The sequence below is a fragment of the Gigantopelta aegis genome, chromosome 15 (genome assembly GCF_016097555.1).
Source record: "Gigantopelta aegis isolate Gae_Host chromosome 15, Gae_host_genome, whole genome shotgun sequence".
In the NCBI taxonomy this organism is placed as follows: domain Eukaryota; kingdom Metazoa; phylum Mollusca; class Gastropoda; order Neomphalida; family Peltospiridae; genus Gigantopelta; species Gigantopelta aegis.
Genome location: NC_054713.1, coordinates 42,519,821 through 42,644,820, shown reverse-complemented (window position 1 = coordinate 42,644,820; position 125,000 = coordinate 42,519,821). Strand labels below are relative to the sequence as shown.

General features: G+C 37.7%; 3 protein-coding genes across 8 annotated transcripts in view; 2 read left to right on the top strand and 1 right to left on the bottom strand.

Moving 5' to 3' along the window:
* LOC121390382 overlaps positions 1 to 2,419 on the bottom strand; it is a 24,621-nt gene extending 22,202 nt beyond the window's left edge. The window contains exon 1 of the mRNA XM_041522182.1: positions 2,140 to 2,419. Coding sequence (XP_041378116.1) covers positions 2,140 to 2,169 — 30 coding nt within the window. The 5' untranslated portion in view covers positions 2,170 to 2,419. The remainder of the gene's footprint in view (positions 1 to 2,139) is intronic.
* Positions 2,420 to 7,048: 4,629 nt separating this feature from the next.
* On the top strand, positions 7,049 to 80,940 carry LOC121390553 (serine-rich adhesin for platelets-like). 4 transcript variants are annotated; one of them, XM_041522391.1, is made up of 23 exons: positions 7,049 to 7,177; positions 37,808 to 39,858; positions 41,165 to 41,216; positions 42,973 to 43,005; positions 48,143 to 48,263; positions 49,093 to 49,468; positions 50,611 to 50,863; positions 53,224 to 53,309; positions 54,377 to 54,428; positions 54,888 to 54,981; positions 55,867 to 56,008; positions 62,539 to 62,598; positions 65,609 to 65,790; positions 66,297 to 66,353; positions 67,000 to 67,178; positions 68,126 to 68,278; positions 68,958 to 69,159; positions 69,420 to 69,509; positions 70,075 to 70,247; positions 70,831 to 71,016; positions 71,912 to 71,991; positions 72,559 to 72,663; positions 79,643 to 80,940. In XM_041522391.1, the coding sequence occupies exons 2-23, from the start codon at positions 37,875 to 37,877 to the stop codon at positions 79,810 to 79,812; spliced, it is 4,830 nt and encodes a 1,609-aa protein (XP_041378325.1). In that variant the 5' UTR covers positions 7,049 to 7,177; positions 37,808 to 37,874; the 3' UTR covers positions 79,813 to 80,940. The 4 variants fall into 4 exon arrangements, with proteins under 4 accessions (XP_041378325.1, XP_041378327.1, XP_041378328.1 ...); XM_041522393.1 differs by lacking the exon at positions 42,973 to 43,005; XM_041522394.1 differs by lacking the exon at positions 62,539 to 62,598.
* A 17,122-nt stretch (positions 80,941 to 98,062) lies between these two features.
* Positions 98,063 to 125,000, top strand: part of LOC121390477 (synaptotagmin-A-like) — a 37,517-nt gene continuing 10,579 nt past the window's right edge. Inside the window, exons 1-3 of one of the 3 annotated variants that reach the window (XM_041522303.1) lie at positions 98,063 to 98,271; positions 115,321 to 115,581; positions 117,011 to 117,177. In XM_041522303.1, coding sequence (XP_041378237.1) covers positions 115,431 to 115,581; positions 117,011 to 117,177 — 318 coding nt within the window. In that variant the 5' untranslated portion in view covers positions 98,063 to 98,271; positions 115,321 to 115,430. Of the gene's footprint in view, positions 98,272 to 106,928; positions 107,038 to 107,171; positions 107,378 to 115,320; positions 115,582 to 117,010; positions 117,178 to 125,000 lie in introns of those variants that run through there. The other 2 variants (XM_041522304.1, XM_041522305.1) reach the window with 2 other exon arrangements.

The following is a 125,000-nucleotide window of genomic DNA, read 5'->3' as shown; positions in this document are numbered from 1 at the left end:
TTTACTTCAGCGTTTACATGCGATGTCAAACTTTGAGCTGTGTTTACTCGGTTTCTGGCGCCATGCTAAGTTGTAGGTTTTCGCATGTGACGGCTCATATATGTTTTCAAACTTCGTAAATATCAGATATTATTTCAAGTGAAGTTGTATGTATCTGATATAAATGATAGTGAAAATAAAATAAAATAATAAATAAAAAAAGATAAATAAGTAAATAAATAAATACATAAATAAATAATTTGTGGATAGACATGTAACATTGATTAGTAGTTGTACGACTGTCTTTTTTTAATAAAATGATAAGGGGAAAATAGAGCTGTGATAAAGGTCTATGTGAGTTAGGGGTTTTGTTGGGGGTTTTCGGGGTAAAGTGAGGCATACATGTGGAGAATTAAACATCACTGGAAATCTGCGTGCACATTTAACTATAATTCTAATTTATTAAAAGTAGCAAACACATTCCACTAAAGTTAATTTTATTGTATGAATCTTTTAATTTTGCGTCGATACCCTTGACAGCCGGCTCCAGAAAGTTCGTCTAAGTTAATGTTTTACTGCTTTTGGTCTTAAACCATTCCGATGTAAACTTTAGTAGACCGTTTTTCGCTGCCATTTTAACATCTTATATGAAATATGTATTAACCTTCTGACTACTGCAGGCGAGACATTTTCAAAATGGTGGTTTTTGTTTTGATTTTTTCAATTGAAAATACCTTGAAATTTTGAGTTCAAAAAGTGGTTTTCGGCAAGTATTTTCGCTTGACAACAATGGCGGCACATCGCGGTAATTTTCAGGGATCGATAGCTGATTGTAACAGCTAATTTGATAATAAATTTGATCGTTTTACCAACAACGAAAATTACCAAATATTGCAATATGAATCGTAGTTCGGGTTTTAAAAAAAATTCTGGTCAGAAAACCACTGTTATCGGGAATAATGGACATAAATACTGGACAGCTGGCCACAAATGCCCGTAAGTAAACGCAACTTTTTCGATTTTTTGCCTAATTTTAATCACCATTAGCCAATCTAAAATAATAAAAATTACAAAAAGACATGAAAATAATACTTACCGATTCATATATGAACTTTATTTCATGTATTTATGAAACATTTAAGTGAATATATGTGAGTAAAAATTATTAACTTGTAGGCCTACCCACTCAATGTGGTTTTTGTTAAAAATTAATCCAGTAGTCTAAAGGTTAAGTACGTTAGTCGCTAGAGATTCACAGCTCCTACAAAACTACTCACGACGCTAATGACAACTGTCAATCATACCCCCCAATTTGTATATAGCTTTGATACCGTCCATTTCAGCAAGGGACAGTTCTCTTCATGTACATGTGCAATGGGAATGTGAAAGAGGTCTATTTGTTTAGGGCTTCTGACAATGTTTGCTCAACAAGAGTTATTTCCCTTTAATAGAAAATTTCTATTTTAATTAGTGTCAAGTTAAATATTTTTTGGTAAAATAATCATTTTAAAGGGACATTCCTGAGTTTGCTGTAATATTTAAGATGTTATTGACTAACAGACTTTTTAACGATTGTAATTACATATCAAATACATTTTTCTGCATAAAATATTAGTGGCTGTATATTAAGCTTGCTTCTGATCGTTCTAATATTTGTACTAGGTTAAATTTCATTTTATTTCTTAAAATATATTTTTTCGTATGTACGAAATTATTTGAAGACAAAATCCAGTTTGGGCTTCTTACAAATATTAAGATGACCAAAAACATATTGAATATACAAACACTGATATTCTAAACAAGAAAATATATTTAATATGTAAGTTCAATCGTAGAAATATTTTATTAGTCGAAAACATCTTATAATGCAGCAAACTCAGGAATGTCTCTTTAAAGGTATTCCACCCGTACAGCAAAATATCGTTATCATTCTTTTCTTATTTAGAAAGTGTCCACGGTCCCTAATTTATTTGTGATAAAGAAACGACATCCAGACGTGTACGTACATGTTGTCATGTAGAAAAGTCTGCACAATAGTCACATATTTATAATACTAATAGTGTCGGTTAGTGTTAACTTCCGTTACCGTGCACCAGCAAACACGTTCCCTACACTAAAAACTAGCTGTATTAATATTGAACAGGCTAGCGTTGCCATTACCACAAGGCTTGTTTCCAGGTTGTGTTCCATTTTTCTTCAAGATAATGTTTTTAATTACACGTCAAACATCTAAAAGTAGCATATAGTAATACAAAGACAACAGGAATTTTAATCACTTGCTGCGTCAGAGTGACTTCCTGTCTTTGTAGTAATTTCCTCCCTTGTGGGAGAGAACCACTAACGCATTATCACTTTGAGTATTTGCAATGTATTAGTAGTGATTTGATGAAGATATTGTTCAACCTATAGCTATCACCGGACTCTCGAGTGCAAAACATTGAAGAAAGTATTGTCAGTAAATAAAATAACTATCATTTGTTGTTGTTGTTGTTGTTGTTGTTGTTGTTTTTTGCTCTTCATAATTCTACAAGGGTCGATCATATCGAGACCTAACGACCCGAATTGGTTGTATTCAAAGTTATAGATTTTATACAAACACGTTTTCACCCTTAAAACGTTGTTGTTGGTTTTTTGGGTTTTTTTGTTGTTGGTTTTTTAATAATATACCGGTATGCTAATTCTGAATGTTACCATCAGTGTAATATATGTCCTGTTCAGATATAATTCATAGGAAGAAGAAGAAGAAAGCCTCACCTACAACAGCAACAACAACAAAAGAAAACAGTTTGTTTTATTTAACGACACTACCAGACCACATTGATTTATTAATCATCGGCTATTGGATGTCACACATTTGGTAATTTTACCATTAGTAGCAAGGAATCTTTTATATACATCATTCCATAGACATGATAGCACACACCACGGTCTTTGGTGTACCAGTCCTGGTGCACTGGATGGAATGAGAAATAGCTCAGTGGAGCCACTGACGGGGATCGATCCCAAACTGACCTTGCATCAAGCGAGTGCTCTTCCACTCGCCCCGCACAATATATATATTTTATATATATAATTTTTTTTAAAAATAAAATAAACAAATAAAGAGGTGAGGTGGTTTTGTTTGTTTAATTGTTTGTTTTTGTTTTGATTTTGTTGTTGTTGTTTGTTTTGTTGGGGGGTCTTTTTGGAGGGGTGGGGGTTGGGGAATTTTTGTTTTCGCCCCACCCCTACCATTAGGCTGATATCGACACATTATTGGTATAATTGGGTCAACGTTAAGCAACCTGCTTCCCTTAGTCCATTACGTGTCACAATGACCACGTGATTGACACCTGCTAACAGCTGATAAGTAACATTATTAATGTTGTGAGAATAGTAAGTCTGTTAAAACAGTCATGAGAGGAATTAGGGGACGGTCCAGGTTGGTACCTTCTCTTAAGCATTTTCACAGCGAAATGCAAACCTGAAAACATTAACCGGCCTCGGTGGCGCAGTGGTTAAGCTAACGGACTACAGGCTGGTAGGTACAGGGTTCTCAGCCTGGTATCGGCTCCAACCCAGAGCGAGCTCAGTGAGTAGGTGTAAGGCACACTCTTCTCTCTCACTACCGTAACCACTAACCAACTAACAACTAACCCACTGCCCTGGACAAACAGCCCAGATAGCTGAGGTGTGTCCCCAGGACAGCGTGCTTGAACCTTAATTGGATATAAGCACGAAAATAAGTTGAAATGAAATGAAAACATTCATTCAACTGTCCCTGGGGGGGGGGGAGGGGGACGGGGACGTAGCCCAGTGGTAAAGCGCTCGTTTGATGCGCGGTCGGTCTAGGACCGATCCCTGTCAGTGGGGCCCATTGGGCTATTTCTCGTTCCAGCCAGTATATAACGATTGGGATATCACGAACCGTGGCATGTGCCACCCTGTCTGTGGAATGGTGCATATAATATGAAATATCCCTTGTTACTAATAGAAAAATGTAGCGGGTTTCCTCTCTAAGACAATATGTCAAAATTACCAAATGTTTGACATCCAATTAGACTATGATTAACAAATCAATGTGCTCTAGTGGTGTTGTTAAACAAAACAAACCTTAACTTTTTTCATTTGTCCCTCGCTCATATTTAATATCAAGTACTCCATCCACCACATATTATACCGAATAACTATGCATGTTCTTACATTTTGCTGTCAATTTAAACAATTGCTTTAATAATCTATAAATAGTCGCCTGAAACGATTGAGCTGTAGCATTAACTAGTCTGAGGCGCGATGGGTTGTATCTAGATCTGGACCCATCGGACAAGTTTATCGTCTCAACCAAAGCCACGAGAAATATATATATATATATATATATATATATATATATACATGTGTATATATATATATATATATATGTGTGTGTGTATATATATATAAATATACTTGAAAAGTACTGGAATTTCTGTTCACCAGGTCTGTATATACACATACACATACACATACACATACACATACACATACACATACACATACACATACACATACACATACACATACACACACACACACACACATACATATATACATACATACATACATACATACATATATACACACATACATATATATATATATAATATATAATATATAACACCCATGGTAGGTTAATCTACTACGACAATACTCAGCATGGAGTAGTTATAAAATGAAATGAGAAGACAAACTTGTGAGAGAATGAATTCTAAACGGCTAAATTAGTGCTGTTCAGTTACATTTAATTATTTCTAAAGAAGGCGACATGTGGAAAGGTGATTTAAAAAAACAACAACAACAACTATAGAGCACATATCCATCAATTAGCAGTACAGACGGTAAAAAAGAAATACAGATTGTAAAAGTTGCACCTGTATTAAGATAACTTATTTTTGCGTATTTTAGTTTTTGGATTAAAAATTCAAGTCTCCCTGCTCTAAAGTTTGAGAGAGAAGTGACTTCGCTCTATGATTTTGACCTCGCGTGAGGCCTGATTTATTTAAGCCCGTGGTATGTGTTGTCCTGTCTACATAGGGAGATATACAGACGATTCCATTGTGCTATTCGTTAGGAGTAGCCTAGCTATTAAATTATATACTAATAGTATAGTAATATAATAAATATATAGGCTAGTATATAAATACAAAATACAAATTAAGTTATACATGCACAGTTCTAATGAACTCGTGTAATTTCTCTCCCTCTCTCTCTCTCTCTCTCTCTCTCTCTCTCTCTCTCTCTCTCTCTCTCTCTCTCTCTCTCTCTCTCTCTCTCTCCCTCCCTCTCTCTCTCTTTAAAGCATACATTGAAGAGGAAGGGAATGTTGATTAAATGACACTGTTTTATTAGTGGCTAATATTGTACAGTAGGCCTAATTAATTATCCAACATGGTACCTCTTACCTTTATTCACGATATCTAATGAGAGAAGAAATCCATCCTCTATCGTCATACGCCTTCATACCTGTCAACTATTTGGACAGTCAAGGATGGGATTCTTTATGCATTCGCCCCACATACAGGCTGGTACCATGGCGAGACGTAGCCCAGTGGTAAAGCACTCGCTTGGCGTCAGATAGTCTAAGATTGATCACTGTTGGTGAGCTCTTTGGGCTATTTCTCCTTCCAACCAGTGCGCCACAACTGGTGTAGCAAATGCCGTGGTATGTACTGTCCGGTCTTTAGTATGGTGCATATAACAGATCCCTACATTGGCATTTGCTGTTATAGTCGGAAGGGTAATTTTGTAATCCCATGGCGTAGAAGCAGCGGGTTTTCTCTCTAATTATCTTTTGTGGCCCTTAAGAATTTTTTTCGACGCCATATTGTAACCGAAATTAAAATGTTCGAGTTGAGGATGTCATTTTAAATAAACCACTAAATTTATATAGCCTTTGATATATGAAAGTTGTGGAGTACTAGCTGATTAGCTGGAATGAAAAAAACCAAATTTACTTCTGATGAGGATTAATCGATTCTACAATGTTTTCTAACTGATTAAATTCATCTCCACTGGTGTTTTCCTATTAGAGCCGATTTCAGTCAGATTGCAGACACGTACAGTGTTTCTGCCAGAAAGATTTTTGGGGGGATATGGAGCTATGAAATTGAATGCAACCACAGTTAACAGGGGTGTATGGGGGGGGGGGGGGGGGCTCCCCCAGAAAGAAAATGGGTTAAGTTTAGGGTTAGGGTTAAGAAAATCATACATTAATGATTAGAGTAATTAATTTTGTAAAAAGGTTAACTTAAGAATAAATAAAATTGGGTATATGGCGCCATACCCGTTTTACCCTCTAGCAGAAACCTTGACATAGGAACGATATACATCTCTCTCAAAGGGGGCACAGCCTCTATTATGGGGCACAAACCATTTTAAAATGTATTATTATATATATAGAGTAGGGAAAAAACAAACCCCCGTACATTTTCTTCCTCGTGGGGGAGGGGTGGGACTTCGCCCATCTCCCTGGTTCCTGGATTCACAATATTTTGCGCCTGCGAATGTGCGGAGTGTGGTATCACATTTAATATATAGTTCAGTGATATTCAGAATAGAGCGATCGTCTCCTGTCCTGGACGGAGGAGCCGGCCCAGGCAGACGCCTGCGCCCATGACAGGCGTGCGCAGCGCTACAACAGCTGAATGTGCACGTTAAACCCTATGACCTGACCTGACCTGACCTGATCAGCGCTCGTCTAGGATCTAAGGATGCGATGGCTCATAGAATCAATCGGCCTCAATGATGTGGACGGCTTTTTTTTTTTTAAACCCATCGATCAAATGTTGCGGTATGTACTGCCCTGCATGTCTAAAGAAAGTGACTTGTGTCACAGCGAATCGAGACATATTTATTCTTTTCAACCAAATGTTGAAATAACCACATTTGTTTTAGACACCAAATACTAGTAAATGTAGTTTAAAATGTGGTTTTGGAAATTCTTTTCATTTATTTTCCCATCACGCAAGTGTTTATACTTTGTAGGTCATCATTATTTTACCTCACTCGCACAAAACGCGGAAGTAAAGTGAACAATAGCGCCCCCTGGCGATGTCAAATGACGGGAGCTATGTCGCAGAGAAATGTGTCACAAAGCCATTCGAAATGACTATAATATTTCCGGGAAAAGGATATTTCTTGTGACGGAACTACGAACATGAAGATTGTGGTTAAATCGCAGCAGGTAATACAGATTTTCTGTCTTATATATGACGGACATTTTGTTTTTGTCGGGACTCGAACCGGGGAATTTGCGCAAGATAAATTTCCGATCGACAACATGACGACAAAATGTGTTATGCATGTTTTATGCGATGGCCATTGTTTTTGAGCTCGTTTATCATTTATATTTAGTTATAATCTCGACAGCGTAATAGCCGAAATGCAGGATTAAAATAAAAAGACGAATTTTAAAGATAAAAAAGGTGTAACATTTTGCTAAACCAGTCGATAAATCGATGCCTATGACTAAGTTTAGCAGTGTCCAGACATCTAAACATCTGTCATATATTCAGGAATTGGTCAGTGTTGAGAGATTTTAAATAGAGGATAGGGTTACTATTTAATGGGTGTTTAATGAGATGAAGGGGCATTTATTTCTGGAATTGTCAGCGTCAGTTTCAAGTTGATAAAGACTTTAAAAGGTTCAGATAAATTACATAATGTTCACTATTTTTTTTATCAAAGTCAGACCTCCCCATCCCTGCCCCCATAATGCTTCTTGTTAACACACCCGATGTAGACATATAGTTTAAACAGTGAGCACTGGGCTGTTATATTAAGCATGTCTTCTGAACGTTCCAGCATTCAGTTCATTCAGGTTTAGGTTTAGCGATAGTATTAGCATGCATGCTGGAATGTTCAAAGTCTTTTCATCCTATGCTGCTTTTCCTTAGGTCAGTCCTATGTGGCAGCACGTTTCCTCTGTCACTGCAGACTAAGCATTAACATAACAGGAATCAAATTTTATTTTGGGGGGCACAGTTGTGTTGCCTGTGAGTGTGATGTAATAACAGAAATTAGGACACCAAGGCACCATAAGCATATGAGACGGGGCGGTGGGAGGGGGTTCTATTACTAGTACTGGAGCAAAACCTTAAACTCGAGCAAAAATTATATTAATATTTTGGCAAAATGTGCTAACCTGGGATGTTTTTACCATGTATTTCCATCAATCTACCCTCAAAATTAGTTGTAATCCATATACAAATGTGTAGTGATTCATTTGCAATTCTATATAGCTGTTTGATAGTAATGAATAAACGTTGTTATCCAGATTCGGGCATTTTTGTTTAATTCAAGCAAAAGCCAGCCTGCCCCCTGTACCAAAATTGGAGCCTGCATGTACACCTATGGGCATCAAGGCAAACATTTCCTTCAGTTGAGAGACACAAAGGTAGCTGAATATTACTTTCTATTAAGTTTTCCAAGTGCTTTGCTGAATTTGTTGAAAATGCAAGACTCGAAATATAGGAAATAAAATATGACCTGTTGTTATTTAAAAAAAAATAGCAGGCCAAAAGAAATATGTCCTGCTAAGAAAAAATATTGTCTACTGGAAATAAGACAACATGGAATTAGGGTATCGACAAGTATACTCGAGTACTCGGACATGGGCTGAGTCTAGCAAGACTCGATTCCATTCACAGGACGTGAGTACCTGTATAAGGAAGAGCACTCTTATTTAATTAAATATTTTTAATGTAATTTTGCCATATGCTTGCCTCCAGTTACATTATATGGCTATGAGAATGTGTGGAATGCAATACAATGACATGATTTGGCATCCATGTTCAGTGCTGGAATTAAGATGCATAATGCTGTTTTACTTTATTCCTTAGTCTCATCGCGACGTCATCTAGTGTAAGTATCGGGGTACTTGGGTCTGGGTCGAGTTTGACCCTCGAGTACTCAAGTCCAGTATTTTGGACCCGTGGATGCCCTACATGGAATGAGGGGAATGTTTGGTTTAGTATGTGAAAAATTAGGTCCTTTAAGGTATATTTTTGAGCATTATGGAATTAAAATATAACAGATTCCCAAGCTAAATAACAGATAATAGACAGACATAATCGTATATATACATTTAAATGTCTCTTGAAAAATGGCCTGCGATACTGACAGTAGTTATAGCAGGTGAATTTGTATTTCACCTGCTATACGTCTAAAAAAAAATGGACTACATGGTGTTTGCTTGTCACAGTCAGTTATTTCGAGCCCGGAAATGGATGCCATTTATCATGTTACCAATGATAATTTTACTATCTTACATCTATATATATATTCAACATGGAATGTATGGGGAAATGTGAACCCTGAAATAATCATGTATACATACAAGTATATTAAATGTTCATCAAATACAGGTAGTAGGCAAAGGCATAGTGCCCATTACACACAGTATGCATGTGAGAAATGCAAAAAAATCTAGGAATAGGTTGAGGCTGTCTGTAATTGTTCTATAAAATATCCTCTTAAAATTGACTTGAAAAAAGATAAAAAAAAATGTCTCAGAAAAGGCTCAGAATGCATCTACAGGCGTCCTAAGTTTCAAAATTTTCACGGGGGGGGGGGGGGGGGGGAGGCCCCTTGAATCCCCCCGCTCGGGCATGCCTTCGGCTTGCGCAATGCTAAATTTTTTCTGGCTATCCCGCTGGTAGGTATATACATACATGTACATGATTTAATTTAAAATGTACTGAGATGTCGTTAAACATTCCTTTCTTTTTCTCTCCTTTGCCACTATTCCCCTGTTTAACCATTTTTGTCCTACATCAGGTTACATCATTACATACATGTATAAGTCCTCAACTGATCAAACTGATAAGTTCTGGTGCCCTATATTTACATGTACATGCATATACTAATCAACAATAGAAACATATTAATTTATTTTCTTACACACCTGTCGAGAACATCATTCGTTATTTATGATAACACATACCTGTTAACACATGTACATTTGTTAACAATTTCAAGACATATGACTGGCTACTCCTAGGTGATTACCAGGTCACCAGTGCCATACCATCCAATGAAAAAACCCAGCACAGTCGAAATAGATTACACTGTGACATATAGTTAACCTGACAATCATTTGTCTGTGACGTGTAAGTTAGCGAAGTAGTACTTGTAAGTGCGAGGTGCACCGAACTTTTGATAGAGAAGTGAACACCACAAGTCCTGTGATTGGTTATAAATGTGAGTGTGTTGGTTGTAAAAAATAATAGTTTCATCTGGGTAAAAAAAAATTGCAGTTTTATTTCATCTAGTACCAATGTGTCAAGTAGCCTTGTGCTTGAAATGTGTATGGGGTACCTGTAAAAAAAAGTACTCGAATTTTGTGCGAAACTAGGGTAGTCATAGACGCTACCCGTTATCTCAGAAACGAGCAGCTTGACCCCCATTTTTTTCTGATTCATTTTAAGTGTAAGGGGTGGTAGTATTTAAATCCGTGGCGTTTATGTCGGTTGATACGTTGCAGGTAGGAGTTTTAGCCACATATGTTACTATTGTCGTCTATGGGATTTGATTTGGTAGTATACACCCTGTTTCTCTAATTTACAGGTACTTATAATTATTTAGTTTGAATTGCATTACCATGTGGGTTTATTAAAATTATCTATGTCTTGTCAGTACTAGCTCTGGCACTCGCCAGATTAGCCAATTGTGAATTTTAAAAACTATTGGCGAATTTTTATTTTAATTTGGCAAAATAATTTCATGTAATAATTGATGTTTTGTTAGTAAATAACTCAGGCTGCAAAATGACCGGGTTCGCATCGCAAAAAGCGATGCAAAATCTTGCGATCGCGATGCAATATTGTAACAATGACTAACAGTTTATGATGCATGTTTTTTGTAACCAAATTGATCTTTGAATTGAGATCGCGGGAGAAGAACGCACTTAGGGGTGTCGATTTTCCGTGATCGCAGCCAAGGTACATGTAACTGATTCGCCAGTGATAAACATTTTTAACATTTATCTCAGTGTACAACCTTTTCGCGTGTGTTAGTATTTCAAATAGAAAATACTGTCGGAATACGCGGAGGATGTTTGACGTTTTAACAAGAACAGTGACGTAATGTACTAGTTTCTACTTCATCGTTGTAACCTAATTTGCAAGCAGCTATGACCTTGTACACTGAACTTGTAGCCTACCGTGCACGCAAATATATTATGTTCACGAATTAAATATACCGCGAACATGCTGATAGCTCCGCGAATTTAATTACGCGTTAACTTATTTCCGATTTAGCTTTGAATAATGCCTATAGATACAAAACACATAGCGCATTGCATGCACTTTATTTTTATCGTCAAATTACCTGCCACGTGGCTTTATACTACAAGTGACAAGTGCTATGCATGATCTGCGTTCAGCGATAGCCAGTAGTCAAAATGTCTGATAATTATTTTGACCGGTTGTCGAAGTGGTCGTTCAGTTTAACTTGTTGTGTGACAAACATTAGCGACAAACGGCTGGCTGAACTCACGTCTGGTAGCCTATCTCGTGACTACAAGATTTCAGTTTGTTGTTTTTACACTGATTATTCTTATATTCGATACATACTTGTGGCTTTCATTATTTGTATACCTAAATGCAACCTATGAATACTACTAATAAATAGTATTTGGTCTAGTTTGTGATTTTTCAAGTTTTCTGCATCATGTATTATCATGCGGACAAGACATACATGTGGACAAGACTAACGGCATGCATGACACGGACCGCATGGCGAGAATGTCTCGAGTATAATTATATCTTACGTGAAACTGTCATTGAAAGAGTTCAGTTGATATTGGTCGTTTTTATTTTATTATTGGCAAAAACTATCGTGAAAATGTAAAATGAAAGCTTGATCGCGAATTATTTTAGCCGCGAAAATGTTTGTGTATACATACGGTATTATCGACTAATTAACAGCTTGGCGTTTTTAATTTCGAATTGCCTCGGTATATATATCGTTTAAGAATTGTCAATTTTCATAACAAAAATGAACACCGAATACGTTGGAATGATCAGCCAAATGAGGAATTTTTCTCGGGCTTCAATCGCACTTTGGATCAGACATACAAATCAACTCAGGAAAGACTAAAAAATCACTTTGAACAAGTTAGATGACCAAGCTGCTTAGCATAACCATTGACAAATATTATTCAGAAATATGTTGTACTATAAAAATTAAACCCTGACATTTCTATGCTATTTTCTATATAGCCAAAAAACCCAAAGTGAGATTCTCTGGTTGTGTGGAGGGGGAGGGGGGAGGCAACTGCCCCCCTTGACCTCCGGAGGATACGGCCTTGTAAACAAGTGACAGTGATGACCCTTCACATGTACTGTTCTGTACTTGTTTTATTTTGGGGTAAGCAGCCCACAATACAGATACATGTATAAGAAATATGCAATTTTATTGAAAAGAATGTGTTTTATTCATGTTTACTCATTTTATTAAAGTGCTAATCAAATTCCAATAGTTGCTAATCAATTCTCCACCCAGTAGGAAAAACTGCTAATCAAAATTTTAAAAACAAATTGCACCCTGTAAATGTGTTTCAGAAATTGTTATAAATTTAATAGACAATTAGTCCAACTTTTCTGGTCAGAGCTAGTCCAGCTTGAGAACCTTTTAGGTCTATTGACAGCATATTTAACAAAATAATTCTGTCATTTAAAAAAAAAAAAAAAATATATATTTATCCTATAACTTACCCATGTTATCCATGTCATAAACCCATGTGATAATTTACTTTATTAACTCGGTTAATAATGGTATGCAAATTTGCAAGGTCTCTAGGTAATGTGTTGTTGTGGATGGGTCATTTGCTTACAAGCCAACAAGACCCGTGTACCTGAGCGTAAGGTTTTCAAAGATTTGTTTAAAATGCGTGACGTCAAACTTATCTGTGCTAATCGTGATGCCGTCATATTATCGATGGTGGTGACTTCAGTACTGTGATTTACTAAAAAACTGAATTAAAATGTTATTTTAGAAGTGTTATAGGATAAATAGAATTCGCTACTCATGTTTTTTAATATGGAAAATATCAACCGAGTCTATGTTAATCGGTATTTGTCGAGGGAGCCTCAACGAATACCGATTAACGTAGACTCAGTTGATATTTTCCATATTAAAAAATACTCGTGACAAATCCTCTATATATTTTAAAATTATATTTGCATTTCTTTTGTTCAGTATAGATATTTCTATACTAGTACATGTGTGTGTATGAATACAGTGGCAGTAGAAGTAGCAGTACTATTGTAGGTTTCCTGTTGTGGGTCAATTTAAAGTATAAAATTAGTCACTGCATGGGCAACTGTATGCATGTGTATGTGTATTTAGCAAAATTAGGCCATGAACAATAACATTTATCTGTACATGTAAGTTAACTACAATTGCTAGGGCCATAAACAGGTTTTAGTTGGAAAATGGGTTTAAATTTATTTGAGGATATGTAAGAAACAGAATACTATAATTTGTGTCTGTTAGATACTATTTATTTTACAATCCATGCAATATTTATTTACATACTCATATACCACTAGAGTTTCGAGTGTGTCTGGCACAGGTCCGGTCTCTGGATAGCCATGCAGTGGCCTGACCTGGGACTTATTTTACAACTTGTTGTTTAAAAATGTGTCAAACTAGCTTTTGCTCATTATATATGTTTTTAAAACAACTTGTAAGATAAATGTTATCTAACAGCCACTCATGTAGTATTCTTTATTTAATGACCGGCCTCTGTGGCGTCGTGGTTAGGCCATCGGTCTACGCGTACAGGCTGGTAGGTACTGGGTCCGGATCCCAGTCGAGGCATGGGATTTTTAATCCAGATACCGACTCCAAACCCAGGAGTGAGTATTCCTCAGGGCTCAATGGGTAGGTGTAAACCACTTGCACCGACCAGTGATCCTTAACTGGTTCAACAAAGGCCATGGTTTGTGCTATCCTGCCTGTGGGAAGCGCAAATAAAAGATCCGTTACTGCTAATCAGAAACAGTAGCTCATGTAATGACAACAGCGGGTTTCCTCTCAAAATCTGTGTGGTCCTTAACCATATGTCTGACGCAATATAACCGTAAATAAAATGTGTTGAGTGCGTCGTTAAATAAAAACATTTCTTTCTTTCTTTATTTAATCCCCCAGTATAATAATTAATATCTCTGTATTTTATACAAACATAAATATATATATACTCATGCAATTAATGAATCAAAGTCTCACCACACTGGGTCAAATATTGATTTAGACAATTTTCACATATATGCAAAGTATTTCTTTGAAAATTATTAAAATGTGGTTAATTTAAAGAATATTTTATAAGCTGTGTTGTAGCCACTTTGTGTAGAAATGAGCAGTTCACTGTTGGCTAATTTGGCAATGGACAGGGTGAGCCCGGGTAACTTAAGTTTTGGTCTCGGATACCATGCATTCCCGTATTTTTTTCTATCAGTATAATACGTAATTAATTGTGAAATCCTGTTAAAATCAACTTCCACTGTACATGTACTACATTATCTTTGTATGACACCCAATAGGAGTATGTATTTTTGTCCTGGGGTGTTGTTAAACATTCAAGCACTCGCTTGATGTGTGGCCGGTCTGGGATTGATCTCCGTCGGTGGGCCCATTGGGTTATTTCTCATTCCAGCCAGTACACCATGACTGGTATATCAAAGGCCGTGATATATATATATATATATATATATATATATATATATATATGCTATCCTGTATATGGGATGGTGCATATAAAAGATCCCTTGCTACCAATGGAAAAAATGTAGCAGGTTTCCTCTCTAAGTCTAAGACTTGTACATGTATGTACATATATATATATATATATATATATATATATATAGGTTATTACCAGAGTGTTTTTCGGTATCGTCAATATCATATATTAGGAATAAAAATTATATTATGCGAGCCTCTGGCGAGCATAATACATTATTTTTATTCCTAATATATGATATTGACGATACCGAAATACATGAGGGTAATAATCTCTTTATCATATAAGCTCAAGCTTAATACAACATGTTTTTGTAAACTGTACATGCAACTTTAATTCCAGTCCGCCATTACTAGATATTCAGATGACGTAAGAATATGTGGCGCGATGTATTTTTGAATGGAAATGACGTCAAACTCGAATGACGTCATTTTGGATGTCCTTACATCAAAATAAAGTTATGCCTAACGTTTTTTGTTTTTTGAAAACTGGACAGCTTTCAGTGTCAAATTGCCATTGAAATGTTTTTATTTGATGACTATGAATGCATACGTCAATCATGGAGTGTCACCCAAGTACGTTTGCTTAAATGTCAATAAACCTAGTGCCGAGACCTCGACTAATTTACATCTAATTTGCAAAGTTATCAAATTCTCAAAGTATGTGATCTGAAAAATATCACATACTTTGATTGCACTGAAAATGTAAGATATTATATGATAAATATATATATATACATTGTATATATATATATATATATATATATATATATATATATATATATATATGTATGTCAAAAAAAAAAAAAATTGACATCCAGTAGTCAATGATTAATAAATCAATGTGCTCTAGTGGTATAATGTGTATATGTACCTGTTTATACATGTGTATTTTAATTATTAATACACATTTATTTTTAAACTAATAAAATCAACTTTTAAACAAAATTGTAATGTGAGACAATAGTGTCTGTCATCAGAAACAGTCTGATCATAAAATGTGTTCGTGATTGTAAAATGTGTGTGTGATTGTGAAATGTGTGTGTGATTGTGAAATGTGTTCGTGATTGTAAAATGTGTTCGTGATTGGAAATGTATATGTGATTGGTAAATGTGTGTGTGATTGGTAAATGTGTGTGTGATTGGTAAATGTGTGTGTGATTGTAAAATGTGTGTCATTGGAAATGTGTTCGTGATTGGAAATGTATGTGTGATTGGAAAATGTGTGTGTCATTGGTAAATGTGTGTGTGATTGGTAAATGTGTGTGTGATTGTAAAATGTGTGTGTGATTGGTAAATGTGTGTGTGATTGTAAAATGTGTGTGTCATTGGAAATGTGTGTGTGTGATTGTAAAATGAGTGTGATTGCGTCCGTGGATCAACTCGTCAGTGGCTGACATTAAGAGCCCTTGTTTCTTCCCCTCACTGACAGAATAACCGCACTGTGATCTGCGATATAATATTTGCATTCTGCGCGAGTGCGTCTATAATTGGAACTCTGTACTAACGGCCATTGGACAAACCCTTTCATGATGCACTTTGCATATGGTGCTGTTTATTCAACTGAATCATTTGACATGTCTGATCATATCAATGACATCCATTCATGTGCATGTAGCACTACTAGTTTGTAGTTTCATTTCGTTTCAACTCTGTGCTTATATCCAATACGGTTTGAGAACGCTATCCTGGGCACACACCTCAGCTATCTGGGCTGTCTGTCCAGGACAGTGGGTTAGATGTTAATTAATTGTTAGTGGTTAGTGAGAGAGACGATGGTGTAGTGGCCTTACACCTAGCCACTGAGTCGTTAAAACTTGCTCTGGGTGGGAGCCGGTACCAGGCTGTGAACCCTGTACCTACCAGTAGGTTAGTGGTTAGTGAGAGAGACGATGGTGTAGTGGCCTTACACCTAGCCACTGAGTTGTTAAAACTTGCTCTGGGTGGGAGCCGGTACCAGGCTGTGAACCCTGTACCTACCAGCCTTATGTCAGATAGCTTAACCATGACACCACTGAGACTGGTTTGTAGTACATGTATGTGTATACATGTATGTATACTGGACACCAGTAGATACGCAAATCAGGGTTATGTTTAAGTTTGTAATTACAATAGGATTACTTGATTACAAACACTCAATTCTGTGTTCCATGAAATGATATTAGCTACTGCTTTAAATCTCACTAATAATAATATCAGCACAACATGTGTTTTTGTCTGTTTTAAGTACAGTACATGATACAGCAAGGTCTTTATAACACAATAATGTTATTACCAACTGCTGAAGGGTTGTAGATCTATATTTAGGAATGCATTTCAAGTTACTTTAATATAATTATTTACCAATTCAGTTGTTTTGAAGTGAATATTTTGAGGTCCGCATGTTTATACTTAATTTGGGCTTGTTTATTTTGGGTATATAAAAACAGTCTAGATGTTAACCTGTAATTCTTCTGAGTCTCAAAACGTGCTATTTAATCTTTTCTTAAAAATTTGTTTTAATATTACAACTAAATTACAAGTGAAAATTATTATTATATTTTTTTTTGTGGAGTTCAGTATGGTATACACGTACATATAAGTGATTACACGAAGTAATTAAATGAGAATTTAAAGGATTGAGTGTTTACATACATGTTAACACGTTGTTCAGTGGGTGGGTGTACATGTGTAATTACAGGTGTTCTTCAGGTATTTTACCTTCATGTACATGTAGGTAATAATGTAGTAATTACTAACCGCAACAGATCACACTTGGTCATAACATTAAGAGTAGAAACCCCCTGTTCTCATTATCAGAGCTCGAACTTAACTTATTACCTACAGCAGTTTTGAAATGTGTTTGCCGTAGGCAACAGCCTCACTGATGACAAGTTTAAACCTGTGCAGTCTGCAGCAATTTTAAACCAGTAACCTAAATTGCAACAAATATAAATTTTCAAAAAATCTTCAATGTACTGACGGCTATAATTTTTATCCACGTGGCGGCAAAGTCCTTGTTGTTTGTTCAGTAGGCGTAGCCTACATGTATGTGTTGGCAGCACATTCCTCTCTATCTCCCTCCATTTTTTCTCTCTCACTTTGTCCCTTCATTTTTCTCTCTCACTTTCTCCCATCATTTCTCTCACTTTTGCCCTCCATTTCTCTCTCACTTTCTCTACCTCCATTTCTCTATAAATTCCCATTAGCATACCCCCTCTGTCTGTCTGTCTGTGTCTATGTCTGTTTCTGTTTCTGTCTCTGTCTCTGTTTCTGTCTCTCTCCCCTCCCTCCCACTATCCCTCTCCCTCTGTGTCTCTCTGTCTGTCTCTCTCTCTCCCATCTTACCGGCCTCGGTGGCGTAGTGGTTAGACCATCGGTCTACAGGCTGGTAGGTACTGGGTTCAGATCCCAGTCGAGGCATGGGATTTTTAATCCAGATACCGACTCCGAACCCTGAGTGATTGCTACGCAAGGCTCAATGGGTAGGTGTAAACCACTTGCACCGACCAGTGATCCATAACTGGTTCAACAAAGGCCATGGTTTGTGCTATTCTGCCTGTGGGAAGCGCAAATAAAAGATCCTTTGCTGCTAATCAGAAAGAGTAGCCCATGTAGTGGCGACAGCGGGTTTCCTCTCAAAAACTGTGTGGTACTTAACCATATGTCTGACGCCATATAACTAAATAAAATGTGTTGAGTGCATCGTTAAATAAAACATTTCTTTCTTTCTCTCTCTCCCCTCCCTCCCCCTCCCTCCCTCTCTCTCTCTCTCTTTCTCTCTCTCCCCTCCCTCCCCCTCCCTCCCTCAGTCTCTCCCTCTCCCTCCCTCCTCTCTCTCTCTCTCTCTCTCTCTCTCTCTCTCTCTCTCTCTCAGCTATGTACACATAGCATTTTCCTATTCAGCTGACACATGGCAAAATTGCTGTTTTAATATTGCCATGGGTGTATACATTATTATGTACATATGATACATACGTTTTTCAAAGTTTGATGAAAATCATAGTAAATTATTAAACATTTTAGATGGGTGGAATTCATATATGCAAGTACATGTATGTACAATGTATGCATATGAGTTGTTTGCTTATAAATAGTTTATTTTAAAAATATATACGCTGGTCACTTCAAACTAGGAGTGTCAGCTGTTAATTTGGCTACATGCAGTACATACATATACAGTGAACCCTCTCTAAACTGGACTCTCTACAAACCAGATATCCCTCAAAATTGGACTTTCTTCATAGTTCCTTTTTAAATATTACCGGAGTAGTACAGAACAGAACCTCTCTAAACAGGATATCCATTTAAACCAGACTTTTTACTTTGTTTAATGGGTGTCCATTTAAAAGAGGTTTGACTGTATATATGTTTGTACACTACTTACATATGCAAGTAGATGACCTACATGAACAAGCATCTTAAAAGATTAATTTGACAGGTTTTTAATGAGTGATTTGTCATACGAGATCACTGCCTGCACCGTGTTTATAATTGTATGACCTCACTCACATTAACCACTCATGTAAATGAGTCAAACACAGGACTTTGAGAATTGAACATTTGCGAAAACCATGTATGGGTTACGCCAAAACAAATTCAGGTAACCCATTTCGTTTTTAACGTAACCCAACGTAACCCGTCATGACCATGTAAATGAAATTAAAGTTTGCTTTTGTTTAACAACACCACTAGAGCACATTGATTTTATTAATCAATGTATGTGAAACATATATTATGGTCATTTTGACACAGTCATAGAGAGGAAACCCGCTAAATATTTTCACAAGTACCATCCCTAAAACAGGATACCACATACCACAGCCTTTGATATACAAGTCTTGGTGCACTGGCTGAAATGAGAAATAACCATATATTATATATATATATAATAACCACTGATGGGGATCGATCCCAAACCGACTGCGCATCAATTGAGTGCTTTACCACTGGGCTGTGTCCCGCTTCATACTTATTTTTATGTGTCTATCCAATTAATGTTCAAACCAGGGAACATTTTGTTGAGTATTGCATTATGATTCACTACCAAGTTTAAGATTTTGCTACAAAATTTTAAAACATTAAACAGTAGCTGTTGATTAATTTTCAGTTTACTAGAAATATTGCTAATCAAAAGTTTAACAACAAGATGTTCCCTGCAAGCATACTGTCCTGGGCACCGTTCCACGAACCGATCTTAGCACTATGTCTAAGATCACCTTAAGTGTATAACGACCGTATGCACTTAAGGTGATCTTAAAGCTAAGATGGCTTTGTGGAACGGGGCCCTGGGCACACACTTTAGCTATCTGGGCTGTCTGTCCAGGACCGAGAGTAAATTGTAAGTTTGTTAGTGAGAGAGAAGTCGGTGTAGTGGCTTTACACCTACTCATTTAGCTGTTAAACTTGATCGCTCTGGATGGGAGCTGGTACCACTGGGAGCTTAATCACTAAACCTTTCATTTCAACTTATTTTTGTGCTTATATCCAATTAAGGTTCAAGCACACTGTCCTGGGCACACACCTCAGCTATCTGGGCTGTCTGTCCAGGACAGTGGGTTAGTTGTTAATTATTAGTTGTTAATGAGTGGGAAAGAGGGTGTGCATGTGGTCTTATATCTACCCACTGAGTCGTTAAGACTCGCTCTGGGTGGGAGCTGGTACTGGGCTGCGAACACTGTACCTACCAGGCTTATGTCCGATGACTTAACCACAACACCACCAAAGCTGGTATCAGTCGGTGGTAAACAGCTCTCATATGAGGTGCAAGGAATTGTAGCATTGATCCACCTCAGTGGACCAGTAGTGTAATGTCTTTTTTTCATTCACTCCAGAGATACGGTAGTATTCCAAATCAATACTTGTGCTAAATCCAGTCTGTTGGGTGTCTGTAGAAACACCATTTGAAGTTGGAGGGGAACAGTTTAGTGGGGTGGCATAAGTCAGATTTTCATCTTTATTTATATTGATAGAGGTGTAAAAAAACTGACATTTTCGTCCTCAATATGAAGGGGGGGGGGGGGCATGTACCACACCCCACCACATCCCAATCCCCCACCGGTGTTCCTACAGGCCAGTGTTAAAAAGCATGGTGTGAACACCGCACCTGCCATCATTGCAGGCATCGAAATTAGCACAATGCCTGGTAATTAACCCATGTACAGATTACCACAAAATTCAGACATGGTAACATACATGTACAGTGATACCTCTCAAAACCGGACCCTTTGTAAACCAGAATTCCTCCAAAACCAGACATTTTCCACACTCTTTTTATAACAATCGGTACAGAAAATAACCTCTCTAAACTGGATACCTCTTTAACCAGACATTTTACTTGGCCCTGAGATTGTCCAGTTTAGAGGGGTTTCACTATATATATATATATATATATATATATATACATGTAGATTAGAAAGAAAGAAAGAAATGTTTTATTTAACGACGCACTCAACACATTTTATTTACAGTTATATGGCGTCAGACATATGGTTAAGGACCACACAGATTTTGAGAGGAAACCCGCTGTCGCCACTACATGGGCTACTCTTCCGATTAGCAGCAAGGGATCTTTTATTTGCGCTTCCCACAGGCAGGATAGCACAAACCATGGCCTTTGTTGAACCAGTTATGGATCACTGGTCGGTGCAAGTGGTTTACACCTACCCATTGAGCCTTGCGGAGCACTCACTCAGGGTTTGGAGTCGGTATCTGGATTAAAAATCCCATGCCTCGACTGGGATCCGAACCCAGTACCTACCAGCCTGTAGACCGATGTCCTAACCACGACACCACCGAGGCTGGTGGCATGTAGATTATGACACATTTATCAAGTTTACATTACATTTTCCATTATTTTTATTATTAAAGTCTTTCATACTCATAGACACACAAATCCTTTATTATCCAATCATATCACTGTTTTCACATGCCATTCAGTGTTTTATGATTGCATGTTACATCAAAAGCTACAGTACATGGTATGTAGTGTTCTGTCGATAGGTAGTCTCTATGACGGCAAATTTGTGTCATACTTTTAAAATGTTTGAGAAACGGTGTTCGTGGTGTCATGCATCCAGAAATCAGCTTCTATGCAGAGTTACTTTTAACAACTCGTTTGGTAGGTACAAGAGCCACAACAAGGACTTTTCTCTTACTACCAGGTCACCAGTAAACCTGGAGAACCTAAATACATACATGTAGAGCTTTGAGGTGGGTGCCCAAACCCCATTTCATGCAGCAATCTTAGTGCAAAAAATGCCTTAAGTCGCAAAATTCTACTTTCAAACTTAGTCACTTACGGTAATGTTAGTACTAAGATCCCTTTATAAAATGGTTCCCGGAGCATTGTGATTGAATCTCAATTGGATATAAATATAAAAATAATTTTAAAATGAAACAATATATTGAGGTGATGTTAAACAGACAAATATTCCTTTTCTTTGAATCATACCAGTACTTACATATATGTTAAAAAGACATGTTTGAAAAACACACTGTCAACCCCCAATTGACTAAAATGAGAGACGTCGATGTTCGATACATTCCATTTCTTTCCTTCTTAATAAAGTATAAAAATGCATGTACCTGTACTTATATATTAAACAGTTAACTATAAAACCCTCCCTGCAACCCCCCCCCCCCCCCCCCCGAATTTACTTCCATAGTGGAAACAGCACCTGCTGTGAAACCAGTATAAATGTTGTTTGATTTGCAATAAAACAGTTTGAATGTGTGCAGAGTCTTGAGCCGGCCACATGCACACAACCTGCTCATTTGGCATGTTGCTGACTCATTAACCCTTGAGGAATCAATAGCACGTTAATACACTTTGTGTCTCTGTCAGTCTCCGAGAACACGGAGAATCTGTTATTACAGGGACACGACACTGGCGGAACCGGTCACTGTGACCACGGCTGGGCATCAATACAAATTAAATATAGAGAATTTATTCCGCATGAGTGGCTAGCTGTTAGTTACATACATGTGCCATTTATCTTACAAAGAGGTCTTTCAAAATGTGTCTATTGAGTGAAAATTCAAGAATTGTACACAATGTGCCATTAATTTATCTTAGAAAGAGTTCTTTCAAAACATATCTAATGAGTAAGAATGGCCGATGAGTTGAGTGGATGACCAAGAGTTATTTGAAAATATATCTAATGAGTGAGAATGACACACGACAGTGAGTAGCTATTCAACACATTTGCCATTTATCTTAGAAAGAGTTGTTTTAAAATGTATCTAATGAGTGAGAATGGCACATGACATTTAGTGGCTGTTAGCATGTGCCATTTATCTTAGAAAGAGTTGTTTTAAAATGTATCTATAATGAGTGAGAATGGCACACATGACATTAAGTGGCTGTTAGCATGTGCCATTTATCTTAGAAAAAGTTATTTTAAAATATATCTAATGAGGGAGAATGGCACATAACATTAAGTGGCTGTTAGCATGTGCCATTTATCTTAGAAAGAATTGTTTTAAAATGTATCTAATGAGTGAGAATGGCACATGAGTGGTTGTCAGAGACCTGTACCATTTATCCTAGAAAGAGTTCTTTCAAAATGTACATGTATTTGATGAGGGAGAATGCCACATGACATTGAGTGGCTGTTAGAAACATGTGCAGGGCTCACGCGACCGGGCGAAGTGAGCCCAAACGTCGCTCTGACCAGCCTGACTTCGCCGTGCAAGTCACCGTAAGGCGAAGTCTGTGTCGCCTTTTTAAAAATAGCCATCACTTGCAATGTACACATCAGGGATAAATGGTGACAAACTTGAGGAACACCTATTCATAGATAATAATTAAGTGTGAAGTGTCTGAGAGTTTGAAGAGAGACTGGCGCCACAAAATCATGCGACAATGCTCACAGATACCGGTAGACTGGCTACCTCAGACAACACCCATGTCTGGCACTAATAGTTGGCCTAAACGTGCTACTGACTGTTGAAGCGTGTTGTCAGGCGAATGTTCTGGAAATTATACAAGGGTGAGGATCTAGACCACGGCGAATGATTTTTTTAGGGAGTTTGGGTCATGCTCCACTGGAAAATACATTCAAAAAAAAAATTCATTTGAAGCAGCAGACCTCAACGTGAAAAAAAAAATATGGGGAGTAATTAACTAGTTTTACGTACACTTTGTCATAATGAATAAATTCAACATACAAAATAAATATTGAAATTATAAAATAATACAAGCAAACCTGTCCTAGTGGAGTTTTAATGTATACGGTATGCACTGATAATAAAAGCTAACCTGTCCTACACACCCAGCGGCCACCTAAACTGGATCTCCGAGTCGCTAAAGTGCCTGTGTTACTGTAAACCACTGTAAATTCTATAAATATATTTTTTTTATGTTAAACAACAGTGACAAGGAGCAGCAGATAAGTAATGTTCACACCTTCACGGATACTAGTCTAAAAACTCCACAGTGTATCAATTAAGAAACTGACTGTGGAACACATTTAATTGCCTCTGGATAATCTAAGCTTAACCACGGTAAATTAATCTACTGATTAATATTCTTAATAGATTAATACTCTGCATGGAGTAGTGCTGTTCAGTTACATTTCATTATTTCTAAAGAAGGCGACATGTGGAAAGGTGATTTAATTTTTTTAAATGTAAAACACTAGAGCACATATCCATCAATTAACAGTACAGACGGTAAAAAAAAAAAAAAAAAAATCCAGATTGTAAAAATTGAACCTGTATTAAGATAACTTATTTTTGCGTATTTTATTTTTTGGATTAAAAATTCAAGTCTCCCTGCTGTTAAAAACTTCGCCCTCACTAAAGCTTAAGCGAGAAGTGACCTCGCTCTATGATTTTGATCTCGCGTGAGCCCTGCATGTGCCATTTATCTTAGAAAGAATTGTTTTAAAATGTATCTACCCCTAATGAGTGAGAATGGCACATGAGTGGTTGTCAGAGACCTGTGCCATTTATCCTAGAAAGAGTTCTTTCAAAACGTACATGTATCTGATGAGGGAGAACGCCACATGACATTGAGTGGCTGTTACAGTGTTAGAAACATGTGCCATTTATCCTAGAAAGAGTTCTTTCAAAACGTACATGTATCTGATGAGGGAGAACGCCACATGACATTGAGTGGCTGTTACAGTGTTAGAAACATGTGCCATTTATCTTAGAAAGAGTTGTTTCAAAATGTAGCTAATGAATAAGAGTGCCACATGAGCGACTGTTAGATGGACAGGTACCGTTTATCTTAGAAAGACTTGTTTTAAAACATGTCTAATGAGCGAAAGTGACTTGGATACCCTTTTAAACGAGTTGTAAAATAAATGTACATACACATTAAAAAACCCCCAAAAAACATTGTATCTTAACAGACATGAATGTAATAATATTCTATTTCTTACATACATGTATCCTTAAAAACAAGGTTTGAAATAAATTAAAAAATATTTTTCAACAGAAACTTATTTACGGAACTTACACCCTAGCAGTTATAATTACGCATCAGAGAGCAGTCAGTTTCATTTGTGTTTATTTCATTTGATGGTATGGATGTGGCGAACAGGTCATCACCTAGTTGTAGCCAATCGATAATCTGTTACTGCTGTGTGATATCAGAAATAATAACTTGAATAATATTCTTGCCAACAGTTGTGTAAGAAATGATTATTAATGTTTGTCTCAAACTCTTTAATCTTAATTATGTAGACATTTTAACTGTTATAAACTGCTTACATGAACCATATCCGTACATGGATATTTTTTGAACATTTATTTTTATGCTACTCTTACTACAAAGGGAAAATTACAAGACTCCCATCATGTGGTCATGTGGGATAGAAAAAGTACACCCTTGGTGGTGTCCAACCAGTGCACCACAACTGATCAAAGGCTGTGGTATGTGCTTTCCTGTCTGTGAGTAAGTGTATATATAAAAGATCCCTTGCTGCATTGGGAAAAATGGTTGCAGTTTTCATCTGATGTTTATGTGTCAGAATTACCAAATGTTTAACATCCAATATCCTATGATTAATTAATCAATGTTCTAGTAGTGTAGTTAAACAAAACAAACTTCTTCTTCTTTCCCTTGGTGGTGGTGCAGTGCATCGTAGGATCGATCCCCCTTGGTGGACTCACTGTTTTTGCCCCATTTTTAATCACTAATATGCTAAAGGCTGTGGTACATACATGTACATGGTACATGTATGTATTGTCTCCTGTCTGTACAAAGTATGTATAAGATCCCTTGCTGTGTGGTAGGCATATATCCTATGTGGCAGTAGTAGGTTTCTTCTTTAATACTCTATCCCAAATGTCATAAAAACTGTATGTCAAGACTCCAATATATACGGTAGTTTTGTAAATATGCTGATTAAGGTGTTGCCGACATTTCTTTCCTTTCTTTTATTTATATTTATATAAGACTATACAGGTGTAGAGATATTTAATCTCTTGAAGTGGTGAACTTGATCACATCAGAACATCAATAGAAATGACATTCTTGTATTTAATGTTTTTGTGCATGTGTCTCTGTTTCTTTCTTGTAGTCCCAGTGGTAAAACACTCAGTTGATGTTTGGTCTGTCTGGGATTGATCCCCATCAGTGGGCCCATTGGTCTATTTCTTGTTCCATCCAGTGCACCGCGACTGGTATATATATCAAAGGCCGTGCTATGTGCTAGATATCCTGTATGTGGGATGGTGCATATAAAAGATCCCTTGCTACTGATGGAAACATTTAGCGGGTTTCCTCTCTATGACTATATATGTCGAAATTACCAAATGTTTCACATCCAGTAGCCGATGATTAATCAGTCACTGTGCTCTAGTTGTGTCATTAAACAAAACAAACTTTCACTGTTTCTTTCTTTACAAATATGGATACAAAAGGAAGTACATAATCGACATTATACTAATGGAAAACAGTCATCCATTAGCTGGGTCACGGTGACCGTGTCGATGCATTAGTAGAAGTTACATTCGTGTATTTTGTCTTGTGGCACATACCTGTAGCTACCTGTGTGATGTTACACTTATCTGTTTGGATATTACAGGGATACTTACACCACAGTGATTATGTCACATCATATCAACATTGCTTATAGTTCATATTTATGTTTATTACACTGTGGTGGCAGAGATACCCATAGGATATTTAACATGTCCGTGAATTTGGTAAATTAAACGGTGTGGTCATTTGGCTTAGACTGCATGATCGCGTTTGCGTATATGCTATCATATATGGCCAGTTAGTAACATGCAAAATACGTACATTTATACGGCACAGCCAGTTTGATCGCGAGGCCGTTTAATTTTCAGGGCATTGAGGCATATGACTTGGGCACTGCAGAAATTAGTGGGATATATGCATATGAGAGGTCTTGAACAATCACATTAAGTTTCTAATAAAATTTATTAAAAGGACATACCCTGGTTTTTAAACACTAACGCATATTTGTTTACTATTATAACCGTTTTTGATCAAATAAATCATACTTTACTTAGATTTTATTGTTTAGTTTATCAATTTCTGTACATTCGAAGTGTTTTTGGTCATCCTGGTGTTTTTAATATCACAAAATTCATTTCTTATATTTTTAAAAATGCATGTGCGTTTGAGAAGTAACAGTTATGGAGTCAAATTTTAGTCTAATTTTAGAGGGTATTTCACCATTTCAAAGTCACAGACTCATGTTTCACTCAATTGTAACTTTATCCAAATGTGTTACAGGTTTGTAGATTAACTAAACTTAGTGTTAATTTTCACGGGTTGAAACTAGGGTCTGTCCCTTTAACTAAACTTAGTGTTAATTTTCACGGGTTGAAACTAGGGTCTGTCCCTTTAACTAAACTTAGTGTTAATTTTCACGGGTTGAAACTAGGGTCTGTCCCTTTAACTAAACTTAGTGTTAATTTTCACGGGTTGAAACTAGGGTCTGTCCCTTTAACTAAACTTAGTGTTAATTTTCACGGGTTGAAACTAGGGTATGTCCCTTTAAATGTTTTATTATAAGGTAATCAATTTGCAACACTCCTAAAACCTTCAAGCAAGAGTGGAGGGAGGATCACCAGAATGAGTGAATGAATGTTTAACGACACCCTAGCATGAAAAATACATCGGCTATTGAGTGTCGGACAAAGGTATAAATACATGAATGAATTATTAATGAGGGGGGCTCTATATTGACCACTCGATCACCCTTTCTGTTATGGGGCGGGATGTAACCCAGTGGTAAAGTGGCCGCATGATGCGTGGTCGGTCTGGGATCGATCCCCGTTGGTGGGCCCAATCTCGTTCCAGCCAGTGCACCACGACTGGTATATCAAAGGCCGTGGTATGTACTACCCTGTCTGTGGGATGGTGCATATAAAAGATCCCTTGCTGCTAATCGAAAAGAATAGCCCATGAAGTAGTGACAGTGGGTTTCTCTGTGATCCTTAACCATATGTCCGACGCCATATAACCGTAAATAAAATGTGTTGAGTGCATCGTTAAATAAAACATTTCCTTCCTTCCTGTACTAATATTTGAAAAGAGACTGTGAAAAATGTCTGATTTTTGAGAATGGATGAATGTTTAATGTTATCTCAGTATGAAAAATAAATTGGTTATTGGGTGTCAAACAATGGTTAATATATATCTAACATCAATATAAAAATTTCAAAAATTAAATTAAAATAAGGTGTATAGAGCTATGCCAAAAATACCATATCATGTAGACCTACATGTACAATTAAACTTTGGAATAAAATTCAGTATTTCAGAGAAATTTAAATGGCAGTTCAGGATGGAATTGAAATGAAGTGTTCAGAGAATTTTAAAGCAGGGGACGTAGGGTAAAATTACATACCCAAAAATCTTGCAAATTAATGGATATATTTTTATAATATAAAGAAAGGTTATAGTAAGAGAACTGTTGTTTACAATTTGTTAAAGTACATGGAATGCAGCGTTCAATTTGAAAAGATTTCAAACCCAGAGCCACCTGCATGTACAGGTACTGTAGTTGAGGTACTTTGGTCCATTTTGATTTCATTACATTCCCTCAAATTATTACGCAGATAGGTACAATTAAAATTTAGAATAAAATTCAGTACCTCAGGGAAATTTAAACAGAAGTTCAGGATGGAATCGAAATGATGTTTTGTGAGAATTCTGGTTTACAAAGTGTCCAGTTTTGAGGGTTTCAATTAAAAATTCACTAGCCATACTTTACTTTAAATTAATACAATTTTACTAAATAATAGTAATAATCAGATATGTCACCTAAAGAACAAGATAGAGGTTACAAATACTAATATTGGGGTGGGAGGTGGTGGGGTGGGGTGGAGACAGTATATTCATATTTACAAAATAGACTTAACTGCAAGATTTGACCGAAAAACATTCACTAACCATTGGGCCAGGCAATAGTAGTTATTTACTTGCCCAACATTGAATAGCACTAGCCATGGGAGTGGGCTGCCATAATCTAGAAACCCTGCACTGTATTGCACTTTGTACAGTATGCAGAGTGATGTACCGGTACGTGCATGTACTGAGTGAGTCATTAGTAGATACAGCTACTGGTTGTGATCATTCATTTTGAATACTATTTACCTATTAAAGGTGTTATATCAAAGTTAGGGCTGAACATATAGCCCAGGGTTATTCACAATCGGTCTAAGATCGTCAGTGGGCTCATATTGAGCTATTTCTCATTCCAGCCAGTGCTCCACGATTGGTATATCAAAGGTCGTGGTATGTGCTATCCTGTCTGTGGGATGATAAATATAAAAGATCCTTTGCTACTAATAATGGGATGTAGCCCAGTGGTAAACCGCTAGCCTGATGCTCGCGGTCAGTCTAGGATCGATCCTAGTCAGTGGGTTCGTTAGACTATTTCTGGTTCGAGCCAGTGCTCCATCACTGGTACATTGTGTATAGGCTGTGGCAGTGTGTGATTTTGAGGAGAGTCCAGGAGCCTGAGGCTCGCGAAAATCATATAGGACTCTCTAACTTGGCTAGTATACGAGCTCACATGGCTCGTAAAAGTTATTTGTACAAATTACATTGATTCTTCAAAATGACAGTCATCATATATCTCAAAATCCTGGGAAACCACAGTCATGAATAGCAAGATTTTCCATGGTTTCATACAAAACATGTAGTGTATCTTCTGTTCTACTGGAGATGCATGGTAGGGCTTGCTGGGTTGGAGGCAGGCTCTAAAGATTTGCAAACAGAGAGTCCTAATATCACACTTAAATATTTTTTAAAACCAAAATCGCACACAGTGTGGTATATGTGCTCTCCTGTCTGTGGGATGGTGCATTTGGTACTCTAGTGGTGTTGTTAAGTAAAATAAACTTTTTACTCTCAAACTTGCATCATTGTAAGCTTCCACCACAACTAATTAACTTTTGCTTTGAAATATAAGCATCATACCTTCAGCTATACGTATATATATTTATCATATAATATCTTACATTTTCAGTGCAATCAAAGTCTGTGATATTTTTAAAGCCACACACCCTAGTTCCATCCAGCGAAAATAAATTATAATTTGGTTAATCTACAAACCTGTAACACACTTAGATCACGTTTTTATCAAATGGAGTGAAAAAGCAGGTTTTATATCGATAAATACCATGGGAATCCCCATGTCCCAATTGCTTGAAATAATTTTGAAAGTTTGTATTCTGATGTCACCGGTAGATGTCGCTCGAAGCACAACAATGCCTACGTCACGACAAATTTCACAGACTTGAGGTGTGTTCTTTTCACTTCTCCTGGACATGTTCCAACTGTTCTGTCCTGGTTGTATCCCCTCTCCAGATATCGTAGGACTTAGCAAAATTATTGGTTTTAAGGGTTTGTAACATTTTGTATTGAGATACTTACTTGTCTGAACTTTATTGTTACTGAAAATGTTCACGAACTGTGAAGAAAAATCTCACAAATGAACAACAACAAATCGGATGTTGATTGCGCGAACCGTGCACGAGAAAACAAACCGAACCAAAATGATAACGGTCACGTGGTATACCAACGTCTGTGACATTGAAATGGAAATATCCCGTCTAAAAATAGATTAGACCTTGTCTGCTCAACGTTTTTTTCTCAAACGTGCGTCCGTTTTTCAGAAATAAGAAAAATGCATTTTGTGGTATTACAAACACCAGGATTACCAAAAAACACTTCAGGTGAATGGAAGTGTATATTCTAAATAATAAACGGTAAGTAAACTGCAATTTTATTTGTGAAAAAATGGGTTTAATAGCGAAAACAACGCCGTAATGGTTAACAACTAGCCGTAACTAGGGTGTGTCCCTTTAAGATAACATACTTTAAGAATTTTATAACTTTGCAAGTTAGATGTAAATTAATCGAGGTCTTGGTACTAGGTTTATTGACATTTAAGCAAATGTACTTGGGTGATACTCCATGATTGATGTATGCATTCATAGTCATCAAATAAAAACATTTCAATGGCAATTTGACACTGAAAGCTGTCCAGCATTCAGAAAACAAAAGACGTTGGGCATAACTTTATTTTGATGCAAGGACATCCAAAATGACGTCATTAGAGTTCGACGTCAATTCCATTAAAAAATACACCGCACCACATATTCTTACGTCATTTGAATATCTAGTAATGGCGGACTGAAATTAAAGTTGCGTGAACAGTTTACAAAAACACATTGTATTAAGCTTGAGCTTATATGATAAAGAGATTATTACCCTCGTGTATTTCGGTATCGTCGTGGTGCTATGGAATTATGAATGGAGCAATTATATGCCAAAGAGAAAAGGTGCGCAATTTTGATTGAGGAAATTTGGCGCAATTTTGAACGGTCTGTCAGAAAGTAAATGGCAGAGCTAATATAGGTTTTAACATTAGTGAATCGTACACATACCCATGTACATAAATATACCCAATTTCCTAAGATTAACTAACATCATTATTTCTTTTATGTTCATCAGGGTATCATTCGCAAGCTGTGTGTGAAGAGACAAAAAAAAAATGTTAGGCTGAAATTAATGAGACCTAAAGCCCTGAATACATCTGTGGGAAAGTGCATATGTGTCACAAGTATTAAATGTTTGACATCCAGTAACTGACGATTAATTAATCAATGTAGTCTGGAGGTAACAGTAAACAGAACAAACAAGTGCATGTCAGAATTACCAAATCTTTATTCATTAATCAATGTGCTCTAGTGGTGTCGTTAAACAAAAATAACCTTTTTCTTTAACAGCATGTAAGTGTGGCATCCAACTCTATATTATACACATATACAAATGTAGGTCTCCCCATGAGAGGTGAGTAGTAATGCTCTTACTCACCTAATGCTCACCATAAAATGGAAAGTGGTGTATGTTTTTGCACTCACCTTTTCTCATTTCGCTAAAAATGTTTGTGATAAAAGTGATATGCATATACTACAGACATTGTAGTTTAGAATTTCTTTTTAGGAATCTGCCAAAATTGTAAAATGTTGCAATATACTGGTAGACATTTTGTAATTCCCAATTCACAGTGTTTATAATTTGGCTTCGAACCCAAAATCTGTGATTGATAAAAGCATGGAATCCTGCTGAACCTGTGGCTTGATGCTTGTACGAGTGTTGAACATGTCACTAGAGAGAGAAATAGTAGGTGTCGTCTGACCATTGGATGAGTCACCCAGACTTGCAGGTCTTGTCCATGCACCACTTGAAACAACATGTTTATCTCTTTGTATCTCCATACGGACTCCAAACCCTAATGAACTCTGGGGTGTGTAATGTAGATCACTGCACAGTCTTCATTCATATATATGCCCTGTACTGGGCTCAATTCAGTGGTGAAATCAGAGGTTGTACTCGGGGGGGGGGGGGGGGGGGGGGGGGGGGGGGACATGCCTACACCTTAATATATGGCATGGCAGATTGGTTTAGTTAGGGTATTTTTTTTCTCTCTCACTGATAATTAAACGTTCTAAACAGACTAATTAAATACATGTAGCTGAGGTGTGTGTTCAAGACGGCATTCAACAGTTTATGAATAAATCAATAAATGAATGTTTGATGACACCGGAGCACAAAAAGAGATAAAAATTGGCAATTGGGTGTCAAAGAGAGGTACATGTATATATATTATAACAACATGGATTAACTGTTTACAGGCCACACTAGGATTTCAATGTTCATGAGAAACACTTTTTCGCTTCCATGCCTAATTGTGATATTGGGAACCCATCATAATCTTTTTATATATTATTTTCGTTGAATAGTTGTACTCGATATAATAATCATGGGAAACGAAATTTCATTTCCGTGATGGTACCGACACAGCACTAGAAACAATATTTACTGTGAAATCCGAAGGCCTGTGTTTACCATGTCAATATAATATTAAAAAGTTTTAATTATTATTTAAAGCATTACATGTTTATGTAAGGAGATGTGCAAAAGTTTAAATATTAAATATCACAGGTAACAAAAATAAATTCTGAATCTCTAAAACATTTTAATGCTACTTCAGGATGGCAGACCTTACAGGTGTTTGGATATAAGCATGAAAGTGAATTGAAATATTAAAATAACTAATATTTATCCTTCATAACATGCACCTACATGTATGGTTTATTTCAAAGGTGTAATGAATACAATGTATATACAGAATAATACATGAGTGGCCGTTAGATACCATTTATCTCACAACGGGTTGTTCATATAGAGAATAATACACGAGTGGCCGTTAGATACCATTTATCTCACAACGGGTTGTTCATATAGAGAATAATACACGAGTGGCCGTTAGATACCATTTATCTCACAACGGGTTGTTCATATAGAGAATAATACACGAGTGGCCGTTAGATACCATTTATCTCACAACGTGTTGTTCATATAGAGAATAATACACGAGTGGCCGTTAGATACCATTTATCTCACAATGGGTTGTTCATATAGAGAATAATACATGAGTGGCCGTTAGATACCATTTATCTCACAACGTGTTGTTCATATAGAGAATAATACATGAGTGGCCGTTAGATACCATTTATCTCACAATGGGTTGTTTTAAAATGTATCTAATGAGCAAAAGCGAGTTTGATATGTTTTTAAACAACGAGTTGTAAGATAAATGGTATCTAACAGGCACGAATGTATTATTCTATTTCTTACATATCCTCAGAAACCAGGTTTTAAGCAAATTTTAACATCTTTTACAGAGTAAAAGTTATTTACAGCCGTTTCACTTGTAGCTGACTTACGCGTCACAGACACATAAATGTCAGGTTAACTATACGTCACAGTCTAATAGATTTCTATTGTGTAGTTTTTCCATTGGTTGTATGGCACTGGTGACTTGGTCATCACCTAGGAGCAGCCAGTCGTATGTCTTGAAATTGTTAACACACGTACATGTGTAAACCACTAGGAAAAAACCCAGAAGAAAAGTATATCTTTTATTACCTTATAATTAATATCATTAAGCCTTAAGCAGTAGTACATTTTTGTATTTAGTCGTATTTAGACTATTTGACTACAAGATAACAGTATTACTTTAGTGTGTGTATCAGTGACATAAATGTACATGGCTACTGTTGGCTGTTTGACTATTTGTCTACAAGTTAATTGTATGACAACATGTTACTATATACAGTGACATATACAAAGCTGATGTTACATGTAGCGGTTTGGATATTACACTACAAGTTTACTGTATACAGTGACATATATACAAAGCTGGTGTTACATGTAGCTGTTTGAATATTTCACTACAAGTTTACTGTATACAGTGACATATACAAAGCTGATGTTACATGTAGCTGTTTGAATATTTCACTACACGTTTACTGTATACAGTGACATATACAAAGCTGATGTTACATGTAACGGTTTGGATATTTCACTACATACATGTTGACTGTATTTGTAAAATGTAGGGAGAGGTCTTAATATACACTTCAACCAGTTGACGAACCTGAAAACCACACGAGTAACAATAAATAAATACTGTTTAAAGCCAGGTTATCTGTATTAATCTAAATTAAGAATTGTCAACAATGACATACACGGCTGATATTACATGGACATGTAGCTGTTTAATACTTGACTGTGAGTTACTGTAATGGTAGAAGAGTTGATTTATTGAGGAATGGAATGTCATCGGACTTGAACTCTAACACGGAGAGCAGAGATCATGCACACTCATACATTTGTATTTGACCTGGCATATAAACGAGGAATAGTAGTCAAGTGGATAGCATACTTATATTACAGTCAAACCGTGTTAAACAGCCAGGCAAGCTGTACACCGAGTTAGTGCGAGAATAAAACAGTTTGCTGCTAATATTTCTACTTGTACATTTACATGCATGTGTATATTATATTTTATGTACATGTAGTAGTGTTAAGTTTATCTATACATACATGTGTAATACCGTAGTTATGTTACATTTGAAGATTAATTAAGTATACAGTATACATGTAGATACCAATTTTAAGTGTGCTTAATTAAGCTTAAGATCTCCGAGTACAATTATGATTGTATTAATTACTAGTATGAAGTATTACTAAAGGAAGTACTAGTAGTTAGTGGGAATTTCCTTATTAGTGTAAAATTTGTTTTAGAATCTTAGACTTTTTCTGTGTACTGATCGTTCCTAATGCGATCTCCGTCCATAAATGTTGAGTTAAAATTATCTGTTAAAATTGGAGCTGACAATGAGCAGCTACATTTGTATATGGCAGCCGTTTATGACACTTGAAACATCCAGGAAGGTCATAAACCACTCCCATACATTTGGTGGGGTTCAAAGTTGTGAAGGTTAGGATCTAGTTCAGTCTGTACTCGTCTGATATACTTAAGTTGAAGGATCGAACCCCCTCGGTGGACCCATTCTCCGGGGTTTTCCTCATGCTGGGTCACTGGCCAGCCAGAAATGGGACCAGGGACGGATGTGCCTCAAACCTTCCAAGTGCGAGTCTGATTGGCTTTTTCCTCAAGACTGGTAATAGTAGTATATCACGGCCATGGTAATATGTACATGTGTATGTGCTGTCCCGTCCTGGAGAAAATCCAAATTACAGATTCTTTGCTGCTAATGGGAAAATGTAGCGGGTTTCCTCTAAAGGAAATGTTTTATTTAACGACACACTTAAGACATTTTATTTACAGTTATATGGTGTCGGACATATTGTTAAGAACCACATAGATATTGAGAGAGGAAACCTGCTGTTGCCACTTCATGTGCTACTCTTTTCAATTAGCAGCAAGGGATCTTTTATATGCACCATCCCACAGATAGGATAACACATACCACAGCCTTAGTTACACCAGCTGTGGAGCACTGGCTAGAGGTTTCCTCTGAAGGCTACATGTACATACAGAAAGAAGAATTAAATGTACCAAATGTTTGTCATCCAATAGCCGATGATTAATTAATCAGGGTGATCTATAGTGGTGTCGTTAAAGAAAACAAACTTTAATTTTTCAGAGTTGTGAATACTAGTTACATGTACTGTAATTTTCAGTGTCAGGGTTTTATTTCTAAAATTTGACTTGACACCCATGGTTTTGACTTTGGGAATTTTTATAGCGTTGTTTTACAGAATTTTGGGAATTTTCAGTTTCATTTAAAAAACATCTTAGTAAGCCTTGTTAGAATTAAAAAGACTATATTACTATACACATACTTGTATTTATTCAAATTAATATCTAGTCTTATGTATTGTTTTCAAAATATGCCTCTTATATAATAAAAAAGAGAGAATTATTTACATTGATTGTGAATTTTTTACTCCAATATTGGGAATAAAAAACGACATAGCTTTTGAGAAATGGTAGGGAATGGTGCTGATTATCGGAGTCTAGAAATATAGGTGATAAAAGCCTGAGTGTATTAATTAATGGTGTGTATTAATGCTTTGTGGTCAGTGAGAATAAAGTCTCTAATGGCCATATATGCACCTTTTATTATTGGGCTGTGAAAACTGAGATATTTGACGTGCTACTGGGATTTGAACCCAGCAAAAACCTGTCTTAATTATAATTCTACCACTGAGATCAGTCTTGAGAAGGATAGACTGTATTCACTTGTGCACAGGTTCACTGTACAGTGAACTGGTCGTATAATGTAGGCGTACTGTGCAACAAAAGAGATGTATACAATGACAGCTAGTGAAATGACATGGTCTGTTTATTCTATTTACTCTGCCCCCTCCCCCCAACCCATTTTCTAATCTATTATTTTAAAACCAAACCCTCTAAAACACTGACATGGTGGATCATGTTTAGCATCAAACGTGTATATATTTTTTTAAGGATGGCCTCTGTACTGACACATCATCTTTTGGAATGTCATTAAAGCTGGATTCCAGCCATGACTGTATATTATACATGTGTGTATCGCACTGTGGTACATACCTGTATGTATTCAACAGCAACAAAATATCTAATAGTTTTATTTTGTTGTAAGTAAACAAACATACATATATATGTGAGTTGGGGTGAGTGTGGAGAGGAGAGGATTGAGTGGGGTCATTTTTGTACATTTTTGTTTGTTTATAAATACAGTAGAGTATAAAGAATACTACATGTAGTAGAATGAAAAAATGTTTTACGCCTTAAGTGGGAGTATCTTCTTAACCTATCTAAACTGGATATCTCTTAATACCGGACATTTTACTTGGTCCTAAGGATGTCCGGTTTAAAGGAGTTTCACTGTATTATATGCACAGGCATTACTATGCTAGTACAGTAGGAGTAAATAATTTGTTCTACATTCCATGTATTACCGTATTTATTTCCAGCGGCTATATATATATTTGATGACAAGCTAAAGTAATCTCCTGTACTCTTTAAACTACAAAGTTTTCATCCCTGCTGTATGTTGCCTATATATATATACACATGTAAATACAAACATTTAAACGGGTAACATTTTATTCAGTATCGCATCGCAATTCACTACACAAGTTTCAGAGATCACTACACAATTTTAAAACATTAAACAGTAGTTGAGTTAATGTATTTTCAATTAACTAGAGTTATCGCTAATCGAGATTTTGATAATAAAATGTTTCATGTTAAATATTGTTCTAATTTAGTTTTATCATTGTTTTCAGTATCATCCTGATAATGCAGAAGATGTTCATGCGATGAAGACAGAGATCTTCTGAGGATCAAAACGCAATGGAACGGAAACCGTTTGGAGTCCAGCTCAAAACTACGGGGGTCAGCGTCACGCGGAACCTGAGTCACGTGACCAGCACCACCACAACCACCACCATGTCGTCAACGCGGGCCAGCATTCACACGCCGCTCAAACCGGCCAACGTCAAAGATCTGAAGGCGAAGTTTGATTCGTCTAAGAAGGATGGCGGAACTCGGCCAACCGTGACCAATGACTCCACTTCTTCTTTATCTTCTTCTACTTCTGCTGCTGTTGCCAGTTCTGCGCCTAACTTGAAACCACGGGAGACATCTGGTGTACAAATTGTACGGGTTTCGTCGACGTCGTCATCTTCATCCGTATCATCACCCCCGACAACAAGAAGAACAAAATTTAATACGCAGACTTCAAGTGGGTCATTAGGCGGTGGTACGAAAAGTGATTCCACAGAGGACCTGTTGGCGAAGTACCGGTCTAACAGAACTGGTTTGTACCGGAATGAACAGACGTCTGCCGAGAGCAAACAGATGTCTGCTTTGAGCAAGCAGACGTCGGATTCAAGTAGGCAGACGTCATCGGAGACCAGGCAAACGTTTATGGAGTTGAAATCCAGCAGGACTAAAACCTCACTTCCTGGTGGTGATGTCTCAGTGCCAAAATTGAACCTCCGTCAGTTATCGTCGGATCAAATGGAAATTCTCTGTGGTTCTTCGTCGCCCCAAAGCGATTCTCGGAAATCTTCAGAGTCACCCCGAAGTGATTCGAGGAAATCTTCAGACTCCAGCCCCAGGAGCTCTGCAAGCAGCAGTCCGAGACTGATCGGAAAAGTCAAACCAAAATACTTTCCTTCTAGTCGCAGTAGCTCAGTTAAATCGGATAGCGGGCGGGTCGAGATTCCGATTGAGCATCAACAAGGTGTGTCAAGTTCCGATAGCGTCCCAAGTGCCATTACATCATCTAGACAGTTCTTCACCAAAACCAGTGTCTCGGAATCCCAGCCTCGGTATGGGCAGGTGATGGTCACCGAAGGACGATTCAGATCAAATGGAACGAGTTCCAACCCAGAGTCGCCTCGTAAAATTAACATAAGTCCAAAGCAGTCGGTCGATGGACCGATTCCATGGTCTGTGAAAACAGATACGTTTCATGTGGAAAGTTCTAAAGAATTGTTAGAGTCTTCGGGATGGTTGGAAAAGAAAAATGCCAGAAATATATTAAGTAATTTTGTGAGTACGCAACGGTCGATTAAAAGTGATGAAAAAACAAGAGAGATTCCTATACAGAGATTGAAATCGGCTGACAAAGCAAAACAGGAAAAAACTGGTTTATCCAGCAGTAATGACACTCCGTCAAAGAGGCAGACCTCTTTTGAGAGTAAAACCACATCTGTCCTGAAGAACAACAAAGAGTCCAAAAGAAGTATCCAGAAGGTCCAGTTTGGTGCTACTTCAAATGCTGGGGGAGTGAAATCAAGCGTGCTAGTTTCCAAACAACAGAAACTTTCAGTCGAAAAGGCATCCAGCGTCGACTCTCCCAAACTGTCGCCAATAAACAGGAAGGCTGCAGTCTCGCGCAAGATGAGTTCAGAGCGGTTTGAGCGACTCAAATTCGACTTTGAGCGAGGGGTCGCGCCGAACGCACAGGAGCGGCGTGGGTCCGAATCCACCGACCACCTAGAGTTAAAGAAGAAAGTGAACGAACTCGCAAAGGAGCCGCGAGAGGTTAAAATCACCAAAAGCGATTCGTTCAAGAGGAAAGAAGAGTCGATATTCGCCAGTGGGCTGAAGGTGTCAGACTTCGTCCAGCAGGTGAATCAGCTGAATCCGGAACCGCCAAAGAACGCCGGACGCAAGTGGAAGAACCAGCAGTCGAAGCTGAAGCGGTCGTCGGTGGTGATAGAAGACGGGGTGGAGAACGAGTATCTGGAGGTATCCGACGGAGATACGTCCGACACGTCGTTCAGCGAGGGGATATACGAGCTGGTGCCGGACATGAAACCATGCGGTAAGTTGTAGAAGATACAGCAGCCCATCTCATCTAAGTCTGGGTGTTTTCCTGTAACCGTAGCGACAGGATATACGATCTGGTGCTAGACATGAAACCATGCGGTAAGTTGTAGAAGATACAGCAGCCCATCTCATTGGTTAAGTCTGTGTGTTTTCCTGTAACCATAGCGACGGGATATACGAGCTGGTGCTGGACATGAAACCATGCGGTAAGTTGTAGAAGATACAGCAGTTACCGGTAAGTCTTGGTGTTTTCCCATAACCGAATTATAGTTTGTGATCAAGATTTTGTTTGCATTGCATGAAACCTGGCTGCAGTAAACTTTAAGTTGAGGTTGAGGTAAGTTTATTTATGTGCCTCTATCCATACATGGCTTAGACACGTCTAACCCATGTCCAGTTTCTGACAAGGCCAGCGGCTGAGCATGGGACAATAAACTTCAGAAGCTAAAGGTATATAGAAGCTAGAAGAACAGTGATCTTTTGTAATAGTCTACAGCAACTGTTGCTTTTGGTTTAATAACCGAAATGAGAGCACTATAAGTCAAATTAGAGGGGCACCATTTGTGAGCCCGGGAAAGGACATGTATTACTTTAGCAGTACTCTCTCGAAAAGCTTGTTTTAAGATGGCATCACATACATGTATACATCAGGCCATAGGATGTCAACTTCATGGGAAACACTTTTTCAGTTCTGTGCCTTGTGATCATGGGAACCCATCGGAAACTGATTTTAAAAAAATAAAAAATTATATATGAATTATTTTCGTTGAATAAGTCATGCTCTTATAATAATCTCTATGATTTTACCGACATGTTACCGGAAACGATCCAATCATTTCCGTTACTTAAATCCAAAGGGCTGTACATGTACGTGTATACAATGTCTACCACAAATGATTCCAATGTTTACAAACAGCCCTGGCCAATTACATGTATACAATGTATACCACACATGATTCCAATATTTACAAACAGCCCTGGCCAATTACATGTATACAATGTATACCACACATGATTCCAATGTTTACAAACAGCCGTGGCCAATTACATGTATACAATGTATACCACACATGATTCCAATGTTTACAAACAGCCGTGGCCAATTACATGTATACAATGTATACCACACATGATTCCAATGTTTACAAACAGCTGTGGCCAATTACATGTATACAATGTATACCACACATGATTCCAATGTTTACAAACAGCCGTGGCCAATTACATGTATACATATTGATGCCATTTTAATTCTATATGTTTATGTATCCATATATATCATGTCTTGTTCTTTTTTTCAGAAGCTGAAGATTTTGACAACAACACTGAGTCAGCATTGACCATCAGCCGCAGGTATGGGGTGTATAGGTAGGTGCATGCAGCCCGGGGCGTCGGCATGGTGACTGTTATTCCGTTTTTATATTCATTTTGGTTTTCTCTTTTGTACAGTTTATATAATTTTATTTGATCTAGTTTGTACAGTTTTGTATCAAATGTATTTACATGTTTGTAATGTCCCAATACCAAGCTTTCGTCTCTGTTCTTTGTTGGCTTTTAAAAAAAAAAAAAAAAATAATACCCGGTATTCCAAAACTGTCATTATCACTTTTCAATTTCGTGATGTATGCTTCATCTGGGATCGATCCCCATTGATGGGCTCATTGGGCTGTTTCTCGTTCCAGCCAGTGCACCACAACTTGTGTATCAAAGGCGATATCCTGTGGGATTGTGCATATAAGAGATCCCTTGCTACTAATTAATGGAACAATGTAGCGGGTTTCCTCTATAAGACTACAGGGGTGGGATGTAGCCCAGTTGTAAAGCGTTTGCTTGCTGCTAATTGAAAAAAGAGTAGCCCACTATCTGTGTGGTCCTTAACCATACGTCCAGTGCCATATAAATGGAAATAAAATATGTTGAGTGTATCGTTAAATAAAACACTTACTTCCTTCTGTATGTCAGAATTAACATGTCAGAATTAATAAATATCACAGTCGGTCTAGAATTGATTCACGTATATATGCCCATGCATTAGGTTATTTCTCGCTCCAGCCAGTACACAACGACTGGTGTATCAAAGGCTGTGGTATGTGTTATCCTGTATGTTGGATGGTGCATATAACAGATCCCTTGCTACTAATGGATCAATGTAGCAGATTTTCTCTAAGTGCGAGTGCGAATAATTTTTACATGCTCATATACCACTAGAGTTTCGAGCATGTCTGTCCCGGGGCCTGTCTCTGGATAGCCAGGGGCTTGTCCTGGGACAGAAAAAAAAATTAAGTGGACAATTTTGAAATTTACATCCAAAAATTAAATAGTGGGCCTTTAAAATTTTGATGCGCATCTCTAATATAATTAATAAAGAAAATTCTACTCATTAAATTTGGTCGCTAGATTAGATCAGGTGGTCAAAAAGAAATTTGATAAGATGGGGTGGGGGGGGGGGGGTGTAGAGTTGAAAATGAAAAGACAACCGTTTATGTCAAAAATACCATCAGAAGAGCTCTTTATCACGGCTACATCCAGCCATCATTCAGTGACAGTAGCTTAATTGCCTGAATGAAATCGGTCTAAACCGACACATTTGGTCAGTCTACCTTTAAGCCAGTCTAAAGAGTTCTCTGTATTTTTTCATTAGTGGGTATTTTAAAAAAAACTATTTTTTCTGTTCTTCTAACTCCACCTTTTGAGCTTCTTGAGTTTCAATTTTCTTGTGTTTGATTTATTTTTCTTGTAACCCCTTCCCCTTTTTTCAAGGTTTTAATTTATTTTGTTGGCTTTATTATTATTTTTTAATCCCACACCCTTTTGTGGTTCACAAGTTATTATTATTATTTTTAATTTATTTTTCTTATAACCCCACCCCCCTTTTTTTGGTGCTTTACCAGATTTTAATTGTTTGTTTGGTGTATTTTTCTTGTAACCCCGACCTTTCTTTTGCTCCATAATTCACCTAAACATCGTTATTTATCTTTCATTTTTATTTCAAAATTAAGTATAATATTATGTTGTTTTATATGATGTATTTAGTTACATACACTGACCAAAAGTGTGTGTTGTAGATTTACGTCAGCACAGTTATTTGTTTATTTTTGTTTTGTGACAGAAAGCGTTTCTTGAAAACATTTGGTGATCTCTTGTAAGTACTACACACTGAAAGCAATGTTTCGGTTTTCTCTCTCCGTTCCACCTGTCTTGCCTTGATTTACCTCAGTTGAAACTTGGAGCATCGCATCATATAACCCTGTACATACTGTCTATCCACCACTACTTTGGTTTTTGCTTGACCATGAGTTACTTTTACATTGTGGGTTTGTGGACCTGTGTATTTGAGTTAGTTATTGAGTACCGGTATGTGTAAGTTAGGTGTGGTTGGTTTCGTGGATTGCCATGCAGTTACATTTTCAATTTGTGGATTGCCATGCAGTTACAGTTAGTGGATTACCAGTTACAATTACAGTTTGTGAATTGCGAGTTTCAGTTAGTTCATGGATTGCCAGTTAAATATATAGTTCAGCATGTCTTCTTATACTAACACAATTGTAAAGTCAATACAGCAGATGTTTTACAAAAACTTGGTTCCCTCTCCAGTGTAACAGACCTCTGGAATACAGTGAAATAATTTATTTTAAATGATTATTAAAACTAGAGAACTAATTTAATTTGTACAAAATTGAATCCAGGGGAGCTTTCTAGTTTCTACATTTTGTAAAAAAAAAACTTCTACCAAAAATTTAATATTTCTTCTCTATGCAAAAAATATCTGATACATTTATACAATACATTTTAACTTTATTTATATTAATTAGATTAGCAGTAATTTTCAGTAGCCAGTTGTGATTTTCACTGGCTGACTGTGATTTTTGTTGTTGTGGCTAACCATGATGTTTTGGTAGCCAGTGGTGATTTTGTCAGTGGCGCAGCTGCAGCAGTGATTTTTGGTAGCTAACCATGATTTTGGCAGTTGAAAGTGATTTTTGGTAGCTAACCATGATTTTGGCAGCTGAAAGTGATTTTTGGTAGCTAACCATGATTTCGGCAGCTGAAAGTGATTTTTGGTAACTAACCATGATTTAGGCAGCTGAAAGTGATTTTTCGGTTACTAACCATGATTTTGGCAGCTGAAAGTGATTTTTCGTAACTAACCATGATTTTGGCAGCTGAAAGTGATTTTTCGGTTGCTAGCCATGATTTTGGCAGCTGAAAGTGATTTTTGGTAGCTAACCATGATTTTGGCAGCTGAAAGTGATTTTTGGTAACTAACCATGATTTCAGCAGCTGAAAGTGATTTTTGGTAGCTAACCATGATTTCGGCAGCTGAAAGTGATTTTTGGTAACTAACCATGATTTTGGCAGCTGAAAGTGATTTTTCGGTTACTAACCATGATTTTGGCAGCTGAAAGTGATTTTTCATAACTAACCATGATTTTGGCAGCTGAAAGTGATTTTTCGGTTGCTAGCCATGATTTTGGCAGCTGAAAGTGATTTTTGGTAGCTAACCATGATTTTGGCAGATGAAAGTGATTTTTGGTAACTAACCATGATTTCGGCAGCTGAAAGTGATTTTTGGTAGCTAACCATGATTTCGGCAGCTGAAAGTGATTTTTGGTAATTAACCATGATTTTGGCAGCTGAAAGTGATTTTTCGGTTACTAACAATGATTTTGGCAGCTGAAAGTGATTTTTCGTAACTAACCATGATTTTGGCAGTTGAAAGTGATTTTTGGTAACTAACCATGATTTTGGCAGCTGAAAGTGATTTTTGGTAATTAACCATGATTTTGGCAGCTGAAAGTGATTTTTCGGTTACTAACAATGATTTTGGCAGCTGAAAGTGATTTTTCGTAACTAACCATGATTTTGGCAGCTGAAAGTGATTTTTGGTAACTAACCATGATTTTGGCAGCTGAAAGTGATTTTTGGTAACTAACCATGATTTTGGCAGCTGAAAGTGATTTTTGGTAATTAACCATGATTTTGGCAGCTGAAAGTGATTTTTCGGTTACTAACAATGATTTTGGCAGCTGAAAGTGATTTTTCGTAACTAACCATGATTTTGGCAGCTGAAAGTGATTTTTCAGTTACTAACCATGATTTTGGCAGCTGAAAGTGATTTTTCGTAACTAACCATGATTTTGGCAGCTAAAAGTGATTTTTCGGTTACTAACAATGATTTTGGCAGCTGAAAGTGATTTTTGGTAACTAACCATGATTTTGGCAGCTGAAAGTGATTTTTCAGTTACTAACCATGATTTTGGCAGCTGAAAGTGATTTTTGGTAACTAACCATGATTTTGGCAGCTGAAAGTGATTTTTGGTAACTAACCATGATTTTGGCAGCTGAAAGTGATTTTTCGGTTACTAACCATGATTTACTACTACTTTCACCCCTTCACATATACATATTCTTTTTATACTAGCGTCACTTGAAAGTTATACATCTCACTTCATTCAGTAAATATAACCACCTATTACTCTCAAACAGCATCCTACCTGTACTTTAATCATCAATCTTAATTTCTTCTCCAGTGATTAATCTATAAAACTTTAAAAAAAACATTCTTGTGATTAACGGAACAGATTTCTGATTTTCCATAGCTATACATGTATGTAACTGTCTGCTTTTCTCTAGCAACCTCCTATCTGTATAAGGGCGGGCCGTACATGTTGCTCAGTGGAAAAGTACTCACTTGATGTGCAGTCAGTCTAGGATCGATTCCTGTCGGTGGGTGCATTGGGCTATTTGTCACCAGCCAGTGCTCAACAACTGGTTTAACAAAGGCCGTAGTACCAGTATGTACTCTCGTGTCATGGCATAGCACAAAGATCCTATGAATCCTATCCAATTAATGAAAAAGAGTAGCCCACGGAGTGGTGGCAGTGGATTTCCTGTATCTCATATTTATCGTTTATTAATGGCGTTTGTAGGAGATATCACTGGCACTTTACTTCGCGAATTCTCTTGCCATATTCTCCTAGGAGATATTGCTTCTTATATATAATTATATTCTTGATTGGTCAAATTTTAATCACAAGACAATATTTTGTTTCCTCACTGCACATGTATGTTTCAACACCAAACCTATCATTAGTGACGTCACACCACTCTCATTCTGCTAGTTAACGAGTCTACCACTGCCAAATATAGTGACATTTAACCCACATTACTGACATTGTTTATAATTGTCGCAAATGAAAAGAATGATAATGGATGATAAAAAGAATACCCTCCTCGTGTCTTGTGATATCATAACTTACTTTTATCAACTCTTGCTGATAAATTATGATATCACAAGACACTCTGGGAGTATTCTCTATGTCCGAAGCCATGCGTATACATGTAACCTTAATTAAAATGTGTTTTATGTGTCGTTAAATAAGACACTTCTTTCTTTCTTTCCTTCATGTACCTGTACATTAAAGATAATAAACAGATGTACATTCCATTTGTTTATTTCTTCGCCAGTAATTAACTTCATATACACTAGACAGGCATGACATACGTAGATATAGACATAGTATGGTGTTACTTGTTCTGGAGTTTGAACACTTGTTGGATGTTTTGTGGTAATTTTGCCTGCTGCATTTCTCGCATTACGGTTTGCTTTTTGATGCATGTCAGACTGAAAAGGGAGTTGAAAGGTCAAGGTTTAGTCTAGCATGCATGCTTGAATAGAAAAGCATGATGTGATAAGTAATGGTGATGAATGAAATCCTTCTGACATTTACATTTTTTTAAAATAAAAAGTAAATTCTTGTTACTGTAAAATTATGTTATTTAGTAGTGATCAAACTCTGTTGATCGCATTTGACAATTGATAGAGGGTGCGCAGTTCTGTTTCGGTTCTGATACAGAATTAATATTTTTAAACATAAATCATAATTTGCTCCATGTGTTTCCACACAAGAGGTATACAATATCAATTTGCATGAAAATGTAGAGAGCAAATTGTGACAAAAGCAGTTTATGTTTAAACTTAATTGTCCCGTTTTGTGTTTTTCATATTTTAATATTTTAATGGTTTTAGTTTTACCTTTTTAGATGGTAAATCTTTGTGATATATATATATATATATATATATATATATATATACACACACACACACACACACACATGTATGTTTGTGAGATGTTGAACTAAGTGAAATTAAGGATATGTACATCTTTGGTTTTAGTCACTGTGCTAATAATACAATTAATTTTTTACAAAAACTTTTTAAGAGATACTGGTTTATAACTTTACTCACTTGTTTTTACTTACAATTTTTATAAATACATAAAATAATGTTCATGTGTGAAAGTCTAAGTATTATTTCCATGGATAGTCACGGTAGATTGCACAGGGCTGACCCTGTATCCTGCCAAATTAGCCAATTGCTGATTTTTGTAGTAAGTGGCTACAACATTTACTCTTTAGCTAATAAAATATTCCTTAAATAAACCACTTTTTAATAATTTTCAAGAAAATGCTCTACATATCTGAAAATTTGCTAAACCAAAATTGGTTTCAGTGTGAGTCCTGATTGCATTTGAATTGTTACTAGTAACCAACAGGAAGTATGTTGTCTTATGGCAGAACTGCACAAGCAGATGCTTTACCTTGGCTGTTCAAAAAACCAACTATAGGTTATTGGTTTACATTGTAGTTGATTCACATACTGTTGATATGTGATTGTTTTTTAGTAAGCAGAAAGAATGAAGAATCTTTGGTTTCCGTGTTGATATTATTATTGATTTACTACTGTATCCATGTGTTTTGTGTTGCTGGGTGGTTGATTGAAATTATTGTTGATACACATACTGTATCCATGTGTTGGTGTTGTAGGAAGCAGGGGTGAAGAAGCCGAGTTAAAACCACCTATGGGTGGTTGATTGACATTATTGTTGATACACATACTGTATCCATGTGTTGGTGTTGTTGAAAGCAGAAGTGGGTGACGAAGTCGAGTTTTAAGGTGTATAACAACTTTATAAAACCACCCATGGGTTGTTGGTTGATATTATTCACATGCTGTATCAATGTGTTGGTGTTGTAGGAAGCAGAAGAGGGGTGAAGAAGCCAAGTTTCAAGATTTAACGACTTAGAAACTACCCATGGGTTATTGGTTGATTTTGTTGTTGATTCATATACTGTATCGATGTGTTGGTGTTGAAGAAAGCAGAAGGGAGTGAAGAAGCTAAGTTTCAAGGTGTATAACAACTTTATAAAACCACTCATGGGTTGTTGGTTGATTTTGTTGTTTATTTACATACTGTATCGATGTGTTGGTGTTGTAGGAAGCAGAAGGGGGTGAAAAAGCCGAGTTTCAAGGTCCGTAACAAGTCGGAGTCTCTGTCACACAGTAAGAGACTGAGTCAGCGCTCGCTCAGCACTTCAGATCTTCAGGACAACTCTGAGGTAAGCTTATTTTATTTCTCTGTTCATATCAGTGCAATTTTTTAATTAATTGAAAATTAAATAGCAACTACTATTTAAGGTTTAAAATTATGTTGCAATCTCTGAATCTTGCATAACGAATGGTGACACAATACATGTACATGTATCTGGGCTGTCTGTGCTGGGCTGTCTGTGTGACTAGTTGTTAGTGCCAGGTTAGTGAGAGAGATAGATGTTAGTGTTGTGTAGTGGTGTACTAGATAAAAAAAAATTAAAAAAAATGTCTGCTCCCAGTTAGCAGGAATAATCATAATTCTAAAATTAAGCATTTTACATTTGTTAAATTAGCAGTATGTGTTGGAGGTCCAGGTACATGTATGCATCTTTTCAACACATAATGCTCATGTTTGACCTGATTATTCCTTTAATAATTAACCCTTGATTAAACAGTGTGCTGAGGTCTCCTTAACAAAAGTTTGTTTTCTAATTATAATAGCTTATTAAACAATGTGATGGGGTGTTGTTAAACATGCCTTTTCAAATCATAATTATATGATAAACCATTATCGTGGTAATAAAATAAAATCTAGATTTTCAACTGCCCCTGGTTTTTTATTTTTTTATTGGCAATTAAATTTCTTTTTCTTATCCTTTAACCATTATATGATGCTTTGTGTTGTATTTCCAGTATGCTGAAATATAAAATAAGGAATAAAATTGCACCCACAGCCCACATTTTGAAAAAAACAAAAAATGAAAGTCTAACATTTAATTTATTATAATAACTACTCATTAAACAATGTGCTGGGGTGTTGTTAAACTAACATTCCTTTCCTTTGTTTTTACCCAGAATCCCTCGGAAGGTGATGAGGACTGGGAGACAGACAGTAACAGCACCACCTATGAGCCGGTCGATGACGAGAATCTCTATGAAGAAGCCGGCTTCAGCGACGAAGAGAAGGAGAAGAAGAAGAAGAAAAAGAAAGCGAAGGACGGAAGTTCCATCGGACTCAAGCTCTCGGCCCAGGCCACCAGCGTGCTCAACCGAATTGGCAACCGGCTGGTGAAGATCGGCAAGAATAAAGGTGACGGTGGTGGTTCAGCCGGGACCGATTCCGATGCCGACACGGTGGATGAAGCGTTTGTTGATGATATGGACAAGCCGTCGTCACTGTCGCGCAGTGGTAGTGAGCGGAGTAGCGGTCGTAGGAAACAGAAAGATACAAGTAATTAATTTTAATTTAATTATTAATATTCAAAACAAAACTGCATACCCTTATATTGTATTTTGGTTTACATAACTTTTTTTTATTATTGTAATGCAAAGTAAAAGATTTAATTCAAGCCTCAAAATTCAATTTATGAAGTGTGAAACCGTCGATGCAATTGTCAGTATGCAAATGCTAGAAGCAGTTCTAGAAATTAGTCTTAAAATGGGACTTCATATATTAGACTTATGATGTCAACTTTTTCAACAGCAATGCAGCTGACAAACATAGATACTCGTAAAAGCTTATGATTTGCATGTATTGCTCCTGAAAATAAGGATTCCTGGATGTATTTGAAATGCTGATGGGCAAAACTAAATCTGCTTGTGAAACTGAATATCAGAAAGCCCCTGAAAAGTATGCAGTGATGACTGGCTGTAGTGACAAAAAATAGCTACCAGAAACTACTATTGAGCATTGCTGTATTAAAATCAGTGATGCAAAAGACTAAATAATTAAAAATCTAGTCTCTAAGTAAATAAACAATAATTCTCATGTGTACACTTAAAATCACAGGTTCAACTTTTAACCCGAGAAAGTGGGACACTAATTTTGGTTAAATCTACAAACGTGTAACTTGAAAAATAAACTAGAGCTCGTCTCCATAATCATTACTTGGGCTATTTTTCATTCCAGCAAGTGCATGGTATATCAACGGCTGTGGTATGTACTACCCTGTCTGTGGGATGGTGCATATAAAAGATCCCTTGCTGCTAATTGAAAAGAGTAGCCCATGAAGTGGCAACAGCGGGTTTCCTCTCTTAATATCTGCGTGGTCCTTAACCATACGTCTGACACCATATAACCGTAAATAAAATGTGTTGAGTGCGTCGTAAAATAAAACATTTCCAGCCTTCCTTCCATAACCATTACTATCTGAGGCTGTTTCGTTTCATAAATATGATCAATGCATTTTGTGGTATTACAAACACCAGGATGACCAGAAACACTTCGGATGTAGGGAAATGGATAATCTAAACAATGTAATCTAAGTAATGTCTGATTTCAGTTATCAAAAGTGACTCTAATAGTGAAAAATATGCCATAGTGTTTAAAAACTAGGGTCTGTCACTTCAATGACTGATGTTTAATATTTTCAGGTGAGACGACCGTCCCTAAGACGTCCGGTGGAGAAACGTCAACATCCCCACCATCACTTCCGCCACCAATGCCAAAAACCCGCACGTCGAAACCTGTCGCTCCGGATCAAACCCCACCACTGCCACCACGATCGTCCGTGATCCTACAGCAACCCATCGTGAAGAGTTCTCCCCCTTTACCTCCCCGAAATGTGTCTTCCAGCGGCTTGGGCCTCGACACTGTGGTACCAGTGGATCCAACAACCGATGCAAAGTTAGTGATATGACAAGCTTTGATATGGTTTCAGCGCTCGCTTGATGTGCAGTCAGTCAGGGATCAATCCCTGTCGGTGGGCACATTGGGCTATTTCTCAGTCCAGCCAGTGCACCACGACTGGTATATCAAAGGTCGTGGTATGTGCTATCCTGTCTGGGATATCGTGCATATAAAATATCTTTTACTACTAATGGAGAAATGTAGCGGGTTTTCTTTCTAAAACTATATGTCAAAATTACCAAGTGTTTGATATCCAATAGCCGATGATTAATAAATCAATGTGCTCTAGTGTTGTCGTTAAACAAAACAAACTTCAGGCTTTTATCTAATTAAAATTCAAGTATGCTGTTCTGTCCAGAACAGATGGTTAATGGTTAGTTGCTAGTGAGAAATCGGTGTATTGGTTTTATGTGTGAAAGGTAAGAGCTGGTACCAGCATGTCAGGTCTGGTATTAATGATTGGAGGTCACATATTGATTATTAATTGATTCTATAACGAATACTACTTAGAGTGGCTGTTAGATACCATTTATTATACAACATGTTGTTTAAAACAGTGACAGCTTAATTTTATTTTTATTTTCTTTCATTTTGTGGAGGTAGGCACCAGTTGACATTTGACTCTTATTGAATGTCTTTGCATGTTGAATGTAGAGCATAATTATTAGTAATAAAAGCCAATCTGAGTAAAATTAGCTCTACTGGGTCTACCAGTAGATCTAACAGCATTGTGTGGACTCCCATGTCCAGGTGACATTTCATCTATAAATAACAATTTTAATATCAACCAATTACACTTCGCCTTCTATAGCATTATTCGGGAGCATACAAATTCTAAAAATATCGGGTGAGACTATTTATGTAATAGGCGAACTTGTTGGTCTATTTCAACATTGAAAAAACAGGGGGAAAAGTGCAGTAATAAACTCTGGATTGTATACTAGTATAAACAGATTTTATGGCTATACCATCACAGGTTTTTTGTTTCGTCTTGAAAGAAATTTTATATTGCAATTAGTTTCCGGCATACTTTGTAATTCACCCAAATCATTTTGTATACCCTTGGCATAATCCTGAATGTTTTCAAATTCTTTTCAAATCACTTGCATGATTTTGCAAGTACCCGGTAAGGTTTTGATTGGTCGAATGAAAGGTCATTTAAACATGAGCTCCAACGGGCTGCTGTTAGATCCACATGTAATAGTGGAGCTAATTTTAATTAGATTGAATAAAAACAGACTATCAGGGTTGTAAATTCAAGGCAGGTTGACTGACATAGATGCATATTTTTGTAATCAGTTAAGATATGTCAGCAGATCGATAATGATTTTTTGCAACCCGATTGATAAATTAATTGATTATGTGATTAATTGCTCTTGCCCTTTTAGCCTAGTTTTTACTGTCCTATTCAGTGCCATAACACTTTACATCAAATGTATGTAAAAGATCCTTTGCTATTTTTTTAGTAGGTATAGCCTGTGTGGCTCCCATCTTGACCAAGTGTCAAAATAACTATATAGTCGTAGTTTAAAATGTGCTGAGTTGTTATATAAATATTTCTTTCCATAGGTTACCCACCAAAGCTGTAGTTTAAAAGGTGCTGAGTTATATAAATATTTCTTTCCATAGGTTACCCACCAAAGCCGTAGTTTAAAAGGTGCTGAGTTATATAAATATTTCTTTCCATAGGTTACCCACCAAAGCCATAGTTTAAAAGGTGCTGAGTTATATAAATATTTCTTTCCATAGGTTACCCACCAAAGCTGTAGTTTAAAATGTGCTGAGTTATATAAATATTTCTTTCCATAGGTTACCCACCAAAGCCGTAGTTTAAAATGTGCCGAGTTGTTATATAAATATTTCTTTCCATAGGTTACCCACCAAAGCCGTAGTTTAAAAGGTGCTGAGTTATATAAATATTTCTTTCCATAGGTTACCCACCAAAGCCGTAGTTTAAAAGGTGCTGAGGTGTTATATAAATATTTCTTTCCATAGGTTACCCACCAAAGCCGTAGTTTAAAATGTGCTGAGGTGTTTTTTAATAATTATTTCTTTCCTTATGTTACACCAATAATAGCTGTGGTTTAAAATATAATGAGGTGTTGCAGGGCTAGCTTTGGCTGAGCAAAATATTTTGCCAAATTGTCTATTAAACTTCAAAAATTGCAGAAATCAACAGTTATTTTCTTTAAAATGTCAATTATTACACGAAATTATTTCGCCAAATTAAACTAAAATTCGCCAACTGCTTTCAAAATTCACCAGTTGCGAATGCCAGAGCTACATGTAGCCGTTTGTTGAGTTTTTAAAAATTACTTTTTGTAGTGTAATGAAGTCAGTTTTTTGCTCTTTACTAGGAGAACGAGTATCATGAAGAAGGGATCGTATTTGTATGGACAGGAGATGAAGACGGACGACTCCACTGATGGCGCAGAAGAAAAAGGTAAATTAAGAGAATCTGAAGTCAGACATGGAAAGTTTGAGCTTGTTACATTGGTTATACTTGTCAGCAGGGATTGCATCTTTATACAGATTATCTCCCATCATAAATAAAAATCCTCTTTGGATTTTTAGAATTCCAGATGTTAGTGCCACCTAAAATCTTTTTTTTCTGTTTTTTCTTTTCTTTTTTCTTCTTTTTTTGAGGAAAACCTCACATTTAATGCATACTTTTTAGAACCTTTCATTTTTTTACCTGTTTCATTGTCCTTGTTTTTCCATTGACATCAGTAATCACTTAATATATTTCACCACAATTGGTTTTACATAGCCAAGTATACAAATATTAGCCTATGTATCAATTAAACAGGAAAAAAATAATGTTTAACCTTTCTATTTTAGAAGAAAACAATAGCCACTGTGATATCATTCTACTAAAAATAAAAGAATTGGGAACAGTTTGAAATGACACTTTACTTCGAAGTGTACTGAAAGGGAAACAACTCTCATTAAACATCAGCATACAGACAACAAGACTACATGATGTGGCATTCAGTTCTAGATGAAGGAACCCTGTTTTTACACAATAATTATGGGAGTTAGCCCCCCTTGCATAACATGACAGTTAAATCTGAGGCCTAATTCACTAAACACAGGCAACTTTGCAATCTTGCAGTGCAATGCAAAACAACTTGCAAAGATGATAGGATGTTGCCTAAAGGTGATGTCACATGTTGTGGGTACCTCTTTCGAGATTAGCTGATTGCATAATAAGTGAGGAAATCGTAATGTTGTCTTTTCACAATGGGCTATTTCTATTAGGTATACAATTCTCATATGAGGCACACTTGTATTACATGTATATACCTTAAGACAGCTTGATTGTAATAAAATAAAATAAAATAAAGACATGGGTCCCTCATGTCACCTGTGAGAACTATGTACATGGTATTTGTATTTAGTTGTACTTTGTTGTTCAATATATATTAGTCTGTTCACAGTGTTTGTGCACATTCATAATGTGTCTATATTCAGAAATAGTGTTTTCATATAATGTTTTTTTTTCTTCAGAACCCTACATGGACTATGATCCAGCCTCTTCTGGCACCATTTCCAAGAAGTCGTAAGTTACCATAGCAACCATGTGGATTTTTTACACATTGTCACCTATGTATTGAGCAGTTTTTTTTTTTTTTTTTTAGCATAGTTGTATTGCTAAATGTGACATTTTTGCTTTAAATTGATCTAGTCATTCCAAAAAAAGGAAAAAACCCAACCTTATTTGTGTGTATTTACTCAGTTTAATGTTATCATATGTCTCAACCGGATCACGCCGGGGAAATAATATTGATCTCATTTAGACACGATCCTGTGTTTAGAGGGGCACGTTGTAGAATTGAGAAAATTGGGGACCATGATATATGTACTTGGCAGATTTTCACAGTATTGCAGTTTGTTCAGTATCTATTTCAGTTTTCATTGTATTTGGTGATTTGAATTTTTTTTATAGCTAAGACATGTCATAAGAAATATTAGATCATGACATTTTATTACACATGTGTTTTTTTCTTTTGTTTATCAGGTCGACTACCTCTTCCTACATTTACCCCGACGCTGAATCATGGTGTAGTTACCCACTTGCCCCTTCAGAGGACAGTGGACTCTACCTTGAACTGGTAATAAGTGAATACATCCATGGATGGATGGATTTGAGTGGGTGGATGTATGGCTTTCAATGAAAGGATGTGTGCTTGGATCAATGGATAGATGGAAAGGTGGATGGGTAGATGGATGGATGATTGGGTGGGTGGATAGATGGAAAGGTGGATGTTTGGGTGACTGGGTGGATGTATGGATGGATAGATAGATGGATGGGTATTTGGAGGGAGTATAAAATGAAGATTAAACTGAATACATAAATTAAACAATGATTTAAAAATTTGTACATTTTTAATCTCATATATTTTGCTGCAGAGTATAAAAAATAATAAGGTTATCTTATCTTTATACATACTATATAAAATTGAAGAAATGAATTGAGTTGAATAAAGTCAGAATAAAGAAAAGGAAGATGAGATATTTCAGTTTTTATCTTAGTAAGTTTGACATTCAATAGCCGATGTATTTTGTTTCGTGCTAGTGTCGTTAAACATTCATTAATTCATTATCTTAGTAATAATCTGTTTAACAGGATGACGATCAGGTGTAAGATATAATCTGTTTAACAGGATGACGATCAGGTGTGTGATATGATCTGTTTAACAGAATGATGATCAGGTGTAAGATACAATCTGTTTAACAGGATGACGATCAGGTGTAAGATACAATCTGTTTAAAAGGATGACAATCAGGTGTAAGATATAATCTGTTTAACAGGATGACGATCAGGTGTATGATATAATCTGTTTAACAGGATGATGATCAGGTGTAAGATACAATCTGTTTAACAGGATGACGATCAGGTGTAAGATATAATCTGTTTAACAGGATGACGATCAGGTGTATGATATAATCTGTTTAACAGGATGATGATCAGGTGTATGATACAATCTGTTTAACAGGATGACGATCAGGTGTACGGCCAGCTGGGTCAGAACTTCACGACGACCTTTGAATCAGAGCCTCTGTATCAGTTTTATACCAAGGACTACATCCGCACCAGTCGCAAGTTGCAGATGGACAAATCCATCGCAGATGAGTCTGGTGAGTGCACTTATTGTTTTCATTACAATCTAGAGACAAGGACAGGTCAAATATTTCTGAGGGGAGGGGCTACATTTCTATAAAGGAAACTCTTGTTCCCCTGAGATTCACGAGGTGAGTAGAAAGTTTTACAGTCCAATATACAGTGAGTCGAAAATGGTGTTTTAATGGAATCAGTCTAGAAGCATGAATTTCTTATGGGTGGGAGGGCTAGAACTAGAAGGATCCTCTTGTACCCCTGAAATTCATCAGTAAGTCAAAAATGGTGGTTTATTGAAAACAAGCTAGGGATTGGTTGTGTAAATCGCGAGCTGGTGTATGTTCCCACAAATGGGCCTTGGTATGTTGAGTGTACTTATTGTTTTTCTTACAATCTGAAAGCATTGGCAGATTGAACATTTCTTAGTGGTTGGGGGCTACAATTTTATAAAGTTCACAGTCAAGTATAAAGTAAGTCGAAAATGGTGTTTTAATGGAATCAGAGTTGCAAAGATACCTGCTACTTTATGCTCTGACAAATGGGCACCAGTGCTAGTCACAGAGACATGATATACACCGTATTTACACTTATTGTTTTCCTAACAAGCTGGAAGCAAGGACAGATTGAAACTTTCTGAGACTAGAATGCTATAAAGGAAACTCTTGTAGCCCCCAAATTTACCAAGGGCCTAATTCACAAAGATCTCTTAGGCTCTGCTAGACAACAAAGCATCCTCTTTGTAAGTCTTTTAGCATTGCACTGCGAGATCTGTCTTCTATAGAGATATGGGGCCTAATTCACAAAGCTCTCTTAGGCTCTGTTAGACAACAAAGCATCCTCTTTGCAAGTCTTTTAGCATTGCACTGCGAGATCTGTCTTCTATAGAGATATGGGGCCTAATTCACAAAGCTCTCTTAGGCTCTGCTAGACAACAAAGCATCCTCTTTGTAAGTCTTTTAGCATTGCACTGCGAGATCTGTCTTCTATAGAGATATGGGGCCTAATTCACAAAGCTCTCTTAGGCTCTGCTAGACAACAAAGCATCCTCTTTGTAAGTCTTTTAGCATTGCACTGCGAGATCTGTCTTCTATAGAGATATGGGGCCTAATTCACAAAGGTCTCTTAGGCTCTGTTAGACAACAAAGCATCCTCTTTGTAAGTCTTTTAGCATTGCACTGCGAGATCTGTCTTCTATAGAGATATGGGGCCTAATTCACAAAGCTCTCTTAGGCTCTGTTAGACAACAAAGCATCCTCTTTGCAAGTCTTTTAGCATTGCACTGCGAGATCTGTCTTCTATAGAGATATGGGGCCTAATTCACAAAGCTCTCTTAGGCTCTGCTAGACAACAAAGCATCCTCTTTGTAAGTCTTTTAGCATTGCACTGCGAGATCTGTCTTCTATAGAGATATGGGGCCTAATTCACAAAGGTCTCTTAGGCTCTGTTAGACAACAAAGTATCCTCTTTGTAAGTCTTTTAGCATTGCACTGCGAGATCTGTCTTCTATAGAGATATGGGGCCTAATTCACAAAGGTCTCTTAGGCTCTGTTAGACAACAAAGTATCCTCTTTGTAAGTCTTTTAGCATTGCACTGCGAGATCTGTCTTCTATAGAGATATGGGGCCTAATTCACAAAGCTCTCTTAGGCTCTGTTAGACAACAAAGCATCCTCTTTGCAAGTCTTTTAGCATTGCACTGCGAGATCTGTCTTCTATAGAGATATGGGGCCTAATTCACAAAGCTCTCTTAGGCTCTGCTAGACAACAAAGCATCCTCTTTGTAAGTCTTTTAGCATTGCACTGCGAGATCTGTCTTCTATAGAGATATGGGGCCTAATTCACAAAGCTCTCTTAGGCTCTGTTAGACAACAAAGCATCCTCTTTGTAAGTCTTTTAGCATTGCACTGCGAGATCTGTCTTCTATAGAGATATGGGGCCTAATTCACAAAGGTCTCTTAGGCTCTGTTAGACAACAAAGTATCCTCTTTGCAAGTCTTTTAGCATTGCACTGCGAGATCTGTCTTCTATAGAGATATGGGGCCTAATTCACAAAGGTCTCTTAGGCTCTGTTAGACAACAAAGTATCCTCTTTGTAAGTCTTTTAGCATTGCACTGCGAGATCTGTCTTCTATAGAGATATGGGGCGTAATTCACAAAGCTCTCTTAGGCTCTGTTAGACAACAAAGTATCCTCTTTGTAAGTCTTTTAGCATTGCACTGCGAGATCTGTCTTCTATAGAGATATGGGGCCTAATTCACAAAGCTCTCTTAGGCTCTGTTAGACAACAAAGTATCCTCTTTGTAAGTCTTTTAGCATTGCACTGCGAGATCTGTCTTCTATAGAGATATGGGGCCTAATTCACAAAGCTCTCTTAGGCTCTGCTAGACAACAAAGCATCCTCTTTGTAAGTCTTTTAGCATTGCACTGCGAGATCTGTCTTCTATAGAGATATGGGGCCTAATTCACAAAGGTCTCTTAGGCTCTGTTAGACAACAAAGTATCCTCTTTGTAAGTCTTTTAGCATTGCACTGCGAGATCTGTCTTCTATAGAGATATGGGGCCTAATTCACAAAGCTCTCTTAGGCTCTGTTAGACAACAAAGCATCCTCTTTGTAAGTCTTTTAGCATTGCACTGCGAGATCTGTCTTCTATAGAGATATGGGGCCTAATTCACAAAGCTCTCTTAGGCTCTGTTAGACAACAAAGCATCCTCTTTGTAAGTCTTTTAGCATTGCACTGCGAGATCTGTCTTCTATAGAGATATGGGGCCTAATTCACAAAGCTCTCTTAGGCTCTGTTAGACAACAAAGTATCCTCTTTGTAAGTCTTTTAGCATTGCACTGCGAGATCTGTCTTCTATAGAGATATGGGGCCTAATTCACAAAGGTCTCTTAGGCTCTGTTAGACAACAAAGTATCCTCTTTGTAAGTCTTTTAGCATTGCACTGCGAGATCTGTCTTCTATAGAGATATGGGGCCTAATTCACAAAGCTCTCTTAGGCTCTGTTAGACAACAAAGTATCCTCTTTGTAAGTCTTTTAGCATTGCACTGCGAGATCTGTCTTCTATAGAGATATGGGGCCTAATTCACAAAGGTCTCTTAGGCTCTGTTAGACAACAAAGTATCCTCTTTGTAAGTCTTTTAGCATTACACTGCGAGATCTGTCTTCTATAGAGATATGGGGCCTAATTCACAAAGGTCTCTTAGGCTCTGTTAGACAACAAAGTATCCTCTTTGTAAGTCTTTTAGCATTGCACTGCGAGATCTGTCTTCTATAGAGATATGGGGCCTAATTCACAAAGGTCTCTTAGGCTCTGTTAGACAACAAAGTATCCTCTTTGTAAGTCTTTTAGCATTGCACTGCGAGATCTGTCTTCTATAGTGATATGGGGCCTAATTCACAAAGCTCTCTTAGGCTCTGTTAGACAACAAAGTATCCTCTTTGTAAGTCTTTTAGCATTGCACTGCGAGATCTGTCTTCTATAGAGATATGGGGCCTAATTCACAAAGGTCTCTTAGGCTCTGTTAGACAACAAAGTATCCTCTTTGTAAGTCTTTTAGCATTGCACTGCGAGATCTGTCTTCTATAGAGATATGGGGCCTAATTCACAAAGCTCTCTTAGGCTCTGTTAGACAACAAAGTATCCTCTTTGTAAGTCTTTTAGCATTGCACTGCGAGATCTGTCTTCTATAGAGATATGGGGCCTAATTCACAAAGCTCTCTTAGGCTCTGTTAGACAACAAAGTATCCTCTTTGTAAGTCTTTTAGCATTGCACTGCGAGATCTGTCTTCTATAGAGATATGGGGCCTAATTCACAAAGGTCTCTTAGGCTCTGTTAGACAACAAAGTATCCTCTTTGTAAGTCTTTTAGCATTGCACTGCGAGATCTGTCTTCTATAGAGATATGGGGCCTAATTCACAAAGCTCTCTTAGGCTCTGTTAGACAACAAAGTATCCTCTTTGTAAGTCTTTTAGCATTGCACTGCGAGATCTGTCTTCTATAGAGATATGGGGCCTAATTCACAAAGGTCTCTTAGGCTCTGTTAGACAACAAAGTATCGTCTTTGTAAGTCTTTTAGCATTGCACTGCGAGATCTGTCTTCTATAGTGATATGGGGCCTAATTCACAAAGCTCTCTTAGGCTCTGTTAGACAACAAAGTATCCTCTTTGTAAGTCTTTTAGCATTGCACTGCGAGATCTGTCTTCTATAGAGATATGGGGCCTAATTCACAAAGGTCTCTTAGGCTCTGTTAGACAACAAAGTATCCTCTTTGTAAGTCTTTTAGCATTGCACTGCGAGATCTGTCTTCTATAGAGATATGGGGCCTAATTCACAAAGGTCTCTTAGGCTCTGTTAGACAACAAAGTATCCTCTTTGTAAGTCTTTTAGCATTGCACTGCGAGATCTGTCTTCTATAGAGATATGGGGCCTAATTCACAAAGCTCTCTTAGGCTCTGTTAGACAACAAAGTATCCTCTTTGTAAGTCTTTTAGCATTGCACTGCGAGATCTGTCTTCTATAGAGATATGGGGCCTAATTCACAAAGCTCTCTTAGGCTCTGCTAGACAACAAAGCATCCTCTTTGTAAGTCTTTTAGCATTGCACTGCGAGATCTGTCTTCTATAGAGATATGGGGCCTAATTCACAAAGGTCTCTTAGGCTCTGTTAGACAACAAAGTATCCTCTTTGTAAGTCTTTTAGCATTGCACTGCGAGATCTGTCTTCTATAGAGATATGGGGCCTAATTCACAAAGGTCTCTTAGGCTCTGTTAGACAACAAAGTATCCTCTTTGTAAGTCTTTTAGCATTGCACTGCGAGATCTGTCTTCTATAGAGATATGGGGCCTAATTCACAAAGCTCTCTTAGGCTCTGTTAGACAACAAAGTATCCTCTTTGTAAGTCTTTTAGCATTGCACTGCGAGATCTGTCTTCTATAGAGATATGGGGCCTAATTCACAAAGCTCTCTTAGGCTCTGCTAGACAACAAAGTATCCTCTTTGTAAGTCTTTTAGCATTGCACTGCGAGATCTGTCTTCTATAGAGATATGGGGCCTAATTCACAAAGGTCTCTTAGGCTCTGTTAGACAACAAAGTATCCTCTTTGTAAGTCTTTTAGCATTGCACTGCGAGATCTGTCTTCTATAGAGATATGGGGCCTAATTCACAAAGGTCTCTTAGGCTCTGTTAGACAACAAAGTATCCTCTTTGTAAGTCTTTTAGCATTGCACTGCGAGATCTGTCTTCTATAGAGATATGGGGCCTAATTCACAAAGGTCTCTTAGGCTCTGTTAGACAACAAAGCATCCTCTTGTAAGTCTTTTAGCATTGCACTGCGAGATCTGTCTTCTATAGAGATATGGGGCGTAATTCACAAAGGTCTCTTAGGCTCTGCTAGACAACAAAGCATCCTCTTGTAAGTCTTTTAGCATTGCACTGCGAGATCTGTCTTCTATAGAGATATGGGGCCTAATTCACAAAGGTCTCTTAGACTCTGCTAGACAACAAAGCATCCTCTTTGTAAGTCTTTTAGCATTGCACTGCGAGATCTGTCTTCTATAGAGATATGGGGCCTAATTCACAAAGATCTCTTAGGCTCTGCTAGCCAACAAAGCATCCTCTTGTAAGTCTTTTAGCATAGTTGCGAGAGTTTAGTGAATTAGGCTCCAGGTCAGTAGAAGGTTATCATGGTTTAAACAGCGAGTCAAAAATAGTGTTTTAATGGAATTGGTCATGCCTGCTGCTGTATGCTAGCACAAATGGTCACCAGCTCTGGTCTTATAATCTTGATGTACACCATATTTATTATTGAAATAACAGCATATTATTTATTTGTGTGATTAAATTATCCAATAGCATTTAAGTTCAATAATAATTGTGCTTTTAACGGTAATGTCAGTAATGACGCGGGGAAAGATGGATAGCAATTTCTACTGACCCCTAATCTTTCTTTCCTTTGAATTCCATCTAATTTCTTTCTTTCCTTTGAATTCCATCTTATTTCTTTCCAATCTGGCGGCTCCTTCTATCTTTCAACTACTTTTGCTGTCCACATCCACAATCACATCCCAGTCCTTGTCTCTCCAACTGCCAAAGGTGCTTGTCGCTTTAGCTGTGGGCGTAGTCTGACCACTTCGGAGAATGTTCAATGGTTACTTCTGGCATTGTTAAGAGGCACTTATAACCACCTACTATGCTCCCCTACTACCGGTGGTCATTAGTTAGTGCCATGGGTCAGACCAGTTTTATTAATGGCAGTAGATGAGGATGCCAGGTGGGTGCAGGGAAGTACACAGAGACTGCCCCCTGTGGAGGAAGTTGAGACATAGGATTCAGTAATTTGAATTTGTAAGTAATGTGTATTTTAATGGTAAATGCTGTTATGTAATAGCCAACAATGTTTCATTCTGCCTAATATCAAGGGTCATTGCATTTGAAACACCATAGATCTTAGAAATAATAAATGTGTGTTTTTACAAAGATGGAATAATACCCCTATTTTGGATTAAAATGCACACAAACCTTTTTTCTTCCTGGAAATGCAAACAGTTGTGGTGAAAAAAGGTAAAGCGTCTAAGTCATCCAAAAAAGGCAAACAAAAGAAAAAAGGTGAGCGTGGGTGTTTTACAGTGTTCCACGTTGTTGTATTAATTAGTGTTAGGCCTATTGCAGAATTGATCACTGGGGTGGGGGAGGGGGGCTGGGGGGACAGAGGTGGGAGCCACCTTTAGTTAATTATTATGCTGTTTCTGATGGATCAGCTGCAGTTGTTGTCTCCCCTTTACAAACTAAACAGTGAGATACATACGTGTATAGGTAATACTTTTCCAATGGAACCATAAGTCCTAGGTCTATGAAACTTGGTTTATAGTTGCACCTACATGTATGGATGTTCATCGCAGTGCACTGAAAACGTTTATGGAAGGCGAAACATTTCATTCTGCAGAACTCTTGTTTATGTATGCTAGGTTTAAATATAATTTTATTTTGTGGATGGGTAGTATATATAAAAAAAATACCTCTCCCCACTTTCTCAGACACCCCCTCCCCAACACGTGATCAGTTCTGAAAGGGCTTTTAGCGTTTGTTGAGTTTTTAATGTCAAACTGTTTGAGCTTGAGGCCTTAGCCTACTTTGAGAGTATTCATAAGCACAAAGTGTATTTAGAAACTTATACATTTGCTTTCATTGTGATTGTATTTTACATGTATGTTTTTGTTTGTTGCTCTTGGTGTGTTTTTGTTTGTTTTGTTTTTGTTTTGTTGTTGTTGTGTTGTGTTGTGTTTTGTTGTTGTTGTTGTTTCTTGTGGGGTTTTTTTTGTGAGGTAGTGATGTTTCGTTTTTGATTTTTCTGTTCTTAACAGACTGGTAAAAGTGTTGTATTTAAATTGTTTATTCTTTTTAAAACAATTACTAACAGGCTATATGCATTGACATAGGCAATTAAAAAAAAACCCCAGAAGAAAAAACTAGCATGTTTCAAAATGTTCTTACTTGTTTAATGATCCAGAGGATGTTATGGTTTAATATTAAAGATACGTGTACTAGGTAGTCTGTAGTTCCTTTCAGTATTCATGTGGTGTCACCCTCTTCATAGAGTCGCAGCAAACCATTATAATCAATGGTAACTGACAGCATAATTTTACAACTAACCATTAATTACTATTTCCAAAATAGTATTCAGAGTGCAAGACAAAGATAGACCAGTGTAATTTTTATAAAGTTATTTTTCAGTTTCAACTCCTGAATTAGTCATTGAAGTAGTAGGTCATACATTAAAAAAGGTTTATAATCTGTTAATGAAATATTAATAAGCTTTCGCTGTGCTTTTTATTTTTGTGTTAATGTTATGTGAATTTTATTCTTTTGTTTTTTGTTTTAACAATGTGATAAAATTGCTCATAAAATTATTTTGGAAATCATCAGAGGCTTAATTTTTAGTGTGGAATTAAAATATGTTTAAAGTTAATATACTGTCCAAAAGAAACTTTATATACATACAATTTGAATAATTTGATAAATATTGTTGCTAATCAAAAAGAACCAATTTAGAAACCACCTTATAAACACTTTGCATGTATCACGATGTACAATGAGATGTTTAGATGTTGAACTTCACAATACTTTCATATCCCACCGTACTGTTAGTTGGTTTTCTATAATAGAATTTCAAGCCTTGTACAGTTTCTTTTGGACATCAGTATATATTGGCAATAGCTTTCTTGTTTCTATCTGTTTATCATATTCATTATGGGTTTTTACAGAGGGTGGGATATTTGAAGATGTAAAGGTATATGTTTAAAGTTACAAAATTATGTACTACGTTGGAATATCAGAAATAACTTTTACTTTTTTTCTGTTTGTCCTCTAAGCTATTGGTTTGTACAAAATTTGGTATCTATGAAGATGTTGAGGTGTATGTTTAAAGTTATTACATTATATGTTGAAAATAACTTTCTTTTTTCTGTCTGTTCATCATAGATCTATGTTATTTGTTTTTACAGAATTTAGTATCTGAAGACGTTGAGGTGTATGTTTAAAATTACTATGTTGGAATGTCGGAAATTAGCTTCTTTTTTTTCTGTTTTCATCATATACTTGTACATACATGTAGATACCGTAATATAGGTGTATGCCTGTTGGCTAATCCTCAAACCACAAATTTGGCAATAATAAATTTGTTTAACCCACATTCGTTACTGGTTTTTGCCATTTTTGCAGAGGGTGGGATCTATGAAGATGTAGAGGTTTGTGTGAGAAATCACAATGTTGGCATATCGGCAATAACTTTTTTTCTTTTTTTTTTCTGTTCATCATGTATATTGTTGGTTTTTACAGAGGGTGGGCAGTGTTTCTGCCAGAAAGAAATTTTTGGGTATGGTGCTATGGAATTGAATGCAACCACAGTCAACAGGGGTTATGGGAGGCCATCCCCAGAAAGAAAATAGGTTAAGTTTAGGGTTAGGGTTAAGAAAATTATACATTAATGATAAGAGTAATTAATTTTGTCAAAAGGTTAACATTTAAAAACAAAATCTGCCAAACAATCTGGGTATGGCGCCATACCCGTTTTACCCTCTGGCAGAAACCCTGGTGGGATATAAGGTGCAGAGGTGTTACCAGGACTCGGAAGTTAAGAATTTACCACCCACAGCATTTTTTGTTTTAAATTGCCATGGGTGAAACGGCACACTGACGGCAATTTTGAGCCTGCCTCTGGCAATTTTTTAACTGGTCACTTTTGCAGCAAATATATATATGACTAAAAGGTTATTTGGCTGCATGTAGACATATTTCAAATGTACAAGTGTACACCAGATATTATCATTTTTGTTATTGTTGAGGAGTTTTATTCAGCGGCACAAAATTGCTAACCCACGGCAAATTATATCTCAACAACGGCAATTGTCATTGGTGTCGTTGTTAAGATCGAGCCCTGTGTTACTGTGTTGGAAATAGGTTTTTTTCCTGAGTTCATCACACACATTATTGTTTTGTTACAGAGGGTGGTATCTACAAGGATGTTGAGCGTGTAACCAAGACATTATTGTTTTGTTACAGAGGGTAGTATCTACAAGGATGTTGAGCTTGTAACCAAGACATTATTGTTTTGTTACAGATGGTGGTATCTACGAGGATGTTGAGCATGTAACCAAGGATCTGGAACCACCGCAGGAAGACGATGTGGAGGTAGAGAGTAAGAGTTCGGACGACTCGTCGCCCACCAAACACCTGACGATGATGGACATGCTCGGCCACGGCGGCTCACTGCACCGCGCGCTCTGGTGCGAGATGCCCGAGGTTCGTTCTTAAACACGCACTGTCGGAAATAACTTGTTTAAAAATCTAAAATAGAGGTTAAAGCTATTTTTACCTGTACACAGCATGCGGAAAGCGAAATACTGTATACGAAATACGGAAGAAAAACCAACCCTCCCCCCCCACCCCTCAAGTCATATTGTTTTTAGTGAATTTTCTGGACACCCAGTTTACCAAGTAAACAATCTGGTTTTAAGGGATAGGTTCTGTTCTGTAGTGATACTTAAAATTAACTCTGAAAAATATCCACTTTTGATGGAATTTTGGCTTACTGAGGGTCCAGTTTTTTGAGGGAGTTCACTGTAGTAACATTGAGAGTTATAATGTGAAGAGCCTCGCATAGTGTGTTATTTTTAATTTTTAAATTATCTTTTTATTATTATTTATTTTTTTATTTTTTTAGGTTTGCTGAAGTTGTGGCAATTACCGGTACATGTAGAACATTTTCTCTTTCTTACCACGACTAATTTTTGGTCTCTTTCTTTCAGGTAAAGTCTGCTGGGACTCTGGACAAAATAGATGACCAAGAACGCAAGATTCAGGAGGTTGGTGTCCAATTTCTTAATCAAGTCTTCTTCATTTAATTGAAATTAGATTACTATAAATTGGGAAAACAAAATGCATATTATATATAAATTTTACGTCATCCGCGCCCAAATGTCAAGTCACAAAAGTTATATGTACACCAGTATTTAACAGATTATATTGTGCTTAAGCCGTGATGTTTTCAATTTAACGGAGTTTACACGTCAAACTTGTATTCATGCAACCAACAAATTACAATATTCATTAGGTTTACAGTAATTGAAACTTAATTAGGATATGTAAAGTGAACCTGTCACTTGTTTATCTGTATTAAGAACTCTGCAGAGTGTTTAAAATATTACTTTGATGTGTATTTCCCTTTAAAATGTCATCTTGAAAGGTATTTAAAAACATTTATCACAGGTTTAACTATTAAAAAATCTGGGTTTTTAACATTAATTAATTTGATGTATATTATCTCCCTTTAATAAATCTTAATATTAACTGAATCATAAAACCCAGCTCTTTCACTTAGATCTTGAAACATCTATTACAAGCGTGTTTAATAATGATTCTGTTTAAATGGGGTATGTCCTTTGTATTAATAGATTGTCTCCCCGTATGTATGGTCATCGTTAATGTTTCTTTTCTTTACTTCTTCTCCAGGCGATGTTTGAGATTATCACATCAGAAGCGTCATACCTGAAGAGTTTGAATATTCTCATCAGCGTTTTTCTGATGGCGCCCGAGTTCTCCTCGGATCATTCTGACCGGTGTGTCGTTACGAAACGAGAACGTCAGGTCTTATTCTCAAACATTGGTACTATCCGAGATGCCAGTGAAAGGTGAGCAAATATGTTCAGTTATGGCTAACTTTATACCTGAATATTTTACAGGTAACTTTGTTAAAAATAGTTTTGTTGCAAAACAAGAACATTTGGTCTTATTATCTAACATTGGTCTAGCAAGAGGTAAGCAAATACATTCAGGTTTAGCTCATTTTAAAGTTGAATATTTAATGTGTACTTTTATTAAAAAAAAAAATAATTCGAATTTAGAATTTTTTGATGTGGTGTAATAGTCGTTTGTTAACTTTAGCAGGCCATAGGATTTCAAATTTCATGGAAAACACTTTTTCGATTCCATGCCTTATGATCATGGGAACCCATCAGAAACTGTTTTTAGGTTCCATTGAATAGTCGTACTTAATATAATAATCATGGGAAATTATATTTTGGTTTTCGTGATTTTACCGACATGCTACAGATATGGTACTGGAAATAATCGTTTCCATGAAATCCAAAAGCCTGCTTAGTTTAAATTGTAACATTTTAATTTTAGATAATTTTAAGCCTGAATTGTTTAGAATATATAATTTTGTCAGAAATAGTTTTTGCTAATTTACAGTTCATTTTGATGGAATAGTAGTAGATTATATTGTATCGAGGGGTCATCAAACTAAAACGTTTCCCCACCCCGTGTCATCCAATACCAGACCCGTAGAATTGATTGGTGCAGGTGCCCGGGGTGGGGTGGGGAGAGATACAATCTCTAGTGCCAGGGGCAACAGTCTGTAATGGGGCATACAAACCAGATTTTTTTCTTTATTTATATAAGTGGAACAACCCCCCCCCCCCCCCCTCGATTGAGGGTTCAGAGTCCAGACCCCCCCCCCCCCCCCCCGACCCGGATTCTATGGGCCTGAATACTCAATAATTGGAATACAGGTGTCATGAGTTGCATTTGATAATTATGAATATGTTGTCTACAAACACATGTCTGTGTGTTTCAGGTTTCTCTACGACTTGGAGTGTCGCTGGCAGGAGTCGTGTCTGATGTCGAATATTTGCGACATCGTTTTCAAACACTCGGAAGAAAACTTTGAGCCGTACGTGCGGTACACTAGTAACCAGGTCTTTCAGGAGAGAATGTTGGAGATGCTCAAGTAAGAACTGTAGATTTTTCACTCACCTTTGTGGAGTAAGAAAGGCGAGATACAGGCCGGTATTACTTTCCCAACAGTGGTAATTACTGAGGTTAGCTCCAATTATTCCATTTTTGTCACAAACTACAAGTCCTAGTTGATGTATAGTTGTTCCTAAGTATGTTTATGTCTCAGCCAGTGCTCCACAACTGGTGTAACAACTGGTGTAACAAAGACTATGGTATGTGCCGTCCTGTCTGTGGGATGCTGCATATAGAAGATTTCTTGAAAACGGTAGGCTGTAGCGTAATGGTAGCAGGTTTCATCTTTCAATTATCTGTGTGGTAATTAACCATATGTCCAACACCATATAACCATAATTAAAATGTGTTGAATGCATCATTAAATAAAACATTTCTTCTCCTCATAAGCCAATGTGTGTCTTTCTACTGATGTGGTTGTTAAATATTCAGCTAGTTTGATTTGTTGTATGAAGAGAACGGAATATGTTGAAGCTGTGCGCCGACTGGAACAGAACCCTCAGTGTCGGAGTCAGCCAATGTCGTCGTTAAATATTCACTCAGTTTGATTTGTTGTAGGAAGAGAACGGAGTATGTGGAAGCTGTGCGCTGACTGGAACAGAACCCTCAGAGTCTTGTGATGTCGTTGTTAAATATTCACTCAGTTTGATTTGTTGTAGGAAGAGAACGGAGTATGTGGAAGCTGTGCGCCGACTGGAACAGAACCCTCAGTGTCAGAGTCTGCCGATGTCGTCCTTCCTTCTCCTCCCCATGCAGCGAATCACACGTCTGCCTCTTCTCGTCGACTCCGTCTGTCACCGCCTGGAGCCCGGGACAGACAGACACACGGTCTCGCAGAAGGCTCTACAGTGCCTCAACAGGGTCAGTGATGCAGATTTAGACTGGGAGCCTAGATCCTGTGCTTACCAAACTTAATGGGCCGAAAAAACTTCCAAAATATTTGCCCTATTTTTAAAGATCTTAAAAAATGTTTTGATCTAATGTAATTTTCATCTGTGTATTAAATTTTAAGAATTAACATATTACAGTTGTACTTCACATTTTATAGAAGTGTATAAAGTATTAAACAGAACTTAACATTGATCAGTAATGTAAAAAAAACTTCTCTGTTTTTTCTTCAGGTTGTGAAAAGATGCAATGATGGTGCTAAGAAGATGCAACAAACCGAACAGATGTGTTTGTTAGTCAACCATTTTGATTTCAAGGTCAAGGTAGGTCATCAGATTAGATAAACCTTAACATATTTACTTGGTTACATTAAAACATATTCAATTGGTTACATAAAAATATATTTACTTGGTTATACTAAGACATATTTATTTGGTTGTATTAAAGCATGTTTACTTGTTTACATTAAACCATTTACATAGAAATGTAATAGTTACATAAAAAGATATTGAATGCATTAAACATATTTAATTGGTTGTATTAAAGCATGTTTACTTGTTTACATTATACCATTTACATAGAAATGTAATAGTTACATAAAAAGATATTGAATGCATTAAACATATTTATTTGGTTAAATTAACTTATATTTACATGTACATGTAGTTAGTTGGGTATATTGGTTATATTTAAAAATTACATATTTTAAAATATATTTACATGGTTACATTAAAGCACAGTGGTTACTTTAAAACATTCAGTTGGTTACATTGAAACATATTGGTTACATTAAAACTGTTACATTATTACATATTACTTGATTACATGAAAACATATTGGTTACATTAAAACATATTAACTTTAAAAGCACATTGATGTTTGTAACAGGAAATCCCACTGGTTTCGGCGTCTCGGTACCTTGTCAAACAAGGGGAGCTAACTCGTATTGTGAGTGACACAGGAAGTAGGATTCCATTTGGGAAGGCGTTCCGAGGGTCCACCAAACACAACATCTGGCTGTTTCTCTTCAACGACATCTTACTCATCGCCAAGAAGAAAGGGTGAGATGGTTGATTATTAATCTTATAGTTTTACTTTTAGGTCTACTAAATAAGTTGGTAAATTTTTAGTTGAAGGAAAGACATTGGTGTTTTACGTTTGTTTCAAAAGATTATCAGTAAAATGGTCACAAGTATGTGTCTAAACCAGCTTGCATTTTAAATGTATATTTATAAATTATTTCAGTTTAGGTTGATATAAAAATAAATGGAAAAGTGCTTTGGAAATAACAAAAATTGTCTATTTTTATGTGCAATTTGTAGAAAAAACATTAGTCAGTCTGTAATTAAAACATCAATACCCATACTGCACAATGTTGTCTCCTCCAAAAGTTCAGTATTATATTTTCTTGATTAACTTATCCTACTAAAGTCTTATTTTTAAAGTCAATTTATCCTTCTACACTCTGTATTTGATTATTATTTTGATAATCTGTCCCTTCTAGTTGGAGAACTGTGTTTTGTTTTATGTATATATACATGTATGGTACAGAAGCATGTTTCCTCTCTAATATACTGACTCCAAATAGCTGTAGTTCTAAATGTGTTGAAGTGACTTGAAAGAAATATTTGTTTTGTTGTCCAGGACCATGTTCTCGGTGACCGACTACTGTCAGAGGAACTCTCTACACGTGGAGAAGATCGACAGCACGGAGAAGTGTCGCCACCTGCCACTAGGTATCCCCAGTGGCTGCAAGAGTCTCTTCCTCATGGTGATCCTCGAGAACCACGAGAAGAAACAAGTCGAGATGGTCTTGTCGTGTAATTCGCCGTAAGTACATGCAGTCCGCTTAAGCTCAGTGATGCCTGGTTATAACTGAAGTTAAATTCTTGAATCACATTAGCATAATACAGTCAAATGTCAATATCTCAAACCGTGGTGTTCTCGTTAGCCATAGGATATTTTTTTTACCAAAATCTAAAGTAAAACCCCTCTAAACCAGCCTCCCATGCAACGAAGTGAAAAGTCTGAGCCCATATTTTGTAAGCTATCTTAGCACTACGAAATCGTAAAACCATCATAAGCTGTGATGTGGCTAATGTGACGTCATAACCTACGATGGTTTTATGATTTCGTAGCACTAAAATAGCTTGTAAAATTTGGGCCCAGGTTTTAAGGGGCATCCAGTTTAGAGAGGTTTCGTTCTGTATTGATATTTTAAAAGGGACGGGGGGGGGGGGGGGGGGGGGGGGGATCTGGCTTTTAGGGAATTCCGGTTTACAGAGGTTCCTATTTTGATGGGTTCCACTCTAATTTGTATATCTCAACCCACTGTAGTCTGGAGCTGTTTGGTTCGGTTCCTTCAACATCAAAGAAACAACCTTTGACTGTAGATAGTTAATAACATTTAACCACATATACTTTCAAAGTAACTGTAATGTTTATAAAGGATTGAAATTTGACAAACCTTATGATACACATTAAACATGCAAATCATAACTAATTTCTTGAAAACAGTGCATCAATATCAATATCATCATTCTTGGACATATCACTATCATCATTCTTGGACATATCAATATCATCATTCTTGGACATATCAATATCATCATTCTTGGACATGGTCGAGGAAAGGAGTTAAATAAAAGTAAAAGAAAAAATTAATAATTTAATTCTTTCCATGTTGTTTAAGGTGCTGATTATTTTTATTTTGTTTCTATTACAGGAGTGATCGGACTCGATGGATTGATGCGGTTAACCCGGTCCGTTCTAATGACGAGACTGAAAGAATTTATGAAGACTGGGGTTTGTACATTATTGGATGATGGAGTTTTAGTTCGGGGTGGGAGAGTAAGTTAGTACTGGTGGGGCAGAATATTTAATTTAAGACAACTAACACACACAGGTTTGGGAAATCAAGGATGACAACATTTGGCAGCAACTGAAACCTGTTTTTGTGCTGGCTCTTTGCTGGATTGCCTTCTGTTTACACTTTAAATTATTATCTATAAGAAGCCTATGCTCCACTATTTGTATATTCAGTTCCATCAGATGTGTTGTTTTGTACGTGTATGTGTGAAAGTGCATATTAATGACAGGGTTTGCTCTGGCACTTGCCAAATTAGCCCATCTTAAAAATAATTGGCAAATTTTATTTTAATATGTGAAAATAATTTGATGTAATAATTGATTTTTTGTTTGGTAAAATAACTAGGCTTCTGCAATTATTGAAGTTTAATAAATAAATTGCCGAAATTGTCTTCTCACCCAGTCAGCCCTACATGAGCTGTATAGCTAGCTATTCAGTTAATATCAACTGACTAAACCATATGTGCTGAGATGTTGTTAAACCTTCCTTTCCTTTATTTCCAGACTGCCCACAGGGTCAGTGTATACGGAAGTATTCCGCTAGAGAACCAGATGAACTCGGTCTTGAAGAGTCCGATATCGTCAATGTGTACAAGAAAATGTCCGACGGTATGTGCTTTATCTTGAGTGTGCTGATACACTGAATACTTTACTTCAGATCTCTGAAAATTGTAGCATAACCCGATTATATTGTTACACCACAAGTTCTGACATGGCTACAAGTTATTATCCATGTATATTTTTCATCTTCTTAAATCGATGGGATGTAGATAGATAGATAGATAACTAGTTTAACGTGCTCATATACCACTAGAGTTTCGAACATGCCACCCCGAGTCCTGCCTCCGATAAGATCGGTGGCCTGACTTGGTATGGGGGGGTAGAGTTGAAAATGGGCAGAATTTTTAACAGCAATTAGTAAAAAAAATTAATAGAATTAAAAAAAAAAATTAAATAAAAAGTTACAAGCCAAAAATAAAAAGAATTGACTGCTCGGCCGGATATTTATATAATTTGGAGCATTTTAGAAGGACAGTCCAAAAATAAATAAGAGAAAGAACAGAGGATCGGACTATTTAAGAATATTTAAAAAGACAGTAATTTCGACATAAAATTTTAACGAAGGTCTAATAGTTTAAAATCCGATCGATATGTCCACGTGAGTAGCCTCGTTAAGGCCGTTAGGGTGCACAGCTTATAGGGATGAGATGGGTTGCATCCCGTCAAGAAAAACCCCTAGATTGACAGTCAATTGACGTTGAAGGTGAAGTGCTGTGCTGAAATACAGATCTTGAGAAACCGGATCCGTCTGAATGAGAGAGAGAGTATCGGATGACATGTAGCAGACTTCTGAGGCATCATAAACAAAAGTCCAATGTAGCTCGCTAGTAGATTGCTTGCCTGAGATTCAGTTAGTCATAAGAACCTAATGGGTGTTTTGCTTTTCTAATCAGTACCCCACTACCTGTATGTCAAAAGCTTTGATATGCACTGTCTTGTCCATAGAAAAGTGGATACAATACAAGCCCATACCCAATAGGGTGGAAGGGGTAGAGCTGCAGGTTTCTCTCTGATTATCTATGTGGTTCTTAACCATATTATGTCCGATGCCATATAACTGTAAATAACTTTTTTTTAGCGCCATATTAAATAAAACATTTCTTCTTTCCTTCCTTCCTAACAGATTTAGTTTCTACTGAGGTGTCATTAAGAAAATATTCCTTTCATTTTTTGTAGATATATCCACCAGGTAGTATATCATTGTCTTCTCCTGTTCACCTTAAGCTTTCAGGTTGGACTATACTAATTAAAATCCCATAGGCGACCATGTTAACATTTGTGTTTAAAAACACTAAATGCAATATATCAACCAAACTATGATCCATAAATATCAGTACTACAACCCCTACCTCAAAGTATTAACTGCAGAAAATGGTACCTTTCATGGCTCATTTTTGGTATAACCAGATGTTTTTACAACACCTCTAGTTTTTACAACACCAAATTTCAGTCCTTTTTTTTTTTTACATGTACCCCATACATGTTCCAAGCACAAGGCTACTTGACACAGTGGTACTAGATTAATTAAAATTGTGTACATTTTTAGCCGAGATGAAACATTCCATTCCAATATTTATTTACATGCTCATATACCACTAAGGTTTCAAGCATGTCTGTCCTGGGCATAATCTCTGGCCTTTGCCAGTGACTAAGTCCAGGACGGGGGGGGGGGATTGAGTTTGAAGTGGGCAGAATTTTGAATAAGTATTTAGTTGCGTCCAGCGACTGCGCGGACCAACTAGTAGACACCGAAAATGGGCCGTGTTCTGACTGGCTGAATTTCGATTCCTTCGGGTCTAACTAGAAAAACCTATATCTACAGAGAATACCTGCGCCAAACATCATGTCCGGACTAAGAATTTAAACCCAAAAATAAGTTTGACTGCTCGGCCGAAAAGGTTTTAAGGTGATTTGAGCAATTGAATGGGCGCCAAAGTAAAATGCGTTGGACTATTTATAAAAAAATAAACATAAGAATTTTGAAGCTCGGTCGAAATTTTTTTAAAGTCCAACTAAGCCCAAAAAGGAGGTTACCTGTCCTAGTTAAGGTTGACGCAGCAGGACTCATGGTGAGTTAATGGGCTGATCAGGGCTGAAGTTGGGGAGTCCTTCCATCAAAAACTGGTTGTTACGATAAAGGGCTCCTGTGTAGATGTCCCGCAGTACCATCTTTAAGATGCGATGAATGTTTGCGTTGGACATCGTAGGCATCAGGAGTCCTTGTCTGTACAGCCCGTCCTGCTGCGCTGTCACATAAAGTTGTTTGGAGTGTAGGGCCTCCTGGAGCTGGTACTTCCCTTGTCCTGTTGGAAGTTGGCGCCAATGCTTGTCTGACCAGGGTCCCTTGAGTTGTTTGGCATCGGTGAAGTCGCCAATGACCGCTCCTCTATACTTTGCTGGGAGTTTATCACAGACTATAATCCAGTCGGGTTGGTCGGACTTCTTCGGTGAGGTAACCGATGACATCTTCCTCCTCTTGGATTCTCGCTGGATCTCCGCTGGTTTCACAACAACAACCAGAGGTGGTGGAGGACTTTCCGGCGGGTCAATAATGACCACATGTCCCGTGTCCATTGATGAAGGAACCTCTACAGGAGGAGCCTCCACTGTCAGTGGAGCTGACAGCTTTGGTCCCCCCTGGATGGTTCCTGGCGAGTGTTTCGGTCGAGTGGGTGGAGTCGGTGTAGCAGAATGAACCGCCCCCAGTGGTTTGGCCACCGGGTTTGGATCACCCTGCACCGTTCCTCGTCTCGTCCTCCTCTTCGGGACAGGTGGAGCCGCCCCTGGCGGTTGAGCCGCCAAGTTAGGCTCCCCCTGTGTAGTCTTAGGTCGCCTCCTCCGTCTTCTACTGGTTGCGCGTCGCTTCGTCTCGCTGCCGTAGTGTAGCGTGACGGTCGCTGAGTCTCCATTGTGCTCGATTCTGTACTTGGACAAAGGCCCAAGCGATCGCAGCACAGCCCCTAGGGTGGGGGGGGGAGAGAAATCGCCACGTTCTCAAAACACAACCTCATCGTTCGAGAGACACATTTTGTTTACAACCAACACACTCACATTTATAACCAATCACAGGACTTGTGGTGTTAACTTCTCTATCAAAAGTTCGGTGCACCTCGAACTTTAACCAAGCCGGAAATTAATTGGTTTAGTGCTACCTTCACAGCAGCCATTAAAATAAGTTATAAATGAGTATGCTGTGTGTAGAATTATGCCAAACAGAATCTCGCCAGGACAAAGAGTGATGTTCTGGTCTCAGTGGCGTAGTGGTTAAGCCATAGAACTTGAGCCTGGTAGGTACTAGGCTCATATCCCGGTGCCAGCTTCCACTCAGTAGGAGTTTCAGTAGCTCAATTATGGCTGAGTTGGGCCACTTCATGAACTTCTCTCTGACTTCAAAGGCTGTGGTATGTGCTATCCTTGCTGAAAAGAGTAGCCCATGAAGTGGCGACAGCAGGTTTCCTCTCTCAATATCTGTGTGGTCCTTAACCATATGTCCAACACCATATAACTGTAAATAAAATGTGTTGAGTGCATCGTTAAATAAACCATTTCTTTCTTTTTTTTCTCTCTGACTTACCACCAGCAACTGGGATCAATCCCCATCAATGAGCCTATTGTGTTATTTCTTGTTCAGCCAGTGCACCTTGACTGGTATATCAACGGCCATTGTATGTACTATTCTGTCTGTGATATGGTGCATATAAAATATCTCGTACTACCAAGTGAAAGATGTAGTGGATTTCCTTTCTAAGGCTATATGTCAAAATTACCAAATGTTTGACATCCGTTAGACGATGATTAATAAATCAATGTGCTCTAGTGGTGTTGTTAAACAAACACAAACTTTAACTTGTACCACCAGCAACTACTGTATTTCCTCTGACAGTGCTGGGTCTGAAATAACAAGTGGCCTCCAATTAGTGCCACCAGCAACTACTGTATTTCCTCTGACAGTGCTGGGTCTGAAATAACAAGTGGCCTCCAATTAGTGCCACCAGCAACTACTGTATTTCCTCTGACAGTGCTGGTTCTGAAATAACAAGTGGCCTCCAATTAGTGCCACCAGCAACTACTGTATTTCCTCTGACAGTGCTGGGTCTGAAATAACAAGTGGCCTCCAATTAGTGCCACCAGCAACTACTGTATTTCCTCTGACAGTGCTGGGTCTGAAATAACAAGTGGCCTCCAATTAGTGCCACCAGCAACTACTGTATTTCCTCTGACAGTGCTGGGTCTGAAATAACAAGTGGCCTCCAATTAGTGCCACCAGCAACTACTGTATTTCCTCTGACAGTGCTGGTTCTGAAATAACAAGTGGCCTCCAATTAGTGCCACCAGCAACTACTGTATTTCCTCTGACAGTGCTGGGTCTGAAATAACAAGTGGCCTCCAATTAGTGCCACCAGCAACTACTGTATTTCCTCTGACAGTGCTGGGTCTGAAATAACAAGTGGCCTCCAATTAGTGCCACCAGCAACTACTGTATTTCCTCTGACAGTGCTGGGTCTGAAATAACAAGTGGCCTCCAATTAGTGCCACCAGCAACTACTGTATTTCTTTTGACAGTGCTGGGTCTGAAATAACAAGTGGCCTCGAATTCGTACCACCAGCAACTACTGTATTTCTTTTGACAGTGCTGGGTCTGAAATAACAAGTGGCCTCGAATTCGTGCCTGGTTTGTAACCGTTTTGAAATAAATAAATGCTGGACCTTCAATAAGCATCGGGTCTCCAATAAACATGAAAAGAGTAGGCCTACGAGTAAGGATAAATTGAGCAGTGATTTTTATTTCAAATTGAAAGGTATAATATTTGTTAATTTGTTCATTGTTTGTGTTTACTGTTTTAATTTCTTACAGTTTGAATTTAAAGTTTAAAATTAAAAAAAAAACCCCCCAAAAAACATTATTTTATTTTTAAATTACTTAAATTTGCTGGGGGAAACTAAAAGCCGGGCCTGAAATAATGACCTGTCTCCAATAACTACCAGGGTCTGTGTCTTAGCTTGTGTAATGCCAGGTGGGAAATCTCACCTGCAGTAGTCAGAAGGTTAAAGATGGTCATCATTTGATAACGGCTTGCTTAGCTTCTTTCACAAGTGTAATGTTTTAAACTGCTCTAAACTGGAAACAGGTTTCATCTCAGAGTGGTTTTCTCTACCTCCCTCCCTCCGTCCTCCCACTCCCTCCCATCCATTCGCATTCCAGAATTGCTTTCTAGACACGGTGTCGCTTTCACCAGGCCAAGAGTTGTTCCAGTGAGCTTGTTTCCATGGCAATCTCATCTGTCCCAAAGATTTATTAATTTTCAAGGTTTTGGCTCATGAGAATAATAAATATTTTATTTTACCCATTCATATAGGTAACAAAGTGAATAAAATTAATGTTGATGTTAATAGTGTTCCTATGATGGATTATAATAAAACAAATATTTAAGAAAATCCATTTGGACTTTAGTGATGTGATATGATGATTGATTATGTTTAAAAAATCTTAACTGTAATTATTCCTGTATCGTAGACAAGGCATTGGATGTCTTTTAGGGTTAGGATTTGTTTTCATACATAGAAAAAACTTATTAAAAAGATGTTAAAGGAGGTAAAATTACTGAAATATGTTGGGTCTATTCCAGTGAACAGGACAACAGGTGCATAGTCCTAATGAGTCAAATTACTGAAATATGTCGGGTCTATTTCATTGAACAGGACAATACATGTGTAGGTGCATAGTCTAAATGAGTCAAATTACTGAAATATGTCGGGTCTATTCCAGTGAACAGGACAATTAGGTGCATAGTCCTAATGAATCAAATTACTGAAATATGCTGGGTCTATTCCAGTGAACAGGACAACAGGTGCATAGTCCTAATGAGTCAAATTATGAAATATGTCGAGTCTATTCCATTGAACAGGACAACAGGTGCATAGTTCTAATGAGTCAAATTACTGAAATATGCCGGGTCTATTCCAGTGAACAGGACAACAGGTGCATAGTCCTAATGAGTCAAATTACTGAAATATGTCGGGTCTATTCCATTAAACAGGACAAGAGGTGCATAGTCCTAATGAGTCAAATTACTGAAATATGTCGGGTCTATTCCATTAAACAGGACAACAGGTGCATAGTCCTAATGAGTCAAATTACAGAAATATGTCTGGTCTATTCCATTAAACAGGACAAGAGGTGCATAGTCCTAATGAGTCAAATTACATGTAATACTGAACTACTAATTCCTTTCATTCCAGAAGCCTGTTATTAGTCCCCTACCGGTCCAACAGGTTTCATCATCATTCTTCTCTCTGTCTGTCTGTCCATCTGTTCTTCCATCTTACTTACTTATTTAGGCCCATCATCCCTTCTGGGGCATAGGCCATTGACTACAGTGTTTTAGAGTTATCTGTCCTGAGCTCTGGTTTCAAGCTGCCTCCAGGTGTATCCTATCTTCTTGGTGTCCCCCTGGAGGTCCCTTCGCCATGTGTTCTTTGGGCGGCCTCTTTTTCTTCTGCCTTCTGGGTTCCATGTCAGAGCCTGCCTGGTGATATTTGATGCTGGTTTCCGGAGCGTATGACCAATGTTCTTCCATCTACCACATATCATTTTCCTGGATGTTTTTTTTACAGTGCCTTGAGATATTGATCTGCAATTTTGTTTTATGATGTATTGTTACAGATTATGTTTGACTTTCATGAAAATTTACCAATTTTTTATAAGAGTTATGGCCCTTGAACTTAAGAGATATACAAATTTCCTGATTTAACAAAAAGAGTTATGGCCCTTGAACGTAGAGTTTGTTGAGCCCAGTAGGGGACATATATTGCTATAGCAGTACATCCAGAATGCTCATTAGCTATGTGATGTTTTATATTTCAGGGTGGTACGAAGGGGAGAGAATTCGTGATGGGGAGTGCGGCTGGTTCACTGTTACTAACTCTGTGATGTTCTATATTTCAGGGTGGTATAAAGGGGAGAGAATTCATGACGGGGAGTGCGGCTGGTTTCCTGTTACTAACTCTGTGATGTTTTATATTTCAGGGTGGTACGAAGGGGAGAGAATTCGTGATGGAGAGCGCGGCTGGTTCCCTGCCTACTGTATCGAGGAGATCGTGAACTCCCACGTGCGCGCCCGGAACCTCCGCATGCGATACAGACTCCTGATGGCCTCACAGAATCTCACAGAGGCCAATCGGATGTCACACGCATAGTCAGACGCTTTAGTCAGTAATGAACATACAATGAAATTGAGAAATGGCATCACAGAATTTGACTAAGAGGCCAATCGGATGTCACATGCATAGTCAGCTAGTTTAATGAACAACAGAGGTATAAAGAAATTGAGAAATGGCATCACAGAATTTGACTAAGAGGCCAATCTGATGTCACATGCATAGTCAGATGATTTAATGAATAACAAGAGGTACCAAGAAATTGAGAAATGGCAACACAAGATTTTACAAAAGTGTGCAATGGAATGTCCAAGACATGATAAAACTGTTTCATTAACAAGATTTATAAAAGTTAACATTTGATGCCAGAGGATCTGAGAGAGGGGCCAACAGAATGTCCAAGACATGATAAAACTGTTTAATTAACTAGTTATAAAAGCTAATATTTGATGCCAAAGCATCTGAGAGAGGGGCCAATGGCATGTCCTATGCATGATAAAACTGTTTAATTAAAAACAGAGGAAGAAGGTAACAAGTAATACTGCAGGATCTGATAAAGGCCAATGGAATGCTCCACCTGTGAAAAAAACACTTTTCAATTAATAACGAACATAGAAAGTAACACTTGAATTTACAGGAGCTGACAAAAGGCTAGTCGTATGTCACACGCATAATCAAAAGTTGTTAATTAATTGACAACTTGGGTAGAAATGAACACTCGTCATCACAGGACCTTACAGAGGCCAGTTAAATATCATGCATATCACCAAAGTGTTTTAATTAACAACAGGGGTAGAAATTAACACTCACCGAGTAGAAAACATTAGAGACTAGCAGAATTGGGTTTGTAATTAGCAACATTGAACATTGGGGATGGGGTCATGGCCACTATGTGCCTGCCTGTACCATAGCCCATGACTTGTAACGTTTATAGGCTGCTAGTCCCCCTCCACAGCAATGGAACTACTTCTAAGGCCTACCTTCCATTAACACGATTTGGCGAGTGTTTCCTAGTGCGAGTTTATACATACAGTGCATTTACACATCATGCTGAAAGAAGGAAGGAAGGAAGGAAATGTTTTATTTAACAACACACTCAACACATTTTATTTATGGTTATATAATGCGTCGGACATATGGTTAAGGACCACACAGATATTGATGGGCTACTCTTTTTCGATTAGCAGCAAGGGATCATTTATATGCACCATCCCTCAGACAGGATGACACATACCATGGCCTTTGATACACCAGTCGTGGTGCGTGGGCCCACCGACGGGGATCGATCCCAGAACAACTGCGCATCGAGGGGGTGCTTTACCACTGGACTACGTCCCGCCCTTCACACTGAAGGAAGTAAGTCTGATCAATGAGCTTGAAAAATCGCAGATATGGAAATGCACATTTCCACACACATAAAATGCACGCTGAATCGCAGTAATGGAAAGGGGGCCTTAAGTTTTCTTCTGTAACAATAAGAATATTAGAACTGTAGATTGTAGTGTTCAGAATGTTTTTGTATTTCTTTGTTTATTTGTATGAACAGTTTTACTGCCATCATCATATCATTCTCATCATTCCAGTAAGTTTCATTTGAGTGGGGGAAAATGTCGGACCAGATTTATGTGACATTTTCAGAGCTTGAAAATTCTTAATCTAGTTTAACCAGTTTTCTAGTTACATGTACTTGAATACTTTCCCCACAGTAATTATTCGGCCATTGTATTTGTGTATTTTGTTGAATTTCAGGACTGTATGGTGTATACGATTATTCACTTAGTTTGAAAGGTGTGTAAGTTGACAGATGAGCTGAGAAAATGGTTGAATATGTATTACAAAGTATTGCATTTTATATGAAAAGAATTGTTTTACATTGTTTCTGGATGCTTACTACAGTTTTAACCATGATTTGAGTACACAGGCTGTGCTTGAAAAATTGAAGTATTTTATGGTGAAGTATTTTTACGTATTACATAACTTCGATAATAAACAATGTATTTTATATTGTCTTTTAAGTGAAGATGAATATGCTTATGAGTATGTTTGATGTCTGGACTAGAGTTTGTATTACATGCAGCAATAAACTTGCATAATTTTATTTTGACTGGCATTAGTGTTAATTAAGAAGTTTAACCTCAAGATCTGATGCCAATTATTTTAAAAGCTTTAGGCTGGAATATAAATTACTTAATTCAGTTATAAATACCACATAATATACATATGTGTATAATTCTTGATTGCAGGCATTGAATTTTAGGATTTTTTTTTTTTTAAGGATCCTATTAGAATTGTAAAATGATGTTATTTGATTATTTGGCATTCCATCTCATAATTTTACTCTTCCAATCCAAAATCTGGTTTTCAAGGAAGCACGGAATCTTGATGGTACATCTGAGGAAACTGTTACCTCAATCATTAATTATATGTACATGTATATGTAAAAACAATATCATTTGTGTATTGCATTTCTAAAAATTCTACAGTGGCATTTAGCAATGTGTTCCAATTATGGGTCCCGTTCCATGAAATGATTGTGGCTATGGTAGCTTTTAGTGACTTATAGTCAGTGTTATAGCTGACAAATATAAACCTTACAACTGCATCACAAAGTAGTCACAAGTTAGTAGTAAGTATTTCTTTAATGATTGTGAAAGTCAAAAACAGGCTTTGTAAGTTTGGCTCTTAATACATAATGCACAAGTATGTTGCCTCCTATATTTTGTGTTAACGTAATAAATAACCTAAACAAACCATTTTTTTTTTCATTGAACACAAAGTTAATGAAAGGTTTAATGTATTGACTAGTTTCATTTTGACATTAATGCATTTGTACCATTTTTAGGAAATTTCCATTTAACATCTACATCTACATTAATGGTTTATAAACTTATTTGTAAGTTACAATACAAGTATCTCAGACCTATTGTAAAATTTCATCATGTAGCATTATGCATTTTCATGGTTACAATAATTGTTATGGTCCTGGCAACAAAATTCACGGGGTTGGTGCATGGTCCAAATGACCCCTAGGGGAAACACCGGGCATAAGTCAATACATATGGTTAGTTATGTCATGTTCTGAATCAGACTGACCGGCCTCAGTGGTGTCGTGGTTAAGCCATCGGACTTAAGGCTGGTAGGTACAGGGTTCGCATCCCGGTACCGGCTCCCACCCAGAGCGAGTTTTAACGACTCGGTGGGTAGGTGTAAGGCCACTACACCCTCTTCTTTCTCACTAACCACTAACAACTAACCCACTGTCCTGGACAGACAGCCCAGATAGCTGAGGTGCGTGCCCAGGACAGCGTGCTTGAAACTTAATTGGATATAAGCACGAAAATAAGTTGAAATGAACTGAAATGAATCCGACTGGCGATCATAGTGAAATGTTACAGTTATCGCAGTTTGTATTTACAGTGATAGTTGTGCAGCAATCGTTTAGTGGAACAGGTCCTGGTTTCTATGATGTCAAAAAGGTTTGGATATCATTATCAATGTATTTGTACTAGTCATATATACAGTCAAACTTCGTTAACTCGAAGTTGAAGGGGACGACGAAATAGTTCGAATTTCAAGGAGTTTGAGTGTTCGAAATTCGTACAGCAGACCTCAAAGTGAAACTGCATTGCAGTATTATCATTTCGTTGATATCTGATGTTAGCACATTTCTTCTGTGTATATGATAAAACTAAGTAAATATTAACAGAAACGAGATAAATCCGATCAATTTGACGTACATCTCTATGTACTTTTATTGTATTAATTAACAGTAAAGTAAAAAAAAGAGAAAAGAAAACTGAAAGCACGTACTTACATATAACCGGAAGTAAGCGATAAATTAAAGTTGATATATTTTTCAAATTTCAAAACAAGGCGGAACGTAACGTAATAAATTAAAAACTGAATGTTGATTAGCACTAAGTACGTTTGTTTACCAAATAACAAATACACAATATAAATAGCAAAATTATTGTAAATCACAAAAATCATTTTAAAAACCCTCACTAACATAGCGAGACATAACATAACAAATCAAAACGCTGTATGCCAAATAGCACTAGGTTATGTACTTTTTTGCACTCGTTTAAGAGAAAAAACAAACAGCGTTAATTGTTATTACAACAGGTTTTTGAAGATTACAAGACTATCCGTACTTTGTGTAATGAGGCCTGCTGCCGTGTACAAACACCGACAACCCAATGCAGGCATGTAGGAACATTTCGTTCTATTATTCTGTAATTACCGCGTGTATCATCGATAGCCGAGACCAGTCGAGACACTCACGCTTGGCTTGGGTGACAATTCATTTTTCTTTAAAGTATTACCGGTACAGTTAAAAGGCTCAGTCATTCCACAAACTTCGAGTTTTGGAAGTGCAATATCCTTATTTTTTTTATGGTGGGACCACAAAATTACTTTGAGAGATAGAGTTTTTCGAATGTTCGAAGTTTGAGTGTTCGAAGTCTGTTATTACTAGTTTGTATAGCAGTTCGGCCAGGACCGCCGTTTCACTTTGAGAGATCGACGTTTACGAAAGATCGAAGTTTGAGTTATCGAAGGTCGACTGTATTTTGATTTCATGATTCCATTATGGTATTATTTTCATTATGATATTATTTTCATTTCGTAAATAGAGAATGCTACATGAGTGGCAGTTAGATATCATTTCGTAAATAGAGAATGCTACATGAGTGGCAGTTAGATATCATTTCGTAAATAGAGAATGCTACATGAGTGGCAGTTAGATATCATTTCGTAAATAGAGAATGCTACATGAGTGGCCGTTAGATATCATTTATCTTCCCACTTGTTTTAAAGGGACATACCCTAGTTTTTAAACACTAAAGCATTTTTCATTTTACTATTAGAGCCGTTTTTGATAACTAAAATCATACTTTACTTAGATTTTATTGTTTAGGTAATCCATTTCTGTACATTCAAAGTGTTTTTGGTCATCCTGGTGTTTTTAATATCACAAAATGCATTTCTCATATTTTTAAAAATGCATGTCCATCTGAGAAGTCGAGTTATAGTCTATTTTTAAAGGGTATTTCACCATTTCAAAGTCACAGACTCTTGTTTCACTCAGTTGTAACTTTATCCAAATGTATTACATGTTTGTAGATTAACTAAACTTAGTGTTAATTTTCACGGGTTGAAACTAGGGTCTGTCCCTTTAAAAGATACCGTAACGAGCGAAAGAGAGTTGGATAGGTGTTTAAACAATGAGTTGTAAGACAAATGGTATCTAGCGGACATGAATATAGTATTCTATTTCTTACATATCTTCAGCATATAACTAGACACTAAATATTTTATAAAAATTAGCCCAGATTGCCCCCTTTTATTCACAGAACTTGTCTACGCACTCCTTGTTTTATTTTTTGTTGTGAAATACTGTCTTTAAAAACAAAATACCTGTCCTTAATACAATATGTTCTTAATCAATTTGACTTTTATCTAGATCAAAAAGTTTATTTTTTAACAAAAGTATTTTAAAGTATTGTTTAACGTTTTGTCATTTATATATCTGTTTGTCATTGAATGTGATTGTTAAGATGTGGGTTTTTTAACTTGTTATTTTTTTCTTTGTTTTCTTTTGAAGTATTTATGGGGTTTTAATGCTATTTATAAGACTTTATTCTTTTTTTTCCTTTCTCCCCGCCCCCCTTCTGTGGTATGATTTGTACCTGCTAATGTTTTTTTTATAGTTTTGGTAGTTTTCAGATTTTATCACCAACATGTATTTGTAAAAGCTTCAAGTGGTTCTTTCAAAGGGAGGCAACAGCGATAGAATAGAGAAATGAGTAATTTAACACAAAAAAATAACAACAGTGTCCTTATGAATGTCTTAGTTTTTACAAAAACCCCAGCCGTGTTATGTAACTAACAGACAAGCAATCAATTTCACAAGATGTCAAAACCTTAAATTTAGCTCATAAATATGTTGTTCTGTATGTTTAAATATGTGTGGCATCTATTTCATAATTAATGACACCCAATAGCCAACGTGCATTTTTGTGCTGGGGTGTCTTTAAACATTCTTTCACGATTTCATAATTAGGAACGTTTGCAAATGAACATGGAACATGATGAAACATGAAATGTACTGATAAATGTTCACTTCGCCTATTTGTATCCAACTTCTCTTTCTCCTGGGAAGAGCACATTAATTTCATAATCATGAGCTATTTGATGTCAAACATTTGGTAAATTACAGACATGATTGTTTTCCATTATAAAACAGAGTTCCGCTTTTTAAATATTTTAAATTACAGATTTTTATTTTCCGCTTGTTATAATTTTTAACGAGTGATCATTTGGAGCATTTTGCGTTAATTTATGGTGCCAGACAAAAACAAAATTTCCAGGAATATACCGAAAATAGCCGAATATTACAATCTGATCTTCTTGACAGTCCTGTATTGTGCTTGGCCTACAGTTTCCAGTAGACCAATAGACCAATGATTCACTGCGTAACAAGTTGGCAAAAAGTTTGCGTTTTGAAAAAATGGTGTCCCAGGTTGTTACAGTGCCCCTAAAGCCCCAACTGGAAAGCCAAGGGTGCACAATCATGTCTGAACTTACTGATGGTAATAGGATCTTTGTGAGTAATGCATATCACTTAATATTCATGAGCCTACTTAGGTTTTGATGTCACTTAATAACATGAGCTGCTTAGGTTTTGAGTTAGGAATAGGATATTTCACTTTGGATGGTATCATCATCATTTGCATTCTGCAATTTGTCTTCAGAATGTGTCAAAATGTATTCTACAAAAGGATCTTGTGTTTTAAAATCAGTGTTCAAAGAGATTGTAAAAGCAAGTTGATACTCAAGGCAGAATCTTCTTTTTAATCATAATTTTGGTATATACATGTATGAAGAGGATAAATGAACAATTTGATACCTACATGGATTCATGATTTTTATTGCCATAAGTTTAATATTAATCAAAAGTAACACTTGAGTATTAGGTGTTTTTTGTTTCTTAGAAAAATACTATAATTGTTTGAATATAACATATATTGATATTTGTACCATAGTACTTACAGAAACATATCATTCACATTGGTTATTTTATAGTGTTGTAGTCGTCACCACATGATAACAGCATATCACTATTTTATTGGCAGTCCTATTAAAGTGTTTTGTGAGAAATATGTATAAAATACATACATATATTTTATATTTTTTTGTAACAAGTATGAATTAACTTCCCTTGTCCAGTGTTCAGAATATGCAGTATTCAATACTGCTTTTTAAAAAGTTCATCATCCATAATATATATTCCTAACAGACTTTTTAAGTGCATATGAATAGAGTTAAAAACTGCAGAATTTTAAATCATGCAGGTTTATAAAAGTCATATTGACTTGTACCACAACTGTAATTCCACTAGTTTAAAATCTTGCTTATATATTTTTTGCATTATTCTAAAAAGATAAAAAGACATAAAAATAGAATTTTAGTATCATGTTTTATTTTTTGCCTTTTCCCATATTAATATCATTAAAAGTCTTCACTCTTTTAAAATCACAATTTAAAAAAAATCATAGATAGCATTCCAGTATTTTAGAATCACATTTTTGTTTTCATATGGGTATTATGATTAGCTTGAAAGAATAGCCATAGAGTGTTTTGACAGTACACTGTCTTAAGTGTGGTTAATTGGACTTCCATCTTTTGTGGATGTCCCAGTGGCTGAGCAGTTAATTATGTCATGGACTGCAGAATGCCACATGAACCGGCGCAGTAGGCTCGAATCCTGTCAATTGACACTTTGTGTTTATAAATATCATAGATAAAATAATGTGCTGGTGTTCCTATTTCATTAACATAACCACTGATTAGTACATGCATCTTATTTGGTTTATAAGTGCACATCATTTGATAGCTTAATTCCTAGTTTAATTGAGTAATAATGTTTCAGTAGTAGATTAAATACGATTATTAATTATTGTACATATTATCAAAACATGTACTTTTCAATGCATTTATCAACAGCATTACAACTTCTTCTTTTTAAGTTTCTTTATTTTTGTATTGTCATTTCGTAGATTTGACTTTTGTACAATATATATTACATAGTCATTTGTAATAGAACAATAAAACATTATACACACAACATGTAAAGCATGTACAACTCTTGCTCATTGAACATAAGCATAAAAACGTTTTGTTCAAGGCCCTGCTTTATGAAGCTATCTTAGTGCTAAGTTCACCGTAGTATATTAGGAAGTTATAACATGATCTTAGCACTAGGTTCGCTTCGTGGAGTGGGGCCCAGTTGTATAAGGGGAAAAAGACAATGCCAGTTTTAGAGCAGTCTTTTGCAGAGCATGGCATTCTACAGAAACTGAATAACATTTAGAAACAAATAAAATAAGTAAAGCCATTAATGAATATATTCACAACACCAAAAGAAATGTGAATTATTAATTTATTATTATTTTTTTTTTTTTTACAGTTATTCAGTTTGAAACATTAATTTGTGTGTCCTTTAAAATAACCACCGTCTTGCGAATAGTTTAGGCTCATTTTGAAAGTCTATTTACTGAATTAATTTAACATTGAGGGTGGGGATATACACTGTATGTATTAAATATTTTTGTTTCTTTTGATGTTTGGTATATAATAACTGACTAAAGATGTTTATTGCATTTTATTTTATTTCATCAATACACTGTATTAATATGTCATCTAATATATGGTGATATAATAAGGACCAAAGTAGACTGCAAAGTTTAGTATTTGAAACAACCCAACAATTGTTACTTATAAAGTACATGTAAAAAAAACCCCTATCTTATCATTTAGTTTGTGTTTATGTCCAAAAGTACGTCATTTTGTATGTACATGTATGTATGTATGTATGTATGTATGTATGGTGTACAATATAATGACCCAAGATCATTCTATACATTGGAAGATTTGATATTGAATATATGATCCAAAAAATTTTATGTAATGAATACAGGTTATATTTAAGCAGAACAGGTATGTCTGTATACATGTATGTTTTTTTTTTAATATATTATAATGACAAAAATAATCTTTAAAACATACATATATGTATGTTTTGTTCACCCTTCCAAATGTACAAATTCTCTCAGATGTTGAATTAACCAGAGTAGAGTGTTATTTCCATTAGAATGTAATCTGGTTATGGTTGTATAATATTATAAAACCACAATCAGTGAATTTGAAGATTTATTTTTTAAAACATCAAGAATGTTAGGCTGCAACCAATTTTTTTTTTTTTTTTTTTTTTATCTGTGTACATTTCAACTATGAACTTGATGGCTGTAGGCTGTGCTCAAGATGGATGCCACCATGCAGTGGGGCAGGATTTGCTCACCTTTCGCAAACACCTGATATCGTCACTGTTTTTATGGTGATTCCTGAGTACATGCCATCACAGCTGTATATATTTCATTGAGCTCTGCTTTGGAGGTGGCAGCCCTAGTGGATCATGGAAGCAGTCATGACTTTGTCTAACTTCCTTTCCACTCTGTCTTGTGCAGAGATACAATTTTGATCAAGGAATACGGTTTTGTCGTTCAGATTATGAATGACATACATGTAATACTTGATAAAAATCAATGAATTCGAAAATTTTTTATATCCAAAGACTAAGCAATCCAATTAATGTGAAATTTACGGTCTTTAAAGAATTTAAAACTGTGTTTGCTAAGATTTAATAGGTCTACACCCCTCAAAAATAAACCACAACAAAACCAACAACAAAAATCAACCAATAATTGTCAGTAAGTGGCAAATTAAATTGAACTGTGTTTTCAATAAATACATATATGTGTTCACCAGTTTTATTTTATTTTGTATACATGTACATGTTTATTATGACATGTAATTATTTGATGTGTTATTTAAAAAACAAATTACTACAACAATTTACACAGATTTTACAATGTATTGTTTGATTACGATTTGTTTAATGAAGTATAAATAAGAAAATATAATGATATCTGTTTTTAGATAAACATTTCATAGGATGAAATATTCAAAGTATTTTACCATTTGTGTAATATATGTATTTTATATTATAGATTGAATAATATAATATATGTTGTTATTACATTGTGTTTAACGTAAGATGAGTTTTGCTTTGCAATATACATGTACAAATCACAGAAATGGTGTACATAATTAGCAGTTTCACAGTATGAATTCATCATGGCATATTGTAAATGTTTTCTATTGTTTGTTTCTTATAGTATTTGATATATACACAAAAGCATAAAACCAAGTTGAGTATGTTGAGTGACGTTTTTGTCAGTTATGTGAATACTGGCTCATTTCAATGTTCAAAATGTCATTTATCTCTATAATTATGGACATCTATTAATTTATTTAGAAAATGTAGTATTTCTTTGTAAATCAACTATTTTGAAGTGATCTATATGAAAATATTCATAATGCTTTAGTTATTACTGCCCATTTCATTAACTTCTTTTTAAAAATAAATAAAGGATAAACAAATTTGTATATATCTGTGACTTAAAATATGTAATTTAAATATTTGAATTGGATCTAAATGATCTACATATTAATTATATGCTAATTAATTGATACTTTTCAGTGAGTAAAATATTTACGTAATTAGGTAATTTAGAATTGACAGACAGTGGAGCTTCATACGTACTTGTTGCTCAGTCATTTTAATGTTTATTGCCCAAGATACGATCTGTAGTCAGTGTTGGAAACTGATTCATTACTTATGCTGGGCTTCTAGTGTATACTTGTGTTCATTTGTCAAGCATAATGTCACATTACTTTATTCTGTGTTCTTGCTTTCCAGTATGTTCAAGTAGTTTTGTCTAGCAAATCAACACTGCTATCTTTTTATATATTTTTGTACCAGGTACATGTAGGTATAATTGCAAACTTCCCGCCATTATATGATTTATTATATTCTGATTGGAGGACATCACTAACAAATTGAATGTGATCTTTCATAAGCCTCAGAAAATGACGTCAAATGGGATGTCATTACGTCAGATGGGACGTCATTACGTAAAACAGGTCATGGAAGGGACGTTAGAAACTGATGTGTATGTATTTTTACCCAAATAAGTGATGTTGTTTGTAATTATAAAAATTGTTTGTTGGGTTTTTTTGGTGAATTATTTAGTATAAATATTAAAATTTATAAAATGTGTGACTGTTATACATAGATAAATTCATACAAAATTAAAACCGTTCTCATACAGTAATACTATACCTATCTTTTGTCTACCTACATGTATCTGGTGGGTTCACTTACTTCTCTAGTCATCATATTGTCTTAAAGGCACTATCCTGAGTTTTCTCCCATTGTAACATCTTTACAACTGTCAGAGCCTTTTTAGTGACTAAAATTACAAATTAAAGACATTTCAGACTATAAAGTGTCTGTATTAACAAGGTGTTTGTTGTCATCTTAATGTGTGTAGAATATCAAGTGTCTGTATAAAAAAGGTGTTTGTTGCCGTCTAAATTGTTTGTAGTAGCCTAATCAGATTTTACCTTCTAACAATTCCGTACGTTCCAAGAAATATATATTACAAAGTAAAAGGAACAATAACTGCTTCAAACATTAGCACATGATCCACAAACACATTGGATATACAGATACTGGTATTCTATATAAGAACATACATTTAATGTTATTTTTGTCATTGAAAAGACTCTATTTATTCCAATGAGCTCTGTCCTGTGCTAGGTTTGATTTGGTAAACTAGTCTTGGAGTGGCAGTCCTCTTTGCCTTCCTATTGACGAGGCACTAGATAGAGATTCATGGAATGAACCACTTTTAAGCCAAATGCCCATTCGACTCTGCATTGTGCAGAGATACGGGCTTGATCATGAATAACGATTTTGTTGTTCAGATTTGCAAATGCAACAAATGACAACTAGACAGTTGTCATGAAATAACTGTACATTTACGCAGTACATCATTGACACAGTTTAAATATAGCCAATTTTTGGAATAGATTAACATCACCCTATTTTCTGCTTTACCTATGTTAACCAAAACTGAGAACCATACCAGAACCTGTTACATTTTTTATCAGTTTTTGCAGGATTTCGATGCAGATGTCATGTATTTTCTTGGGTCAACAATTGAGTTTTTTTCTTTACGGCTGTTTTAGAGATTCACAAATTATTGCCAGTTTTTATAAGGCTGGTATATTTTTGTTTCATCATGTTGTGTAAATTTTGTTTTTATTATTTTTTAAATTGTTATTTGTTTTGCTCTTCAGATGTGTTCATTTACGCCTCATTTTTGTTGCAATATAAACTGTGATTTGTTATGTTTCATATAATTCCACCCTTTTCAACTTAAAACATTTGAATGATAACTTCTCAATGCACAAACATGTATTCTTAATATAAACTGAATTGATATAGGCTGTGAAATGGCTTACCTGCATTCAGAATAAAATCACCCGTTTTCAACAAAACTGCATGTATTTACAAATGTACATACCCGGTCAGTTAACCTTTTGGTGCAAAATTAGATCATTTTAATTGTTTTTTTTACATCTAATCTAGTGTTCAAATAGAAAAGAAATTAACAGTCTTGCCACAAAATGAATGTTTGTGAGCAACTGAATAAATTGTAGAACAGGTGTTTGTTAATCACCTTCTTATCTCCTGTTACTTGTCCCTCCTCCCTTCTTTATTAAGCTTCATTACTTCTTTTCTTTTTCATACTGTTCATCTTCCCTCTTATTCCTTATATTGTTACTCTCCCTCTCCCCCCCTTTTTTTTTGTTTTTTAGCTCCCTTACTCTTGTTAATGCTTACTTCTCCTATGATCCTTCTTTGGTTACACATCGTCTTATTTATCTCCTTTTCTTAGACCCCTAATGCCTCCTTTTGCTGTTCATTCTCCGGTTACTCTTGCTCTTTCCTTGCTCTTGTTACCGCTCCCCCCCCCCCCCCCCCCCCCCACCCCCCGTTCATTTTCCTCTTTCGCTTCCTATTATATTCTCCTTTTCTTATCTCCCTTGCTCCTATTACTGTTCAAACCCCTTCTGTTCATTATCCAGTTTATCTTCCTCTTCCTTTCTTGTCATAGCCCCCTTACTCCTTCTGTTACTGTTCACCACTCTCCTATTCCTTCTCCTGTTTCTTTTCCTATTGTATTTTCCTTCTTTTCATACTGTACATCCCTCCTGGTCATTCTGTTACTCTCCCTCTTCAATTATCCCTTTCTTAGCTCCCTTACTCCTTATGTTACAGTCTATCTCCACCCCACCTCCGCCCTTCATTGTGTTACTCTTCCTTTACCCTTCTCATTTTCTTAGCTCCCTTACTCCTTTCCATCCTGGTCATCCTCCCTCCTGTTTTTCTTCTTTTCTATTGTGTATCTCGTCTTTTCTGTTTATCTTTATCTTCTCTTCCTCTTCTCTTCCTCTTCTCTTCCTCATTCCGCTCTCTTACCGATTCTCTTATCAGCTTCCTCTTCCCCACTTCTCTTAATGATGTTCGTACTCTTATTCCTGATACTCCCCCCCCCCCCCCCCCCCACACACACACACACATTTTGGCATTCCAGGTTTAGTTATTATTATAGTAGCCAAGATGCTATCACTGGGTCTTGTTTCATCGTGTGGGAATATACTGTTATTTTATCGATATTCAGAATCACACAATATTCATTTGGTATGTGTTTATTATTTTTAGATGTGTTATTGTCTTTGCTGTAGTTATACTGCTAACATCTTCTGCTTTCATACATTGACGCAGTGGGGCAATTTCACGTTAACTAGCGTGACATTTTCTGGCAATTTTCAATTTTAAAAAAATACATGTATTTTGTTTACTTTTGTATCCAAGCATGTTATGTAGTTCGATTTATATCTGAAGATCATAGGCTACGTAATACTGTAAAAAAAAAAAAAAATCATCAGGCGACCTTAAATGGTCTTTGGTTACCATTTATATAATCGTGACAGACGTTACAAAGATGTAACAATTTTGTTAACGTCAGTCAAGGTCAACTAAATGGCTGCCAAAGACTGAATGTTTTTGTCAGTTTCCTACTAAGTAGCTTATAGTCATCTGTTACGAATGTACCAACAAGCAATGCGTGGATGCAATAGTGACGGAACTACAGGTATTTAACATTTAAAAAAATTGGCTTTAAAATGTAACGTCAGTTACCTTGGAATTTCCCAGTGCAAGAAGGGCCGGCTAGCTTACACGTGCTGAGATTATCGCCCGTGAACGCCCGACCTAATCACCGTGACTGTGCTGGACACCTGACATTCCGCGATCAACGCTCATTTATACATTGTATCATTGCTTTTAATGAACGGAATAAACTTTACAACAACTTTAGATTTCTGTGTTATTTCTTACTAAGGCCTCCACGAGTCAAAAAAAAAAAAAAAAAAAAAAAAAATAATATTGGACTCAATTACTCGTAGGTCAAACTCGACTCGGACCCGAGTACCCGATACTTGCCCGAGGTGATCAAGGAATAAAGTAAAATAGCTTTATGTATCTTAATTCCAGCGCTGAACATTGATGCCAAATCATGTCATTGTATTGCATTCCACACAGTCGACTCTTGTTTTCCCCCCGTGTCTCCTAGCCCTATAATGTAACCGCCGACAAGCATATGGCAAAATGACATAAATAATAATAATAATTAAATGAGTGCTCTTCCTTGCACGGGTACTTGGTTATGTGAACATACTTGTCTTGTTGGACTCTGCCCGAGTATTCGTGGAGACCCTATTTCTTATCTTGCACCACCTCCAGCAGCAGCAGCACCACCATGACCCCCAAAATAAATAAAAGAAGAAATTAGAAAAAAACAAAAAATGCAACATCAAAACGAAAAAGAAAACGCTCCTCAAGAACGAACAAACCGCACATTTAGTCCATGCATTATGTCGAATTTATATATCTTTCATAAGGGCTGTTTAGTATTTTTCACAAGAGTCTGGAGGTAATGTTTTCAAGTATACATAAAGAAAAAGGGAATCCACAAAATTTTATTTGAACAAATATGTGGTGGTGGTGGTTGGGTGATCTGGTAAACCCACCAGAAGATATAATTATGATTAAGACCCAATCATTTTCGACTTTTATGTTCAACTAAGTAAAGTTTTGAGCATATTTAGAGCTTATTGAAGTCGAATGTGATAATTCAGTCTTCACAGGATACCTGGGGCCTAATTCACAAAGGTCTCTTAGGTTCTTGTCGGATAACAAAGCATCCTCTTTGCAAGTCTTTTAACGTTGCACTACGAGATCGCAAAGTTGTGAGAATTTAGTGAATTAGGCCCCTGGCCTGGTGCCTATAAAACTTTTTAAGAGTAGACTCGAGACTAATAGAGTCTGAGACACTAATGTCGTGACAACGCCATACAAATTGTATGTGTGTGACGTCACTAGAGGTTTGAGTCTGGACTCTAAACGTTTTATAAACACAGGCCCTGGTACATTTTTTCCATTGGCAGCAATTGCAAGGAATCTTTTTATAATGCACTTTCCCACAGACAAGACTGGACACTCTGCTGTCAGTGGGGTACTGGTAGGAACTGCAAAAAGTGAAAGGCTCGAGCGTACGACCTAATGCACCCGAACGAGCGTTTTACCGACTGAACTACTTTCTCCCCATCTACAACAATAATGATCATAATAATAATAATAATAGATTTTTATTTCAGATCAGTGATCCATAGAACATATTTAAACATCACATACAAAACTGATTACATAATATACAGTAGCTTGTGCCAGCGATTTACACATACAGATTTGACGTACACGTTTGTACACTGCAGGTGGGCAAGAAGGTCGTTTGAGGTGGTTTCGATTCCGCTCTTCAGTGAATATGCTGCTGAGCGAAGTAAAGCGCCAAAACGTTTTACTCGATGACTGACAAACATTTTGCTGGCACTGTATGGTCGTCGTCGTCCAATCATCCATCGGTATGCATTATTATAACATGTTAAGATCCTTCATGGTATCCTGTGTAAACTTCACCCATAATGCACCCGCGTACAAATTACTACAATAACTCACACATAATTGCGTTTTAACAGATTCTGAACGTTCTCCATTATTTGTGGGACTCTCTGAAAGGAATCTTTTTGTGCATTTTCCCATAGATCGAATCGTACATACCACTTCCTTTGATGGGCCTATATATACTCGGAAAATAATTTAGGACCAGTAGATTATTGATTCATTCAACAAATTTTTTGTGCTGTTAATGTTCAAGCACGCTTTCCTGTGTACACACCTAGGCTACTTTTAAAGCATAGCGCACGCGGTCAACAATTGTAGCCAACAATGTTGTCAGATTGGTTTATTTTACCCGCACACGGCAGACTTTTGTTGGCCGTGTGTGGGTAAATAAAACATTGTTGACGTGACGTCATCGTTAAAATGGCCAACTACAGGAATAATTTATATTGGCCATTGGGATGTTAAACATTTCGTAATATTTGACATTATAGTCTTAGAGAGGAAACTCGCTACATTTTTTTTCATTAGTAGTAAGGGATCTTTTATATGCACCATCCCACAGACAGGATAGTACATATCAAGGCCTTCGATATACCAGCCGTATTGCACTGGCTGGAACGAGAAATAGCCCAATAGGCCCACCGACGGTAATCGATCCTAAACTGACGTCGCATCAGGGGAGCGCTTTACCACTTGGCTACGTCCCGTCCCGGCTAATACTGATGATAATATGCCTAATAATAATAATAACAATAAGTTTATAATATAGCACTCCCATACATTCCGCCATTATATTAGGCATGTCACATGACAACATACTTTACGCTGATTGGTTAATGCAGCAGTTTTGTCGCCAACATTGTTGGAGTTTGCCGCACACGGATGATTTTTGTTGTAGACGGTGATTTTGTTGCCAACAAAATTGAACATGTTCGATCTCTCCAACAATTGTTGGCAACAATTTTTTTTGTTACAAATTGCCGCACACGACAATGTTGGCCGACAAATGCGCTATGCATTAAGCATAGCGCACACGGCCAACATTTGTCGGCCAACATTATTGTCAACAATGTTTTTCGATTCAAACCCAATACCTACCAACCTGTTGACCTAACCACGACGCCGGTCAAAAAGGGGGAAAGAAGAAAGAAAGAAAAAACAAACAAAAAAAACATTTTAACGATGATGTCACGTCAACAATGTTTTATTTACCCGCACACGGCCAACAAAAGTCTGCCGTGTGCGGGTAAAATAAACCAATTTGACAACAACGTTGGCGACAATTGTCGGCCGTGTGCGCTATGCTTTAAGCTTAATCATCTAAACAACAATTTAGAGCAAACAAAATGATAAATACTACACGACGTGCTTTAAAACGTATCTAACGAGCAAAACCGAGTTTGATAGTTTTTAAACCAAAAGTTGTAAAATAAATGGAATCTAACGGCCAGGAATGAAGTGCTCCATTTCTTACATATCCCCCACAAAATAGGTTTAAAATAAATTTAAACGCCTTTTCCAACTAAAACCTACTTACGACCCTAGCGCTAGTAGTTAACTTATGGGTCACAGACAAGTAAATTTCAATTTTAAAACTTGAACATCACAGAATGATCCGTTTCGATCATGTTTTTGATTTCTTGGTTAGTATGCCATTTGCCACCTGGTCATCACCTAGGAACAGCCAGTCCTGTGTCCTTAAAGTGTTATCACACCTACATGAATGTCGACGGTAAGTGTTATAAAAAATTACAAATGATGTTCTCACCAATGGATGTTGAAGACCTATTACGAACCAACGTATAGACTTAACGACTTCTAGCCAGATGAGCAGCGTATGTCGGCAGTAACCTATTCGTGAGTGTGCCCTCGTTTCTTTTTCTTACTACTCCCCCCACCCCAACTCCTCCCACCCACCTAGTTATTGTCGTCTGATTATGAAACGAAACATATATTTAAATGCCCAGGCATGGCGTCGCTATAGCTAATATATACACATGTATATATATATATATATATACCAAGCCTAACATGATGCGAATAATTCCCATCCACTAATTGCAGTTGTTACTCCAATTTGCCCATTTCAAATTGTTCCCCGTATCGCCGAAAGCAACGCGACGGTCATGTAACTTAAATGTCATCTGCAGTGTATACTGGAGACTGTACGTTATCGTGAATGCCATTGATGCAGGCAGTTCATGCATACACATATACATACGTACATGCATACACAGAGGACAGTATAGATTATAACCGACAGAGGTAATAAAACGACCATCTGTTGTACGCACGCGGCTGTTGGCAAACGTCAACACCCTTGTGAGTCCGCCATTTTGTTTAAAATACTATTCGGTCGGTATTAACGGAGTTTGTTCAATGGCTTATATGATACCGACAGCGACCATGTAAGAAATATTTAGTTCACGTTGTTTTAAAGACAGGAATTTGTTTTCGTGGAAACGCTGGATGAAGAAAATGGAGAATTTGAATTTTAAAAGGTTAGTTGTTCATATATAATATGTTTTTATAAAGTATTCACCTATAGGTATATGAAAGCGCCGAATTAATAATTTGGTAGAAAGATGCGTTTACTTTGAGACAACTTGGTAGTTATGTAAACCTACAGGAACCGGGTGGGTGGGGTGGGAGTGGCTGTGCCCCCAATTAAGGACAAAACTATACGTTTTATTGGCCTACTCCATATAAAGATAAAAGACTGTGTCCCGTCTACTAGAGATTGTGTCCCCCTTCCAGATATCAGGGCCGTATCCTTCGGGGGGGGGGGGGGGGGGGCAAGGGAGGGGCAGTTGCCTCCCTGAGAATCTCACTTTTTGTGTGTGTTTTGTCCAAACCAATATCCACGACTGGTATAGACAAAATCTGTGGTATGTGCTATCCTGGCTGTGGATCAAAACCTTCACGGTGGACCTATTGTTTTTGGGTTTTTTTTTGTTGTCCAAGCCAGCGTCAACGACTGGTAAACAAAGGCCGTGGTATGTGCTATCCTGTCTGTGGAAAAGGTGCATATGAAAGATGTTTTTACTAATGGAAAATGTAGCTACTTTCCTTTAAATACGTGTTAGAATTAGCAGACGTTTCACATCCCATAGCCGATGGTCAGTTAGTCAATGTGTTCTAGTGATGTGGATATTGTAACAAACCGAACTTCTCTGCTGTATCGGGATAATATTAAATATAATGAATGTCTGTAACTCATTATGAATTCTTGAACATTCAAGAATAATTACACGATTGGAATCGGTTCTCTTTTCTGGCAAAGTTTCAGAACAATATTATACACGTTTGCCTTTCTCTTATTAATTAGGATCGATCCCCGTCGGTGGCCCCATTGGGCTATTTCTCGTTCCAGCCAGTGCTCCACAACTGGTGTAATAAAGGCTGTGGTATGTACTATGCTGTTTGTGAGATGGTGCATAAGATTCCTTGCTGCTAATCGAAAAGAGTAGCCCAGTGGGTTTTCTCTTTATATATCTGTGTTGTCCTTAACCATATGTTTGACGCCATATAACCGCAAATACAATGTGTTGAGTGCGTCGTTAAATAAAACAGTTCCTTCCTTCTTTTGTTAAATTATACCATTTAATATTATCCCTATAGACATGGGATAATAATACAAAGTGTATTATTTTTCTTTTCTGTTAACCCCAGATATCTTTATTCTTTTACGTAAGAATGTTTATTATTACTAGTGTAATGTACTACTACTACACCACACACACAGAAACACATACATACACACAGAGAAACACACACACACGCACGCACGCACACACAAACACACACACGCACACACACACACACACACACACAAACACTCAAACACACACAGAGACAGACAGACACACACATACACACACAGACACACACACATACACACACACAGACAGACACATAGACACACATACACACAAACACACACACACACACACACACACACACACACACCCAAACACCCAAACACACACCCAAACACACACACACACACACACACCCAAACACACACACACACACACACACACACACAAACACACTCACAAACACACACACACACACACACACAGACACAGACACACACACACACACACACACACACATACAGACACACACACACACACACACACACACACACACACACACAGATGTTTAGCTAATCGTTCACTTTTTCAGGGTATAATGAAATGTGGCACAGGTATTCTATGACATGGTGAGATCAATTTAAAAACGGGACACATAAAAAATAACTCCCTCTAGTGACCGCGATTTTAAATTTCAAAATGGCCGTCATCATCCTCATGTATTTTAAAAATCATGCATTCTAAGGTAGTTAGAACCATGATTCCAAAACCTATACCCATATTTTAAGGTAAATAGAACCATGATTCCAAAGTCTATACTCATATTTTAAGGTAGACAGAACCATGATTCCAAAGCCTATACTCGTATTTTAAGGTAGACAGAACTATGATTCCAAAGCCTATTCTCATATTCTAAGATAGATAGAACCATGATTCCAAAGCCTATACTCATATTCTAAGGTAGATAGAACCATGATTCCAAAGCCTATACTCATATTTTAAGGTAGATAGAATCACGATTCCAAAGCCTATACTCATATTTTAAGGTAGATAGAACCATGATTCCAAAGCCTATACTCATATTCTAAGGTAGATAGAACCATGATTCCAAAGTCTATACCCATATTTTAAGGATATGTGCATTTATTGGTGCATCTAAAAGTAGATCATATGTCTACCATATTGGATTTAAAAATGGCCGCCATATATAACAATTTTCAATGAATATTTTAAAACTTAAAGGTGCCATACCATGCTATGTCTATTTCATGTTCAGAGTGTTTGAATTTTACATGATTGTTAGTAACATCTAAAAGAAATCGAAGAATTGTACATTACGGGAACAAAACAAAATTTTATAATTTATCTAAATACTTAAATGTTAAAAATAGATTCTAGAGACTGCGGCTTTAAATCTAACTACCAAACATTTCGCAAATAAATTAGCAAAGTTAAGAATAGATTCTAGAGACTGCGGCTTTAAATCTAACTACCAAACATTTCGCAAATAAATTAGCAAAGTTAAGAATAGATTAAGTTTAAACTTTATTTGACAAAGGACGGGATGTAGCCCGATGGTAAAGTACTCGCTTGATGCGCGGTCGGTCTATTGGGCTATTTCCATTGGGCTATTTCTCGTTCCAGCCAGTCCACCATGACAGGTATATCAAAGGCAGTGGTATGTGTTATCCTGTCTGTGGAATGGTCCATATAAAAGATCCCTTGTTACTAATGGGAAAAGGTAGCGGGTTTCCTCTAAAAGCCTATGTGTCAAAATGACCAAATGTTTGACATCCAATAGCCGATTATTAATATACCAGTGTGCTCTAGTGAAGTGTTAAACAAAACAAACTTCTTTAAAAAAACCCACCTATTTGACACTACATGTTTAACGGGTAACTGTAACTCCTTATTAGCAATTAAAAAAAAATAGTGAATTGTTACATAACAAATGGAAATTAACTGTTTTGTGTGGGGGTGGGTGGGGGTGGGGGTGGTGAAGGGGCAGATTAATTTTTGGAACGACCGAGCATCGATGGTACAAGACACTAGGGGGTCTAGAAAATTTTGAAACGTAGAGGCTCTGAAAAAACATTTTGAGGACATTTCAGGGTGGTTACATACTTAAAACGTCAATATCAGTAGCTAGTAATTTTTATTTTTTTGTCCCCCCCCCCCCCCCCCCCCACCAACCCCGCTAGCTACGGCCCAGAAATTAACATAAAAACCATGGTCGCCAGCAGGGCCAGTTGAAGAACATTTTTAATGCCCTTCTCAAATGAAACTGCAAAGCCAAAATCAAAACTGGAATGTTTTTTTGTTGTTGTTTTGTTGAATAATAACCATGTGCTCACCGCATAAAGTCCATTTGCATCAAAAGGAAACTGAATTCACATGTAACTTCATCATGGATAAAGTTAAAATTCATACAAAAACATATTACTAAGTTTTAAATCCATACCAACTAAAACAAATTTGATAAAGATATTCCGGTATAAATAAAAATGTTTGTTTACAAATTACCATTAAATTGTACAGATTAAATCCAATTTTTAATACAGGGGTGAAAACAAAACACTAGAACAGCCAAGGTATGCAGCTTCACTTGCATTGTCTCTGAAGTAAAAGATAATGCAGTACAAAGAGACTAAATTTAGAACTGCGTATGCTTTAGTAAACTATTCTGGGAGTGGCAGTCCTCTTTGTGGCGATGCAAGAGGGATGAACTCTCCAGTAAAGGATTTCCTTAGGAGTGGCTGTCCTCCTATAGACAAGACACTAGATGTATGGAATCAACCACTATTCGACTCAGCATTGTGCAGATATACAACACTGCGCCCCGTTTTACGAAGCGACCATAGCGCTAAGATCAAATGAAGTGCATAAGATATTCATACATTTAAGGTGATTTTAGCGCTAAGATCGGTTCGTAAAACGGGGGCATGGTCACGTATTACGGTTTTGTCGTTCAGATTAACTTGGATGTTCAATCAGTTATCTTAAAACCTGTATCAGAAAAGATGATTTAACCTATACAGTTTGTTAGTAATGTGTGTGTGTGTGTGTGTGTGTGTGTGTGTCTATATATATATATATATATATATATATATATATATATATATATATATATATATATATATATATATATATATATATATATCCGCCACTTAATGCACATGGAAAATGTGTTGCTTTGTTTGAATATGGTTTAAAGATAAAACAGGTTTGATTGTAAATCTTAATATAATCGACTTATTACTTGGGAATCCGTTACAGAGTAGCTTACTAAAGCATACCATTGCCTTATGCAAACAAAACCCCACACAAATATACAGTTGTAACTATGCTAAACGAAATCCTAACTTTTCTGAAGCTATAAGCATAATAAAATATAATAGAAATATTGAAAAGTATATTTATGTAAATACTGACCATTCCACAAACAAGTGGGATATATTGGCCATATACATAGTTAGTACTTAAATCTTCCAAACATACGGTGCTATATTATGACAAAACCAACCAAATACATAGTTGAATGTAAAGTACACTGTTGAGAAACTTATCAGCCGACAACGCTAGGGATTATTTATTTATTTATTTATTTATTTATCTTCATTATTATTATTATTATTATTATTATTATTATTATTATTATCATTATTATTGTCATTATTATTATTATTATTATTATTATATGAATTATTATTATTATTATTATGTTATTATTATTATTACTATTACTATTTAAAAAAATAAATCTATTTGTTTATTTTACTTCTATTATTTCTTCTTTTCTTTTAGTGGTAACAAGTTTATTACTGTCATAACATAGGCCTATTATTTGTATTCTTGTACATTGTTTATCCTATAACATACCAGGGCCCCCAACACTGGCATTACCGTATTTCTTTTCTGGGGATAATGCACATGGAAAATGGCACCAGATAATATAATAGTAATAGTACATAGCCTGAATTGTTTTATTTTATATGGTGCATTCTAAAGCTAATTATGTATCTAGTGAGACATATCAAATGTAACTTAACCCACTCCCTATTAGGACTTTTAGAACTAGGTCTTACCATCTAAATTTGGTAATCGCCCCCATCAACCTACTACCTTCCCCCTTCCCCTTCCCCCTCCCGCCATGGAATCGTGGACTGGCTACACCAGAACCCGAATCCATGGTGGGCGTGCCCGAACCGCAAGGATGTGGGCACGTTAATATAGTTCCCTTCCCTTCCCATGGAAAATGTGTTGCTTTGTTTGAATGTATGTATGTATAGATGTACGAATGTCTACATATTGTATGAATGTCGGCTTTGACTAGTACATAACACAGATGTTACAGCACTGGCACGGACGATCAAATCTCGTTTCGCTTCACATCTTGTTTCTCATTCTGCTGCTGGGAATCGAACATATAATATGAGGGCGGGACGTAGCCCAATTGTAGAACGCTCGCCTTAGGTCCGGTCTAGGATCGATCCCCGTCGGTGGGCCCATTGCGCTATTTTTCGTTCCAGCCAGTGCACCAAGAAAGAAAGAAATGTTTTATTTAACGATGCACTCAACACATTTTATTTACGGTTATATGGCGTCAGACATATGGTTAAGGACCACACAGATTTTGAGAGGAAAACCGCTGTCGCCACTACATGGGCTACTCTTTCCGATTAGCAGCAAGGGATCTTTTATTTGCGTTTCCCACAGACAGGATAGCACAAACCATGGCCTTTGTTGAACAGTTATGGATCACTGGTCTGGCAAGTGGTTTACACCTACCCAATGAGCCTTGCGGAGCACTCACTCAGGATTTGGAGTCGGTATCTGGATTAAAAATCCCATGCCTCGACTGGGATCCGAACCCAGTACCTACCAGCCTGTAGACCGATGGCCTAACCACGATGCCACCGAGGCCGGTAGCCAGTGCACAACGACTGGTATATTAAAGGCCGTGGTATGTACTATCATGTTTGTGAGATGGTGCATATAAGAGATCCCTTGCTACTAATGGAAAACAACGAAAACAAAACAACAACAATTATTAATTTACAATTAAAATTAAAAAACAAATTGTTTGTTTCAGGCCTTAATGTGAAATGAATTGGTCGCAAATAGAGCGGCCAGCCAAAACCAAAACATATATATTAGAACTCCATTCCAGTCCTAGGCATATTGTCACAAACCACTGACCTATTAAATGGCCTAGCAAAGTATTACGTGAAATATATGTATTTGAATTGTCCCTAAATGCACTTTATTCAACAATCTACGTAACCACCATACTCCACTTATTAATGATATTTTGTAAAAAAAAAAAATTGAATTATGGCAAGGGTCCATAATTTAAAAATTAATATTGCCAAGAGGATTGACATGGATTTCACTCCATCATGGTTTAGTTAAGGTGATTCAATAGCCAGATTTGGTTTCTAAACATTGATGTAATTTTCATTTATTATCCACTTTTGGAGAAATAAGGTCCTTAAATCCGTGACAGTATGCCTTTAAGCCCTAAATTGCCATTTCAGCAGCAGTTTGTAGAAAAGTTACCAGGGTTACTCGTTACTTCAAGTTAACCGGTAGATCTAGGGACATTAGGTTAAAATCCAAGTAAGATTAAAACATAGACTAGGTAAAATCAAAATACATAGTTTAAAACTGAAAACGTTTATACAGACATTAAACATAAGATGACAACTAAGCTCATAGACAACCTCTAAACGACACCACATGTATAAACTACGTAAATATACACACGAGCACATCCCTGTATTGTATACCAACGGTGACTCACGTAACAGCTGTTCAAATCAATACTCGGAGATGTGGCACAGCAATCTGATGGCTATGGTAAAAAAAAAAATCTGTATTGTGTATATTTAAACACATTAGACCGTGAAACATCTACATAACAAATACTGATTGATATGAGAAATGGCCTGAAATAAAGGTGTGATGGCGCTCACGTTCTCTTTCTCTCCATCCAGCGCTCTCCTTCTCTCCCTCCCTCTCATTCCTTTTCCTTCTCCCTCCCTGTCTCTTTGCCTCTCTTCGTTCCATCCAATGCTTCACTACTAGTGTAACAAAGGCCGTGGTATGTACTATCCTGTCTGTGGGGTGGTACATATAAAAGATCACTTGCTGCTAATCGAAAAGAGTAGCTCATGAAGTGCCGACAGCGACTTTCTTCTCTCAATATCTGTGTGGTCCTTAACCATATGTCCGACGCGTTGAGTGCGTCGTTAAATAAAACATCCCCCCCCCCCTCTCTCTCTCTCTCTCTCTCTCTCTCTCTCTCTCTCTCTCCTGTGTCTCTCTCTCTATCCCTCTGTCTGTCTGTCTGTCTGTCTCACTGTGTTCTCTGTCTGTCTCTCTGTCTATATCCCCCTGTCTGTCTTTGTCTGTCTCTGTCTGTCTCTCTCTCCCTGTCTCTGTCTATCTGTCTGTCTGTCTCTGTCTCTCTTCCGTGTCTCTCTCTATCTCTCTGTCTGCCTGTCTCACTGTCTTCTTGTCTGTCTCTCTCTGTCTGTCTTTATCTGTATCTGTCTGCCTCTGTCTCTCTGTCTGCCTGCCTGCCTGCCTGTCTGTCTCTGTCTATCTCTCTATTTCTCTGTCTCTCTCTTCCTGTCTCTCTCTATCTCTCTGTCTGTCTGCCTGCCGGTCTCTCTGCCTGTCTCTCTATTTCTGTATTTGTTGTTGTCTGTCTGTCTGTCTGTCTGTCTCTCTCTCTCTCTCTCTCTCTCTCTCTCTCTCTCTCTCTCTCTCTCTCTCTCTCTCTCTCTCTCTCTCTCTCTCTCTCTGCATGTTCCCCCCACTTGAGAACGAAAATGTACGTGTTTAAAAAAAATAAAAACATGGCTAGTGCCCCCTCAGTAAAGACTGTGACCCTCCTATTAGGGGCAGAGAAAGTGAGACAGTGTTTGTTATGTCTGCCTACTGTAGTCTATATTATCGCTTGCAGATGGGCATCGTGTGTTTATCACACGAAAAGACATTTCCGCATTGCATCCAGGTTCATTGACGTTTGGCCTGTAGAGTCGGGATGGTTAAAGCAAAATCACTTTGGAGCATCAAGCACAGAGGCGTACCTAGCCTGAAATAACATATTAAAGACTACAGCCATTGTATCATGTTTTTGACTAACACTAACAGAACAGTTTTAACAACTGAAGTTACATATTAAATACATTATTTTCTTGTTTAAAATGTCTTTGTCTGTATATACAATGCATTTCTTGTTACCCTAATGTTTGCGTACACTGCCTGGCCTAAGACAGACGTTGTACCTACAACACGCCTGCTAAGACATTCATTTGTATATTGACATTTGACCTGACAGTCTTTTGTGGCCATACATATACATGTTACCCATATGTTTTCAGTAGGCCAAACTGTATTTTAACCCCAAATAATTTTTACGTACGAACCAAATTTATATGTTAAGCAAAATGAAATTTGAGCTACTGCAAACATTAAGGAGACCAGTGGAATGGAACGGAAAATTGTTTAACGTGCACATTCACAGCAAGCTGTTGTAGCGCACACCTGTCCTGGGAACAAGTACCGGCCTCAACCGGTTCCTCCGTCCAGGACAGGAATAGGGCGACCAAACACACATTCATTATATATACAGACGCTGATTCCCTAAACAATCAACTGGTAAGTTGTTAAAAAGGATTTATTATTTGGAAATATATTACAATCATTGCAGACGATCCCTTTAAAGGCGCACATTCTAGTTTTAGTCCATGAAAATGGACACTAAGTTTAGTTAATCTACAAACCTGGAGAAGGATATAACAGAGATAAGCTAAAGTCCGTGAGGTTCAAACAGGGAAATATCGTCCAAAACTAGACTAAAGCTCGTCTCGATAATCAGTATTTCTCAGACGAACGTGCGTTTTTAAAATTATGAAAACCCCCCAACATTTTGGGGTATTTCAAAAACCTAGATGTCCAGAACCACTTCATGTGTACGGAAATGAATATTCTAAAAAATGTAAGTACTTGTAAACTAAATTATAAAACATTTCTTTAATAGTAATAACTACGTCGTAGTGTTTAAAAACTAGGGTCTGTCACTTTAATAGTAAAAACTACGTCGTAGTTTTTAGCAAACTAGGGCCTGTCACTTTAATAGTGAAAACTACGTCGTAGTGTTTAGCAAACTAGGGCCTGTCACTTTAATAGTGAAAACTACGTCGTAGTGTTTAGCAAACTAGGGCCTGTCACTTTAATAGTGAAAACTACGTCGTAGTGTTTAGCAAACTAGGGCCTGTCACTTTAATAGTGAAAACTACGTCGTAGTGTTTAGCAAACTAGGGCATGTCACTTTAATAGTGAAAACTACGTCGTAGTGTTTAGTGAAAACTACGTCGTAGTGTTTAGCAAACTAGGGCCTGCCACTTTAATAGTGAAAACTACGTCGTAGTGTTTAGCAAACTAGGGCCTGTCACTTTAATAGTAAAAACTACGTCGTAGTGTTTAAAAACTAGGGCCTGTCACTTTAATAGTGAAAACTATGTCGGAGTATTTTTTTAAAACTAGGGTCTGTCACTTTAATATGCATTATATGCTTGATATTATATTCTAGAAACATCCAGCCAACCAAGATATCACAAACCACAACCACTAAAAATCAACTTATTATAAACATTCGGCGGGTACTTTTCGGGTAGTTCAGAGTTTGAGGGGAGACGTGTCCATGCCAGCACCCATCCCTTGTATGCATACCTGCTTAGCAACAGTTCAATGACTTTTGTATTTGTACAGGAAGGACATCCTAGTTTCTTGCCCAGATTAGCGTGTTTGAATTTTGTTAGTTTGTAACATGGGAGTCAACAACACATCGGTCAAATCATACGGATTACACAGGGTTTAACGTTAAAGTTTGTTTTGTTTTACGACATCATTAGAGCTTATTCATCTGTTAAACGTCATTGGATGTCAACCACTTGGTAAGTCTGATAAATAGTCCTCGGTTAAAGTTTGTTTTGTTTAACGACACCACTAGAACACAGTGGTTAATTAATCATCGACTATTTGATGTAAACTATAATTGTGACACGTATTCAGAGGAAACCCGCTACATTTTCACATTAGCAACAAGAGATCGTTTATATGTAGTTTTCCACAGACAGAACAGCACATACCACAGCCTTTGACATATCAATCGTGGGGCACTGGATGAGATGGGGGAAAACAACCAAAGAATGGGTCCACAAATGGGATTCGATCCCACGACAAAAACTTACCTGAACTGAATAGTAGCGTAGAGATGTGTCATCATCATCATCATTATCATCATTATCGTCGTCGTCGTCATTATCATCATCATTCTCATAATCGTCGTCGTCGTCATCATCATTATCATCATCATCATCGTCGTCGTCATCATCATCATCATCATTATCATAATCGTCGTCGTCGTCATCATCATCATCATCATCATCATTATAACTGCAACCACCTCTAGACAGAGAACAGATTCAAGAAAGAAAAATAGCACAAACATACACTGTCTCATCATCACACCATTTCGGAACTTCCATTTCCTGTTTTTTTTTCGTTGAATATCTTAGCAGGGCCGTGGCTAGGAGTTTGTGTTGGATGGGGGGGGGGGGGGGGGGGGGGGGGGGGGGGGTGGGTGGTGGCAACTGAGTAGTTAATAATCTAAAACTCCTTAAACTGTTAAGAAGAGAATTTTCTTTAAGTTTCTATAATATTTTCCGGATTCTTTCGGGGGGGGGGGGGAAGTGCCCCATGGCCCCCCCCCCCCCCACCGCCGCTAGCTACGACCCTGCTTAGGCTAGCCAAACCCTTTCTGACGGCACAGCAAACCATCCTTATTGCAACATCTTTGTTTGGTCGTTCTCTTCCTGGATCAGTGAACTATCCTCCTTAGCCAATAGATTAGCGAGTCACCCGAACAGATGCCGTGTCAGAGACAGGTCTAGAAATAAAACGCTAAGCAACAGAAAGAGAAATCGTAACAAGAAAAGATATTGTAGAACATTTAAACCCGCTGTTCCCAGATTCTGAGGTACGTATCTTTCTCTCTCTCTCTCTCTCTCTCTCTCTCTCTCTCTCTCTCTCTCTCTCTCTCTCTCTCTCTCTCTCTCTCTCTCTCTCTCTCTCTCTCTCTCTCTCTTTTTGTCAGAAAATTAATATACTCTACAAATCTAGGACTTTTGGTAATTCTTTTGTCATATTATTTGTGATCACAGAATATGACGACTTCTAGCGAAGTTTGTTAAAGTGATATTTGACCCATGATACGCTCAAAGATCTTGGACGCATGTGTTTTACGTGCATTTATGAAAACTCCCTAAATGCGAATTGACATAGGGTTGAATACACGTCGATTCGTAACGACATTTGTCATTTTGTTCGTTCTAAATGTTTGTTTAAATCATTATTAAGTCTAAGAACAATGTCGACAACTTACATTTTGTTTGAACCATATTTATAGAAAAATATAAACAGATATCCACTGTCCCCTAATTAATCGTGTTGAAAATATTTAGCTATTCCAAAACACCAGGACGATCACAGACATGCTGCGACTTTAAAGGTCCACAATCATGGCACACTATTAATACACAGTGTTTAAAACAAATACATAAACATTACAGTATTAAAAACAAAATACCATCCCAGTTATTAATAAAGTGACTTTTTATAAAACGCTTGGAGAAAAAACCCACTGCTCAGTCGATTTGACCTTCATCAGACTTGTGGCGTAGCATCCGGCCTTCTGTTAGCAGGTCAACATGCCGACAGCAGAGGATGATTTTTCGAAAAACAGCTGATTCTTAACGGACGCTATTTTGGACATTTTGATCTCATAACATTTGTACATCTACTCGAATGGTATCTCGATTGGTGAGGAAGTGGTATATAAGCACGTTAACCTAGCTACCTACCTATCTGTAAGAAGGAAAACACAAGTTCAGTCCCGACTTTTTAAAGTGGGATATTAACATTTGACTGTAATAAAAATATGTGTTCAGATCAGAACGCATTTAAAACAACAAACAGAATAAATAACATTATTTTATTGATTAATGGGCAGAATTATGAAAATAGCAATTAGTAAAAAAGTTAATAGAATAAATAAAAAAAATAAAAAGGTTACAAGCCAAAAATAAAAAGAATTGACTGCTCGGCCGAATATTTACATTATTTGGTGCATTTTAGAGGTATGATCAAATGCCAGTGTCGACAGTTGGGGCAAGATCGCGCGCCTGTGTAGACAGAGCTAATTACTACATGATCCGTTCTTTTGTTCTTGAATTGCATCCAAAGTCCGGAATAGAAGGCATTCGGTGTGGGAACACTTTTTGTTTCCTAATAAATTAACGGTAACTGAACTGGACTTTAAAAGTATGCCGGTGTGTGTGTGTGTGTGTGTGTGTGTGTACATACAGACAGACATACATACATACATACATACATACATACATACATACAACGGCATGGAACAATTTGTGAGGCCAGAAAGGATTTAATTATCTATATATGTAACAGTCAACCTCGACATACATACAATATATAGATATTCATACATCAATACATACATACATACATGAAATACAAGCCCCATATTTTTTTATCGTCACATTATGACAAAAACTCACGTTTGTATCTTAATTAGGTAATTATTAGTTAGTTTATGTAAAAAGGTGCTAAGTATATATCACCAAAATAGTATCAGAAGGTGCCAAGTGCCTGTCAAACTGTGCAGAAAGGTGTACGTTGTACTTATCACCTTTCTGTACAGATCACTTTTCACACTGTTCATGTTTTATAAGAGCAACACAGTGCCACAGGTGTCAGATAGAGCCTTACTGTCTCCAGGAATTAGGTCAAATAGATAAGATAACATTAGCATCATTGAGTATGGTAACCATTTCCTTTAAAACATCTGTGGAATGTGACCTTGGAGAAAATATTACTATCTATTGTTGACTCATTTGTATGCTCTTATTCCAGACGGTTGTATTTGCATTGGCTAGAATTTTGTCTTTTGACTGTGACTTGTGCATGGCTAATCTGAAAGTAAGTTGACATTATAGAAATAATTCCATGATAATTATATTGTTTTTTTTTGTATGTTGTTTTTTAATTTACAATGTATTGCCGTTACGAATGCATAAAACTGTATATTATCGCTAACCTTACTTAATTTGAAATGAAAGGAAGATACGTATTAGTCATTGACTTGTGAAAAATAAAAGTAAACATAAATAATATAATTATAAAAAGTTCAAAATTAAAGATGTTAGTTCATAATTATAATACTAATTTCAATATAGGTGCTAATTATGAATTACTTTTGTCCACACAGGCAAATGAAGATGAATGGAGTGATTACGATTACTATGCACTGGTTCAAGCTAATGAAAACAATGATGACTTTGTGGAAACAGTAGTCAGAACAGCTAAGCTAACACCAGATCCTAAAATACAGCTTTTGGAGAATGGAAGTCTTTTGCATGCAACTGAAGAAATGTTGGAAAGTTACAATAAAAACAGAGATGACATGCACGCCATTACAGGATCAGCTGTACAACAAGACGGAAAATACACAGCACTAAATGAATCAGATGATGAAAGGCATATTATCAAAAACCGTTCACCTAGCAGTGACACATTAGATGTAAAGGATAATTCCTCTATGGATGAAGATGAGAATATTCCGTTGGCACAGCTGAAACGACAGATTAATGATCCACATAATGATGCTATTACAAAACTGTGTTTACCTGACAGTTCAGGTAAGGAAACAGAGTTCACCGATAGCAACAACGATTCCACATACATCCCATCTTTATCAGAAATGAATTCATGTGACAGTAACAAACATGTCAATAGTGATGCTCATATCACGGGCGTAATATCTCAATTGCAGGAATTTCAAAATAGAGGTAAAGCATGGGGAAAAAAGAAGAAGAAACCGTATTACAAGAACGAAAAATAATGTATCAAGAAAACAAATATCATATGAGGCAGTAACAGAACAGGTGAAGCGAAAGATAACTAACTTACAGATCAACAGAAAGAAAAGAATGACTTCTATTATTTATGTAAAGAAGAGATCCATAAGAGAAGCATCATGCACAGACATAATTATAAAATATCACAAAGACAGACTTGATATACTCTTACAAGGCAACGAGCTAAAACGAGTGCCAGTACAACCAGATGACAATTGCTTTTATTCAGCTGTATTGAAATCAACAGGAAGAAAGGAAATGTTTTATTTAACGACGCACTCAACACATTTTATTTACGGATATATGGCGTCAGACATATGGTTAAGGACCACACATATATTGAGAGAGGAAACCCGCTGTCGCCACTTCATGGGCTACTCTTTTCGATTAGCAGTAAGGGATCTTTTATATGCACCATCCCATAGACAGGATAGCACATACCACGGCCTTTGATGTACCAGTCGTGGAGCGAGAAATAGCGCAATGGGCCCACTGACGGGGATAGATCCTAAACCGACCGCGCATCAAGCGAGCGGTGTACCACTGGGCTACCCCTCGCCCCGAAATCAACAGGAGACCAGATAGAGACGCATACCCTTCGCCAAAGTGTGTGTGTTCATATGAAAGAAAACGTCGGCAATTATATAGGTTATATAGCAAATGAGTATGGTTTGTCAGAAAACGAGATAGTTGCTGTCTTTTTCAAAGAATTAGAACTATTGTTTCTGTATGGTCATTGGAAAGGAATGTTATCCAACTGTGTCCCCGTTGCTATAGCAAACATTTACAAACAGGTCGTTAGAATATTTCCCAGCAGGATAGAAACAACTGTGCAAGATATTCAACCCGATATCTCAGAGAGTGTCCAGTCAGTGTATTCATCTTGCCTATCTGGCTGTGCGGGATGAAGAACACTGTGATGCAGTATGCTATGCACAGAATAGTAACACCATACCTCAGCAGAATACAAGGACATGTGACGAGCAGCAAAAACCATGTACCCAAACTGATGTCAGTGCAGGAGATGCAAACGGTGCTAAAAACACACCGATGCTTTCACCAGCTCATTCTCTATTACTAGCTCATTCAAGAAACAAACGAAAACAGAACAGAATTCACGGAGAAACACACATTTCCTGCACTGGAAGAATTGTTTCAGAAAAACAGTTAAACCGGGTAACTGGCAAATGCAGATTTAAATGCCAAGATAAAATTCCAGAAGAGAAAAGAAAAGAAGTGTTCGATTGTTTTTATAGGTTAGACTCTTTTGAACTTCAGAGAAATTACATTTGTCAGTTGGTGGAAGAGGTCACACCAGTCCGTTCAAAAGGTCAAAGATCGACATATCGACAGTATCAAATGATTGTAAATGACAAAAGATTCGCGTTTGCAAGAACTTTTTTCTTCAAACATTTTGTATTGGGAAAAAAAGACAGTTAACTGTTCCCTAAAGAAGAAACAACATGGCTCTGACCAGAGAGGAAAGCAAGCATCTGCTAACAAGATACCAAATCATTTGACCAAATATGTGCATGACCACATAAAATCTATGGAAACTATGGAAGTACATTACTGCAGGAAAGACACAAAGAAAAATATCTGGCACGGAATTTTAGCATTACTAAAATGTGGCAGCTATACAGTGATTCTTGCAAAGCAAAAAACATTAAGGCAGTGTCTCTATGTTTATACAGGAAAATATTTTGTGAGAATTACAATATCTCATGTTTTAAAATAAAGAAAGATCAATGTTCATTGTGCAATAGGTACAATGCCATGAAAGTGTCAGGAACCAATGATGATGAACAGGAAGAACAGTATGCATTTCATCAAACCAAAAAACTTAGAGCAAGAGAAGAAAAAGAATATGATAAACAAAGAGCCAAATTAGACGAGACATTTTATGTTGCCACATTTGATCTTCAGGCAGTGTTAACAACACCACGTTCACTGATTGGTGAGTTGTACTACACACGTAAACTGTGTACGTACAACTCGTCAGTATATTCACTTGGTGATGGCCATGACATCTGTCATATGTGGGATGAAACCCAAGCTCTAGTGGTGTTATTAAACAAAACAAACTTTATTTTGTTCCTCCTGGAAAACATTAGCCGTATTTGTTATGGGTTTGTTTTTAGGTATTGTTATATATTTAATTTCGTGTCATACGCATTGCTCACTTTTGATAAACTTGTGTCTTCTGTATCACTTGCCCAATAGTTGTCTTGAATATAAGACGATTATGTTCTGATCTGATCTGATCTGTTCTGTTCTGTTTTCTTCTTTTCTGTAGTTGTATTGCATTTTGTTAAAAAAAGGGTATTTGTGCACGATACTTATAAACATATGGCAGTGCTATTGGTCAGAAGGTCATCTTAAGTATTTATTAAAACGTTTTCTAATATAAAATAATTGTTCTTTTTATGTTGTATCTTGTGATCCCTCCTCTTTGATGTTTGTATCACAAAGACTCATTTCGAGTTTCACTTCATGAGTCCCAGGGTCTGGACGTAGTCCAGTGGTACAGCGCTCGCTTGATGTGCGGTCGATTTGGGATCGATCACCGTCGGTGGGCCTGTTGGACAGTTTCTCGATCCAGCCAGTGCGCCATGACTGGTATATCAAAGACCGTGGTATGTGTTGTCCTGTCTGTGTGATGAGTTCCGTTCTTTGTGTTTCATCTTAACAAAGTTTTATTTCTCATTCTAGCCAGTGCACCACAACTGATATATCAAAGGCCGTGACATGTGCTGTCCTGTCTGTGGGAAAATGTATATAAATGGTCCATTGCTGCTGATGGAAAAATGTAGCAGATTTCCCCTGAAGACCAAAAGTCAGAATTGCAAAATGTTTGATATCCAATAGTCGATGATTAACAATTTTATTTGTTCTAGTGGTGTCGTTAAACAAAACAAATATTAACTTTAACTCCTTTTTTCAGATTCAGACATCTAGCTGATTGTTGGGTCGGTGTCTGACGTCGTAGAAGTTTTCAACACACAGGCGGACGGACGGGCGGACGGACGAACAAACGGACTTACGGAGGTCGCGATGTTCGACACCCTGGATGTCTGGGAGAGACTGGCCATCATCGGCGGTGTAGCCGTGTTCATGGCTATTGTCATAATCATCGTGGCATGCGTCGTGTGCCCCCTCGGATGTCTGTACCCATACTGCTTTGGGGCTAAAGATACCAACGAAGGTAAGACAATCGGTGATGACGATGATGATGATGATGATGATAACTTGTTTAACGTGCCCATATACCACTAGGGTTTCGAACACGCCCATCCCGAGTCCGACCTCCGATAAGATCGGTGACCTGGCTCGGGATGGAGGGGGGGTAGAGTTGAAAATGGGCAGAATTTTGAAAATAGCAATTAGTAAAAAAGTTAATAGAATAAATTAAAAAGAAAAAGAAAAAAAAAAGAATTGACTGCTCAACCAATTAATATTTATATAATTTGGAGCATTTTAGAAGGACGGTCCAAAATTAAATAAGAAAAAGAAGGGAGGATCGGACTATTTAATAATAAAAAAAAAAAAAGAGTAATTTCGACATAATCTTTTGAACGCAGATCTAAAAGTTTAAAGTCCGATCGATATGTCCACGTGAGTGGCCTCGTTAAGGCCGTTTGGGTGCACAGCTTATAGGGACGAGATGGGTTGCATCCCGTCAAGAAAACCCCTAGATTGACAGTCGATAGACGTTGAAGGTGTAGTGCTGTGCTGAAATACAGATCTTGAGAAGCCGGATCCGTCTGAACGAGAGAGAGTATCAGACTAGGGTATAGTCCAGTCGTCATGGGTTGGTATAGTGGTGCGGACGGGCCCGACTCCGGAGGATACGAGATGGTATCACTATAAAGCAAGACAATCGGTGAAAGTATGTGACAATCGGTGATGTTCGGTGACAGTCGGTGACAATCGGTGATGTTCGACAACAATCGGTGGCGGTCTTGTGACAATCGGTGAAGGTCGGAGACAATCGGTAACAGTCGGTAACGATCGGTGACATCCGTTGATAGTATATAACCCCAACCAAACAAACAAAACAACCGTACCATCCTCTGTTTTAAATGTTGTATTGTTTCAGTTTAGCTTTTCGCAAATGAAAAGGACCACTGTTTTGGAAATAACACACACACACACACACATACACACACACACACACACACACACACAGAAAAAAATGAGAAAAAAGTTGTTATAGAACTGTTGGTAAGAATACATGTGTGTGGTATTGATTTAAAGACATACGATTGGCATGCCCTCGGTGATGACCCGGACTTCAAAGCCAAACCATCCAGTGAAAGACGCACGGCCGAAAATGATTGCTGTCTGACGTATAAGTTAACCTGAAACTAATTTCTCTGTGTTGCACACATAACCTGCAAGCGCAAGCAGAGTCGATTAGTTTCAATTGGAAAAGACTTCTAAATTTCATTTTAACCTGGTTTTTGAGGATGTGTAAGAAACAGAATCCAACTCGCTGATTAATTGATCATTGAGTTAATTAATTAATCAAACAATCAATGTACTCTAGTGGTGTCGTTAAACAAAACAAACTTTACTTTTTATTGTTGGTCAATTTTTTGCCTTTGTTTTGGCAGCGTATGTTGTCCTTTCAGAAAAAAACGCCGTCCCTCTCAACTATTACGGTTCAACGATTGGTCAGCCGTACCAGTTGCAGCCAATGGCCGACCAGTCACGTAGTTTCTGGAACGTATCATCGCCAAGCGGAAAAGACACGGACACTTCTGATTGGTCAGATGCAGACATCATAGAAATGAAACAGGTTTCAAATATTTTACTTTTTTTTCTTCTTTTTTTCTCGTTTGTCGGCCTCACTGATTTTGTGGTTACAAGGTTCAAATCCCGGTGCCGGCACGAAACGAGATTTAATTTTAGTTGTTCATTTCGGAGGTGTAAGGATATTAGTACCTACACGAACTTCTCTTTTACTAACCACTATATTAAAGTGACAGACCGCGTAGTTTTTACTATTAGAGACTTTTTTGAAAATTGAAAGAAAAAGAGAAAGAAATGTTTTCATTAATGACGCACTCAGCACATTTTATTTACGGTTATATGGCGTCAGATATATGGTTAAGGACCACACAGATATTGAGAGAGGAAACCCACTGTCGCCACTTCATGGGCTACTCTTTTCGATCAGCAGCAAGGGATCTTTTATATGCACCATCCCACAGACAGGGTAGTAAATACCACGGTCTTTGATATACCAGTAGTGGTGCACTGGCTGGAACGAGAAATAGCCCAATGGGCCCACCGACGAGGATCAATCCCAGACCGACCGTGCATCGAACGAGCGCTGTACCACTGGGCTACGTCCCGCCCCTTGAAAATTGAAATGAGAAATAATTTGGATTTTAGTGTTTCTGGTATTTCTAATACCACGAAATGCATTTTCTATATATTTAAAAACACACGTGCGTCTGAGAAATATCAGTTATAGAGACGAGTTCTAGTCTATATTTAAAGATATTTCAACATCAGTCAGAAACTCTTGTTCGATTTTATTTTAACTTTGTCCAAATGTGTTACAGTTTTGTAGATAAACCAAACGTAGTGTCCATTTTCACTAGGATCTGCGACTGTTAAGTAACCACTACCCCCCCCCCCCCCCCCCCACACACACACCCACCCCTCCACTTGTCCCGATGAGACAGTGATTTTAGTGCCACGGCGCAGTTTAAACCAATACATCTTACACGACGTCGCTTTCGCCTACCAATAACCCCTGTTCTGAACAAAGAGACCAAAACAATGGTTTATGGACACCACTAGTGCACATTGATTATTTCATCATCGGCTATTGGATGTCGAACGTTTGGTAATTTTGACATATAGTCTTAGAGAGGAAACCCGCTACATTTTTCCATCAGCAACAGACAGAACAGCGCATACCACGGCCTATGATATACGAGTCGTGTGGAATTGGCTGGAACGGGAAAACCCAATAGGAGAATGGGTCCACAGAGAGGGTTCAATCTTATGACCCAGACACCTCAAACAGACAGACAGACAGACAAATAGACAGACAGAGAGACCAGATAATTGAGGACAGGATGCTTGAATTATATTATGTTTATGTTTCAATCTCAAGGAGGGCAGGACGTGGCCAGTGCACCACGACTGGTATGTTATCAAAGCCCATGGTATGTGCTATCCTGTCTGTGGGATGGTGCATATAGAAGATCCCTTGCTACTGATGGAAAAATGCTGCAGGTTTTCTCTCTAAGTGTATGTCAGGACCGGCCTCGGTGGTGTCGTCATCAAGCCACCGAACATAAGGCTGGTAGGTACAAGGTTCGCAGCCCGGTACCGGCTCCCACCCAGAGGGAGTTTTAACGACTCAGTGGGTAGATGTAAGACCAATACACCATCTTCTCTCCCACTAACCACTACACCGACGTCTATCTCACTAACCACTACACCGACGTCTATCTCACTAACCACTACACCGACGTCTATCTCACTGACCACTACACCGACGTCTATCTCACTGACCACTACACCGACGTCTATCTCACTAACCACTACACCGACGTCTATCTCACTAACCACTACACCGACGTCTATCTCACTAACCACTACACCGACGTCTATCTCACTGACCACTACAACGACGTCTATCTCACTAACCAATACACCATCTTCTCTCCCACTAACCACTACACCGACGTCTATCTCACTAACCACTACACCGACGTCTATCTCACTAACCACTACACCGACGTCTATCTCACTAACCACTACACCGACGTCTATCTCACTAACCACTACACCGACGTCTATCTCACTAACCACTACACCGACGTCTATCTCACTAACCACTACACCGACTGCTGTCTCACTAACCACTACACCGACGTCTATCTCACTGACCACTACACCGACGTCTATCTCACTGACCACTACACCGACGTCTATCTCACTGACCACTACACCGACGTCTATCTCACTGACCACTACACCGACGTCTATCTCACTGACCACTACACCGACGTCTATCTCACTGACCACTACACCGACGTCTATCTCACTAACCACAACACCGACGTCTATCTCACTAACCAATACACCATCTTCTCTCCCACTAACCACTACACCGATGTCTATCTCACTAACCACTACACCGACGTCTATCTCACTAACCACTACACCGACGTCTATCTCACTAACCACTACACCGACGTCTATCTCACTGACCACTACACCGACGTCTATCTCACTGACCACTACACCGACGTCTATCTCACTGACCACTACACCGACGTCTATCTCACTGACCACTACACCGACTGCTGTCTCACTAACCACTACACCGACGTCTATCTCACTAACCACTACACCATCTTCTCTCCCACTAACCACTACACCGACTGCTGTCTCACTAACCACTACACCGACTGCTGTCTCACTAACCACTACACCGACTGCTGTCTCACTGACCACTACACCGACTGCTGTCTCACTAACCACTACACCGACTGCTGTCTCACTGACCACTACACCGACGTCTATCTCACTGACCACTACACCGACGTCTATCTCACTGACCACTACACCGACGTCTATCTCACTGACCACTACACCGACGTCTATCTCACTGACCACTACACCGACTGCTGTCTCACTAACCACTACACTGACGTCTATCTCACTAACCACTACACCATCTTCTCTCCCACTAACCACTACACCGACTGCTGTCTCACTAACCACTACACCGACTGCTGTCTCACTAACCACTACACCGACTGCTGTCTCACTGACCACTACACCGACTGCTGTCTCACTAACCACTACACCGACTGCTGTCTCACTGACCACTACACCGACGTCTATCTCACTGACCACTACACCGACGTCTATCTCACTGACCACTACACCGACGTCTATCTCACTGACCACTACACCGACGTCTATCTCACTGACCACTACACCGACTGCTGTCTCACTAACCACTACACTGACGTCTATCTCACTAACCACTACACCAACGTCTATCTCACTCACCACTACACCATCTTCTCTCCCACTAACCACTACACCGACGTCTATCTCACTAACCACTACACCGACGTCTATCTCACTGACCACTACACCGACATCTATCTCACTAACCACTACACCGACGTCTATCTCACTGACCACTACACCGACGTCTATCTCACTCACCACTACACCATCTTCTCTCCCACTAACCACTACACCGACGTCTATCTCACTAACCACTACACCGACGTCTATCTCACTAACCACTACACCGACGTCTATCTCACTAACCACTACACTGACGTCTATCTCACTGACCACTACACCGACGTCTATCTCACTTACCACTACACCGACGTTTATCTCACTAACCACTACACCGACGTCTATCTCACTGACCACTACACCGACTGCTGTCTCACTAACCACTACACCGACGTCTATCTCACTAACCACTACACCGACGTCTATCTCACTAACCACTACACCGACGTCTCTCTCACTCACCACTACACCCCCTTCTCTCTCACTCACCACTACACCCTCTTCTCTTTCTCACTAGCCACTACACCCTCTTCTCTCTCACTAACCACTACACCCTCTTCTCTCTCACTCACCACTACACCCTCTTCTCTCTCACTCACCACTACACCTTCTTCTCTCTCACTCACCACTACACCCTCTTCTCTCTCACTAACCACTACACCCTCTTCTCTCTCACTAACCACTACACCCTCTTCTCTCTCTCACTAACCACTACACTACCTCTCTTCTCTCTCACTAACCACTACACCCTCTTCTCTCTCACTAACCACTACACCCTCTTCTCTCTCACTAACCACTACACCCTCTTCTCTCTCACTAACCACTACACCCTCTTCTCTCTCACTAACCACTACACCCTCTTCTCTCTCACTCACCACTACACCCTCTTCTCTCTCACTAACCACTACAACACCTCTCTCTTCTCTCTCACTAACCACTACACCCTCTTCTCTCTCACTCACCACTACACCCTCTTCTCTCTCACTAACCACTACACCCTCTCTCTCTCTCACTAACCACTACACCACTCTCTCTCTCTCACTAACCACTACACCCTCTTCTCTCTCAAGACCACTACACCCTCTTCTCTCTCACTAACCACTACACCCTCTCTCTCTCTCACTAACCACTACTCTCTCTCTCTCTCACTAAGACCACTACACCCTCTTCTCTCTCACTAACCACTACACCTCTTCTCTCTCACTAACCACTAAACCCTCTTCTCTCTCACTAAACCACTACACCCTCTTCTCTCTCACTAACCACTACACCCTCTTCTCTCTCACTCACCACTACACCTCCTCTTCTCTCACTAACCACTACACCCTCTCTCTCTCTCACTCACCACTACACCCTCTTCTCTCTCACTAACCACTACACTCTCTTCTCTCTCACTCACCACCACTACACCCTCTTCTCTCTCACTAACCACTACACCCTCTTCTCTCTCACTAACCACTACTCACTCTTCTCTCTCACTCACCACTACACCCTCTTCTCTCTCACTAACCACTACACTCTCTTCTCTCTCACTAACCACTACACTCTCTTCTCTGGACACTCTTCTCTCTACTAACCCACTCTCTCTCTCTTCTAACCACTACACCCTCTTCTCTCTCACTAACCACTACACCCTCTTCTCTCTCACTCACCACTACACCCTCTTCTCTCTCACTAACCACTACACCCTCTTCTCTCTCACTACACTCTCTCTCTCTCACTAACCACTACACTCTCTTCTCTCTCACTAACTCACTACACTCTCTTCTCTCTCACTCACCACTACACACTCTCTTCTCTCTCACTAACCACTACACCCTCTTCTCTCTCACTAACCACTACACTACACTCTCTTCTCTCTCACTAACCACTACACTCTCTTCTCTCTCACTAACCACTACTTCACCCTCTTCTCTCTTCTCTCTCACTAACCACTACACTCTCTTCTCTCTTCTCTCACTAACCACTACACTCTCTTCTCTCTCACTAACCACTACACTCTCTCTCTCACTAACCACTACACTCTCTTCTCTCTCACTAACCACTACACTCTCTTCTCTCTCACTAACCACTACACTCTCTTCTCTCTCACTAACCACTACACCCTCTTCTCTCTCACTAACCACTACACTCTCTTCTCTCTCACTAACCACTACACTCTCTTCTCTCTCACTAACCACTACACCCTCTTCTCTCTCACTAACCACTACACTCTCTTCTCTCTCACTAACCACTACACTCTCTTCTCTCTTCTCTCACTAACCACTACACTCTCTTCTCTCTCACTAACCACTACACTCTCTTCTCTCTCACTAACCACTACACTCTCTTCTCTCTCACTAACCACTACACTCTCTTCTCTCTCACTAACCACTACACTCTCTTCTCTCTCACTAACCACTACACTCTCTTCTCTCTCACTAACCACTACACTCTCTTCTCTCTTCTCTCACTAACCACTACACTCTCTTCTCTCTCACTAACCACTACACCCTCTTCTCTCTCACTAACCACTACACCCTCTTCTCTCTCACTAACCACTACACCCTCTTCTCTCTCACTAACCACTACACCCTCTTCTCTCTCACTAACCACTACACCCTCTTCTCTCTCACTAACCACTACACCCTCTTCTCTCTCACTAACCACTACACCCTCTTCTCTCTCACTCACCACTACACCCTCTTCTCTCTCACTAACCACTACACCCTCTTCTCTCTCACTAACCACTACACTCTCTTCTCTCTCACTAACCACTACACCCTCTTCTCTCTCACTAACCACTACACCCTCTTCTCTCTCACTCACCACTACACCCTCTTCTCTCTCACTAACCACTACACCCTCTTCTCTCTCACTAACCACTACACCCTCTTCTCTCTCTCACTAACCACTACACCCTCTTCTCTCTCACTCACCACTACACCCTCTTCTCTCTCTCACTCACCACTACACCCTCTTCTCTCTCACTCACCACTACACCCTCTTCTCTCTCACTCACCACTACACCCTCTTCTCTCTCACTAACCACTACACCCTCTTCTCTCTCTCACTAACCACTACACCCTCTTCTCTCTCACTCACCACTACACCCTCTTCTCTCTCACTCACCACTACACCCTCTTCTCTCTCACTCACCACTACACCCTCTTCTCTCTCACTCACCACTACACCCTCTTCTCTCTCACTCACCACTACACCCTCTTCTCTCTCTCACCACTACACCCTCTTCTCTCTCACTCCTCTACACCCTCTTCTCTCACTCACCACTACACCCTCTTCTCTCTCACTCACCACTGCACCCTCTTCTCTCTCACTCACCACTAACCACTAACTGACTGTCCTGGACAGACAGCCCAGATAGCTGAGGTGTGTGCACAGGACAGTGTGCTTGAACCTTAATTGGATATAAGCACAAAAATAAGTTAAAATGAAATACGTCATTATACCAAATGTTTGACATCCAATAGCCGATTAATAAATCATGGTGCTCTAGTGGTGTCGTTAAGCAAAAGAAACGTTTTTGAACTATAAGTGGATGAAAAGACGAAACAAAATTAAAAATGAAATCTTCTTTTTTCTCTTTCAATCTGGTCTCTGTGACGTAAGGGGCGGGACGTAGCCCAGTGTGCGGTCGGTCTGGGATCGATCCCTGTCGGTGGGCTCATTGGGCTATTTCTCGTTCCAGCCAGTGCACCACGACTGCTATATCAAAACCCATGGTTTGTACTACCCTGTCTGTGGGATGGTGCATATAATAGATCCCTTGCTGCTGATAAAAAAAAAGTAGCCCATGAAGTGGCGATAGCGGGTTTCCTCTCACAATATCTGTGTGGTTCTTAACCATATGTCTGACTCTATATAACCGTAAACCAGCCTCGGTGGCGTAGTGGTTAGTGCCATCGGTCTACAGGCTGGTAGGTACTGGGTTCGGATCCCAGTCGAGGCATGGGATTTTTAATCCAGATACCGACTCCGAACCCTGAGTGAGTGCTTCGCAAGGCTTAATGGGTAGGTGTAAACCACTTGCACCGACCAGTGATCCATAACTAGTTCAACAAAGGCCATGGTTTGTGCTATCCTGCCTGTGGGAAGCGCAAATAAAAGATCCCTTGCTTCTAATCGGAAAGAGTAGCCCATGTAGTGGCGACAGCGGGTTTCCTCTTAAAATCTGTATGGTCCTTAACTATATGTCTGACGCCATATAACCGTAAATAAAATGTGTTGAGTGCGTCGTTAAATAAACATTTCTTTCTTTCTTTCTATATAACCGTAAACCGGCCTCGGTGGCGTCGTGGTAGGCCATCGGTCTACAGGTTGGTAGGTACTGGGTTCGGATCCCAGTCGAGGCATGGGATTTTTAATCCAGATACCGACTCCAAACCCTGAGTGTGTGCTCCGCAAGGCTCAATGGGTAGGTGTAAACCACTTGTACCGACCAGTGATTCATAACTGGTTCAACAAAGGCCATGGTTTGTGCTATCCTGCCTGTGGGAAGCGCAAATAAAAGATCCCTTGCTGCTAATCGGAAGAGTAGCCCATGTAGTGGCG

Coding starts and splice junctions, on each gene's coding strand:
- LOC121390553 (XM_041522391.1), top strand. CDS start 37,875: ATGGAACGGAAACCGTTTGGAGTCCAGCTCAAAACTACGGGGGTCAGC. Junction 65,791..66,296: donor TCTGGTGCGAGATGCCCGAG/GTTCGTTCTTAA, acceptor TCTTTCTTTCAG/GTAAAGTCTGCTGGGACTCT. Junction 71,017..71,911: donor GTCTTGTCGTGTAATTCGCC/GTAAGTACATGC, acceptor TTTCTATTACAG/GAGTGATCGGACTCGATGGA.